This window comes from Ctenopharyngodon idella, chromosome 13 (genome assembly GCF_019924925.1).
Source record: "Ctenopharyngodon idella isolate HZGC_01 chromosome 13, HZGC01, whole genome shotgun sequence".
NCBI lineage: Eukaryota > Metazoa > Chordata > Actinopteri > Cypriniformes > Xenocyprididae > Ctenopharyngodon > Ctenopharyngodon idella.
The window spans coordinates 5,192,691-5,336,869 of NC_067232.1; the positions used below are offsets into that span (position 1 = coordinate 5,192,691).

At 36.2% G+C, this 144,179-nt stretch overlaps 3 protein-coding genes and 2 long non-coding RNA genes across 12 annotated transcripts; 2 read left to right on the forward strand and 3 right to left on the reverse strand.

Annotated features, from left to right (window-relative positions):
- Window positions 1-464: 464 nt before the first annotated feature.
- Window positions 465-8,195, reverse strand: khdrbs1a (KH domain containing, RNA binding, signal transduction associated 1a). 7 transcript variants are annotated; one of them, XR_007933319.1, is made up of 12 exons: window positions 7,932-8,195; window positions 6,225-6,346; window positions 6,030-6,146; window positions 5,805-5,951; window positions 5,392-5,525; window positions 5,026-5,263; window positions 4,585-4,658; window positions 4,318-4,376; window positions 4,001-4,167; window positions 1,756-1,809; window positions 976-1,023; window positions 465-632 (listed from the first exon to the last, which is right to left on the reverse strand). XR_007933319.1 is itself a non-coding variant. In XM_051917917.1 (9 exons), the coding sequence occupies exons 1-9, from the start codon at window positions 8,050-8,052 to the stop codon at window positions 4,067-4,069; spliced, it is 1,113 nt and encodes a 370-aa protein (XP_051773877.1). In that variant the 5' UTR covers window positions 8,053-8,195; the 3' UTR covers window positions 3,260-4,066. The 7 variants fall into 7 exon arrangements, 2 of the variants coding, with proteins under 2 accessions (XP_051773877.1, XP_051773876.1); XR_007933317.1 differs by having other exon boundaries at window positions 981-1,023; window positions 4,001-4,170; XR_007933316.1 differs by having other exon boundaries at window positions 4,001-4,170.
- A 2,780-nt stretch (window positions 8,196-10,975) lies between these two features.
- chp1 (calcineurin-like EF-hand protein 1) lies at window positions 10,976-25,581 on the reverse strand. The gene is made up of 7 exons (XM_051917937.1): window positions 25,252-25,581; window positions 22,190-22,262; window positions 19,382-19,462; window positions 18,480-18,607; window positions 16,376-16,437; window positions 14,294-14,416; window positions 10,976-14,101 (listed from the first exon to the last, which is right to left on the reverse strand). The coding sequence occupies exons 1-7, from the start codon at window positions 25,316-25,318 to the stop codon at window positions 14,048-14,050; spliced, it is 588 nt and encodes a 195-aa protein (XP_051773897.1). The 5' UTR covers window positions 25,319-25,581; the 3' UTR covers window positions 10,976-14,047.
- A 2,527-nt stretch (window positions 25,582-28,108) lies between these two features.
- LOC127525410 (uncharacterized) lies at window positions 28,109-30,615 on the forward strand. Its single transcript, XR_007933329.1, has 2 exons — window positions 28,109-28,975; window positions 30,229-30,615. It is a non-coding gene; the product is annotated as an uncharacterized LOC127525410 (long non-coding RNA).
- A 13,930-nt stretch (window positions 30,616-44,545) lies between these two features.
- On the reverse strand, window positions 44,546-110,526 carry runx3 (RUNX family transcription factor 3). 2 transcript variants are annotated; one of them, XM_051917914.1, is made up of 9 exons: window positions 110,484-110,526; window positions 103,759-104,721; window positions 103,412-103,525; window positions 76,595-76,839; window positions 75,408-75,564; window positions 73,903-74,007; window positions 58,995-59,150; window positions 53,201-53,272; window positions 44,546-48,116 (listed from the first exon to the last, which is right to left on the reverse strand). In XM_051917914.1, the coding sequence occupies exons 3-9, from the start codon at window positions 103,467-103,469 to the stop codon at window positions 47,593-47,595; spliced, it is 1,317 nt and encodes a 438-aa protein (XP_051773874.1). In that variant the 5' UTR covers window positions 103,470-103,525; window positions 103,759-104,721; window positions 110,484-110,526; the 3' UTR covers window positions 44,546-47,592. The 2 variants fall into 2 exon arrangements, with proteins under 2 accessions (XP_051773874.1, XP_051773875.1); XM_051917915.1 differs by lacking the exon at window positions 110,484-110,526 and adding an exon at window positions 96,244-96,280 and having other exon boundaries at window positions 103,759-103,781.
- Window positions 74,637-75,501, forward strand: LOC127525406 (uncharacterized). The gene is made up of 3 exons (XR_007933323.1): window positions 74,637-74,887; window positions 74,960-75,042; window positions 75,360-75,501. It is a non-coding gene; the product is annotated as an uncharacterized LOC127525406 (long non-coding RNA).
- Window positions 110,527-144,179: the final 33,653 nt, after the last annotated feature.

A 144,179-nucleotide genomic window follows, 5' to 3' on the forward strand; every position in this document is an offset into this window, starting at 1 on the left:
TGATGGATGTGCTTGTTTTGGGGCTTCAACATCACAGTTACTATTCGTTCCCACTATAAAGCTTGGAAGAGACAGGATATTTTTAATACAACTCTGTTTGACTCAAAGTCAGTCATATACACTTAGGATGGCTTGAAGGCAAGCAAATTATGAGAATTTTTGTTTGAACTAACCCTTTAAACAATACTGAATTCCTGTGGGTTTTTTTTTTTTTTTTTTTTAAATTTATCAGTCGATGGCACAGCTGCAACACCCTAGTAACAACCAATAATACCCTGGCAACTACACAGCAACATCTACCATTCTATCAAAATTTGATCGGTCAATTGCAGCAATAAATGGTCAAACACTTCTAAATGACTAGGAAAAAGTGATCGGTTCACCACAACACTGGGCAACCAATTTTCTAATGCTGGTACTAACTTGCCTTCAGAGTGAGAAAGTGTTTAATTATACAACTTCAATAAAACAGTACAAAATAATTTATTGGGATATTAAAAAAGTATAAAAGTAACAAGACAACTTAAAATACATTAAAAGTGACTCATGTTCACTAAACATTTCTCAGATCACAAGATTGTATAAAAAAGGTAGAGTAAATTTCCTCTTAGGTACAAAATGGCACCAAAAGCCTGCAACAAAGAAACAGAGAGCATACAAAGTGAGTCACACTGGAACATGACCTTTAAATGTCTTGTTTTCCTACTTAAAGACCAAGGATCTGTACTGACATGCATGCAAATTAGCCAAATAGCCATCAAAAAGTGTTCCCAAGATGGCAATCAGGTGAACTCTGGTGCTACACATACCATGACAACAGACATTCATAATATAATACATAAAAAAAAAAATTAAAAAAAATAAGAGACCCAACACTTTTGGCCCAATGAATGTCAACTTTTTCCATGACCGTTCCAGTCATGGGAAAGAATGAACAAACTTGTAACACAATAGGAAACTGGATGATAACATTACCCCACCCAATGTCATGTTAAGCTTCAGAGTCCCAGATCCACTTCAACACTATAGATAAGACAAATTTGGACTAGTAAGTTGTATACTATAGAAATGCCCATGTCTTTTAAGACTTTTCTTTCAAACTAAAAAGACTAAAATAGAAGGGCAGTATGTTTATTAGGATTCAGATCATTAACAAATCAAACCAACATAACTTCAGTACCAAGATCAAACGTGACAAGTCTAAAAGGAACTTGTTTGATCAATTTTTGATCAAGAAGAATCCATTTGATTGTGCCACTGAATGTAGTCATGTACAAGTTCAATCACAATTCAGTCCCACTTTATATTAGGTGTTTTTACTATGTACTTGGGGCAAAAAAAAAATTGTTAGGTATAATGTACTTAACATGTGTTCATGCTGTATTGCAAAACTTTTGCTGCACTTTTGCTGAGTCTCATTGACTTGGGTATACATCATTGCTTACATTGCACGAGTGCCCACAGTGGCTGGTGAGCAAAAAAAAAAAAAAAAGTTGATGTCAAGCCCCAAGTACAGGTATTTATTTTATTTTTATTTATATATATATATATATGGGTACACAATAAGTGCACTATCAAATGATTAATAGTACACAGTATAGTAGTTAAAGACCTAATATAAAGTGGATCTACCAGATTAACAAGTTGTTTTATATAATTTTCTTCATGCACAATTTAGAAAGAATATTTCTTGTATTTGCACATTTAAAAACCCATTGATTGCTGAAAATTCATTAATATTTATACACACTTCACCTGTAAGAGCTGCCTGGTAAGGCCAGTCTGGAGAGAACCACTCGCCATCAGCCACTGAGCAACACAAAACAAGAGTTAGTACACAAGACCTCACAAATCGACAGTTTCACAAAGACAGGTGCAGCTCTACAAAAATATCGAATGCTTGTAAAATTTAAGGACATTTTGTCTATTTTGTACAGCTACAAGAACACTTTTTAAGAAGTGTAATTTTGACTAAAAACTAGAATCTATTTGTTTTTAAAACAAGAGTTGAATATAAAATAACATACTAAGCTTGTTTTTAGAAAGTTGAATGTTTTATGATGTGTTAGCCAGGTTTAGGAATATTGACTTTTGAATTTGCAAACAACGGAATTTGAATTTGCAATGATTGTGTACAAAATGAATGAATGAACAGTTGTGCTAAGAGAGAAGTTTAGGGTTGATATTACCTTTTTGAAGCTTGCATTACACTTTACGCCATCTTTTCCAATTTTGTTGTTTAAGCCGGCGAAAATCAGGTAAGACTGAACATTTGAATCATCTTCACGGTCAAAACTTTCACCCTGGGCTACAAAAGCCTTTGTGTTGAGTGATCTGGTTGAACAAGACATCTCATGCCGTTTCTTTTGCTTTTTTTTTTTTTGGTTTTGCACGCAAAACTACCATATGAGCACCAAACATCTAAATTGATTTGTGCATGTATACTTTACCTTTTAAAAAGGGGAATCTATCTGTGCTTTTAGAGGTGACTCTGCAGGTCTTACCTCAAGATCCTTTTCAATAGAAGACAAACATGTTGAGTCTCTGTGACATCAGAGGGATTTAGTGACTCTGATGCGAGGTTGCAACAGGGTTATCGCTTTTAAAACAGGTATAAACACATTAAAACTCCAGGATTTTCTTATTGTGTATAAATCATTGTTAATGTTGAATAGATTGACTATTATCCGTTAAAGAGGTCATACCAATCCACTTGTTTTTGTACCAAAAACAGGCAGACACTTCATTGTAGTTTGTCACAGTTGCCTTACCAAATAGGTGCTGTAGCTCGAGTTAATGCAATTTTGCTTGAAAATTGAGTTCTGAATTTTATAGCTTTTTTTTTTTTTCTCCTTTCTTCTCCATAGTACAACGAACATCAAAAGCATAATTGATTTAGAAGATATGACCCCTTTAAAATTATTCATAAATACAAAAAGAATTCAGATTAGCTTGTTGGGGGACCAAGGTAACAGATTTTGAAATATTTGTCTTTAAATGTTATTCTGAGGTCAATTGTTCCTGTACAAGACATAATGTGCAGCCTTTCCACGATCTACTTGATACAAATATCTCCATGCTAATTGCAGACTATTTAAATCAACGGTTTATACACAATAGATTTTGAACAGCAAAACAAGTTATCTAAATATTGTGATGTTATAAAAAGCATGCAGAATTTTGACAGTTTTACAGTTTGCAACAGTTGACAGTTTTATATGGGATGACTATTACCACTTTAATAAGTCAAAAACAAACGTTTTGAAGGCTGTAAAAGAAAACTATGCTTTATTGACAAACTGATAGGGACACATTTTGGACATATTTAGTTCCCTAGTTAGGAAATGCACACAAGGTTTCTAATATTTTGGAAAAAGCAAAACTAAAAACACCAAAGAACAAGTCTAATATTTGGGTATTGTACGTACAAAGGTTTGAGAGGGTAGTTCTTTTACCTGTCTAGAAGTAAACTCGAACCTTTGCGATTTGTTTTGCACAAAACGAATCAGCAGATGCGAATTTTTGGATGTTTTCACGAGACATTCAAACAATAATAGCCTCAAACCAAATTGAATTTGTTCTTTGAAAAATAAGTAACATGTTGATTTGTACAGGAACTAATGTTTTTGAGCATCCCTCAATTTATTTTTTTTGTTATGCCTTACAAAAGCGCGTTTGGAATAAATCTAAGTGATATTAACAGGCATTTTTTTCCTTTTTTTATCAAGTCATTTTACACATGAACATCAGCTAATTATCTAGCATTCAGATATCAATTTTTCAGAGAACACTTAACCATTAAAAAGAAATAAAAGAAATAAAAAAATAAAAAAAAACAAGAAAACAATTTGTAAAACAAATGCAAAGAGAATATAAGCACAGCATATAATCGCAAATCTAAAATGTGTCATGAACTTATGAATGGTCATCGTCCTACGCAGATTCATATTAAAAAGGAGTGTTGTTAACCAAAACAGGATACAAAAACAACTAGAATTACTTTAGGTTGTTACAAGAGGTTACGAGGGGAGATGGTTGCCCAAACAACTGCAGAGATGGAAAGGTCTTAATATCTCCCATATGGGTGCTCCCGAAACGACTTGCCCTGACGGGCAGTAGGAGCCTTCCCGCCAGCGCTGCCCCAAGCACCGCCATCCCAGTCATCTTCTGCTGAAAACACAAGGCACTTCTGTAACATGGATAATTCATTCAAGGATAACTTACTGTGTCATACATAATGTTTCCTGACATTAGGCACTTGGGAGTCTATTGTAGATTAAGCATGCTAAAGGTCTAACATTAGAGAACATGTCTTACTGTAAGATTCGTAAGTCTCCTGTGCCTCTCCGTGACCGTAATCATAATACTCTGTGTCTCTGTGGAAGGACAAAAGCAGAGTTTTAAACAAAAGCAGTTTTTACCGAGTTTTAATCTTAGACCACAGCAGGACTTGGAAGATATGGATTTACATCATTTGATGAAGTTGAACTGATTTATTTTATCTTTGAACTGAATGAATATTTTTGGAAATGAAACAGGAAGACCGCTCTGCCAATCTATAGAAAAAGATGGAAAGATACTCACGGCTGTGGAGCAGGTTGACTGTAATAGCTCTCATATCCTTCATAGGAAGTCTCTGCATATGGTTCTTCATAAGCCTGAGAAAACAGAGGAGACAATGGAGATGCATCACAAGATTAACATTTATAAAGTCTTGCACAGCCTTTTAAGTAACAATACTGGCTCAATTCAACAAAACTAGGGGTGTAACTATAGTGTTATATCGCAATATAAAAATGTGACGATCTGAATTTTTTTTTGTTTTCAGGATTCTATGAACAAAAAGAACAACATTTATTTAAAATAGAAATATTGGAACATTACACTTGTCTTATTTAAATGCATCCTTGCTGAATGAAAGTATTAATTTCAACTACATCATACTGACCCCAAACTTTTCAAATGGCGGCAAATATAAAACTGTTGAAACAGGAGCAATTGCTGGTGTTGTGGATATTGACTTACATATTCACCGTAAGCTTCTGGTTTGGCCGAGTGCTGTTGGTGGGAGAGCGCCGATGCTGGTGTCATCCTCTGAGACTGGGCTGGTGGTCTTGACCGAGAGGCGGCACCCCCTCTGTTTGGTGTGGAGGGTGGAGGTCCACCTCGTCCCACGGGAGCTCCCCTTGCCGCAGCTCCACGTCCTGGACCTCCTCTTGGAGCTCCTCCACGTGGTGCTCCACGAGGGGGCATACCGCGACCCCTACGAGAAAATGTATATTACATATATACTCCAAACACTTAAGATTGTTCAGATCACTAAAGACAAAGTGATTCTATATCCGAAATATAGCTTCTGTTTTGCTACATGCATTTGTTAGTAGTTCTCACCTAGGGGGTGGTGGGCCACCACGGCCTCTGCCAGGAGGGCCGAGGCCTCTGCCGTGGCCAGACATATCCTGAGAGCCGTTCAAAAACCCTGGATCCATGAAAGCATCGGGATGCATTTCATCAAGACCATCCACCTGACACATGAGAGAAAGGATAAATCAGACTGATCAACTAACAATTAAAAGGTTTTACATCCCAAATGAAGACCATAAAATACACAAAAAAATAAAATAATAATCCTTATGGCAGATGAGAAAACAAAAATGGCCAATGCCCAATATTAAGACTATCATTGTTGTTAGTAATGATTAAATAATTAAAATACACAATAACTTTGATAATGAGCATTTATTTGTTATATTATTTAAATTAGCTAAAGATTAAAGCATCAGTTTGTTTGTGCTCACACTTACAGGCATTAGGAACTTTTTGACTTCATCCATGGCATGTGCCATACGCAGGTAACAGTCTGGAATGGGAGCAAAAACTTCAATGTGGACATGCAACTCCATTGCCAAGTGTGCATACTTTGGATCTCCACCCTTCCTCAGCTCCTCTTCCTGAAGGTTTCACAATTTAATATTTAGTCACCGGGTCACTTAACAGTAAACTCAACAGTGCAATAACTGGTTCATTACCTTGTTCTTATCTCTCATGGATCCTTTGCCCAGTACAGAGATTTTCGCTCCAGTGTCTTCCTGCAAACGTTTGATCGTGCTGCCCTGCGGCCCTAGAATCTTGCCCACGAAATTAAACTGATGGGAGAAATGAGAAGTTAATTCAACAAGTCCTTGCATTGTACAGACAAACTCAGACAGTGCACGATGACTTACTCGAGGGTACTGTTTCACTGGAATGAGCACTCGCTCTTTCACCCTCACGTTCTTAGCGGTGAACAGATCCAGGTATGTCTCAGACTCTTTTTTGGGTTCACCTTTCTGCACCCTCTCAATCTCTGTAAGAGAAAACAAAATCAGCTCACAGCAAAAAGAAGAAATCATTTATTTTTGCTTTGCCACATCTATTCTGGAAGTTGCAAACATTCCAACAAGTAACAGAAAACTCTTTGCCAAATGCAACTAGAAACGAGTTGAGAAATGTACTTTGTTATATGCACTTTGACTTAAGTGCAATTGCTAATGTGATACGATAACCTCTGCCTCAGAATTTAGGACTAGAGCATGGTTTTTCAAAAGTACTAAAGAACTTGAATCGTTAACACCTTAACCGTCACCATCCTGCTAGCAGGATGCTTGGCATCAACTGCCAAGTTCTGCTCCAACCCTAATTAATGAAGCACAACTGAACAAGCTAACATAATCAAGGTCTTCAGGATTAGAGGCGGGTGGGTTTTGGAGCTGAACTCTACATGAAAGTGGATTTTGAAGGCCAGAGTTGAGAAACCCTGGTTTATTCCATCAAAAATCACTGAATGTAAACAGTGTTGCCTTTTGGTCCTGACAAAAACTGGTACCACATCACAATGGTTAGGGACACTGGATAAATTCATTAAATTCAATAAAGACTATTGATTTCGATTTGTATGCCTAATTCTAGCTATAATCTTTCCTAAGATTGCATTCACTAGTGCAAGTGCATAAATTCTTTGACTCTGTCAATTACATGGGAGCAAAGCAACCGCAAATGACAACGATCCAATCGATTCCCCATGAACAAAATTCCCGCCCTATATTTTGTTTTTTGTTCGAGAGGCGTTTCATTCATACACGTAAGAGAGACGAAAAAACGATTGCAATTGTTATCAGTACAGATTAATTTATGTATAATCCATTTCTCTTTGTCTGCAATCTTGGGGTTCCTTACAGAGGAATTATGGGATTGTCCGTCTCCACACAAAAAAAGCACGTGATGATGCTGCCTTAGAATTTGGGAATTAGATGCATTGAAGGGAAAAAAAAAAAACCTTTTCAACTTTAACGGTGTTGTCTACAGTTGGACAATGCGCCCAAGTATTTTCAACTGAAGCTGCATGCACATTTTAAATATTTCTTTCATTTATCCTTTGAATAACCAGTACCCCTTGAGGTCGAATCAGGAATTGATTTTCAACGTGGTTCAAATTTGACCTAATTCTCAATGTGGAACAGGAGGATTAAACAAATCACACTGGTTGCGGAATAAAACGCATCAAGTTACGTATAAAATCCTTAACTGAATGTTTATCTTATCCGTAACAAGTCAATTATGATGTTTGAGCCAAATCTCGCAGGATATGAGCGTGCAGGTCTGAACATACATAATTATTCCCCACACTTCCAACATTAAACAACGCAACGTAACGCAAAACATCATAAAACAGCACTGCATACTACTGATGGCAATGAAAAACACGGCACGGCCTATCGGACCAAAACTACCGCTTCTGGCCTACAAACACGCATCTCACCGACGCACGTGAAATTATCTCTAGCAAGTATAGACTAACCTCCCTTCAAAAACACAGCTCATTATTTAATAATTAGAGAATGCAGTCAGGAGTTCTGCATGAATTGTTTAATAATGAATAAAGACGCACTGACCTGCGCTTAGGAGTTTCATGGCGTGCGTGAACGAGGAGTCCAGGCTGTCTTTTTCCGCCAATAACTCCGGCAGATATTTACTGTCCCCGGTGCTGTTCTTCCTCTTGTTGTTTGCATCCATCTTGCTCACGGCTTACGAGACTTTCGCTGAGAAATTAAGCGATTAGTGCTGTTGTGAAAACGCGTGCTAATGCTGAAGCTTTTCTACCCCTCTTAACAAAGGAAACAGCAGCTTAATGGCGCTGATGGAAGTGACGTCAGGGGGCGAAATCGGCTTCCGTTTAAGAATTGGATGAGCCGGGGGGAGGGGCACCCACTGGTAACAAACGACTGTGATTGGACTGCCTCATCAGCGCTGAGAAAAGAAACGATTGACACGTGTCGAAATTAGTTTAGGCCTATCGTGAAGCCTAAACTTTTATTGGGGAAAAAAAAAAAAATCGCCTTCCTTTATAGTTAAAATAACTATAGTTTTAGCTATTCTTTTAGTTAAAACTTGATTATGTCGTATAAATCACCAAACAATCACTAACTGGCTGTGTGTTTCTGAGTTTAAACTATCAAGCACTTTTTAAAGGTTGTGTAAAAATGTTTAATTGGTCTACTGTATTATGAAAATCTTAGATACAATTAGAAAATTACATTTTAATTTGGTTAGCCTATGTGTTTTGTAAAGTCATATTTTTGATATACGACAGTTTTCACCTGTTTGCAATTTGCAGTGGTTACTATTTACAACTTTTCATAGTGTGATTTTTGGGGAATTAAAACCAGTTATGGTTCGCAAACATAATGATAGTATTTGGAATGGACAGAAATAAAAAACATACACATTCAAAAATAGTCCCCATGTTTAGCTTTTTTTATGGACTGAACAAAGAAAATTCAGAAATCTGTAACATAATCTGGATGTTATCCTTAACACACACACACAAAGGAAATCTAATGTAAAGACATGAAGAAAATAAATATATTTTAACATGACTTACAATTTAGATTAACCTATATAATTTGTTATTTAAGTAAACTGAGTCACAAGTACTAAATATTTTATAGTCAGTTTAATTCTATGAAGAAAATCCACAAAAGACTCTGCAAAAAGTTGTTTTATACTCTTTGTGATGTTTATAGATTGACATTATAAGGGCAAAGATGAGTAGATGAATGGAGGTTGATGTTGATGGGGCAGATTTTTTTAACATGTAAATGTGAAGACTGGAGACAAAAGAATATTGATCAGAGCATATTGTTGTGTTTCACACAGGGTAAGAGTGTGAATGTGAGCAGGGCAAAGACAAAGGAACATAAATGGGGCTGTTTGCAGCATGTCTGGCATAGGACAATGGATGAATGGGTGATTGGGAATGGGAGTAGAGCACAAGGAGTCTGCTTTGTCTCCAGAACATAGTCTTAGGAAATGTTTCAGTTTCAGAGAGAGTAGAGTCAAGAGTTTTACATCATCATCCTCATATCAGACTTGTGAATTTAAGCTCATTTAAGCATACAGTATTTACACAGTTTATTAAAATGAAAATATTTGACCCGTTTGACCCGCAAATATCATAAATATTATTACTAATTCTATTAATACTATATGAACCCGCAACAATAAAAAGACAAAAACTTACAAAAATATATAATATATTCTGACCACTCAACTAGAAAAATGTCCCAGTTTGACACACGAGCCGAATCACTGATTCGAAACAAAAGCTCCGAAGCAGTGTTTTAAAATCGGCCTTCACTAGATATTGTTGAAAAGTCGTTATTTTGTTTTTTTGGTGCACAAAAAGTATCCTTGTCGCTTTATAATATTAAAGTAGAACCACTGCACTTACATGAACGGTTTTAAATATGTTTTAGTACCTTTCTGGGCAACTGAAAGTGTAAATTAACTTGCTGTCTATGGAGGCCTCACTGAGTCGTCGGATATTATCAAAAATATCTTAATTTGTGTTCCGAAGATGAACAAAGGTCTTACAGGTGTAGAACAACATGGGGGTGAGTAATAAATGACATTATTTTCATTTTTGGGTGAACTAATCCTTTAATCTTAACCCTGCAAAGCACATTATATTTGATATGTGATTTTTTTGTTGTACACAACATGCCTTCTTCTGTCCTCTGATCAAAGGGATTTTGTCTTATAATTATGTTTTTATTGCTAATGATGCCAGCTTTTTATTATAATGTTGAATAGCTATAATTACCCATTTTATACATATAAAAATAAATACATTTATAGAAGTATCACTATCATATTGATCTAGACAGTTCTTAGAACTGGATAAAAATGAAAGAAAAAAAAAATGAAAAAAGTGGTGTCATCCATTACGCAAGGATATGAAGGAAATTGCACAAACAGGAGTTAAAGTTCATCCCATCTGTAAAATCACTTCTCAATAAGGATAGTTCACAGCTCAAATAAACAGTGCTTAAACACACAAGCCTGTCATCCTCTGGCCAGGTTTACCTCCATTATAATAAGTGTTACTGTAACTGCAATGTTTGCATGAAGAAAAAACCGAAGGATGGGTTTTTTCGCAATCTGAAGCAAAGTCCCTTTCATGTAAGTCATTTCACTCTGCGGCCATCTTTAAAACTCCTCTTGGGCAGCTATTTCAGTTTGCAAGCACAGCTCCTATCTCTTTGAATGGGGAAACATTAGATTCTCCAAAGCTGTTCACCAAGATTACATTTCCTATTTTAAATCACCAATGAAATCGGACAACTGTCTCAATTTTGTTTCTAAGCGCTCAAATCATGACAAAAAAAAAAAAAGTGCATTTTTCAGGCTGGACCAGCCAATGCACACGTGCAATCAGAACACCGAGAACCCAGAGCTTCTAACGGCAGCTGCAGTGATACGATAACTTTGCCAACTGGCGATTGGCTCTTTTATTTAGAAGGCGGGAAGTACATGTTGCACTTTCTCCTATTCATAGTAACATGAGTGCACTGTCTTTGTATGTCTCAAGTCTTTGCTCTGAAGTGCTACAGACCAAACCACAATAGAACCACAAAGAGAATTACATCACAAAACACCAGGGAATCATGGCACTTTTATTTAGAGTCCACATCTTAAATGTACATCATAATTATTACACCACATTGAAAGAGTTCATTTAATTTTTGTTCTCTGGAAAGGCTCTGGAAAACCTTTCAAAGTACAACTCAAACTTATTTAAGAAATCTTTACATAAAGCAAGAATCTGCAAGAAGCACTACAGAACTTCAAGTACCTGTGAGTGATACATGGATTTAATCGTAGCATTGATAATCAAATAATCAGTGTTTGATTTTGTTCATATATTAAGCAAAGTCAACAAGCATTAAAATGCACCAGACTTTTATCACCACCCTGATGAACTTAAGCGTTCAGTCATCAGTTTACATCATTGGGAGTTAACAGTACGATGATGTAGTAGGGGAGCAACACTTTGGCTCCAAGTACCCTTCTTATAAATAATGATACATGACAATTCTGAGAACATGCGTCACATTGGACAAATCACACACACACACACACACACACACACACACACACAACACTAAACCACTGTTTAGCTTCATGAAACTGACTGGACCAAATGATTTTTTGGAGAAAATGAGTGGAGTCTGACTGTGCAAAACTTGATGCTAAGGCATTGTGGGCGGTTGGTGTTATTATGGGGTTGCTAAAAAGTTCTAAATGTCTTTTTTCCATGTTGCTAAGGTGTTCTTAATGTTAACTAGTCTAAATTAAAAGAGCCCATGCACATCTCTATTATAGTATGGTCCCTCTATAATTCAAGTCCATTCTTCAAATGCAAATCTAGCAGGATTTTTTGGTTGTTTAATTACCCGGAAGGTGAAATATTGTAATTTGACATAAACATACTTTCCTAAACAAGTGTCAAAATTTTGCTTTCTAACACAAACTTTGGTGCACATCACTTCCCATACTGTTTAGTTATCAGTCTGTTTTAGACTTTAGTTAGGGTAATGCCATATTTAAGGCATAGAATTACAGTGCGTTCAATGGATTGTACTGTATTTAACATCATAACATACCGATTATTCAGCTGTCAAAATGTCTTACCAAAAAAAAACCACATTTCAAACTCAATACAACAGTTTTAAATGTTGTGAGTTGTTAATATGACATGATCCAGAATCTTTATTCAGTACATATCATTGTAAAGGCTAAGGCTGCATCCCAAATCGCATTCTTCCCTACTATATAGTAGGTGAAAAACATTATGTAACAAAAGTAGTGTCTCAGAATTCACAGAACTCATAAGAGTAGGCAAAAAGCACCCGAATGACCTACTACTTATGGTGAGATTCTGAAGATGGACACTTTACTATCCCATGAGGCCACAGGAGAGGATTTATGAATGGCAGTGAAGCGACGCAACTGACACTGGTAGGTCACATGATAATGACAGCATGGAGGATGTAGTACATATACATTACTTTCATCCTACACACACTCATACTATATAGAACATACTTGTTTTTTTAGCTGTCACAAAGTAATTACTTATTCAAAATAAGTACCTACTCAAGAGAGTATGCGATTTCAGACGCTGCCATAGTCTATCCCTCACAGCCTCGTTTTCATCAGTGTTAAATTCAATATAGTGTCTACCCTGACCACCGTAACCACTATAGACATTGAGGACAAGTCCCCCTGATAATTAGAAATGGCCAAATTACCCCCCTCCCCCCCAGCTGCTCTGCTGTACTCCATTACACACCACTCTATTTGTTGTTGGGATGACAAAAAGTTGTAGAAATTATGTTCTTAGTCTGATCTACCTCAGCGGTCTAACGGTGCTCATCACTGTCTAAATGTTTGAGATGGCCAATCAAATCAAAGGCGGGCCTTACTCTTCACAGAAGACAAGTGTCAAATCAATTAATGAGAGTGCATGCTAAGATGTAAGTAGCTAAACACTTAATATTTGACAACTTTTTTTTACGACAGAAATGTTAAACGACCCACAGTAATATCCAGTGATGCAAATTTTATCAAGTTTTGCCGTTTTTGAACTGTATCATGTACATTATATTAATGTATAACTGAATGTGACGAGAACAGAAACGTATCATGATTTCAACATATTAGACATACGAATAAGATTGCATGTGTGCATATTTTAAAAGAAAATAAATTTTGCAAATAGTTACAATTGATTAGTTCATACCTACAATTAGACCTAGAACTTCTACATTCTCATTGCTTTTTCTTTATTCCCTTAAATCTCTTTTAATTATTTAATTCATTTAAATTAAAAGACTCCCACCCCACCCCACCCCCAATGTACAAGACATGGTTACAGCCTTGTTTAGGGTTAGAATTTTGGAAAATGTTGTCATGTCAAATTTTGGTGGCTTAAACAAAAAGAAAAAAAGATCTCGGTTTCTTTTGGTATGAACTTCGCTTTAAAAAGAAATGGGAGCACAGAATCACTCACTGTTATAATGACCTGATTTTCTCAACTGTTCATTAGGTGTATAAAGACAAAAACCCCACTGAAAATTTACTGGAAAAATCCATTTTCTGAGGTCAAGGAGTCTGTTTTCTCAGATAATGATCTAGACTTGAGATCATTATCCATCACAAGTAAGAAAATATTATCCACATCTACCCTTACTTGAAAAAAATAAACTGATGTATGTCTGACTGCAAGGAAATACCAGGGAGTTAAATGTTTTTAAATGGCCGTGAACCAAAGTTTCTCACGTAAAATCTCAAACTCATTTCTTTATTACAGAAGCATCAGATTTGGCCTTTAAGATGGTGATGAAAAGCACCATCAGTCTTAATATCAATGATAGTTTCCCCATCTAGGAAGTTTTAAACAGTTGCTCCCACAGCTAGAATAAATATTTTAATATACGAGAAAAAAGCCGCAGTGACTTTTGAGAACAGTGAAGGCACCAGGACATGCTGTCCATCTAGTGCAACAGCAACTCAAGAGTGACAGATGATTGGAACAGAAGTAACCAGGACAACGCAATCATGTTTATCAAGCACGAATCGGCCCACAGAAATAAGAATTGGGGGCGTGTCTTATCTATATTGACACGTATTGTCTCCACTCAAGAGTTCAGAACGCGTTTGGTCTTCAGTGAAGGAAGCGTATGCTCATCTTTTGTTCGACGTCCACTTTTTCCAACACCTGAGGAACAAAAAGAGGCATTTTAAAAGGAATAGTTCACCCCAAAACAAATTTTGGCATCATTTAATCATGTCATTCTGATCCTTATTATATTCTTTCTTCCATGAAACACTAAAGGAAAACTCTAGGGTGAACTATCCCTTTAAGGTGGAGCTCAAATACTTTGAAAGCTTTCCATTTTCCAGGAATTACCTTGGTGAACTCATTGAATGAGATACACATGTCTCCGTTAGTGTCAGCCTCCTGGATGGTTCTATCTGCAATGCTTCCAAGCTGCTCATCAGAAATATTCACCCCCACCATCATTCTCAGCACCTGAAAGAAAAAAACAAGTTTGAGTCTTATTTGGTTTTTACATTGTTTTCCAGTGTCCTCTAGGGGCTGAAAGCAGACTGCAATTCTCTATGCATTCACTTCACTTCACTTCACTTTTTTTTTTTTTAAATGGCTTATTTCATGAGTAATAAAATTTGATGTGATCATCTGAGGTTCAAAAGGCCATCTACTGAAACTAAGCTGGGAAAAAAAAAAAAACAAAAAAAAAAAAAAACTGAAACCCTAGTATTTCTAATGTCAGAAACCTGAATTTCCACGCCTATTCACTGTTGGCCCCACTGGTTATTTTAATGTAATACAAGTAGGAAGGACACTATTATTCATATTAAATCAGTCGCTAAGACTTCCAGCCTTAAAAACAATGGTTTGAGCATTTTTTTTTTAACAATAACTGATCATTTTTATCTTTATCTTAACCGTTTGTGCATTACAGTTCAGTGTTGTTTATTTTAACACATTGTAAAGAAGCTTTATGCAGGTTTTTTTTTTTGAAGGATAGAACGGCTATATAACATTGACAGCTAGCGGCTGAAATAAGTACTGCCGTCCAAATTAATTTTAATATGCCTCTGGTCATAGAGCTTTTTAAATGGATGCCGAGGCTTTTTAGGTAGGGTAGAATCTCTGACCCAGTTCAATTGCTGGCTTCCATGGTTGCCAGCTGGCTGTTGTTGTTTTTTTTTTCCATCAACCATAACGCACATTCAAAAATAGAACATGGCTGTGATATGTCTTCCAGATAAACAAGTATGTGAACTGAAGCATGTTTCCTAAATATCTGCAAACACATTATGGTACTTGTATGCTTTAGTACGGTCAAAAAAAAAAAAAAAAAAAAAAAAAAAACACTTTTAAAAACTATATTGAGAAAGACAAACCAGTTTTAGCAGAGCAAAGTGCTGTTGGTTATTGTAACTGTCTGAGAGTAAAAAAAATTATGATACACTATGCAACCAAAAAAATCTGAATTTAAAATATAGTGACGGTTTAAAAATAAAGTGATTTAAATAAATAACTGAACAAATAAATAAATAAATAAATAAATAAATAATTCCCTGAAACAGAAAGCAATAGACCATCTAAGACCACCCTAAGATATAGGATGCATGCGTTTTGTAGCTAAATTAACATTATAGTGTTCATAGATTACACAGTTTTACGCGTTTTGTATTTTGGAACAAGTCACAAACCACACCTTTGATAAATATACATTTTATATATATATATATATATATATATATATATATATATATATATATATATATATTTTTTTTTTTTTTTTTTTTTTTTTTTCCCCCAGATTTTCATGGCAAAATTCAGGTTAAAATATAACAGTAGATAAAATAATGGTCACACTTTAGTTTAGGGTCCAGGTCTCACTATTAACTAACTTAACTAACTATTAACTACAACTTTTGCCTCAGTGAACTTCTAATTACTGCTTATTAATAGTTAAGGTAGTTGTTAAGTTTAGGTATCGGGTAGGATTAAGGGATATAGAACATGGTCATGAAGAATAAGGCATTAATATGTGCTTTATAATTACTAATAAATAGTCAATATCCTATTAATATGCATGCTAATAAGCAACTAGTTGATAGTGAGAATTGGACCCTAAACTGAAGTGTTACCAAAATAACATATATAGTTTTTTTTTCTTAAAGATCTATTTTTCATCTTTAACAGTAGAAGTAAAAACAATATTTCCCTGAAGTCCCCTGAATTTTGAAATGACCTTTTGAAATCTAGCGGGAATGACTAAGAGTTTTCCCTGTCTAACAGAGCGTCTTCCATGAATATGAATAGCTGGTTTCACATGGCAAGGGCAGCTGAGTCAGAGCTTCATTGTTCAGACAGTACAGAACGTTCTTTTGTTTCCCATGTCAGAGCCGAGTGCAGAGGCTTTCAGTTGTACGTCATTAAGCATGATTCTCTTACCTGTAGCAGCTCGTCTCTGGAAATCTTGTCGTCTCTGTCGAGGTCGTATAACCGGAAAGCGACTGAAGAAATAAGAGAAAATCAAAATATTATGAAAAGCCTTAAATCGCAACACTATGGTTTACATGAACACACTGCAAGCTTGGCTGGTGGAAGAGAATGGCCTTCCTGAGCAGAGATAAAGAGTAGCTGTGAACTCAAGCAGGTTTTAGAGGATCATTAAAACAACAATAATTTAGTTTAAGACCAGGAACAGTTCAAGCCCTTCATTTTCTTTTGGGAAATGACATTTTGCCTGCTTATAAATGCTTTGAAGATACTGAAGAAATTATTGTTCTGATCTGAATTTGTATTTTCTAAAACTAATTTTAATGCGTCTTTTATTTGAGGTTTATATAAAGTTTCCAAAAGGGCATTAAATGAGTTTTACAATCATTCCTTGTTGTGACTTTTTAAACCTTACAGCAAAAATAGCGTTTAAAATGGTAAGTTCGATTTATTTTTGTGAATCAGTTAAAACTGTCCATTTGAATAATTATGATTCTGCCATCTGATTCAGTTATTTGTGTACAGTATATCACTCAAAACATTTAAAAATGCTCATGGAGGCACTGCGAACATTTCTAATATGTTAAAAATGTTTTAGAAAAAATATAAGTACACTATCATTCAAAAGTTTGGAACCTGTAAGATTTCGGTCTCATCAAGACTGCATTTATTTGAGCAAAAATATTGTAAAAATGGTAAATATTGTGAAATATTATGACAATTTAAAACAAATGTTTTCTATTTAAAATATATTTTAAAATGTAATTTATTTCTGTGACCAAAGCTGAATTTTCAGCATCATTACTCCAGTCTTCAATGTCACATGATCCTTCAGAAATCATTCTAATACGCAGATTTGCAGCTCAAGAAACATTTCTGATTATTTTCAATGTTTCTGATTATTATCAAACAGTTGTGCTACTTAACACCCTGATCGTCAGACTAAGTGTAGACTGAAAGATAGATTATGGGATCATAAAAATGCAGTTCATACATGAAACAAAGACTACCCTATGGCAGTACATTATGCATCTGTACATGATTGCAATCCATCTACTTTAAAAAAAATTTGGTTTGGAAACAATCCCTGCATCCGAATATGCCTACTTCTATACTATATAGCAGAAAAACAGTATGTGAGCAGAGTAGTATGTCCAAATTCAAAGTACTCATAAAACAGTACCTGGATGACCTACTACTTCCTGCGAGATTCTGAAGTGTGCATTTGATGAGGCCATGAGGCACCCCTCCCATGAGGCCACAGGAGAGGATTTGTGAATGATAGTGAAGCGACGCAACTGACACCGTAGGTCACATGACAAAGACAACATGGTGGATGTAGTACGTCCGAATTTCGTTCATACTATATAGAACATACTTTTTTTTTTACTGTCGCGAAGTAAGTTTCAAACCAAATGTAGTACCTACTATATAGTTTGCGATTTTGGGTACAGCAAGTGAGTGGATCTATTAGAAAGGGCGATAGATTACTTAAGACTTTTACAAAGTAAAAGTTTGTTTATTGACTGTTTTGTTTGGTTTTACTCTGTTTTATTTCTGTTTTATTTTATTTTATGTTTCCTTACTCTGTTCAGCACTTTGGATAGCTCTGCTATGTTTAAATGTGCTTTATAAATAAAATTTACTTACTTACTAGGGAAGCCTTTTGGATTTTTCAGTTGAATGAAGAATTAGATTTAACTTTAACTCATTATACTTTGTACTGGTTAACAATATGTTAGGTCCCCCTGCAATGGTTCTTTTGGTTTTTCCCAACTCTACAGAGTAACTACTTACATCTACACCTGCAACTCATTTTGTAGCCTACACACTCGGCTGAAGGCCGAAATGGATCAGTCCCAGTGTTTTAAGTATTTTTGTGAATAAAGGCTTTTTAACTTTTTTTTTGGATCAGAAGACATGCCTTGGACTCTTTTCTAAACTATATTTGAAATCCAACCAAAGAGCACCTTCTGGGATTACTTTACAAGGTCCTTCCAGCAAGTAGCAAGATGTTTTCTTTGATCAATATGAGAGATGTTTGGGTTGAACTTACAGAGGAGTTTGTTGGTCCTGCTGTTGAGAGGCTCTCCAGATGACAGGTCTTTGTTTTTCTCGTTGTCCTCCACAGGACGGAAGTGAGCCAGAGTCCTCATGAAGCCTCTAAAGTTCACCTGGTCCTCACTGAGATACATGAGAGAGAGAGATACACACACAAATTTTAAACTTATATTTTATTCCACATTGGTTGGAACGTTGCTTCAGACAAGTTTAGACTCGTGTTTTACAATGTTTTTACAGACATGCCCGCAGGAAAGTTTCTTTATAATTCAAGGAATTTGAGTCCACAGTAAGAATCAAACACTCAAAACCAAATAAACCATGAAGAAACCAATAACCCATGTGACATCCCACCCACATGCCATGTGTTTTGAAAAAGCAATGGTATGGTTTGAAGAGTACTAAACATGTTGTATTATACAGTAACATAATTTCAGCCAAAAACTCACTTACACTTATAAATGAAAATTCAAAAAGCTTTGTCTATCCCTGATGGAAACTGATATGGAAACTATATCCTCTGAGAAATCCAGATGAATGTGATGAAACTGGTCAAGAAATTCCCCTCAAAGCCAAACGAAAGAGGAAAAAAAATGTATCTATGTAAATGTTGGTTTCCTCAAAAATAAGTAGCACAACTGTTTTTAACATTGACAATAATAAAAAAAAAAAAATGATTTCACTTTTTTTTTTTTTTTTTTTTAAGTGAAATATGGACACCATTTTATTACTTTAATATTACCCACTTATCTTTCTTTTCCCATTTACTTACATTTTTGTTTTTTTTCTTTAAGTTATATACCTTGCTGTTATTTGTACAAAAAAAATACAGTATGCTATACTAGTGCATTTACAGATCTAGCTAATATTTCAAATGTCTTCTGAGATGTTCCTCACCCCTCTGGGAAGAAGGCATTAATTATCCGATCACCAAGAGGATTTATGGCCAACTCGGGAATCCTCTGGAAGTCTTCTCGGCTGAGATGGAGAAAGAGAGAGAGAGAGAATGATGTGTTATTGTGTGTCAGAGGTGTAAAGAGTACCTGAAAACCATACTTAAGTAAAGGTACAGATAGCTTACAGCGAAAATGACTCCATTACAACTTACAAATCACCAATTTCACACGACTTTTACTGATCATAAAGTCTTAGAATTTATGATTTTAACAGTACTTTTTAACAGCGCATTTTCTCTGCACCCGGCCTTATTGTTATCAGACTGAGGAGCCAAATTTCAACCGAGCATGTGGATTTTTTTCCTGGTGAAAGTAAATCTGCTGAAACATTTGATATGGCTTAAGTGTTTTCAGGCTTGTTACTTTGAGTCAGTAAGTATTATTCAGCATGCACATGTCTCTGTGCTCTTGGGTTGACATTGGAGCATTTAATGTGTAATAAAGCTGAGCTTCACAGGACAGACAGCCCAACCCTAATTCTGTGAAAACAGGACTTGTTAAAAGGATACGTTGAGGTCTACCCTTTTGTTCATCTAGTAAAGGCTGAAATAAGTAATAATAATGCGATTACTGTGCAGACAGCGTAATTAGAACCGTAATCCCATTACAATAATGAAAAAAAAGTTTAGTAACAGATTATTTCTGGGAGTAACCTTCTCAGGCATAAACACCGGTGACCTCCACACTCACAGGACACACACCACACCACCCTGATTTCAGAGGCTATTTATTGTTCAAACACGAGTCCATGTCTCTAATCTCAGTCTGACGGATGTTTGGAGTGACAACAAATACAGAAGGTCATCAACACGGTTGCGTGCTGCATTTGGGATTTTTTATACTAACTATATTGCTGAGGATGTTTGTTGAACTAACCATCATCTCAGCAGGTTTTAAACCACAGAGGATGTTGCCATTTAAAACAAACAATCATAACAAGAACACAACTTGTGACTTCAGCATATTTGGTCAACAGAATGAGTTCCGTTTCATAAGACACCACAAAAATCATTCAAATGCTTCACAAAAGGTTAAGTTTTCAAAGGAAAAGTTGATTTTGGCTTATTATACAACACCGTTCAAAAGATTGGGACCAGTTCGATTGTATTAATGTTTCTGAAAGAAGTCTCTTATGATCACCAAAGCTGCATTTATTTGATCAAAAATACAGTAAATATTGTAAAATATTTTTAATATAGTAATATTGTGAAATATTATTACAATTTAGAATAACTGTTTTATATTTGGAATATATTTTAAAATGTAATTTATTCCTGTGATGGCAAAGCTGAATTTTCAGCATCATTACTACAGCATCCAGTCTTCAGTGTCACATGATTCTTAAGAAATCATTCTAATATGCCGATTTGCTTCTCAAGAAACATTTATTATTATCAATGTTGAAAACAGTTGTGCTGCTTAAAATTAAGTAGAAATCAGAATACAATTTTACGATTTTTTTGATGGACAGAAAGTTCAAAAGAACATATAAATGCCTTTACTGTCACTTCTAAATAATCTATCCTTAGAATCCATACCGAATAAAAATATATATTTCTTTCAAAAAAAAAAAAAAATTCTTACTGACCCCAAACATTTGAACCGTAATGTACTTTGGTTTTTATTTTGTCATTTTATTCAATCTCACTATGATTGTACATATTATACTTTAATCCTCTGGTGGCAGACAAATTAATATATGATATTTTAGTTCAATAATGCTTTTTTAAAATGTAATATTGTGTATTTTTTGGGGATTTTATGGTACTAAATTATATTTATGTAATAGTTAACCAAAAACTAAATAAAAAAAGTTATAGTTAAGTTTATTATGAAAAGTGCATACAAATACTATTTTAAAATATTATAAAAATATATACATATTTTCCAAAACATGTTTTACTCTAAAACTGTGAGAGAATAAATAAATCTAAACAAGATGTGTTCCAAATTTGAGGTTGATATCTTAAAAAAATCAGCTTTCAGTAAGATTTTGTTTGGGCACAGTACCGAACATTTCCACTAGATGAAATTTGCTTCCCATTCGTTTCCAATGCGAACATTTTTGACCGCAAACAGTATAAGTATGACTTTTTTTCCCCGGACAATTTAACCTTTTCGAATCATGTCCATGATTTTGTGTGTTCACATAGTGCACAAGTTTTGTACTATGTCCTTACCATACTTAGTTTTGTACTAATCTTTACCAAGTTTTGTACCATTGCGATGAAGTAAAACTTTCTAAAAAAACAAAACGTAATTTTTTTTCCTGTTACTGCTATATTTATCAGTACACAACCGTCACCACTGTGCACAGCTTGCTTTCTATATTGTCTCATCTTCCTTATAACAACCTTTCATTGATAATAATCATTGTGTGTACAGAAGTCAATCCAGTTCTAAGGACACACATAAGACATGCAAACGACTATGGCAATGTCACGCAAGGAAATGTGTGCTTCATTACTGTCCTTGAGCTCCCTCTTTTACAAGAAATATTTACAATCAAAGTTGTATTTTTAGCAGTGTAATAAGAAAAAGTCTTTCCTCATAGTCAAAACTCAAACATTGAGCTAGTCATTCCTTAACATATTAACTTACAGAGCCGGAGGCTGGTGTGAATGTTAAATTAAAAGCGAGTGTGCAGACATAATAGAGCTGCTTGTGTAATACCTGCTTCCTCATAGGTCAAAGGTGTTGCAACATCACACAGTTAAAGTTCATTATTACTTAACCAAGTAACTTGTACCTGAGTGCTCCATTCTCTCCTTTATCAAGACTGTGAAAGCGGCTGTAGAGGCGAGTGATCTGACTGTGGGAGACTGTAACACACACAAATGAAGTCTGGTTAAGGACAGTGAACATTCAAGTCACAGATGTGATCATCAGATTGACAGTACTGGTTTAAGGCTTATCTGAATGACCTAACATACTACATGTTTCTCAAACTACACAAGAGATAATGAGGGTCTTATATCACAGGGAAGTTATCAACAGCTTGATCAATCTAGAGAGAATTTACAAGCTTAAATATTGAAACAAAATCTAATCTTGAAACTATTCATTTGGGTTTATGTAGGTTTTATGAAGGTAAATTTAAGACTTTTTAAGACCAAGTAAAGAAAATGTACGAAATATATTGAAGGGAACACAGTATGTTCTCTAAATGTAAATGTCTAGGGAGGAACAATCAGTTGTATTAGCAACACTTCAGAGTTTGAAAATACAACTTCCAACAGATATCCATTACTTTTTAATTCATTTTACAAAAAGAGTAGCTTGAATATGTCCGTTCTCAACATAACTTTTACTGTATTTTCTGATCACACTGCAAAAAAGCAGTCTTGTTTTCCAGTGCAATTGTCTAAAGAAGTTTCTTAAATCAAGATGCATTTACTGGAGATACAAATGACAAAATATTGTTTTCTGTTAAATTGATCAAAATGAGCTCAGAAAAATCAACTTTAAATGGAAGTTTTCAGAACTTATTGACATTTGTTCTTGTTTTACACATTTTGTTTACATTTTCAGACTTCATTTTATATTTCATCTCATTGTAGACAGTGCTACGTCAGAACGGCGGCTCATTATTTGGCCGGCTCCTGCGTCAGCATCACACGCGTGCGTCGTGCTGGTCACGTGAACAGCGTTAGCCAATACTGAACCGGCGTTCTTACATAGAACCTGGAAGCGTTGCGCTGTGTCTACAATGTAAACAGCGTAGGAGAATGACAGGGAAGAGAAGAAATTGTTGAATAAAGTTATTTTTGAAAAAAAAGTATTCTCGTCGCTTCATAACATTAAGTTTGAACCACTGTAGTCACATGGACTATTTTAACGATGTCTTTTCTACCTTTCTGGGCCTTGAAATGTTAAAAATGTCATGTTATGATGTTGCTGTCTATAGGGAGGTCACTCAGAAAGCTCTCAGATTTCATCAAAAATATCTTAATATGTGTTCTGAAGACGAACGATTGTCTTAATGGTTTGGAACGACATGAGGGTGAGTAATTAATGACAAAATTTTCATTTTTGGGTGAACTAACCCTTTAAATAAATACAAAAAAGGGACCATAATTCACAAATCAAAATGGCTTTGATTCCAGCTCTACACACTGTTCATTATCTCAACCAACTTCATGAGGTTTGTGTGATGTTTTATGTATACTGGACACTGTTCAACCAAATAAAGCAGCTTTAGAATGTTCCTGGAAATCGCTACACAAATAAATCACTGTTTACCATTAACAAAGTAAAGCCAATATCTAACCACATCAGTGGAACAACTTCCACAACAATTCAACATGGCTTGGAGTAAATTAAGTGAATAAATACAAAACAATCCCACAGGATACAGCTGCACAAGCTCGGCCAAGAGTTATCTCTCAACCACATAAAGAGAACCAGTGTTAAATCCTGGATTCTTCCCTGTAGGCTTTGACACCAGAGAAAGAGAGCGGAAAAACATACAATTACAAGAAGGAGAGCACTTCGTGTGGCTTTATGGGAATGTAGTAAAATCTGGGTTTACAAACACATAAAATAAGTCATGAAAATACATATACACAAATCAGGGCATTAGAAATTGTGAAATATTAACAACGGTTCAAAACATCAAAACAAAAGCCTGCAGACCCTTTGAGTTTGGTTTATGTGGTCTGCAAAATAAAGACTAACATATAACCCATATAGCTCCACTAACATATAAACCGTATCCCCAGCCTATTTCTAGATTTTGTGGGGGTGGACGTCTGTCCCTGTGGTTCATCCGTACCAAAAGCCCAAGCACTGAGACGGCAGAGATCAGAAAATGCTGCTTTTCTTGGCCCTCACACCAACGATCATATAACATTTTCTAAACCTCTAATTACAGCTGCACAGGTGTAAACAGTGTTATTAAAATATAATTTTTTTGCATCAGTGAAATGCAGATTACCAAACCCTGATCCAGACATAACTTCATCCAGATGTCTGAAAACTAGGGTTGGCTGAGTGATCTATTAAAAGCAAATCTGATGCGTCTATTTTCGCCATTACTCAAAAAAAGTCCCTTTATGGTAGTTTTAATATATTAAAATGTTTTAGCAAAACATATATTCTCGGTCTTTGCTATATATTGCTATATTGGAGTTTACAAAAAATGAAAATGCTTAAACATATTTCTTCCTTGTATTTATTTAAAAAAAAAAAAAAAAAGCATGTAAAACAAACCATGATTATTCTGACCCTAGTTTTACAGCAATATTATATATATATATATATATATATATATATATATATATATATATATATATATATATATAATGTGTGTGTGTGTACTACAGACAGTATTTGACACAAACACACTAGCTGCTTCTGAAAATGAGAGATATTCATTTGTTGCCCCTCAATACACACACACCCCCCACTCATATCATGACACACACACACACACACACACACATCAGATCATCTGAAGTGCAGGGTTCACCCAGTCAGTTTAGATGAGTGGCTCTCAAACTTGCTCATGTAACCTCTACTAATAGGCTGAGTAGTTGAATTAGGTTTGTTATACCGGTAGTTGAAGCATAACATGTGGTGAGCTTCTTTTAACCAAAAATAAATATTTTGTAAGAAAAAAAAAAAAAATGATATTATTAGGTCCTCCTGTAGACATTCAAGTTTGTTTTAAAATGCATTTAGCACACCACAGGACATGAAATACTTCCCAAAAAGTATGTCATGTGTCATGTGTATGTGTCATCATCATCAGAACTCTCTCGAGCCATGTAAACCAAACACACTATTAATCCACACAAAACTAATACTCACATCCAGTTTCTTTCTTGATTTCTTCAATGTCCTCTTCTCTGAGTAAAGATGAAGCTCTGGAGCCCATGACTGCTGTTTCTAACTGAAGATCAGCTCGAGCTAACACGTGAAATACACTCCTTATCACTAAACACAGAGCTTTATAAGGCTGTCGGATAAACAGTCAGCCTTCGCAACTGTCTATCCGGCGTAACACTCGCTTACTTCCTAATTACAACGGGATCAGACGCGATCCAAATCAAATGTAGTTGAATAAAGGAAGAGTTTGAGAGGCTAAGCTAAAGGCAGGTCGGAGTGGATCTCCGTGACGTCCGCAAATGCCGATTCGGTGTTTGTGTGGACTGTGGCCACGCCTGTAGAATAACGCGTTATGATTGGTCTGTGCGGTTGTCTGTCAAGTGGGCGGGATTTAAAGGGCCAGGCGTGTGCAAAAGAGTTCCTAGAAATAGAATAAAGCGGGTAGTGTGACAATGAAATGGGGATGCCATATCAGAAAATACAACATGAGAAGTATTATAAAGAGATATATGAAAGGAACCCATTCAAAAGCAAAACCATATAATTATAAAGACAAAAACTTTCTAAACCGATTGTTTGTTTCTTTATAATTGATATCAGATGAAAAGTCAGGCCACATTTTGTTAAAAAATTAGATATAAATCAGAAGCAACTTTTTAAATTGTTGTTATTATTATTCGTTTACATTTATTCATTCATTCAGCACTTTCCAACTACACATGTAGAAAAGTTCTGAAGAATGAGCTTTAAGATAAAATGCCAAATTTTGTTGTTATATATATATATATATATATATATATATATATATATATAAATCAATCTTAAAAAATGTTTAAACACCTAGGGTACAAAAATACTTGAAGGATATTTATTTCACCTTCCCAGTTTGAGCAATACTTTACCATGGATAATTCCCAGTCAATGTGTTCTACCAGCACTAATGTGGTGCTGTTTTCCCAACAAAAAATGATGTCACTTCCTCGAGGATGATGTCAGTAACTGACCTTTAGTAGAGGGTAACAGGATGGAAAGTGTCAGTCGAGAGCACTGGAACAAACAGACCACGGAAATGAACAATAGACTAAACACCAACAGATGTTTTGTGTGGAATATTTCAAAAGGAAAAGCAAAGAAACACCTGGATTTAATGTTAGAAGTTAGTGCAGCATCCAACATCCACTCAAGCCAAAGTAAAATGATTCACCCTCATAAATGCTTTATTGTGACACTAAAAGAATTGTTTGGAACACATGCAAATAAATTTGGCTTAGAAATAAGAAATGAATTGCAATGCTTTGTTTGTTTGTTTGTTTACTTATGTAGATAAAATGCATGCAAATAAATTTAGCTTTTAAATAAGAAATTAATTGCAATGCTTTGTTTGTTTGTTTACTTATGTGGATAAATATTGCCTCTTATTTGGAATGTAGATCCTTTTCAGTGAAGATTGGTAACTATTTCTCTGCGTCAGCACCTATTACCTGTGGGGTCCCACAAGGGTCCATTTTGGGTCCTGTTTTCATTGTATATGCTCCCTTTGGGAATGATTTTTAAGAAGTATGGTATTTCTTACCATCTGTATGCTGTTGACACTCAAGTCTACTTGCCGTTGAGACCTAGTAAGGATTCCAATGCTATACTCCGTGTTCGGAGGAAGTAAAGCTGTAGATGGCTGAAAATATGGCAGAAATAAATATCTTTGATTGCACAGCTTGTAGCCAGACCTCGTTTACCATCTGGCTACAAGCTGTGCAATCAAAGATACTTATTTCTGCCATATTTTCAGCCATCTACAGCTTTACTTCCTCCAAACACGGAGTATAGCATTGGAACTTAGGCCCATGGAACGGGATACCTGCAGGATCAAGTAAAGAACTTGGGAGTCATTTTTGACTTATCTCTCATATTTATCGACAGATAAAGAGGGTGGTTCATAATTGCTTCTTTTATTTAAGGGCAATAGCCAAATTTAAACCAATTCGGTCAGCTAATGACCTGGAAAAAGTAGTCCATGCCTATATTTTTCCCGTCTAGATTATTGTAGTGCTCTTTATGTTGGGACCTGCCATATGTTGCTAGTACAAAATGCTGCTGCAAGGTTAATGAATGCTGGGAAAACGGATCATGTTACTCCATTGTTATCTTTTTTAGGATGGCTACCAGTACAATTTAGGATACAGTTTAAGATTTTGCTTCTGTGTCATGGAGACCAATTGAGGAATCTTTAGTTTATCCCTATGAACTGAAACATCTTGGGGTTCCACTAAGGCAGTGTAAATCTCGGTTTGGTCCTATTGTCTCCTCTCTATATGGAGGGAAGTTGAAAAGCAAACACAACAAGTTACAATCTGGCATAGGCATTTGCCTATTTTCAATAATAATAATCTTTTGTCAGGCAATGCCCCATGTCACTGTCCGCATTGGACTCACAACAAAGTAAACACTTTGGGAGATATCTATGATGATATTGGTCTAAAATCATTTCAGAACATTAAATTCCAATATAATTTACAAGGTACCTCTTTTTTTACGTATTTATGTATAAGATCAGCCCTTCTGGCATATGGGGTGCCTTGGGACTCTTATTTACCTATTCACCTGTTGCGCCAACTAATCCTTCCTTCTGAGAAATCTCCCTCTTCTGTTTCTGTTATTTGTCTGTTTCTTCTTGAGCATTCATACAAACCCTCATCTATTACAACTGTTTGGGTCAAGGATCTTAAAAGGAACACTCCACTTGTGCAATGATATTACGCAAGGGATGGTTGCAAGGCACACTCCCTGTGCAAGCAGGGGGTCACAGGCGCTGCGTAATATCATTGCGCCTGCTGCAGCCATGGTACGACAGCAAAGTTCCTTGATTATTACACCGGAATGAGAGTATAGTTCCTAGCCATATCGGCCTAGAAAATCACAACTTTTCATTTTCCGTCGGTCTTAGTACATGATGTAACTACAGAAGAGTCAAGTTTTAAATAGGAAAAATATTGAAACTCTTTGGTCATTTTTTAACGAGATGCTAACGGTCTAATCCGATTCAATGAACTATGCTAAGCTATGCAAAAAGTGGTACCGCCAGACCCGGAGATCTGCTGAATGGATTCGAAAACGGTAAAACTCAACTGTTTAACTCTAGGGGAGTTGGAAAATGAGCCTATTTTCAAAAAAAGCGAAGTGTTCCTTTAATAAGGATGTGCATGTTTTATTATCGGATAAGGTAAGGTTCTCTTTATGTGGTTGAGTTTTAACTCTTGGCTGAACTTGTGCAGCTGTATCCTGTGAGATTATTCTGTATTTATTCAGCTGTCTTCAAAGAACCCCAATCATCAAATGATACACTGGAAATTACTACATAGGGTTTACTTGACTCCTATGTAATGTTTCTATATAAATCTATCCTCCTCTCCTAAGTGTAATCTCTGTTTTTAAGGATCTCTAGACATGTACTTGCACTTCTTTTGGGATTGTCCCTCTCTCTCACCTTTTTGGACCCAGCTCTCACAGGATCATATCTGTTAGGCACTGATATATGTTTGACTCCACGCCACTTTTTTTTAAATGATTTTTGGGACCTTGCATTATCCACTCAACAAAGGTGTTAAAAAAAAATGTTAGTCAACTGTTGGAATCCTCCTCACACAATGGACAGACGAACGTGGACAGTGTCTTTGTTTCATGGATCCAATGTTAAGACTGTGAATTTATGGTATGCTGCTTTTGATATTGTCACAACTTTTTAAACATCTTTGTAAACCTGTATTTTTATTTTATTTTATTATTATTTATTTATTTATTTTATTTTATTTTATTTATTTTGTCTACATTCTGTGTTTGTATTTTATTTCTATATTCTTGAAGTCTACCAGGGGTGGGATGGTTTGGAGTGGGGAATAGTTAGAAGAAACTTTTTCGATGATCTTACCAAATATTGATTTGATAGGTAATAGAAGTTAATTGATGAATAAAATCTATTTATGACAGTATTTTTGAAAGCATCTTCACTTTTCAGCATTTTTACACAAACTCTTGCTCAACTCTTGTTTTTAAGGAACGTTTAAAAGCTTATTTGTACTCTCTGGCATTTTAGTACATTACTCTATGGATGTTTTTATGTCTTGTCTTATTGTTCTATTGCTTTCTATTGCACAGCACTTTGGAACAAGGTATAGCCTAAATAAAGAAACGAAACAATCTCAAAGCTATATTATAACTGTCTAATAAACGAAAAAACAGAATAAATAAACCAGAATTATTAAGATGAAATAAATTAGATATAAATCAGAAACCACTATTATTGTAATTATTATTATTAGCTATATAATTCGAGGACACAGGTGAAATAACCGAACATTTAGCACGTGAAAGTTATTATTAGGCCCATTAGGCTACTAAATATTTGAGAATAAATGGGTTTAGAATAATAAATGCTTTCATTCAGCTGGGCAAATATTGATGCTGGTTACTTTGTGGCCGGGGGGAATTCTCGTCGTTGTCAGGTGTAATGAATAGCCATGGAGGTCACGTGTACTTACATTACACAGCGCTGGTCAGGATGGACCAATGACAACCATGTGTGATTACTGAAATATTATTGGATAATAAAGTCATGTATAGACATATTTAAACGATTATAATTTTTTAGAATACAAATCTCCTGGAGAAATAATATTGTGCGTTTACGTGACATTGCTGCCATCTACTGCATGAAGAGAGAAGTGTTATAACATTCATTTCTGTGTCCAGCAATAAATATATGGCAAATCTCTCTCTCTCTCTCTCTATAGGCCTAGGTAGCCGTATAGGTAGCCGTTCATATCACAATCCTAATATGTAACAGATTTGAGCACCAATTTTTAGTTCCTGGACTGGTGGTGTCATGTAATACTTTATGGCTTTATGTCTCAGTTGTTCATTTTATTTAAATGTATTTAACTCTGCATTTGTATGCTTCTATTCTAGAGGCTGTAAGAAGAAATCCTGTATGTGCACAGACAACTGAGCTGAAGGTCGAAAAAGTTATTAAACGGTGGTTTCATCTAGATGGTGACCTCATGTGATCTCATGAGAATACATATGTGTTTTCATGGAAAGTGTGGTTCTACCATGTACATATACTTACGTTTTCATACATAATAATACGCAATACACCTTGTAACTAAAACGTTAATTATTGACAGCACTGAAACAAATTATTTACATAATGAACAACTTTACAGACCTACAAATGCGTACAAATTTCTATTCATGAATATTAAAATCATGGCAATAATGTTTTGAATCTATTGTGTTTAACTGTCAATTAAATGTTTTAAGTCACGTTTATTAAATGCTGATTCATCTACTTAATATGAAATGATAACGTTTCTTGTGACTTCTGCTGTGAACTAATTTCAGGGGATTACATAAACAAAACTACACTTCAAAACCTTAACATTGATGTTTCTGTAATCGTTTAACCATTATTTATCATTTAATATTTATTTTGTTTGCCATGGGAGACAAAATGCTTTTTCTCAGTATAGAGAAAATGCTATGACTGACAATAGTACCATAAAATACAAAAAAACGCTGGACAGTGAGGGTGGCAGAAAAAGAACACCTCTGCAAGATGTTAATGTAAAGCATATTAAGTATTGTAAAGAGAGGGAATCTGTTTTAAATTGTTTGTTGCGACTTATATATGTTGTTATAACTTATGTTGTTGCCTTTTATAACCAGCTTTTGTTTGTTTTTGTATTTCATTATTTATGCACGACATATTTATGCTTTTCTTAAATTGCATTATTGCTTTATTGATTGTAACAATTTATTGCTCAGTTGTCCTTTTGTTATTCTTGTATTACAAATTTGTTGCCTTTCTTTTGCCTTACTATAGTGTTATCTTTTCCTCATTGAGATTTTCTTCCCCTTCTGCATCAATAAACACTATACTTTGCATTTGCGAAGTTTCATTCTTTTATTATACCTTGCACAATATATAAATATTATATAAGGGTAATTTCTGGTTCAGTATTGGGGACTCTGGCATAATACTGGCCCAGTTATGGCTGTTTTCTGGAGCTTCTGGATAAGTTGTGGGGTAAAGGTGGTGGCATGGCTCTTGTCTGGCTGACATCTGGGGGTTACGGCGCAGTTGTGGGCCAGTTATGGCTGATTTCTGGGGACATTTTGAAGTTTTGGGTGAGTTTTGGTCTGCTTCTGGCATTGATCTGGCTGACTTCCGGCAAACATCACTTGGGCCAACCTTGGGCCGTAATTCCATGTGGTATGTGGGCCAAAATCTCTGCTAAAGCTCAGCCAGATCCGGCCCAAATTTGCTATCTGGGTAACCACTTACGTGACTGCACAATATATCTTATAACACTCTGAAAATGTTCAGTCAGTGTGAACTATATCTTTAACAAAGGTTAATAATGTAAAAAAAATATAGGTTGTTGCTCATAGTTAACTTCATGTTAACTAATGCATTAGCCTAACTAAATGACTAAAGTGTTATCGGAAATACAAATAACACAGGGAAGGTTTCAAACTTAAGTTTACAGTTTAGATGATTCCAAGTAAATAACTCGCAACACCTTTATTGGGACAGGTGGCTTTCCATTCCTGAAAATAAACAGATTTTAGGGCACGTAGGGCACCTCAGGCTTAATAAAAGAGCGAATGTCTGCTCCTGCCAAGAAATATTCTGAGTTGAGTGTTTGCATGACTTGTAATACAAAGCTTACCGTATTCAACCCTCGGCTGGAGCCTGAATTTAACCGGCAGACACTCGCACGCAGCTACTCACGCGGGACAGGGAAACGCCCGCTGCCTGCACCGCTGCCAGGCTACGCGGTTGTTGTTTTTGGACGTCTTGAGGGCAAAAACGTTTCTCCAGCCCTGTAAATCCACAGATGCTCTAATGGGTTCCAGCAACTTTATCTGTGCGAGATCTTCCGTTCCAACCAAGAGCCCGTGGAGTGACGTGAAGCCTGCAGTGGGTTCAAGAAAGCGGATATCTTCTGTGTACGAGTGTATTATGGCACTTTTACAGAACAGGAGTTGTGTGTGAACACAGAGACATTTGCAAAATGATACTTTCTCCTCACAAACAGTCAGTCAGTATGGATGGAAACACTTTTAGAGTTCTGAAGAGCACTATTGAAGCACAGGTACAGCAATAAAGAGAAGAGAGAGGGAAAGATGGAGGCGCTGCTGTCATTTCCAGTTAAAGTCAAATGCTTCAATAGATGCACTGACATTGATTCAGTTCAGAATTTAAAGATGAATTATTGTACTCTGTTTCACGTCATTTCTAACCACACATTTGTGTTTTATTCAGTGAAATACAAGAGAAACATCATGTGTTTTTCATTTAATGTGGATAGCTAGCGGATGGAAACCAGTACGTTTCAGAAGGCCCAAAAAAACACCATAAAATATAATAAAAGTAGTCCATATAACTTTAGCGCTACATTCCAAAAAAAAAAAAAAAAAAACGTTGTTTACATAGTTCTCCCCTCTCACAGCTTTCAAATCTCATTTATGGTCACATATGTTCAATTATATTTCACATCAGTGATGTCAAATTAGGCACAATACAACTAAAGTCTCAAGTTTTAAATGAACACAAGCATGAATGACATTTGAGACTTTTATTGTGCTTTTTTTTTTTGCTCTTTTCTAGCCTGGCAGTACAAACTTCACTTTGCACTTTATGGAAAAGGACAGCAAAAGATGTTCATGTACATATACTGAAATATCACGACACACACACACACACACACACACACACACACACACACACACACACACACACACACACACACTGCAGTGGAAACTTTTCGTTTGAAAACCTTGTGTGTGTGAATCACATTTAATTCACTTTAAGTCACAGTCTGATGATTGTGTTGGGTTATATTCAGTAAAACTATAGTTACAAATGGCTGCAGAATGTAATAAATATGAGAAATAGTATTTTACAATGTTAGGTCTTTTTACATTTAACTTCAATCATTTAGCAGATGCTTTTATCTAAATCAACTTACAAATGAGCAACATCTCAAGCATAGGCTAATAATTAGAGCCAACAATATAGTTTCTTCAATGTTAATTATCTATTAAAATTTTCCCTTCGTGTCTCTCCATGTTACAATAAACAATAAAGATGCAATTGTTTTCATTGCAGTGGCTCATGCAGATACTCAAAATTGTGTAATTTTATTATTATTTTTTAAAGAAATCCAAGTGTTAATTAAATGATGGCAATTAAGAGTCCAAACAGTTTTCAGATATTGAATGTTCAGTATCAGAGCTTTCAAATCTTAAGCTAAATCTTTTTCAATAATGAATCAACAGTAAAAACTACTGTAACTCGTGGAATTGATATTTTTAAAAAAAAAAAAATCTGAAAGTGTTAGCGCTGGTCACTAGGGGGCGCCAATGTTACAGAGATCAGTTGCATTAATTCTTAAACTGTGTGTTTTGGCTAAAGACAGCTGATACATGCATACTCAAGTATTACAAAATATATATCAGAAATACCAGAATGTAACAGCAGCTAATGTAACTTGTTCAGTGGTGCCACACATTGCTAATCTTAAATCATTATTTATGACTGGGATGCCACTGCAGAAAAAGTGTGTGCTCAAGTGGACTAGCAGGTTCTCTGATGGAAACAGTTCTTTGAAGTGGTAAAGCTGTTTTCTAACCTTCTATCTGTTCATCTAGTTCACCTTTTATTCCTTTCCAAACACGTGCGTGCACACACACACACACACACACACACACACACACACAATCAATTTAATGAGAATTACAGAGCACTGATAAATAAGAACGCCCAATGTGATTGATACAATAAAAGAAATAAAAAAGGAAATACATTGCATTTGTTCATCTGGGGTCTCTGAGACACCAAACATATAACACTTTTTATTGAGCTTTATGATGGTTGAGGTGTGTTATCAAATTGAACTTCTCATTGAATTTGGAAAAAACATGTATAACCCTGATGCTTTAATGTGGTAAGGTAAGAATAATTTCTATTAATCTATTGATGCAAAAGTAATGCTAAAATTACAATGCAAAATATAATGTTTTCTCTTTTTTAGATTTAATGGTAAAATGTAACCTGGACCTTCTTTTTCTTTGAATTCACCCTTATCTTCATAGTTTAAGTGCACCAAATGCATATCCGAATTCAAGAAACATCAGCCATAAGTAAAGCACACTAGACCCTTGATCTTCCCTCAGCATCGCTCTGTCTGTGTTTCTCTGTGGGGTTTAAGGGCTTTAGTCTAATAGCTCCATTAGTGCAAGCCAGTGGCATTAAGTAGCATAACAGCGCTGACTGCTTTAACCATCAATAACACACACGCTTTACTCACAGCTTTCTTTCTTTCTTTCTTAGTGTAAGAAAAAGGTAGAAATGGAGGGTGAAAATGGCCCTACAAACTAAACAAATCACGTCAGTTTTTGGTGCAAAAAAAAAAACTTAAGTAAATTTAAAAGTGGACCCCAAAGACAAAATTATGGGCTTGTTAGATTTAACAGTCACTGGTACACATAAAATATCCATCTGCGGTGAACATACCATTTAACAACTTTGCGCCTGTGACTATTGTCCATTTTCTGCGTCTGGAGAAGCACAAGAGATTCACGCACATGTGATTTCAATAGAGTCTGGTGTTAGAATGTTGCTAACAATATGATACTCTGATAAGCATTAAAAATTTTACTATACTTTGAATGAATTAGAAGGATATTTATAATCCACATTTTTTCTTGTTTTGTTAGCCACTTTAGCCATATTGTGCCACCCACAATGCATTATGGGATCACCCTAACCATAAAGGATATATGTGATGCTGCCTTAAAGTCAGCATGAAACCAATTTTTTATGGAATATTGCAGTATTTATTATAAATGATTTATCTGTGCACATCTTTATTTATTTTAAATGTGTTCCTGTAATCTTTAATGAAAAGAACTTGCCCTCCCTCTTGCAGCAACATCTCTTCTCTGATGACGTGTTTAAAGGCGTGAGGGCGGGACAACCTGTCACTCACATGAGATCGACCAATAGCAAACCACAACCATCCAACCACACAATCAATTTCAGAAGGACAGAATCAAGTCTCACCCTACATTTTTTTCTTGTTTGAGAAGTGTTTCACTCAGGCATATGTCACGATAGGGAAGAAAAGACTATCGCGATTTCCGTTTCATGCTGCCACCTAAAGGCATATGGCAAATACTATGACTTAAAATCCAAAACTAAATAGTGAAAACAATTTTCCTGAAAACTATCTGTTTTATAATGCACATTACCAAAAACACATAAAACATATGTAAGCAGTACAGAGAGGTTTCAAAATTGTGGTGCTTTAATCGTGTTTTTATTCGTGACCGATGTCTGTTTTTAGAGTGTTTCATTCATGTCCAAAATTTCACTTAGTTTTCAGTGCTGCTCAAAAGCAGTTTGGCTAATGAGGCCTGATATGAAACAACAGACTACGCTATGGCCCATTACAGCGCGCACACGCACTCTGCAAATGAGACGGGATGCCAGGAAGGCTGAATCTAGTCTTCGGTTTTCCTGTAGGAGAGTCTCGGATGAAAGCAAAGTACTGTGGAGGATCTGCAGCAGGGACGATCAAAGAATAGACATAGACACACACACACGGTCAGTTTGGTGAGGTAATCTGGAGCATTAACACGTTTGAAACGTTCCCTGTGATCCACCTCCGCTCTGTCATCTCTGAGGAAAACCCCCTCATCAACATGACTCTTTCTTTCCAGGCCTAAAAAAGAGTGTGAGCTTTGTTTCTCCTCTCATTCCTTGTGTTTTATCTCAGTAATTATGTCTAAATGTGAATTCCTCTAGACGGATGGAGCTATTGAGAAGAGATGGCTCTGTTTCAGCCCCAGGGGAGCAGATGTGAAGGTGTTCGATTTCTGAGAATGTTTAACATATACGTGAAGTGAACACACACTAATGTTTGGTTGTTGCTGAATGAGAAGCCTAATCCTGTAGGACTCACATTCTTTAATATTGCAGTCTTTTTCAATATGATTAAATGGAGATCTGAGGGACAAATACCCAATTAACTTCACATGTATCTCCTCTAGAGCTTTAGAAGACATCTCAGCAATGCCAAGTATGCAATCAAAATTAGAGATTTCAATATGAACACATTTCTCATCAAAGAGAAAGTTCAACCTGGAAGTTATCACCGCCATCCTGGTTCCCTCGACAAAAACGCAACAGGATTTTTCCATCGGCTTTTGGATTATTGCAGAAAATCAGCTCTGTGATCAACAAATGTTTATGATTCTGATATGTTTGTTCATCATGATAATCCTCACAAATGAACACAACTTTTATGAAACTTAAAGCCAAATACAATTGCCAGAAGTATAAATGTAAGCTATAAACGAACTACATCATCATGGTCGCATGACTTCATCCGACAGCTTTTTCAGTCTTTATTTAAAAAATAATTTTCCCTGAAAGTTAGAATACTTTGCAAGAGCGTGATTATAAACACAATGGGGCTGTAAACGTGACTAGTGAGTAAATGAGTTTTCCTGATTGGCATAATGACATTTATCGACAACCTCCCATTTAGCCATTTGTTAATAACTGCCGTTTTCAAGACAAGTGAAATCTTTAAAGAATCACAAGGGGATAATTAAGGTATATAAGGGGGTAGGCTATACAACTGATGTATTATGTTGTAGAATAAAATGTGATATCTTGAGCTTGTGTTTACCACAGACCTTATTTCAGGCATTTAACAAAAAAAAAAAAAAAAAAAAATACAACATTAAAAAAACATGTTCAGGACGATGGAACCGGAAGTGCTAAAATGTTTACTCGTTTCCATGTTTTTGGCCTACAAAAATATGTCATCCAGGCAGCATCCATTTTTTTGGTATGGCGTTCTGCACGTTACAATCTCCCGCCAGTATGTGGCGATAAGAGACGGTCTTTATGAGTGAATCACTAAACAGTTTATTCAACCGAAACTTTTAAAACGCCTTATTCATTCAGGAAGGAAACACTGCGTGAGCTGCCATAGTTGCAACTCTTGCGTCATCAGAACAGGGGGTTCAACGCACCACCGTTTTGTCGGGGCGGAACGCCATAGACATTATAATGTGTTTATTATAATGTCTATGCTGAACGCAGCCCTGGTTGGTTGAATTCTACAGGATGTCCGGGAGACGTGTGTGTCGCGTTCTTTAATGGACTGCCCTGAACCCCCTCGTGCGCCTTCGTGATTAAAACTGTGACAATAAGGACTTACCAGGATCAACTAAACGCTGGATTTTCAAAAGTATGTGAAGTTCGCGGCTCCATTTTTGCAGTAAACTTGCATATGCACTACGTTCTTGAATTAATAATTTATTAGATGCACGCCACGCTCATCTGTTATAGACCTTATGCGCCAGAGAAACAAGCGCGCCGCCATCTTTATAATATTGTCTTTGAACTTCCGTTTTTGCGGTAGTTCTATATATTTCTATGGCATCACTGTTGAAGAATAATTAGCTGGTGAAGTGGATTTACTTGTTATAGAGTTAAAGTTATCGTGACCATAATGTAACCTATCGTGACCTGTAATGTTTAAAGCAGATGTCTTAACAAATGTCAGTAGACCCAGAAGATTTTAAAACGAGCAGTTCATTCATAAATACGTAAGATTGCTGTGGAAATACAAACCGGAAGTCAAAAGACAACGAGCGCAGCGCTGAAAAGGGGCGGGGCTACACAAGGTCTATAGAGTACCTCAGGGATGACGTGTTTTTGTAGGCAAAACCCGGAAGCGAGTTAGCATTTTAGGACTTCCGGTTCCATCACCCTTAAGTCAATGGGTTTTTGCTAAATCGCCTGAAATAAGGTCTGTGGTTAACAAAGCCTCTAAATATTTTCACGTTTTGATATATGACATATAACACACCAGTTATAACCCGCTTGTAAACCAGTTATAAACCTTTATTGTGTCTTAAAAACGCCGGTTGCTAACAAGTTGCTAAAAGGGACTACTTACTTTGGCAGGGACTTTAGACGTCATCATGACAAACAGGACATTTGGACAGCATTTCTCATGAAAAAGTATTCATACACAGCGCAGATCATAATCAGCGAGCATGTTTTTAAATAAAGTTGTTTTTTAAATAAAGTTTGAGGAAGCTTGGTGGTGGTGACGTTGATCCGTGACCATGGTGTGCTGTAGTCCGTTTATAGCCTACTGTTAGCTTTTTATATCTGACGACTTTATTTAGGCTTCAAAATGTAAATGTTGTGTTAACTTGTAAACATTATCTTGATAGACAAAACGTGTAAGAGTCATGACCCTTTGTTAAACACACCTTATTTTTTGCGATTTTCCAAAAGCCTATGGGAAAAATGCATAGGCTTTCCATCGAGGGAACCCGTGCCCCGCTAACTTCCGGGTTGGCCTACAAAAACACGTCATCTCTGAGGTACTCTATAGGCATAACGGACTTATTTACAGACGAAACACCTGGCGATAGTGTGTAAATAAAATGCAAGGTAGGCCTATAGGCTATTAACTTAATAACTCTTGTTAATTTTTTAACTATTGTATAAAAGCAATAGGCCTATCAGACTCACGATCAGTGTCAATTATGATTACCTATGGCCCAATCACTCTTGCTCGTACAATATTGCTTAATAATTAACTTTAAATTCAAATAGACGCTATTTCAGTGTATTTTTTTGGTGAGTGTCAAAATAAATAGCCTATGCTCTGGAATGGAGTCCCAGAAAAGAAGAGTGGCGATTGGACCCCCAGCGGACCAGTTTGTCTTGATCATCACCAGACTCAGACTGTATGTCATTGCTGACTTATTTTACTGTTATAATTACCATAATTGCTCTCCCCCTCTCTCTCACAAACACACTCACACACTGCTGTTGCTCACTGTAACTCTACACCATTTCAAAGACAGCCTGAGGAACATGACTAAAGATGCTGCTTTATTAGATACAGATTAAAGTTAAATCACAATGGACCCGGTTTACTTTCTAAATACACATTAACTTAATGTGCATGAAAATAATTTTCTATACAATATCTATCTATCTATCTATCTATCTATCTATCTATCTATCTATCTGTGTTTAATCTTGCTGCCTTTAGAAGGAAACCAATGAAAATGTCATAACAAGCAGAGATCATTTCCCAGATCTTCACGAGGAGTGCTGTTCCCGTGGACTGTGTCTATAGGGAGACGGAGAGGGGGAATGAGGCGGTGTGAGAGGGTTTAACCCCCCCCATCCCTGTTTCTCCCAAAATCAGCTAATAAGCCAAGATCCCTTATAAGATACTGTCTCAAGCCCTTCGTGCACCTCCTCCTGATTTCCCGGGTTCTGCAGGAAACAATATCTATTCTTGTTGGAGTTTGATTGCATGTCATTTTTATGTGAGAAAACCAGCCTGTTGCAACAGTTCTCATGATGCATTATGGGAACTGGGCCTCTTTTTTACTTTTAGCCTGGAAGGTGGACATTAATGTTTGTATGATTGTCACACAAGCAGATGAATTAATGATTTTCAGTCAGATACTGTACATTTAAGGATTCATTTTCCAGGTGGGTTCCCCGAGGAACATTGTATCACTCAGATGTTGCTCTTTGAAACGTAATGGAGATTTTAGTTACATTTCATTTAAATATTAGCATTGTCCGAGATGCCTCATAATCAAATAATAACATGAAATGTGTATTCATTAATCAAATTAATCACAAATAATTGCAACAATTGCAAGTAATTTACAGACTTATAAAAATAGACAAAAATATGTCAATAGTTGATGTACAGTAATAATTTAGAGCTGTAAAATGAATGTGGTTTGCAGCTCAGATGGTTTAGTTTTTTGAAAGTATTTGAGGTTATTGAGGTTTTGTGAGTTTTGATGAAAGACGTTGGTATCTGGTCATATCTGAGCACAGTTTGAGACATTAATGATATGTGAGATTACTTTTTTCTAAGGAGAAAAATCTGACAAGCAGCAAAAGAGTAAAGCAACACTTTCTATTGATCTCCATGTCATCTCACCGCTGTCTAGAAGTAACAGTTGAGCTATTAAAGACATGTCATTTGTGAATTTTCTCTCATATGTGTTGCTGTGCTGTGCTGCTGTTGTACAAGTGTATTTGAATTGATCATTGTCATCATTATTCTCTATCTTCTTAAAAAAAGTCATTTTGGTTTCTCTTTCCCCTTGTGAGTGGGAATGTGAAAACAATCATTAGTTTTTGGTCCCTGTGGTCTCGGTTTCACGGTCTCTGTGTGGGAATCGCGATTTTGGACACAGTTTCTCTTTCCCATCCCAGTCTGTTTTTCTCCGGTCCAGTTAAAAAATAGTCCCGCGCTCACGGGCTCCCGAAGTAAACCGGTTCCAGCCCGCTTGTTCCCTCTTCTCACGGAGGCTGGGAAAAGAGAGGTCAGAACAGTTCTAATGGGTTTCGTATGCATGCAGGTACCAAAGGGCTCCCCCATGACCCAGGAAGTGGTTTTCATGAGAAACCAAAGCTGCTTTTGACAGTGCCCTATTTTTCCAAAATATATCAGCTCTTGTATGTCTTTGTCCCACTTTTCCACTTTTTCTTTTATGTGTTTTAAACCATGTGAAGCCGCCTTCTCAAAGCAACAGTTAATAAAGATGCTGTTTTTCAGAATATATATATATATATATATACACATACTGCCATTCAAAAAAGATTTTTTTGTTGGAAAGATTTTTTTGTTTTTGAAAGTCTCTTATACTCACCAAGGCTGCATTTATTTTATATAAAAAAATCAGTAATATTATCACAATTTAAAACAACTTCTTTCTTTTTGAATGTATTTTAAAGTGTAATTTATTCTTGTGATCAAAGCTGAATTTTCAGCATCATTAAGTCAGTGTCACATGATCCTTCAAAAATGATTCTAATATGCTGATTTGCTGCTCAAGAAACATTTCTGATTATTGTCAATGTTGAAAACAGTTTGTTTTGTGGAAACAGTGATATTTTTTCAGGATTCTTTCATGAAAGTTTAAATGAACAGTACTTATTTGAAACAGAAATCTTTTGTAACATTATAAATGTCTTTACTATCACTTTTGATCAGTTTATTGCATCCTTGCTGAATAAACGAGAAAAAACAAACAAAAAACACTTAATGACCCCAAACAAAGCTGACACAGTTTAAACTAAAGCAATAATTTCTTAAGCTTTGATTAAAAAAAATCATGATGAAACCATGTTGTGTTTCCATCTTATACTTAAGATATTTTTTCAAGAGGCTTATCCTGTGACCTTCTCTGGTGTGTAAGCTTTGACCGCTGACCGTGGCTTGCAAAAGATAAGAGATTTTCCGATAACCATGTGTGTTTATAAAGTTTGTTTAAGAAAGAGAGAAACTTTCTTGCACTATATTTTTTCTCAGTTTTTCCTTTGAGCTTTAGTTAAAGCTTGACGTTTGTCTCCTCTCTATGGGAGAGTGACTTGGATTCAATAGGAAAATAGAAGTTGTTATTTAATTGTGGTTTTTATTTGAAATCAAATTATAAGACCCCAAAAACATGAATGAATGAAAACACCAACAACTCACTGATTTTACATTCATGATGGACAAGACCTGACAGAAGACAATGGCAAAAATGAGGGCTTTATACATACAAAATTTTTGACAAACAAGAAGCACCTGCAGGTGATAGATACATAGATAGATAGATAGATAGATAGATAAACAAACAAACTGAAAGATAGATTGATAAACAAAAACCTGAAGGATAGATAGATAGATAGATAGATAGATAGATAGATAGATAGATAGATAAACTGAAGGATAGATAGATAGATAGATAGATAGATAGATAGATAGATAGATAGATAAACTGAAGGATAGATAGATAAACTGAAGGATAGATAGATAGATAGATAGATAGATAGATAGATAGATAGATAGATAGATAGATAGATAAACAAACTGAAAGATAGATTGATAAACAAAAACCTGAAGGATAGATAGATAGATAGATAGATAGATAGATAGATAGATAGATAGATAGATAGATAGATAAACTGAAGGATAGATAGATAGATAGATAGATAGATAGATAGATAGATAGATAGATAGATAGATAGATAGATAGATAGATAGATAAACTGAAGGATAGATAGATAGATAAACTGAAGGATAGATAAACTGAAGGATAGATAGATAGATAGATAGATAGATAGATAGATAGATAGATAGATAGATAGATAAACAAACTGAAAGATAGATTGATAAACAAAAACCTGAAGGATAGATAGATAGATAGATAGATAGATAGATAGATAGATAGATAGATAGATAGATAAACTGAAGGATAGATAGATAGATAGATAGATAGATAAACTGAAGGATAGATAGATAGATAGATAGATAGATAGATAGATAGATAGATAGATAGATAGATAGATAGATAGACTAGAAAACTCAAGTTTGTACAATATCAAACTTATGCATGTTCCCCAAGATCCTAAAAATATGACAGTAGTGTCCTTATATTGAAATACAGCACACACCCATCAACCCCATCATATTCACTGAACATGACTCATTAGGTGAATTCACTGTCTATATTTACTTTCTGCTGAGAGTGATGCAAGTGTCCACATACAATTAAGTCTTTTCAAATAATTACCTGGTCTAGTGTGACAGTAATGCCTGCTGACTGCATGACAGGTTTGGAAGAGCGGCCGTGTTTATATTAGCATTACATTTGAACACAGTCTGAGCAGCAGAACTCTGTGTTTGTGTCGAGGGGTTTGAGACAAAAGCGTTACAGTTAAATATGATAAACAGAGGTGACTGAACTATCACAAACCATGGGAATCTTCACACATCTTTCACGTTCTGTGAAGAGAGCAGCTGCTGTTTGTCGAGTGGAAGGTGTGAAAACTCGACTATGATTATGTGATGTGTGAAGTTTTTAGTGTGAGCTTCCTCTAAAGTGACAGCAAGCACAACCGCACATAAATATTCTCAGATTCAATTAGAAAACGATGGTCTGTCAAGACAAACTTTGAATGTTGGCTTGAAAATTTAAAAAATAAAAGGTTTGGTGAAATGTGATTATGTGAAAGATGTGAAGATTGACAGTTAAATATGAGTATTTCCTCAGCTATGTTTATAATACATTTAGTGGTTTAGCAGATTTAGCAGGTTTCATACATTATGTATGATTTATAAAAGGCCACTTACACTGGTCAGAAGTTTGTGGTCATTTTTTTTTTTTTTTTTTAAGGAAATTTGTTTGCTTTTATTCAGCAAGGATGCATTAACTTGATCAAAAGTGACAGTTAAGACATGTTACAAAAGATTTTTATTTCAAATAAATGCCATCACATGAATAAATGACATTTTAAAATATATTCAAATAGAAAACAGGTATTTTAAATTGTAATAATATTTCACAATATTACTGTTTTTACTGTATTTTTGATTAAATAAATGCATCCTTGTTGAACTTAAGAGACCTCTTTCAAAATCACATTAAAAAACACTTTCCAACCCTAAACATTTAAATGGTAGTGTATATGACTTAATTATTCTTATTTCATTTATTGAGTATCATTAATATTTTGTGTAGAATAAAAGTGTTCTAGGCTATGTGAGATCATTTTGAAGTTTCACTTCTTTAAGTGTAAAGCTGTTTTTAAGTGACTAAAATATGTTAAACCTTTAAACTTAAAGTGGTACTTTACTGCTGCTAAAATGGGCTTTCAATAAAACTTTGGTGCCTATACTGTAGAAAGGGAAAAATGTATTTTTTTAAATCAGTGCCTGACTAGAGAACAGAAAAAAAATGCGGTTGCAAAAAAACTTCAACACCCATAATGCACTAGGCCACTCCCACCAGTCTGCTTTGGACACGCTTACCAGAGTCAAATACCGCCTTGCTTTAGTAGGAAATACTTCTTAGCAAACTTTTAGTCATAATGGCGTCGACTTGTATTGTTTCCGGGTGCAAGAGTTCAAAGAGTAAATGTTTTCACAAAAGCCCTGGAGCTGTCAAAAGTGCACCCGATGATGCGTTTTGCGTCACCCTGCTGACTTTTGCTAACAAATAAATGTGAATTTCTCGGTCCAGGTAACACGGAAAACGAGTGGGCCTAATCATTGTTCATTTACATATACAACAGACATTGTAACAATACAAAGCGGGTTGAAAATAGGCAAAGTTACACTTTAAGTAATCTCAATAAAATGACACTCTCAAAAAATGTGGAAATATTGAGGAAATTTAATTTATATAACTTTTCTTACTGCATTGTAAAATCAATGGCTGAATTACAAAAACATTAATGACAAGTAAATGAAATCACAAGCAAATCCTGATCTTTTTTTTAATTAAAAAGCATAAAAAACTACATCATTAGCACACAATGAAGGAACAAAAGAGCATATTTCAGAACCAAAATTGCAAACATACAATGAGTGAAAAAGACAATTTGTTCTTACAGGAGTGTGTTGTGCTTTTTAGCTCTTTCGGCATGATTATAATCTGTGCACTTTACAAACATCACAGACTCATGGCCCTCAGTGATATTCACTTCACTGGCAACATTTGGGATGTGTTCCAAAACATATTGAGCTTCGCTGCTGCCCACATAGACATCTGACATCTGGAATGCTTTACACAGGCATTAATAAGCCACTTACTTTTTGTTACAGCCTCCGTGCTATGTAGGAAGCTCACTAGGTTTTGGAACAGAGCCTTGGCGTCAACAGACTGTTCAATGCAACACAAAATAAAAATCATTATTGATAGTGGAAATAAATAGATACGTCTTTGGTCTTATTTTGGGCCAGCAAATATTAATTTAGCCTGATTTGGATTCTTGTTCCATCTCAATCATAATCAACAATCACAACAAACACATAAGATGAGACGACAGGATTTGATATCCACAAACATTAATAGATCCAGACTGAGGCACTGAGAGAATCATTAAACGATACTTCAGAATTGCAGAAGCAAATGTTTCCCATAGCACAGGATTCTATTACCCAGAAGTCCTCGCAGGAGAGAATCGACTCCTGCATGTAACTAGACCAGCTCACATTTTGAATCCATCTTTCCTGTAGCCTGCAGCTTTAGGCAATAATCAAGGGGAGGCACAATGGAAAGGAAAATAACCGCCGCCATAAAGGCATCAAAGCGGCCATGAATCAAGCTGAACACGGGCACTTCTGCTTGGATAACAAGGCCTGAAGGATGACCAATGATTGCGAAAGGAGATATGGATCTCTTCATCTATCTTTCTACATGTTTCCTTTGCTCTTTTGGGGCTCTTTGCCCTCAGGTAAACGCAGCAGGTGTGAGCATGGGAAAAACCTCTGGGTTATGGGCTGAAATATTCACTTACACCTGTTACGTGAATGTGTGTGTGTGTCATGGCCACTTTACCTTCCTTGTATGAGCATGTGCATGGTTTTGTTATTCAAATAATCGAGACTGATCTCCTTTCAAACGTGCCCAATTATTGTCTCCGATTTCCGTCATTCCAAGAACAAGGTAGGAAAAATAGACATATAATGTAGGTGCTTAGAGCAACATATTTTTCACACTTTAGAGACGTAGTTGACAACAGGTGATTGTTGGACTCTTTGGCTTGTGAGGGTTGAGGTCTTTCAGGCAGTATGACTAAATATCATGTGGAACTCAATCTGGTAAGAATGTCTCCATTATGTGGTTTACAAGGACATATAACCTCTTAAATAAATGTTTTAGTGCATTAAAGCTGCATTGGAAAAACATAGACATTACATTAAAATTTGTTTTGTATAATTTAGAAAGAATATATTACAGTAGCACAACTTCCAATTTTATATTAAAACAAAGATTAAAAAAGAAATCGAAAAAGAATAATAATAATAATAAAAAAAAAATACGAAATGTTTGTGACACGGAACAGACCTGAAATAGGAACGCATCCACTTTGGCTCAAATAAATTAAAAAATGAAAAAAACAAAACAAACAAAAACAAAACAAAACACAAACAATAAAACTGAGCGCAAACTGATCAGAATCGTTTTAAGAAACTGCTAAGTCGTAAGAAGCGATCAACACTGAGAAAAACAATTATTACTCTAAAAACTATTCCAACTATTCCACAAGTTCGACAAATGAATTGTTTGTGATTTTGATGCAAAGCAAGAAACCAAAAAAAAAAAAAAAAAAAAAATCAAACACCTGCTGTCTTTGGAATATAGACACTGTTTCACGTTTCTACAAACCGAGAACCCACAGCTAAAGGGTGAATCTCACAAAAACACGTCCAGATCACATTTTACCCCAAAATCAAAACAAAAAAAAAATTATTGTTTGCTTTAAAAAAAAAGTTTTTGTAAATTTAAATGATTTGTAAATGAAATTATACACCTTTTATTTTTGCATTACAATAAGAATCTGGGGGTCAAATGTGCTTCATTTTGATAAAAATAATGTTTAAATGCAAAAAAATATGAACGGGATAATTTTCTGCAAAATATGATTTCTCATTTCTCAATAAATATGACCTGGATATGTTCCTGACAGGCTTTGTGATTCACCCTTTGTGATTTTTTTTCAATGAAAAACCCATTGGCATAACATCTCACAAAACTAACATTGACCCACATTTGTATTATATCATCACATCTCACCATTTCAAGACTATTTCAGCATTTTTGGAAAGTACCTGAAAGTCGAGGGCGACATTTTTGGTATATTTACACAGTTAAAAGTCCCACAGTCCTGCAGCTCCATGAAGTTCTTTTATACTGTCTGCATGACAAACTGCAGCGTTTTGTAGTTGCAAAGCACTCTGGGAATTACAGCTTTCAGGCAGATTTATTTGTAAGGCTGGATAAATTGTCTGTTTTCAGTTACAGGCCCATCACAATATGTCCATGAAGCACCTGCTTTTCTTTTCTTTGGTTTGTTCACCTTTTCAGTAACAAAAAAGTCGCTGATATATTACTATGGGAACCTTTCCTTATTTTTTAATGATAATTTTTTACTCTTTCTATATACACATCAATTTCCTGTGAGACTTGTGTCCTTCAGTTTTGATCAATGGAGGTCCGTTTCTGTGCCATATAGAGCGTCCAGAGCAAAAGGTCAACAGTCAGGCAACTAATTTCTGGTCATTTGATCACTTTGGTTGTCTTAGAAGCGATTGACGTCATAGAAGGACAAAGAAACATAAAACGATCAAACATGCATGACTTTCACCTTTTCTCTTAATTTTGACCTCTTCTGTCAGTCTTTCCGCACACTATTTTTCAGTAAGGCCTCCAGACGGACTCGTCTATGCGTGTCGACGCACTCATCGCTGTGGGCGAGTTGCTATGGCTACCGTCGGCATCCACCCCGTCGCTCTGGTTACCGAGGCTGGCGTTGAGCAGGCTGTTGTTTCCGCCAGCGGTGCCACCGGCTCCACCCGCCGCGGTACAGGACGTCAGCATGCGGGTGGGCGACCTGTCGCCTCCCGATCCGGTGCCGCCGGTCGGAACCATGGAGAACTGGTAGGAGCCGGATCCGGTGCCGTAGTACAGGTGGTACGGCGAGGAGTTGGTCTGGAAGTGGGAGTTCTGGTTCTGGTTGCCAGGATAGGGAGGCGGCAGGTAGGTGTGGTAGCGGCTGGAGGTGGGCATACCGGCCACGCTGAGACCACCGATTCCAGTGCTGGACGGGTTAGCAGAGTAGGTGAAAGGACCCGGATAATGCATGTGTGAATCAGAGAAACGAGGAGCCGTTAATGGAGACAGAGACGGGAAAGATGTCCTCTGCTGGAACAGCTCTGTACCTGAAGATAAAGAAAGTGGCACTTTAACATCTAAACAACTTCAATATTATATTGATTAAAATTCTAAATCATTAAAAAATACAAAATGTTTGTGACCCAGAAATGAACCAAAATAGGAATGCATCCACTTTGGCTCAAATAAAAAATAGTCAAACCATAAAACCAAAAATCTTTTTTTTTCACATTCCAGTAATGAGAAAAATACTTTTTTTTGCATTACAATAATAAGAATTTGAACAACATCTAAACAACAAAAAGAGAAAAAACAGAATGCAAGTAATGTACACTTCACAATTTTTGGCCAAAGAATTTCCATGCTTTCCATGATTACTAAATAATAATTTGCCTAATTTCAATAATTTTTAAAAATTCAGACCAAGATAAATATTAAATACAGTTAAAAAATAAAATGTTTATTTAAAAAATAAATTGTTTTTAAAATTGAATAATTAATAAAAATTAAATAAATAAAATTATTAAAAAATCTTAAAATTTTTATTACTTTACCATTTAAGTGATTACATTATACTACATTAATATTTAATATACATTACATTAAAATGATCTGTCAAATTCATCAGATGAACAATTGCCACAGAACCCTATTGACACACTGATCTAGCACCACCTAGTGTCATTTTTGAACTCCACATGATCACCTGATGAATTGTAAAAGTAAAAACAAATCAAGCAAGTGTAACGTTACGAGGCTGGGGAGGAAGATGAAGACGTGTGTGCTCTGACAACTGGGGTTTTTTTCATTTAGTGTTCATGTCTTGTGTGTCGTGACTGTGAGAACAGGTGTAATGGAAACATCTGTGCACCTGCACACAAACACAAACTGCTGCCTGTTTCTGCCAGTTTGTTGTTTTCTGGCTTTATTTTTCTGTTTATTGCATCGAGCAAGGGCTGCTGGGATACTGGAGCAGGCTTTGGCATGCAGGCGCCTGAGGGAGGAGAATGCCGTCTGTGCGTGCCACTGACTTGTTTAAAAGTCTCTCCCCCGTTTGTCTGGGGCACTGGGTCCATTTACAAACAGAAACAGAGAAAGAGAGAGAAAAGCATACAGTTCCATTTCAATTTCCTCAACTTTAGTTTTTTTTCTTTGCTTCAGAGAACATGTTTTCCCTCTCTCTTTCTCTCTGAGGGGTGTTGACTTTCTCTTTTACTCTTTTGGGGGGCCAGAATCTGATTCGAACCAAGGAGAATTCAAGATTTCAGCTGCTGTTGATTCAACTGAAATGGCCACAAATTCCAGCCAGACGCTCTCTCTCTCTCTCTCTCTCTCTCTCTCTCTCTTTCTCTCTCTCACACACACACACACACACACACACACACACCATACACGATTAATTACTAAAAGCGGAAATCTGACAAATGAGTTGAGAAACAGCTGCAAACCAGATATAACACCTAACTGTAGACATTGTTTACCCTCATTACCCTCACAGACGCACATACATTCAGACTCAGTGTCTCCCTCTAGTGCCTCACAGGTTATTAACAACATGAACGTTTCCTGAATGTTGCTCTAGAACAGGGTCTTCAAACTTTTGAACATATTGTTATTATAAAAACTGAGAGTTTAATTTTATACCTGGCCAATGATAACTTGCATATAGTGCCATATCAATGTTTTGATATACTTTAAGATGTTTACACCACAAAAATCATAAAAAAAATACATTATTGACCCCCTTTCGAAGACCACTGCTCTAGAGAATTACTAGTTTGCGGTGTTTCCATGTATAACCACCTCACACATGTTCTACATTAGTATCAGTGGAAAAACTCTTTAAAAACAGTGTAAAAGAGCAAAGAGAGGGAAAGTATGTGGTATAACCCATTATTCTATGTAATTTTCTCCTTTAATAATATTATTATAGATGGGGAAAATAATTTTATGGAGAAATGAAACAATTATGGGGAAAATAACATAGAGAAAAATATTACTATTAACCAATATTATTAATAAATTAATATTAATATAAACGTTCAGGGAAAATAACACATTTTCTGCAGAAACAATATTAATATTTAATATTAATATAATATAAAATTAATGGTTTGATGTTTCTGACATCAACAGTTAACAGGATTTTTTAGCAGAAGCAATATAGAATAAAAACTACAAAAATAAACTCATATTTGTTGATGACTAATCTCAATAGTAGAGGGGAAATGTTATTCTCTGGGGAGTCCCTTAAAGTCTATGGCAGTTGTGACCCTGGCACTTAGAACTTCTTTGAAGTTCAGCAGTAATTTTTACAAATGAAATTAAATGAACAAACTGTCACAGTTTCCTAAAAATGACCCCTATCGTCCCATTGTGTTCTCGCCCGTCACAGTGAGCAGTTCAGTTCGCCGTGTTCCACTAGCCCACAGTCAAGCGTGTAACCCGGCTCACTACAGAGGTTTGCCTCATTTGACTGCAGTAGAAACTGATTTTGTTTGTTAACAGAAGAGCAAGCAGTAGCTATTCAGCAGGAATTGTGCATGTTTGTGTGTGGGATCAGGGTTCTGGTGAGGATGCAAATCTCGGCCCTCACCTGTAAAATGGTGATGCAAAAACAGATGGATTACACCTGGACCAGGCAAATCATGCGGCCAGGAGAGAGAAAGACATGGAGACATAAAGACTGAAATATATACTTGATACTCAATATAATCTAATCAAATCATGAATATTTGCGTCAGAATGTTGGATATCAAAAATACCACATATCCAACAATCATACAATGATGTGGATTCTAGACTTGCTTACTTGTCCATGGTTTGAGTTTCTACTATGTGGTTTTATGCTCAACTGGTGACACAAACCCACAGGAACCAACCAAACAATCGCTACAACTTGTCAACTATGCCATATAGAGTGGCCCCAAACTATTACTTTTAACCAATAGGTTTTGCACACTATGGACATGTTCCTAGCATTTGACAACTATTAGATCTTCATTTTGAACAGTATATCTATTGTTTTTTTTTTTTAAACCCACTAGCATTCTTTGTGGTATATTTTATTTATGAAATATCTTGCTTGAAAAGCAATACACACACACACTTAAGTGCCCAGATGCTTTTTGGGGCCACTGTAAATGCAAGTAGAGTATCTTTCAATCTAATACATTTATAGCCTAGTTTTCCAATTGATAAACTGATGGTTTTACAAGTAGGTAGAAAAATGAAGCAGGGCCAAAATGGCTAAATGTTTGCACTGGATGTTGATAAATGATAACTGAAGGTAATGACATATCGCTCCGACAGGCAGAGAACCTGAGACGCAGGCAAACATGCAGATCTTGTGTGTTTATGTTAGAGCTGTAGTCCATAAGACAACACGGCACGTCGCATGCAAACTAGCTCATCTCCGACATGTGCCGCGCTGCGATCTCATACATCAGGATGGGTCAGGTTACCATTCACAAACATCTGATACTGTACTGGAGATTTACAAATCAGGTCATTGATTCAAGAGACATGAGACACATTTGTGAATAGATCAGGAATTATTATTTTTTTTCCTCCAGTGAGGAATTTTGACCTTATTGACTCTAAAATCCATTTGTTGAAATGACTGCATCATCATTGATCCAAAAATCACAATTATTAAGCAGCTTTTGCTGTTCTAGGACATTGAAAGGAATCAATATTCAGTTCTTTCGGAAGCAATTATTATGAAATATAAGAACTGTTGGATCTCATTATTCCTGTAGGCGTTTCTGATCGTTGCAGTTCAGACCGGTGAGTCAACATTACACTCACGCAAGTCTGCAGAAGAGAACACATGGTATCTGAGCCAACAGGACAGAGAAAGCACAAATGAGATCTATCTAATATCTCAATTGTTTCTTATGGACAGCAATGAGATGGTAAGCAAAAGGAAACTCTACTCCTCAGATGTTTCCGTTAAGAAAAGTTTCAAATGAGATCCTTAAAAACGTCTCATGCTGAGCTCAGATAAGCCTGTGATCAAAATCAGTGATCTCAATATGAACTCAAACATTTCTCATCAAGTTCTTCCAAAACCAAATGATCTGAGCTATTCTTGTTCTTTTTACTGTATGTCAACAATCAACTAATTTTTACTTATTAAAGATTTGGAAGAGAAGAGAAACATCTGAGACAAAATTGATACTTAAATGAAACATATTTAAAAACCTCAATAAATCTTCTCAGCGATGAAAGAGCAAACTGTGAGAATAATAAACGTAATATATTTCCTCACATCACAGAGCATGAATTATTATGAAACTACCATCTGGTGTTTTGAAAAATGCCACCTGACACACTGCGAGTCTATTAGGAATAATAAATCAATCAAAGTGCAATTAAAGAAAGCTATAACTTAAATGTCACACCGGCTGGTGTGACAGAGGAAAACTTGTGTGTGTGTTTGTGTGTGGTGGAGGTAAAAATGACTCAGCTGGTTTGGATGTTTGGGGTTTGCGGGAACAGGAAGGGCAGGAATTCTGTGTCGCCGCGGGGAAAGAAAACCATGCCAGCACCAGGTATGTGGCCGTGTGTCCATGGCAGCAAGAGTTTGTGTGAATGTTTTCGAGTGAGAGTGTTTATGTGTGTGTGTGTGTGTGTGTGTGCCAAAGCAGGTGGGTGTGTGTATTTCACACACAGAGAATATTTATTTGATGTTTCTGGGCCCATGCGTGTGTGTGCGCGTGTGAAAGCGAAAGTAGATAATTTTTTACATTCTGTTTGTTTCAGCCCCTCCACAAAAACGCTGCATTCTGATTGGAACATTAATATTATGATTCACCCATTATGACTGCAACACACCCACACACATCTGCATATCAAAAGTTATCTGAGGATAACACTGTGTGTGTGTATGTGTGTGTGGTTTGATGATCTATATGTCACAGTTCTCTCATTCTCTCATTCAACTACCAACAACATAAATGAACAATTATGACAAATAAAATCATATTCCTGAAACAAATTTGTAGCTAAGGCATAGATCACCACAAAAAGGAAATAAAGAAAGTCAAAAGGGTTTGGAATGACATCTTTGGATGAACTACTCCTTTAAGACATAATGTGTTCCGGTGTGTGTTGTAAAGTCTCTTACCTGACCAGCGTAAGTCATCTTCCACTTTGCACGTCTTCAGTGCAGGAGGATCAATCTGATCTGGCCATAATCCTGCACAAAAAATATATATATACATATTTAATCACTTGTCAACTGGTAATCTATGAGATGCATACAAAGCAATTATATATATTAATTTTTTGTTAATTTATCAAACCAAAATATTCATTAATACAAAATAAATTATACATAATAAAGTGATGTGATATAGCTAAAAAAACCTCAATATTTTACATCCCTTTGACATTATTTACTGTATCTCTTAATTTGCTCTTAATTTGTATTTGCTCTTAAAAATAGCTGTAAATAAGCACAAAAAATAAATAAATAAAATGTAATTCATATGCAGTGATAACACATATTGACAAACAAAACTGTATAAAACCAACATATATATTAATGCAATAAATAATAAAGCGCTGTGCAACACAGTAAAAAGACAATTTTATCCTTTTGACAATATTTAAGATATCTCTATATTGATATTTATGTATTTGCTCTTAAAATTATATGCAATGCATAATAATTTAATAAACAGCAATTTTTACCTACACATATTTTTCATTGAACATTTTATTACATGTAAACATTTTTGAATTTTAGAATAATTACACAAATTAATTGTTGAATCAGTTTTGAATCAGTTTACTGAACGAAACAGTATTGATTAAACTGATTTATGTAAGTCATCTGAACTTACCAACACCATTTTTGCTAATGAAGTTTAAACCAGAGATGCTGTTGCTCAATTTTAATTTTATTTTGGCAGCAAATTCATCATGAATAAACAGTGAATATTATAACCGCCCAGCCCTATCTGTGTCTTTATAGGATTGCAACAGAGTGAATTTGTCCACACATGCTCAGTATGAGAGAGCTGCTAGTGTTTTCATCAAAGGTGCCGAGAAAAACAAACATGCAATCTTATGCTGGTGTCACATTACACACACACGCACACACACACACACACACACACACACACACACACACACACACACACACACACACACACACACACACACACACACACAGAGACACACACAGGTTTGTTTTGCTATCCTAGTGAGGATGTTCCATATGTGTAATGGTTTTTATACTGTACAAACTGTACATTCTATCCCCCTACACCACCCCTACCCCTAAACCTACCCATCACAGAAAACATTCTGCATTTTTAGGTTTTTAATAAAACATTGTTTAGTATGTTTTTAAAGCTATTTTAAATATGAGGACTCATGAAATGTCCTCATATTTCATGTTTACGTCGTAATACCAGTGTAATACCCATGTCATTATACAAATTTGTGTCTTCATAAATCACAAAAACACGCACACACACACGCACACACATACACACACACACACACACAGCGCCCCATCTCTAAAATTGCATGTGTATGAGTAGATAACTGAAATCTTTCTGTTTTGCTGACAAGCCAAGAAAAGTATCAGTGTATCATGAGGAATGATATTTTGGGTGTCTGTTAAAGGTGTGTGTGATTATCACATATCTTATCTTTAGCATGTGACGCCTTTATGTGTGTGTGTATGATCTGAGCGTTTAAATCACTCCATCAGCATTAACATGCAGCTGTCTTGCACACACACACAACAGTCGCTGAACGAGTCTAAAATAAGATACTTTGGGAATTATAGAGTATGTTTGTGTGTGTGTGTCAGCGCACTGAACTGCCAATTTGACATGCAAATGAATTCTGTTTGCTCATAGTCCGAGAAGAGATAGTTGTTACAAGCTAATCGTTGCAACACACACACATACACGTATGAGATATGAGACGCATGCAACTACATTTTTACATTTTCTGGGAAAAATATGAGTGGTGCTTTTCCATGCAAAACTTGTCAGCATGATGCTAGTTGGTGGTTTCTAGGGTGTTCTGGAGTGTTACCCAAGTCATATTCCAGTCTGTCCCGGGCCCCTCCTTCAATACAAGTCTACTGGATTTGCCCATTTTATTTTTAAAATCATGAAATCAAATCAGATCCAAAAATACTAGCACATGTGTCCTCAACAATCTTTATGGGACAAGTTACACACCACAATTTAATACTTAGGGTAAGAAGTTTGAATAAATCCCTATAACCGTAAGTATGTGCAATAGTAATAATGATGCTTGCCTTAGCAAACACCACTAATGGCACACTGTTCCCAGTCTCTCTCTCTCTCTGGTTTTCTCTGCACAATGATAAATTCTTCAGTATAAATGCTCTTATTCAGGCCACAGCTGGTGCTTCTGCTGAAAATAAACATCTCACTCAAATATTTTGATTGGCCGTTATACAACGTCAATAACAGACAGATCTCTACTGCTATAAAAGCAGCATGTCAGACACTGTCTGTGGGCAGTACAATATGTGCATAACTGAGAGCTTTGTACATCTTTGAGAGGACTAATGTTGAGGAGTAACTAACTAAAACAGCAATGCAACTACCTTAAATACATTTATCAGTAGTATGACAGTAACTCATCTGTTTTTGGCTATATGTTGTCAACAAACAGCAGTGCAGATTGACTGAACTCCTGAATCAGTTTGTTTTAGTGAATCAGTTCAGTTAGGCTGTTCATGTAAATTATTAATTAATTGATCAAATAAACAATTTATTGGTTCATTTAAATACCCTGTTGTGAAGCATTTACATAGATGGTGTTTTTTTTCTGAAATACAATGAATTTAGGAGTAGAGAGAGAGAGAGAGTAAGAGAGAGAGAGAGAGAGAGAGAGAGAGAGAGAGAGAAGCTGTATAACGCTGAGTGGAAATGCAGGCTTTCCCCAGAACCAGCAAAAACAAACACAGCCACCATGAAGTCTGGTTTTATGTCAGATCTTTTGCCACACCTCCTTAAAACACTCAAATGCTCTCTGAAGTCCACACACATGTAGTCTGAGACTCAAATGGTGCTTATAGTGCTTGCCAAAAGACCATTAAGATTTGTTTTGACATTATTTTGTGACAATTAAGCACATTTCCTGTTCTTATTATCATAATGTCATATTTATGAAATCATACAGTATATATAATGAAAATGATAATTTGTACAAAATTATTATTTAATAAATATATAAAAAACATAATTAATAGAAAATATTTTTATATGAATAAAAATATATATAATTATTTAAACCTAGGTAAATAATTATTTAAAAAAAAAAAAAAGAAAAAGTAAATGCCCACATGAAATTTATGGTGAAAATAAAAACTGTCACAATGCAAAAGACTTCATTGTCTTTATATAAAATAATTAATCTTTTTCACAGACATATTTGATGTATGTGAGTCAGTTACACAGCATGTGGGATGTGCATGAGCGCATGAGTAAACACCACACAGCTCTGCCCGCATCTCTGTGCGCTTATACTTTTATTCTTTTCAATGAACTCCCTCTCCATTTTCGTTTGTTTATTCCTTGTTCGTTTTATTTTTGTCTGAAGCATGTTGCTGCATGTTAACTAATGCCAACTTTAATTCGCCTCCCTGCTCCTCTGGCATGACAATAGGTTTGTGTACGTGTGAGTTTGTGGGACGGCGCTGTGTGCTTTGACAAATCTGTTTAAGTATGAACCATGTCTGTGTTTGTGCTGTGAATTTTGTAACTTAATATCTGTTTACAGTCATCACCAATCTGCTAACCTCAAGACTCCAGGATGATGCAACCGACACCAGACACACACACACACACACAGTTTGCATCACTCAGGTGGCATGAGAGACCATCTAATTACCGTGTGATGAAGGTAATAAATCTGATTAAACATGTCTATCTTACACATGTCTGTCTACAAACCTTATACCACACAGAGCTGTCTGACAGAATGTGTGTGTGTGTATGTGTTAAGATTTAGGTATAAAGATAAAGTTGGGAAGATGCAAGAGAGAGAGAGAGAGAGAGAGAGAGAGAGAGAGAGAGAGAGAGACAGAGAGACAGTGCCCTAAGGTGAGAGATAACTATGTTAATATCAGACATAACAGTGAGGTTTTGATGTATCACACACAGGCCTACAGCAGCGACAGACACGCAGTCTCCCGACAGCTAAAGCTCTGTTAATATGTTATGTCTGCTTCAAATGTGTGTGTGTCGGCAGTCTTGGCCTCTGACAGCTCCATGAAGGCATAATTCCTCTCCTAATCCACCTGCAGATATGGATACTAGACGTACTTAACCTGCTCAAGCACACTCCTGACATAGTAAGTGTAAATCTCCCATTCTTCTTGCGCTGAGCTCTGGGTGATTCACGGCTTTGGTTTTGAAGGAATGTTTGTGTAAGCGTCCACCCTTCAGAATTCAGGTCAATCTGATGGAGGAATTTACCAAAAACCCCAAACAAAAACACCACTGAAACATTCAGGGTCTCTAATTCACCAGCTTATGATGGATAAACTACTCATAAATAATGAAGGTTACGAAAGTAACCACATTTTTATGGGTTCCGGTTGACCATTACATCATGTCCTAACCAAACATAAGTTATTGTTTTTAAACTACCTTGAAAAACAACAAAATTAGAGTGTTAGATAAAATCAGATACATTTTATATATATATATATATATATATATATATATAAACTTATATATCTGATGTTACATAATTTATATATAATTTATGTATAAATATTTAAATATGTTTAACTAATCATTTTATACTAATATAAAACATATTTCATATCTATTATAATATACATTTTTGTCTTAGTATAATTATTACATATTTTAACATTAATTCTCATTATGTTCATATATATTACTGTATATATTACTTTCATAGATATATTATTTGGCTTAAAGTGCGAATGGTCAAAAGAATAGAAGAAAGATGAAAGAACTGCAGGCCGTGATATGACCCTCGGGAGCATTTGGTCTTTCTCGCTTTTTGATTGATCGTAGAGAGATGTGAGTCACGACTGCTTAGATAATCGTAAACACACGCCAACTCTGTTTGAGTTTTTACAAAATATAAGCTATTCTGCCTACACTACAGATGCAGTGAGCAAACAAAAACAAATAAAAAAGGCGAAATTGTTTAACGAAATGACAAAATCAAAGCCAATCAAAACATATCTGATGTTTGAAGATTTCACTGTGTATCCAGCTTACAAACACTATCCAACTTACAAATAGAGTAGTAAGGAATAAATTCATAAGTTTACGACCCTAATGTTTGAAAGAACTAAATAAAATGCTCGTAAACGCTTGATCTTTCTTACCTAATGACTGTGCTGAGCAGAGATGAGCGACTATGAGAATTTGATTAAAACATGAGTCACGACTGCTCAGATGACCGTAAAAACACACCAGTTGGAGTTCTTTAGAAATGTGAGTGATTCAGTCTACACTGCAGAAACAGTGAGCAAACAAGAATGAATAAAAGAAGCACATTTCAGCAACACACACACATTTCCGTGTATGAGAACGGGTGGGTGAGTGAAGGGTGGGGTGTGAAATCTGCCTGGGTGTGTATGTCTATTTGAGCGAAAAGGACAGAAAATAGAAAGATAGACTGTAAGCAAAGTGCATACGTGCCTTGGAGAGTGAAAGAGTTTTGCTGTTTTGCTAGCAGACATCATGCTCAAAGGCCTTTACATGCGTCTGAGAACGTATCCTCGCCCACTATCACACACGCTGACGTGGGAGCCGAGATTGAGAGGGGTTGCTAGATTCCAGACGTCGAGGTGCGAGTTGTTGTGACGAGCTAACGTCTGACTCAAACAAACACATACACGGGATCTGTAGGGCATCCAGGGACAAAACACACACCTGGTATCTGTGTGGTGCCGGAGGGGCTGTAATGGGATTGGTGGGGGCGGGCGGTCCCGTTGCCAGGGTTCATCCTCAGACTGGCCCTCTGGAAACGCTCGATGTCACTCAGGCGATCGGAGAACTGCTTATGTTCGTCCGGCTTCACACGGTGACCTGCAGAGAGATGGAGAGAAATACAGTGGGTTATTAGAATGAGAATGAACCTGAACATAATTTTGGTAAATACAATTTATAGTAAACACACTTATTTGAAGTAAATCAAGGCAGAAATGTGAAAGTAGTTCAATGTAATGACTAATTCAGTTATGGTTATGCATTACTGTAAACATTCCCTCTCTGGTATCATGCATATACTACATGAAAGTTACTATGTCTGTAAGAAATTTTGTCACACTAGTCTCATACATAATTAATATAATTTCCATAATATTAATTTACAGAACACGCCCTTTCTCTTTATAAAAAGGACAGATTTTCATATAGCAATTAAACATACACAGGCAGCTGCCTTCTAACTAACTTATGGAACCTGATTTGGAACACTTTACATACACTCTAAAAAATGTTGGGTTAAAAACAACCCAAGTTGGGTTGAAAATAGACAAACTCAGCAATTGGGTTGTTTTAACCCAGCAAATGGGTTGTTTAAACACAGTGGTTGGGTTAAATGTTTGCCCAACCTGCTAGGAAGGGTTGGGTATTGTTCACATTTTAACTGGCACTGGTACCAGTATCAAGGTACCCAATGGTACCTTTTTTCGGTACTTTACTCTCTGTGTAATAACAAAAACATTTCAGTGAAAAAAAAAAAAAAAGTCCAAACCTCTCAATTTCAGCATTTTTAAAAAAAAAATTATTTAGAAATTTTATACACTAGACAAAATAAACTGTCATGTGGGCGCTGTAGTGTGCATGAGAACACATTACAGCAGAGAATTCAAATGTCATGAAAGACCGTTTCTCGCGCTGTTCTTCACTTCTGCTGTTCAGCGTTGCTTTCGGACACATGTGCCATGAGTGTATGTTTCCTCAGCACAGTAGCACAAAAGTGTTGTTTCATTTTCACGATGCTGTCAGTTCTGGAGTTTGACTAACAACACATGGAAAATATAACTGTGACAATATTTAGTAGGCTATGTAACAACATGCGGAGCGCGCATGAGAGCGGTTTCTGTGCGGAATTAAGTTTAACAACACTTGCAACGCGGATGATATATCATAACGGACTGGAGTAATCGCATTTCAAGTTTCAAGAGTTGTCTCAGTCTGCATCTAGTTTTGTGAAATGTAACCACACTTCAGAATGCTTAGCCATTGGCCTGTGTGTTCTGTTTGAACAAGTTGCAGAGATGACGTCGCATGGTCTCTCTCTCTCTTTCTCTAACATATCTCTCGCGCCCAGATGCGTTCTCAGGTACTGAAATTTGTCACCGATTGATTTAATGTGAAAATTACTGTATTGCTTGCTTGCTATGTTGGAAATTAACATTTATTAATAAGTCTAATGAATAATAATTAAACAATAAACATTTATTAAATGTCTTATTAATATATGTTCACCTTTTGATTATTATTGTTGCCTCTAGTAAATATGTGTCTGATTTTTAATTTTGGGTTCATTTTAAGCCAGCCATATAATAATTTTTAAACAATAGATGGGTTAAATGAAACACAAACATTTAACCCAACCACTGGGTTTGTCCATTTTCAACCCAACATGGGTTGTTTTTTTAACCCAGCATTTTTTAGAGTGCAGGCAGTAACTCACACAGGAACAAGCACACTCACAAATTATTCAAATAAAATTTGACATTAGCATTTCGCAAAGCTAACAACATCATGTTCTAATAAGCATAAAAATACACAAATATTGGGCAAAACGGTCTGGAAAGGAGCTTATGGCTTTCAGACAGAGCTGTGTACTCACTCGTGACTCACGTAATGCTTGATGATCCACAGAGGAAATCACCAAGAAAACCTCGCTATGAGTGTGTGTGTGTGTGTTTATCACTGACAATAAGTTGCCATCCCACTTCAATAGCCATTACACACACACACACACACACACATGCACACACACCATCATCATCATCATCATATGTGTAGTCTGGTCAGCTCTAATGGATGAGTTTAATGTGACTATCAGTGGCGTGTGTGAGGAACATGTGAACATTTTGTGGTTTTTAATGTGGAGTAATGGCCGTATTTGAATGTTTTATTCAGATATAGAGGGATAACAGACGCTGTGATATGGATTTTGGGTGTTCTTGCCCTCTCTTTCACCCAAGGGCAATGCATCACTCCACGTTTTTTTACCCCTGGGGTAATATTTCTGTTAGTTTATCGCTCCCTCCATTTGTCTCCCTCTCTCATTCGATCTAAATGGTAAATACAGTAGTATTTTTTTGTATTTTTTGGTTTGTTTATAAAGTGTGAGATAAACAAACACTCCCAGAGGAAAGACAAAATTATTTCTCAGCTGTTTCTCCTAGTCTACAACGAGATTAAATAGAAAACAGCTAGGTACTTTTGTTCTCCTACTTTTCAGATGTTTCTCTTGATAAAATGAAGAAATCTCACAAATGTCTCAGATAAGATCTTAAATATGTCTCCAAAATCTGCAATCAACGTCAATCAAATTTATCATGAAATGATATGAGCTGCTATCCACATTCATTTTCTAGCTCTACTCTTATGACTCATTTGTGTCTATTTTTATTTCTCTCAATACATTTCAGAAGAAAAATCTGACACAAAGTTAATACTTAAATGCAAAACAACTGAGATCTCCTTTACGGCTCCAGATGTATGAAAGAGCTAGTCAAATGTAATGCATAGTCATAAATATTTCACTTTCATCCTCAGGCACTAACTTTTACTAAGCATTTGTGTTAAATCTGTACTCTTAAGTCACTTTAGTGTGATATACTGTATATCTTCTTAATGCAGTTGTAAAGTCATACAGTTAAACCCTTTCTGCTCAGGCACTAGCATGGGTAGTGTGTCTCCTGGATGGCTGTGGGGTCAAGCCCTACATCTGCCCTGCCCACATTCACCCTGTCTGAATTATTATGGATGAATGAATATTTCATAGGTAAGGGGGCACTTAGACAGGAATGCTGACTTTTTGTGAGAATGATATCATAACCACAGAGCACACACAGACACACTAATTAGAGTGGATCCCTCTCATACACACACATACACGCACATGTCATGGGGAATGGTCTGGGATGAACACAACTGCAACAGTCACTGTATGACGGAGATATACATGTACACCATACACTCTAATAAATAATAAAAATGTTAAAATCAAATTCTCACCTTGCATTTTTGTGTTTTACCATGGGTTATTGTACTGTATGTCTTATTTTTCATGTAGCATAGATTAATTTGTACTAACTGTAATTTGTCAAGGCACAAAAGTAGAAGCTTTATCAGATTGTCAGATTATATTATATATCAGGTTATATATAAATTATTTAAACTATATTTACAATGTATATTTTTTATAAATAAAAATTCTTGCTTATATATTTCTCGATTATCAATGATATAATGACTCAATTTGATTTTGTTTGACAGTCATTTGAAATGTTTTTGTATGAATCAGTTGAGTAAATGATTCAATGAATCACTCGGGCTGCGCTCCAGTTCGTTTTTTATGCCCTTCCCTCGCTAACTTCCCTCAGTCTCGTTGACTCGGATGTACGTCATTGCCTACGTTGCATGAGTGCCCACTACTGGCAGAACCTTTGCAATGGGCTGAATTGGATCGTCCTAAGCCCTTGATCACTTGGAATCTGCTATGGAGTTGACTTATTATTTAATTTTTTCCCTTACAAAATTGTTTAATGCAGCATTCTATATGTATATATGTGTGTTTTAAATATTGGAAAAAAATTATTAAAAATTAAAACATTTATATATCATAGAGTTGTTTGTGGTGCGGTAAATTAAACATGATATGTGGTGACATCATAATTGTGTTGCATTGTGGTATATGGAGCTGCCTGAAGTGTACATATGTAGTAGACTCAAAATCGGTCAAAATCAAGGGAGCGAGGGTCTGTCCATATAAACTTCCCTCATCCACTTCATGAAGTGGAACGCACTTCAAAACGGCGGCAGGGATTCCCCCAGGGGGAAGTGCTTAGGGAAGTTTGCGAGTGCTTGACTAAAATTGGAGTGGAACGCAGCCCTAATTTGTTTCTGAATGAATCAATGTTTTTGAACAAATCATTTGAATGAATGATTCAATGGCTCACTCATTAATCAGGATGGACAGTAACTTGTCGCCACCTACTGCCGTAATAATGAAACCTGCAGAAAGTGTCACTCTACTCTAGTGATGGGAAGATCAGATAATTTTAGAGTCTCTCCGATCTTGTTCAGCGAAATGGAAAAAAAATTATCTGATCTTATTTAAGGTATTAAGTTTTAAGGTATTTAGTTTATTTTAATGGATTTAAAATGTTATATTTTCATTAGCCATATTCCCCATACAAGTTCACATACAATCTTTGATCACTAAATTAGGAAATCATATAATGTATCCAGAGATGAGCATAAATAATAAGAAACAAAAATTATTTCACCTCTTGAGTCTTTAATTCATTTGTCACGTGACAGATGCAATAAACTACATGTTCATGAATGACCCCTCACTAATTTACACCATTAATGTGCAAACTGACATGCAAACTAACAGTTCCTGCCCAGTAACAGTCCTGCGATATAAGCAGAATAGCTATCGTCATTGTTCATTTGAGTCTGTACTTTCTGCACATGGAGTATGTGTACACAGAGGCCCTCTCTACACACTTTTAGCTTTCATACTCGCACTGATCAACTGACTGATACGCCCAGCTTCCTTCCCTCTCTCTCTCTCTCTCTTCATTCTCTCTCTTTAACGATGAAAAGAAAGAAACATATGTTCCCTTTTGGACAGACAGAACACAGGCTCTTTTAGCTCTGGTGGAGTGTGTATGCATTTGGGCAGGGCTGAAACTCGACATTCGCTGTGGAGGGGCCAGACATGTTACGGCGGGCACACTGTTAATATTTGTACGGGTGTCTATAAATGGGGCCGATAGGCACTTGATAACATTGTGAAATTGATCTGCACAGACTGAGGGTAAAGCGTGCTTTAGCTCAACTGACTGATGGTTTTAGCTGTAAATTAATTTAGAGCTGTAAAAAAATAAGCAGGCCCAGATGGATTTTGCTGAATTTTCTGAGATTTCTTTGGGGTTTTTTGAGGGACAATCAGCAAAAATATTTTAAAATGTGTTAAAACAGAGATTCTTATTGATAGATAAAAACATCAAAAATGTAATTAACCAAAAGAAGTGACAAATTTGCAGACCTTTCTAAATGAGGGACGTTTACAAACAATTATTTTCATCAATTATTTTTCATGTGCTATGTTTCATTAAAATTCATTTTTAAATGCATTTGTGCAGAAATCATAGGCATACTTTTGACTTTTGGCATAAAATTACCCACCACAGTTAATTTTTTTTTTTTAATGTGCCATTTACAGACAATACACCAATATACAAAGACATGGAAAAATTAACTTTGGTAATTCAATGATTAGTAAAAACACTTATTGTATATCAACTCGGTATCTTGTAAACGCAACTTGGCAGACTAATAAAAAATTTGGATCTCCCAAAATGCAAACAAGCACTTCCTATTTTTATATGCTTCAGATGGTGTGTGTACAGACTTTGGGCGGCCTGTTTGAAGAAGAGAGTAGTCTGAATCTGTTAGGGTTACCATCAACTCCACCATCAATGCATTGTAAAGCAGTTCTATATCACTTGAAATGTCTTGATATGTTAAATGAATGTAGAGCTCCACCTGTTTTATTCTCCACCGCTGTAGTTGACAGTTGGTGGAAGTGAGTTTGTGCGTACGTCAGGTGTGGAAACCGAGGCCTCAAATGAAAGTGTGTTTCCGTAGTAACGAATGCTGGAGACGTTTCTACATCTGCTAAGATCACTGCACCTGTCTTCTTTTTCGAACCACTCACACATTCACTCTCTGTCCATCTGAAAGTTGTCATGATGTCAGAGCAGTGTGTGACCAATCCCATCAACCCATGACAGGAAGTGGGTTTGTGCCAGTGAAGTGTGTTGGGAGGAAAACTAAAATCCTGAACAGAGCCTCTATTCAACCTAAAACTGCACACAACACTCTTTTTCTGAGATTTGCTGATTTTTTTTGCCCTCCAAATATTAATATTAAGGATATCAAATGTACTCTGGGAGCAAGTCAGTACTTAAATAATTTTTACAGTACATTTTTTGGTACTAGGTTCTGTCTTACTGATACAACTACTTTCAAATATATGCATGAAAATAAAGAAGAAATGATTAATAACAACGTTTTGAATTGAATCAGCATTTACCTAAATGAGAAATACTTGAAAGCTACATTCAAATGTTTTAATTAAATTAGTTAATATTTTTATTACTATTCAACCATATTAAAATTAACATTAAGAAATTAAATTAAAACATATTCATGTGTAGTAGTTAAGCCATAAGCCATCATTATTGTGGCCTTGAGCATGTCCCTGTAATAAGTTGTACAGCATTTTTCTCAAACAGTTCTCATCATGTGGAAATGGTAGAAACAATTTGAATGGTCCCGAGGGAATAAAGAGTCTCTTTTATTATTGTCTCTTATCCTTGATTCTTTCTCTAGGGCAAGTTGGAGCAGGTGAGATAAAGACCCTTCAATAGTGCCCATATCCATCAGACAATACACGAGCCAGAGGCAGTCACCCACCGCTTTGTGTTTTCTATGTCTGTGTTTGTTACGCCCTCTTTGCTTTTCCTGTTCAGGTCGTATGCAGAAAAAGCATTAAAAACAAAAAGGGTGTAACAGCACACATGTGTTTGTGGGTTTTTTGTTACTTTACTGAAAAATTACATGTGTTTTTGTATGTGTGCTACAAACACTCCCAGACAAAAATATTATACATTTTAAAATATTTAAAATATATTTTATAATATTTTAATAATAATATTTAGTTGATTATATATATATATATATATATATATATATATATAATGTATATAGTATACATATATATTTCTTTAGATCTTTAGAAAACATTGTTCAAAAATAATTTGTAAATTATGAATGACTGTGAATTATGAAAGACAAAGTAGAAGCTTTTCACTTGTTTCACAATTGTTGGTCACACATAATTCACTACTAATTCTCACACTGATTTCATCATTTTGATGACTTTCCACTTTTTCTAAAATGTGTAAAATCGTCCTAATAAAGAACGAGTAGCTGCGTCCAAACCTTTGACTGGCAGTGTGTGTGTCAGTGCTATTGTATTTATATGTGCATGCACCTGCATATGAGTGGTTTGGTGTTTGGTTAGTTTTGGTTGACCTAGTTGTAACTCAAACCAAGAAACCCTTCTGACCCAGATGATTCGACATGCGTTTGACTTTTGCAAGCACACAGTGTCTTCAAGCAAACATGCATCTAACAGAGGTGTTCTGCTCTCTGCTGGCTGAACGCAGCTGGAATGTTCTGAAATATAATGCCTGGATTTTATAGGACAAAAGAATGAGCACACTTTGTGTTAAGAGCGTGATTTAGGAGCGCATTCCCATGCCAAACTAATGAAATTCAAACGCAACTGAGTTTCAGTGTGAGGAATTTTATCCGGCTCTTTAAACGTGCTGCTCTCAGAGGAGACTGACTGTCTGAAGACTTTATTTGAGATTATTCTGGAAGACGGAGTGGAAATTAGAGGGGAGATGACAAAGAAAGGTGTTCCGATGAGAAATGCTAGAGGTGTTAAAGGGCAGGAAGAGACCCTTGATTTCAAAATGCAAGCGCCTACGCATGTGTGTGCCTGTGACAGGATTTGACGCAACTGCAGCTTGCAGGAGTGTGAGAAAAGATACAGAGATATATCTGTCGTGCAGAATAGGTTTCAGTCTTACAGTTCACACAAGCAATTGTTTGCTTAGCAATGTGGTATGTCCTAAATGAGGACATACCACAGACTATATATAATATAGACATTCTAGAATTATCTAACCCTAACCTTAAAAGAAAACCTTATATAATTTATAAAAAAAATTAAAAAAAAATGGTCAGATCAAGCTCACATTTGAAGACAAAGTATTTTTGTCCACAAACTATAGCTAAGCATATGCACACACTGATTAAAAAAACAAATATAGTGCTTGCCTTTAAAGGGGTCATATCATACTTTTTTATTATTTATTCCCTACTTAAGTTTTTCTTGTGCCAAATACTGTCATCATTTAGTTTAGTCTTGACCATTATACACCTTCTCTTGAGCCTTAGAATCAAATGGCCATTTATTGCTGCTGTGCCTTTAAGACTTATATGTAAATGTTTTCTGCACATGTAAAATAAGAAACAACTTTTGCTACTTTTGTATTTTTTTCCATACTATGGAAGTCAATGGGGACCATTACACATATTCTTTAAAATATCTTATTTTGTGTTCAGCAGAAGAAAGAAATTCATACAGGTTTGGAACAATTTGAGGGTGAGTAAATGATGACAGAATTTTAATTTTTGGGTGAACTATCCCTTTAAGACTCGTTTCTAATAATGGGATTCTTCAGAATGAATTTGACATACTTCCCCACTAATCTTATCTTCAGATCTTCTCATATTTATAAATAATAGGATTTATTCTACTTCCTCTTTATTATCTTACCATCACTGACTGGGCCAAGTTTCTGAACTTCAAACACGCATCATTAATGTGTGGCCGTCATAGTCAAATGTATCTGTCTGACGTCAGAAAGTTGAGGAAGTGCGTAACGAGACATGTTAGCAGAAAGTTTTGAGCTTGAAATGTTATAGTTTTCATGGCACAATGAAGTCTTTTATCTCAAAAGATCAAGGATAAATTGATTCCTCATGATATGACCCATTTAAAATGTTGAAAAACTGTGCTCTGACAGAGAGAAATTCTCCTTTTCCCAACAAGCTCAGTGTGTGTGTGTGTGTTACTGGAAGTCTGGGCACATCTTGCTTCTTCAATTAGGCTATTTGCAGAATTTTCCTCACTGTTAAAAATGGCAGAAAAATAAACAGATGATTCACTATAATGTTCCCGTAACACTCCTCCCTCTCCTTTCTGTCTCTCTCTCCTACCCAATGTCTCTCAGACGTTTATCATGGACTGTGAGGTGCTTTATTATGCTACTTTATTAAATTAGTCTTTAAAGCTGCTAATGGTGTCTGCTGGGTCAAAGAATAAACAAGGAAGTTCACAAACACAGGTTGAGCCTGGAAGAAGTTGGATGGAGATACTCAGTGTGTATTTGTGACTTGTGCAGGGGTGTAGATACCCAATGCCTCTTTTGTCAGCCTTTGTCAAGTTAATCCCTCAAAGAAAAGAAAATATGACTGGGAGGTGAAGATAATGAGGACAGAATCATCCTTTATATCCTCAAAGACACTTTTTTGTCAAACACTGAGCTGTAGCTCTAGGATCTGCAAGGATTCATTGCATGCATGTTAAAGCAACCATGCTGCACTGCATGCTTGACCATTTGTTTTCACTGTAATGAAACGTCTGTTCATTTTTCAAACACATTCCATTCATTTGCCATCCGATATTGGCTCCATTTATATTTAGCGTCAGTGGTGACGAAAGCTGTTAGTCGCCGTTAGCGATGTCCACCAGTGTTGCTTTGAAGAAACATTCTTATGATGCACAGATAGCAGAACGACTGTTAATAGCATTAGTGTGATGATACCACCATTAAAAATGGTAGAACACATGCACAAATGCGAGATTTTTATCCTCCCATAGGAAAGAAAAATCTCTAATGAGATCTCAACCTCTCAAATGAAGAAAAAGACAGCAGATATGATCCCTTTAAAGCATGCAATCGGACTTTCCCAGAGCCCAGTAGGAGTTTTATCTATACTTTTATCTTTGTTTTTGAATTATTATCATCTACAATATTCATATATACAGGTGTGGCAGGCATTATTTAATGGATGACACACCTGGCAGGTGTTTTACGCACACTCATACATAGTAATGTATGCATGTACACTCCTTTATTTACAGAAACAGAATGATATCTGTGGAAAAATAACACAGCAAATGATATTGTGAACAGATTTACATGCCCTCTATGAACTGTGTGCCAAAATGCAAATACAGTCGAACCTGAAACCCCTGACTATAATCTCTTCTCTTCTCTTCTCTTCTCTTCTCTTCTCTTCTCTTCTATTCTATTCTGACTAAAATGTCCAAATATTTCTGGAGTCACTTTATCTATACTAAGTATGGGGAGCGTTCATCATTTCAAGATGCCTGTGCTTCTGTATGTTGTGTGTGTGTGGGGGGTCCCGTCTATCAGGTTTATCAACTCTGCAGGCAAACATTAATGATGTATTATTCTATTGGCAGCACTATCAAAGTACACACACACACAGCCTCAGTCAGCCCGCGCCTGGGGGAGGAGAGGGTGTGGTTTTTCTCATGAAAGATGCCATCAACACAACATATCTGACAAAAGCTAACTAAACACACACACAAACTCCAACGCACATTCACACACAAATAGCAAATGAACAACACAATGAATTCAAAGACTACAATCTACAAGCACATTAGTTTTCAGCATTATGGGATGGTCACTTAGTGTTCCAATCACTTCCATACACTTGCAGACATGGGCGAATATTTTAGCTGGGTTTCAAAAAACGTTTTTAATGGGTGATCTAAACATCACAGATTATTATTATTTATCATTTATTAAAAAAAGTTTCTTATATCCTGTGTCTCATATTCATTGCGGAGTCCTATGTAATTTTGCATACTCCAAGACTAATGTAACCGCACCATAACCACTCACTCATTTACTCACACAATTTCCCACTGCATTGTGCCTGAAGCACCTGTTCATTAGTGATAGTTGAGTGAGCGTAGGCTACAGGTCAGGTAAGCTATGGCAATGTGACCCGCTCTACAGGAAACAGCTCTAAAGAATCATTACAGGCCAAATGTCAGTCAACATAATAAATATGACATGCATGAGGAAATCGAGCATTACAGGCGTAGCAAAAAGGTAAACAATGCCACGGATTGAAGTAAAAGAGATTTTTCCATATACTTTGCATTTCTACATGTCACTGCATTTTATAAATATCAAACCAAGTGATGCTAGAGCTTTTCATAGACCTAACTGGGTATAATTTTACCAAAACATGTCCAGGTGTGTGTCCAGGTCACATTTCAAACATTCAAAAGAAAGAAAAAAATCTATTTGAAATTGAATTATTTATTTTATTTTAATGACTATAAAGCACATTTTCTCTCAAAATAAGTTCTCATTACTGTAATACAGTAAAATATTGTAATACAATTGTACAAATGTGTGTGTGTGTATATATATATATATATATATATTAATTTAACATTTTTATTAAAATACTTTTGTTATATTTATTGCGATAAAAATGTATATATATATATATATATATATGTATATATTCCTATGACTACAGTATTTTTTGCATTCAATTGTGAGAATTGGCAGGGGGATGTGCTTAATTGTCAAAAAATAATGTTGAAATGCAAACATACAAATAAAAAAATAAATGAAATATTCGTCCTAACATTAGGCTTTCTCTTTAAGCAAAATATAATTTCTTCTTTCTTTATTTGTTTGTTTTTTGGTTTGGAAATATGAGCCGCGCATGTTCTTGACAGCCTTCATGAGATTTATGAGACCCAACATCACTTTTTTCCCCACACACACAAACATATATATATATATATATATCAGTGGTGTGCAGTGGTGTTCTGAATGAGGAGGCACATTTTTTATTTATTTATGAATCAAATGTAAATTCATGTGCATTACTCTTAACGTTGACACATCTTCCTTGTTAAATGAACATTACTTTACATTACATCAAAAAAGAAAAAAAGAAACCAAATACAATTCTATTTTGTAATTTTACATTAACAATGTTTTGTAATAAATGTTGTTTAAATCAAAACCAAGTCTATCTCATCAAGTTAGTGTTTTAAGCATTTCTACATTCACTCCAAAATAATAACTAAAGGCAATAATAATTTAAACAATATATTTTATTTGTGTATTGATGTTTTTCTTTTTAATTGTCAACTTAGGCTATTTTGGATCATCAGTCATGCTCTGTAAACACCGTCTGTCACAGACACGAATTGTATTTTTAATTTCACCAAGCTGATTGCACTAAAAACCCCTGCAGACATTGTGTTTTCAGTCCATTTCAAGTTTGATTTTGACGTGACATAAAGCGGTGATATCTAACTGGGTGATCTGATTACTTACTTTTCAATTAGTCTTCCCATTGACGCCATCATTTGTTCATTCAAACTGACATGCGGAACGTGCACGTCAACAAGAGGCGGGATTTATCGCACAAACCAATCACATCCAATCATAACCAATCACATCCAATCATAGCGCGATGGAGACATTGCCTCCTCTCACGTGACTTTCCCCCATTCATTCTCAATTACCCCCCACAAAACCCACCGCACGCCGGGGGTCTGATGGTTTTCTATGGTTTTCTATGAGAGCAAAGGGAGGCATGACTCCTGCTGTAACTTTCCCTGCGGGTGTCGCTGTTGGGCAGTGTTCCTTAAGAAATACGAGTGACTTGCGGTCTTTTTAATGTCATAATTTGTAATATTTATGTTGTTTTATATGTAATATGGATTATTTTCTCATCCTATTTTTTTGGAGGAGGCACTGCCTCCCTTGCCTCCTCGGAGGAAACACCCCTGATATATATATATTCACATTTTTTAAAATATTTTTTATTTATATATTTTTGTTAAATGTATTAAGATAAAAATTATATATATATATGTATGTATATATATATATATATATATATATATATAGAAATGTTTGTTTTTTTATTTGGAAATATGAGTTGGGCATGTTCTTGACAGCCTTCATAAGATTCATGAGACCCAACATCACTTTTTTTACCACACAAAACCATTTTTTCAGGTACTTTGAAACAACTCGTGTTTTTTTAGTGCATGTATGAAGTCAGTTCTGAAGTACTTTTAGTGCATGTATGAAGTCAGTTCTTCTCAAGTTCAGTAACCACAGGTGTAGTTCATCACATTAACTATGGACAAGTTCCACTAGCATTTGCCCACGACAAAGTTTCACAATACTTTTTATCTTCATTTTGAATACTTTGATTTATAATTTCAAACCAAATAAAATTGTGCTTTTGCTTGAAACCTGCACTTGTGCTATCGTTCTTTAAATGTCACTTGATTTAATATCTACTGCAATTAAATAAATTGGTAACACTTTTTTTAGGGTCTTTTAACTAGTTAGCTTAACTTATTAGCATGCATATTACTAGAATATTGGCTGTTTATTAGTAATTATTAAGCACATATTAATGCCTTATTCTACATGACCTACACATTCTTCATTCATAATCCTACCCAATACCTAAACTTAACAACTAACTTACTAACTATTATTAAGCAGTAAATTAGGAGTTTATTGAAGGAAAAGTCGTAGTTAATATTGAATACATGTTCCCTATACTAAAGTGTTACCAATAAATTCATTAAAGTGTCCGAATTATTTTTGGGAGCTAGTGTACAAACAAAAATATGACAAAATCGCTGTAAAAAAAAAAACACAACATCAACAGCTCTGTAAACAGCAGCACTGCCTTTCCTTTATCTCTCGCTCTCTCTGGTTGTGGTCGTGGCTGCATTAGTGTTATGGATCCGTACCCCTAGCAGGCGTTCAGTGCTGTGTTAATTCAGCGGCTCTAATGTGGTCAGGCACTGCTGACCCCGTTGGTCAGAGAGAGTGGCCACTTTCATTGAACCCTCTGTGTTTGCGGCTCAGAGATGCACCCTCACTCTCTGTGCCCGAAAGGCTTAATAACACACCACAACTGACATCTGAGGTTGGCAACCATCTAGACCACGAAGGACTGTTCGCTGTTTAATAATAACACATGCTGCTGTGCAGGTATGTATAAACCCAAACACGAGAATACAGGGAGACATCGAAACCAACACTTACTCACAGAAATACACTGTACGGTAAGTTTTTGGAACACACACACAGTGGCTCTATTCCCTGGTATCATCTGCGGATGACTCATAGGTCTTTTAAAGCTGTCGGTGTTCTGCAAATAGTTAAAATACTCGTCGCCCCGTCTGAATACTCCACCTAACATAGTATAATATCAAAACTATTATGTGCCATCACCGATTTAGCTATACAATGCAACACAGTGTGCAATAATCAACCTACCAGCTATAATACAGAAAGAAAACTCCAGGCACCAACAGATTATCTAATCTGTTTTACTTGGCACATGTTCTAAAGACTGCTCAGCTTAGTTTTACTTCAGTAAATAACACGGTATAAAGCAGACACAAAGAAGAGACTATCTCATCTTATATCACCTCCTCAAATACTTTCCTTCGCTATGAAACAGTGCTTCCTTCACCGCAAAAGAAATGCAGTTTTAACAGAGTTGTGATTTGCAATCTAGCATGAAATTATATGCAGACAATACATCAATAAATCAGACAACACATCTTTCTTTGCATGCTGCACTGGATGCATGCACAAAGAAACACACAGCATGAACTGTGTAGTCCAAATCAGTTAAAATAACTCATTTAATATATCTAAATTCTATAAAATACTTAACAAAACACACCATTTGAGTTCAAGCAGCAAATTGTGTTACAAAGAAGTAGTTACCAAACCAAGATAATGTTGTCAATGTTAGCGTTTCTGGAAACGGTTGGTCACCTCAGTTAACACTCTTTTTGATAGTCATTTAGGGGAATTGTACTCACGTCTTGGCTCTCGAGGTCCGTCCACGGTGACTTTAATAGCACGGTGGTATGTGGCGACCTGGGGTGGGCCAGTGAACACTGTGATGGTCAATGTGAAGCTCTTTCCTGAAGACACAGAGATTCAATGTCATGATCACTTGTCGGTTTGAAAAGGTATTGCGTTATCTAAAAGTCTGAGACCACAGAAATAAATTCATTTAATCCTATAAATCAACATACAAATTCTCAAATCAATATTGCTAACATGATCAAGTTTTGTTCATGTGGCTTGAATGCTGTTGTCATTAAAGCAAACAGAGGACAACCCAAATTCAAATTTAAATTTTGCAGTTCAGCTTTTCTCTGAGAATATTATGCAGATAATTACATTTGTAATGAAAAATTAGAAAACTTTCTCAAGTGGTTTCAGATTTTTCGACCCCACTGTAGGTATGTTGAGTCAGATTGAGTGTAGCAACGAGAAACAGGAAAAGTATTTGTGGTTTACAACAATAACAAATATTGTGCAGTCAGAATTTTAGCAATGTGCAGATGATAAAATAATCTTTAAATTATATGTGCATACTTTAAATCTGAAAAGGACTATCATGTATTAGTTCTTTCGGTTGTGAAAAATAACTACGTTATTAAGTTGCCATGTTCCGGAAAAGCCCTCGGGTAAAGATAGAAACTCCCTCAGGATGCATGAAATAAAGATTCATGCACAATCCCAGTGAGGTGGGTCACATACAGCTGGGAGAAATGAATGAGTTTCCTCTGAAAAGAGACAGCACTACTGCTTTGATGCGCTTTCAAATGCGTTTATGATGTGGATTAGTCAGACAATGTGTTCCAGATTGTTCCCGGGACTCCACTGTGTCTGTGTGCATGTGTGTGTGCGTGCGTGTGTGATCTCTAAATGCAATGAAGCTGCGCTTTGAGGGGGAGAAAGCCGTGGCTTGTATGAGGGCTGTGAGGGTGGGGTAATTGACTGCAGAAATGAAAGGTACTTTTAATTCGCACACTGCAGCGCTTTCCACTCATCCGTCTGCAACTATTTAAAGTGTAACATTTACAGGAAAAATGTGAGTGCGAGGAGCGGGGCCAAGAGGAAAAAGACGAGAAGGAAAAGCTTCTGAAAGAATGTGAGCTATGTAAGAGGTAGGGTGTTTTTAGGTGTGTAAACAAGATGGTTTGTAAAGCTCAAATCGTTTAAGAAAAATTCTGCTGTGGGGAAATTATTTCTCTGAGACAAGTAACTGAAGGCTGCTGTTTTAGTCTTTTTATATTTTTGCTCCACTATTTGTTTACGAAATCTTCATTAAAAGTTTAAAGTCTTGACATTTCAGGAGTTAAAGTTGTGTCCTGTCTTTGTCTGAATGAAGACATATGAACTGCTATGCTTTAAATTAATTTCTTTCTGTCTTCTTTTTTTTTTTTCACCATGTTGTTGAATTTCAACCACATGCATGCATCAGACCACAGACAGACAGAGAGATACACAAACAGATTGGTAGATGTGGCACCTCTGCCGCTCCTGCCCACGAAGCGCAGGTCGTTGAATCGTGCCACCTGGTTCTTCATGACGGCAGACGCGTTTCTCAGCTCCGCGGAATAATTTTCATCATTTCCCGCCATCACTGTGACCAGAGTACCGTCAGGAACATCACCCAGAGCCACCACCTGATAAACACACAAATCAGCCCAACAGACTTAATCAGCAACACACACAAACCCCAAACCAAACAAATCAGGGTTGCAACCCTCAAAATAATTATTACAATATAATCTTGCGCATAGACTGAAATGAATATATGATTGTAATGTATTGGCGGTTAATGTTAATAGTATTCTATTTATATGCATAGACTATAAAATATTTAGATTTATGAGTAGAGAACATCGTTTCTTTCACATATAATGTATAAGGAGCAATTTTATTTAAATTATTTTGACATCATTTCACAATTGTATTTGTATATATGGTAAATATAAAAATTAAATGCAATTTAGATATGAATAACAATTGCATATAGCCGAATAGTGGCCTAATATATTATTTTTGCAAATTATACATTTTAACCGAAATGTCGTTGTTGCGATAATTATAAAAAATATTGCTATATTTCCAGTTAAATAATAATAATAATAACAATAAAAGTCCCATGCAAAGTCTCGGAGTGGAGAAAATCGTGCCGATTGTCTCTGGCGTGATTAATATTTTGTTCATATTCGGTTCATATTATCGGATAAGCAGAATTATGTCACCATGCTATCAGAAAATAAATCAAATCTGTAAGCAGTGTTTGAGTTATTCAGTGAAGTACTTTTTAAAGGATTCTTGTCTGTAATTTCCAAGGCACGAACTTGGCTCGCGCAGCAGAATTGTATTTTGGCGCCCCTATAGTTAACCAAACGTCAACTATCTTACAGATTTTTAAAAACACATTTTGTTACAGGCTAATGATAAATAAATAAGTAAAAATTGTTTTTATTTTTTATTTTTTTTAAAATAGTACTTAATTTGTTTATGTTCCATCCGGTACTGATACTAACGGAAAACGCTCGCGCAGCCTGATGTTGCTATGGTTATCTCCTCAGGAGAGCGCGAGCTCTGCTCACAAGCAGCTATTTGGCGCGTTCTGACTGACTTGTAATCTAACTGACAAAGCAATGGAATAAGTTATATTATAGAAAATAATGTTTTATTTACCTTAAAAGCCACAGGCAGAGTTTTGTTGCACCTCCAGTGTGACGGCAGGACAGAGCAGAGAAAGTTTGGGCTGTCTGTGCGCACCAGCTCTCCGGCGTGATCGGCCAGCACGTCCACCACGGAGCGGGCCTCCACTGGCCGCCCGGACCGCAGTGGACCCGGTGCGCTCATGCTCGGGCTCTCGGTCACTTTAGGGCACGGGAACGAGGCGGAGGGCGGCGTGAACCGTCTGCTCGTGCTCGGGTCTACGGGAATATGCATCACAACAGATTACAAATGAGACCCCGTGAAGAGCTCAGGCACCCAAGTGAAGTAAGTACAGAAAGTCCGTGGTAGTGGACACGGAAAACTCCTCCGTGACCGTTTACTTTGCGTTTCAGTGCCGCACAAAAGATGTAGAAGCGTTGAAGTGCGCTTGAGTTTCCCACTGACTTCAGCAAAAACCAAAAAACCGCAAGCACACACACATAGGCTACGCGCGCACACACACTCTCGTGCTGCACGATAGAAGAAATATGGGGGAAAAACAGAACTGTTTTAAGTATGCCTCTCAAAGCATATGAAACTATTATTTTTAAATGCACTTATTAAATAGCATTTATTCCAGAGTGTGTACAGCAGGTCTGTGCTGCTCCTGGATGTCAGTTTTACTTTCAGAGCGACACTTTCCGTCCTATCAGTCCAGAGTCTCCGAAAATAAAGTCCACACAAATTAATCCCACAGTTTCAGAAGAGTTTCTGCAATAAAGTCCTCTTTAGTTGTCAAATGTTCTGCTTCCAAATGAATGTTCAAGCGTAAAAAAGTGAGTAAAAACTAGAAAGTGGTAACTGGTAGTCAGACGTGCATGTACGCAAACGCGGCGCTCTGCGCTATGCAGACAAGAGTTATTTACTCATCTCATTATAGCCTGGAGTGCGCTGAGCGCTCCACCAATCAGTGATCAGGGCTGGGTCTAACCGACCAATCAGCGAACAGGGCTGGGTTTGATGCACCCATCAAACGCGCCGAAGCAAAACTGAAAGCTCCTCCATTATCAGCAATATACTTAATGAACAATCAATAAATATTTGAATCCTCTCTTCACATGTTATGGCACGTAATGGATGAAGGTTTAGAGTCTGCCAGGTGTGAACTTTAAAAACCACAGCCAAAAATTAAAATATTTTCTGTTGAAGTTATTTATGTCCGTGTGCCAGTTTATCTTTATATTATTTTTGTAAAAAAAAAAACTTGGATAATGTATTGAGCAATCCAAGAATAATGGTTAATTAACATTCATTTGTGCTTCAAACATCTTTCAAACAAAATCAGCAGCAATAACAATAATTAAACACATTCGGTGGCAACGTTCAAATTGTGATAACATTTAAACAGCTATTTTTGAAAAGGAAAATTTGATAATGTAGAAAAATGTCTTTTTAATGTATCTTGTGCTGTATTCAATTAATTAATGAACTAATGGGCTTGCTGAATCATAATAGAACAGCAATAATTAAGATAATGTAGCCTAGGCTATTTTATAAGTCTCATACATGGTATTTAATTAGAATCTAACGAGTTCTTGTGTGGTTGACACACCCTGAGCTCACGCTGTCACCACTAGTAGGCGCATTTGTCGTTTAAAAACCTTCAGTGTCTCCTCAAAAAGTGATATAAAGCAACATTAAACTGACACTGAGTGGGAGGGAAAAAAGGCAGAAAGAGAAAACAGAAAAGAGAAAAAACAAAGCGATTCTCACAGTTACTGCTGATCATCTGATATAATTAATCCATTTCTATAAAGTATAGTAGTTTTTTTCCGTTTCTTTCAAAGTGTTATTCATGATGATACAAAAAATGTAACTAACGCTAAAAACGCGACAAATTTGTTCACTGGCTGATTAACAGGTATTGAACGCATTGTTTTAGGTTAGAAAAAACCCCCAGATCTTCTCACTCCACAAATGACCCGACAGCTATTACAATATCTTGCATGGTGCATATTTAAATACTGAGGTAAATGAAGCATTTAAATTCAATCATAAAAGATTATTTTTTAATTTGGTCGTCAATGCTTCGCAAAACAAATTTAATTAATATTATTATTAGCCTATTATTATTATTAATAAATGGTTCCTATATAAAAATGTAATTTTATTACAATTTAAATGATTTATTGACTACACTCAAAGCCAACAGAAATGTCTTTACAGTAGTCATTTACAATTTTAAAAGTAGATAAATTCGTAATGGTCATTCATTTCATTTTATTCTGCTTTTATTCGTTATTTTATTTGCTCATTCTGCGACGGACAGCGAGAGTTTGTTTCAGCGAGCTATTTATGTGCAGTGGGCTTGAGGTTTAACTCGTTCCGGCAGGATTCGTGCCAGAATTTTGCGGGCTTACATGCTAGAGATTAAAGATGAACTCAGTTTGAAACCATCGTTTTATTACACGAGAGACCATCCACTCACAAACAAACATCCAGTTCCACAAAATAAATAAATAAAAAAATAAAAACAGAAACAAACAAACAAAAAAAATAAATAAATAAATAAATAAATAAAGTGGAATTTAATAATTAGAATTAAATGTAATAAAAAAAACAACAGCCGTGTAGATATAATAATAATAGTTTATTATTATTATTTAAAAGAATCTTACTGTTATTTTTTCTGTTATCTCTGTTAAGCCACTGGTGTTTATCTTTATCTCGATGTAAGGAAATAATGTGAATATAGAACAGAAGAGTCAAAGTCTCACCCACAATAGTGGTCTAAGACAGCAAAAATGTGCACATTACTCTACATCTCAAGATCATCAACATCTCATCGAAGGACGTGTTGCGAATGTATCTTCCTCTTTTCACGCCTTCACATTTCCAGCTCCTTGCATTGCGTCGCACTGAGTAATATTGTCGAAATACATGCACATGCTGACGTGTTGCACACAGTAAACACTTTAAATAAAGCAGAATATTTTTATTACAGATATGTAATGACAGATTCACACTTTACATCAAAATATTCTTGTTATGTATAGTACTAGAAAATATAATAATTTCTAATAAATAATAAGCATGCATTTCAAATATGAAGTGAATTGTTGCATTATTCTGTGGCGCGCTTGTTCTTTTTATTGATATATATATATATATATATATATATATATATATATATATATATATAGCCTAGTAGACTAACACATGCTATAGTATAGGAATATATATGTTTTATATGTGTAAACATCTGCTAAATAATTACATGTAAAAATAAAGTTTTTTTTTTTTTTTTTTTTTTTTTTTGGAGCGCAATCCGTCAGGATTCGTCTCGCGCCGCGTAAATTATCCTTTGGCGCCACTGGCACAGTTTTCTAAACGTCAGTCATCTTTAAAAAAAAAACTATTGAAACCTACTTATATAAAAAAGAATAGGCTATGTACTTTCACAAGAACACTGTAACATAAATTGTTATTCTGAACACGAAAGTGCCAAGAAACCTCCCCAAACACAAGCTGACCAGGGCTCGTTGTGGGTGCATATATCGGTGATCAGCATCTGTTCATTATTAATATGTGACCGCACGCGCGCAGACTGACTCTGCGCGCCTGTCATATTCAGACTCCGCGCGCAGTTTCTACGGTTACAGTCGCGCAGCAACGTGCCCTCCCTAATGACGCGCGTCTCTCTGATATGTGATCTGAGTGAGGCGCAGCTTACAGCCCGCGTCAAATACACATCGAGTAATCAAGCGCTGAGAAATGATGTGAGTTGATACAAAGAGGCACGAGCCCTCAAAAACAGCCTGAAGTTCAAACAATGAAAAATTTTCCAGACACGGACTCAGAGAGCACCCACATGCCATCATTCTTTACAAGGGTGCAATGGGGTTAAATGCCTCCAGGAGTAAAATATCCTTTTGATTTGATTTTCTCCCAAAACACTAAACAGCAACAAAATACACCACAGCTCTTTCCTAAACCTGTTTGTCACTATGCATTGCACAAGCATCCTGATTCATGAAGTCACTGCATGTAATGTCAACATAACTTGCCATTAGTAGTAGACTACTAAAACATGTTGCAGCTAATGCGAATATCATTAAAATATTGAGATAAGCAAAGCAAACATTTTATCGGAACATTGCAACAAAAGGGAATCCTCTACCCGTTTACAAAAAAAAAAGCCTAAAAGTTGAGTTTTAAAATGTTTCCTCCCTTTCAGACTTGCAAAAAAGCAAACTATTATCAAATAAACTATTCATTTTAAAAAGTAAATGGTATGAAAGATTCAATTATCTGGGGCCGTATTCACAAAACATTTTATCTTACCACTAAGAGTTCTCCTAAATAGAAGTTCTTAGCTAAGAGTTTTCTCTTAAAACCTATTCACAAAGCTGTTGAGACAAACTTTTACTAAGGAATAGTCTGAAGTCTTAAGCTAAGAGCAAGGGCGGGGTTGACCTCGTTGCTATGGAGTATGCACATATGATTGGCTGATGGGGGAGGAGTCAGCAATTTAATCATAGAAATATTGTAGAATGAGGTGTCATGCTTCCATATTAAAATAAAGGTTTTAAAATACAAATGTTGCCATATTCAAATAAAGGTTTTAAAATGTAGGCTAAGTGTCACTAATTAAACTAGTATATACAGTTAATTGTCTGCCTCTTAGATGTCTGCATTTCAAGAGAATGCAGAATTCAAGCGACAAATTATGTTTTATAAACAAAGTTTGGGAGGAACACATTCAAACCATCTTTCTAATCAGCACGAGAAGAGGAATAAATACACAGACGAGAGCTGACTCGCTTATAGTTACTTTGACAGTTTTCTGCATCCCTCCGCACCCCGTCCCTCCACTCTCGGCTGGGGATATGGGGAGAACTTTGGGTTTGGGCTAAATTCCAAGCTCGGAGCCCTCGATCCCCTTGGACAGTACACCAAATATGCTTATTATATATTTTATTACTCTATTCAATCATTTGTAAGTTTGACTGCCACAGGTAATCGGACAATATTTATTTATTTGTTAAAGATTTAGTTTTGGCGCCTCATCGTACATTCAAATCTATAAATCAAAATGTATTGCATTTATGAAGAAAAAGTTCAGCACCTAAGGCTCTATCGCTATTGCCTCAGTGGTGTACAGTGTCTTTGGGTGGATTAGGATTGTTTGTGATTTGGTCTTAGTGACTTAGGAGTCCTCTTGACTACTCCTAACGTTTCACAGATTTAGGAGCTAGTTTTAGCGGTAAAATGCTTTGTGAAATACTCTTAGAGCAAAAATTTAGGACTCCTAAAATTAGGACTGACACGCCCATTCATTTTAAGAGTTTCTCCTAAATCGGCGATTTGGGAGCTACTTTTAGCCTTAAGATGTTTTGTGAATATGGCCCCTGATGATTAAAGTAAAACCACATATCTTTCTTTCAGATAAGTATGATGTAAGGAAGAAGGAAATTATTCTAAACAGTGCATTTTCTAAAATATTTTAAATTAATTATTCTTCAAAAGGCTATTTTTTTTTTAAGTTGAGCCAAATGTTCTATGTGGGAGAAAACCAAAACTACTGTGGCAAAAAGCGCCACCAAAAAGTATTTGGTTGGCACAGGTTTGACACAGTATGCCTGAACAGCAACGAACTGCTTTAAATAATTAGGAGGGAATAGATTTATTGCAAAGGATGTGCAAAGTGGGCTTACACTGTCTGCTCCAATCACAATGGAGATTCATTTGTAATATACGCTTATACACTGCAGCTCCAAGACACACCCTACTAAAAGAAAAACAATACTCGTATAAAATACTTGAGGGGTTATGAATTGCCAAAAGTGGTTAAATAAACAGAACATTGGTTAACCATTGCTGAAGTGGTTATTTTGAAGTATTTACTTAAATGTTATTCCAAAAATATCATGTATTTGTTGCAAATCACTTTTGCCCATATCTACTCAATATACAGCCAAACTAGAGGCCTTTTGCTCCCCTCCGCCATCATCAAAACTTACATTGAAATATACTCAACAAATTATTTTGACACAAATTATGTTGCTGCTCAGTCATTCTGTGTATCAATGGTCATATACTCTGAGAGCACAAAAAAAAATTCCTTAGATGTAGGCTTTTCACCCCATTGAACCCTGTGAAAAAGATGTTCACATGCCAACCTATATTCACTCTTTATCCAATAGCAAGTCAAAAATTTGTCAAAAAACTTCATATGTCTCAAAAGTTAATGATGAAAGCATGTACACACACAAATGAACCCACTTAGATTTCTTGCAAAAGCAGCACGACAGTCTGAAGAATACTGAATCTGAAAAAACCACAGATATTTGCCCAAATGCTCTGGTAAAGCATTACTTTATTAGTCATCACCCCCCGAACACACACACCGGCCTCTGTACCCGCAGATAAAAATCAAATCGGGGCATAAAATGCTGACATAAGTCTGTGGATTTGCTATCTTCCCCCCTCTGTGGGCGGCAGCACATTTCTGTACATTTACAAATTACAGAGGGAGCAAGTCTGGAAGCCGCAGAGAGCATTCCTTCCGTACAGTGTCTCCTTGTGTTTCAACTGCGGGTTTGTCTGCCTGAGAAAGCAGCACGGATGACCTGCAGTCAACTCTAAATCTCCCGTTTACATGCTTGAATTTCAGCCCCACCTCATATCAGGTGTCCCTAATGACATCATCACAGTGTCCTATGCATCTTTGCAAAGTCTTTGTGATGTCATCTTTTCATTTTCATTGCATGCAGCTAATATTTTGTAAATGAATGTAAATTCAAATTAGGAAAAAACATCAATGCGCGCTCATATTAATAGAATATATAAACACTCTCGGCGCTGTTGACTGTAATGAAGCTTAGTTTACCGTCTTTTGTCAAATACAGTGAAGCTTGTGGTGAATGATTCACTCTAAACTATAATTTGTTTTATATTTTAAGTAAAGCATGTCAGATCAAAGCATATTTGGCTGATGGATGAATCTGAATTGTTATTGCACAGAAATATTACAGATGACGGCATTCACAAGGTATATGGATCTTTTCAGCGAAAGTAAAACAAACAGTTATTTTGTATTCTGTCCAGAAGTGCTCACTCTGTCACAGACCACAGAATTAAAGCCATATTTCCTCACAGAAACTGTCTAGGATGAATAAACTTTAAAAGTCTCCAAAAAACTCATTACTCAATGAAATATCTGATGGGTTCAGATGACACCAACCTTCTCACTTTCTCATTCATTATTAAAGCGATAAGGTTCGAATACTAATTTGTGCATTTTTGCGCAGCTGAATGCACCAGAAGTATCTATTTTACAAGAAATGTTTATGAACTAAGAATGCTCAGATGCTGTAGAGATGTGACATAACACTGAAAAAGCATAATGGAATGTGTCATCAAAACAAGTCTGTTTTTCATGGAGCATGCAGGAAGTGTTTTACAAAGAGAGATCCGAGTTAATGTTTGCGGTAGAAAAGTACAAAGATTTATTACGCTGTTAGGAATATTGAGACTCCACAGCAAGAACTGTCTGAGTAAAATGCCTCCCTTGAGAAATAAATCAAATGCTTTTTTATGGATATGTGTGCAATTCCAATGTCATTTCCTCTTTCAGTTGGATTTTGGCTAACTTCATGGCGATATAGTCGCCCTCCTGGCCCATAAAGGAGGAGGAGACGGCCTGTGCATCAGCTGAAGCGAGGCTTCTGAAACATCACTGGCTGGAGACACAGGAAACATCAGTACAAAGTAAGTTCTGATTTGCAAACATCGCATTTGCTAGTGTATGCACACGATCTCCCTGGCTCTTTCTGCTTGTTTAAATGTGCATAACAAGTCCTCATAAACATCAATTCAGTTTTGGGTTTAGTAGTATTATGATTCATCAGGCTGAAATTCTTTGCACATGATCTGTAAAGACACAAACACCTGCAATCACAACTGCACTCACACACCCACACACACACACACATTCATGAGATGACTTTGTCTCTCACTATCTGTTTGATGCTGTGATACTGAATCTAAAATCCTCACAATTGTGTGTTTCCGCAAAGTGTTAGGCAGTTAAAATCTATAAAAGACAGAAAAATCTAAAAGAAAACCCCAGCAAATCCGCAGATTGTGCATAAGTGCAGCACAGTGCTTTATCTCATTTCAAATGTGCAGAGTAAGTTTACATACTATACGGGTCTCAAAGGCACAGCAGGAAAATAATACATTTAATTCTAAGAGCCAGAGAGAGCTAAATGTGCATATAAAACTAAATTATGCTTTTTTTTTGTGCAAAAAATTACCAACATTATTGGAGGTAAGGGGTTAAAAATCCTTTTTAAAATACACCACACCAGTCTTAAGGTTCTTAACCGACTACAACACATTTCACTGTAGTGAAGAACAGCAGGCTGATTTTTTCCAGCAAAATATGCCTCATTTAAAACATTTGTGTTTCTCAAGCCAGAAAGTCACTTTCTCAGACTCTTCAAGTCTGCTCTTTTAAAATGTTCTTTCATATGTGGTCAGACAATGTACAGCGTTTCATTAAAATCATACCGTTGACCAAGCACTTTTTGCCTCTGTGACTGTGGTTGACCAGTGGCATTCATTTATGAGTTCACAACACATGAGAATCACCATGACTCTGTCGTACGTTTATGATGTCATTCACACAGAGTTATCGCCATTATCATTACACACACAACCCTATGTATGGCAATTTGTGTGCGTGTGTGTGTGTTTGTTGAGGGTTTCTTCAAAGACCGCTTCTTAACCAGTAATAGGTGATTCTTAAATAAGAAGCATTTAGAATCCTGAAAAATGAAGCTTTGCCTTAGACTCAAAAATTGAGCTATAAGGTATTAGGCACTATTACAAGTTTTTATATATTATAAGATATAAGATATATAAGGTGATGTATCCTTTAAAGGTGAAGTGTATAATAAATAAAAACCAAATAAAAACACTAAATAATGATAGTTTTCAAACCGGTTTCTTGAGCACCATCTGCAGTTGGTCAGCAAATAGATTGTCCCACCCCCAAACACACATCATTGGTTCATTCAGTGTAACTGTGTTTGGCTGTTTGTGATGCTTGAACACACAGAACAGTTTTGAACGTAGTGCCACAATGATTGCAAATGGCTATTTATTGTGAAGTTTTTATAGTTTCTCCACATTAAGCATACATATTAAATATTTAAAAGATTACACACACCACCTTTAAAACTAAAAATATTATTTTCTTTAAAATCATCTTTGGGGATGAAAAAAAAATGGAAAAATCTTCCACATTTCTATATAATTCACCCTCTCATGGACATAATTCAATTGGCAAACAGTTCTATTATGCAGCTCTATTTTTACAGCAGAACCGCACTAATCCACCACCACCGCTAGGAAGTCTGACCCTCCAGGAAAACTTCAAAGCCCGTGGAAAAGACCCCTGAGTACTGCATAGAGATGCATTTTCAGACTTGTTGGAACCATTTTGATGGAGTAAGTGAGAGATGAGTTTCAGTGGGCACATGGTGGTCCCACCCTGACAATAGATGGATGCACGGATGTCTTAATGTGGGAGAGAGAAAGAAAGAGATCCAGGAGTGACCTTGCGGTGGGGCCTAAATTCACACTCCACCCCACTGGCTCCCAAAATAAGCCACGTCCCGCTTTCATAAATGCCCCTCGCCACAGCCGCCATAACTCAGGGCTTTCCCAAAACAAGAGCTCATGTGCCGGCAGCGTTAGGAAGTGTGTCTGCCTGCCAGCAACCGCTAGGGCCGTCCACCAGCGTCTGCTTACCACATTTTACCCAGAATACAATGCCCCTTTGTTTTTGCGTGCGGTGGGCCCTCTCTTAGCCGGAACACACAGACAGAGAGAGAGAGAGAGAGAAGGGGGAAAAAGAAAGAAAGAAAGAAATATAGATAGATAGACAGACAGACAGATAGATAGATAGATAGATAGATAGATAAATAGAGAGATAGATAGATAAAAGGATACATAGATAGATACATTAGATACATTAGATAGATGTAAAGGCAATTAAACTAGAGAGACAATTCAAAGAAAAAACAAATGCTGAATGAAAAAAAAAATGAAAGTGTGATAAAGTTGTAGAAAAGAAAGAGGAGAAATGGTGTGAGATATGGGAGGCCTTTCATGTGGTGTCATGCGGAATGCTGTCGTTCATTTATGCCTGCAACAAAAGCCACATGTTTATTTTTTTTTTTGTTCAGACGAAGCACTCCATCTCGTGAGCGTCTGAGATGGAGGAGGTATGCTGTATATGAAAGGAATGAGGGAATTTAAAAAGTAGGTCGACATGAAACAGGAATTCATCAAAACAGTACGCTTGTCAGAGCATGTGTACATGATGCATGATGCTGTGAACACGCATTATTATATTGATGCAGATTTTCTGACTGCAACGCACAAGGTGCAGATGCACAACGTAATACGTCAAGGTCATGGGTTTGATTCACAAGGAATGAATTCATTGCTAAAATGTAGATCTTCAAATGCAATGTAAGTCACTTTGGATAAAAACATCTGTTAAAGGCATAAAAATGTGATAATTTAAATGATTTTTGACATTTATATTATGCTGCAAACTTTGACAGTCTCTGAATTTCAAATCAGGTCTAGAACAAAATTTCTGTCTATACCCGTTTTGACCCACTCTGCCTCTAAAACAATTTTCCTTTATGGCTGATGTCAACAAGCCCTCTTCTGGTGTGTTTGTAAACACACTCTGTACTATTATTTGAGCTAATCAATCCGAGAGCATGTAAAGTCTTTACCATTGAGTTGATTACCAGTGAGTTTTAAAATGAGCTTGTTAACAGACTTGCTGCATGTTTAATCACTCATAATGAGCTCGACAAGTTTGACTTCCTATCAGTAGCTGGGAAATGAGAGATAAAAGTGTTTTCACACTGCTGAGCTCATGCTTGCTGGCAAACATGTTTTTCCTAAGAAATAAATGTAAAATCAATGAAGCTTTAAAACATTACATGTGCTGATCCTCTCAAATACCAACTCATATGTGATATAATAAATAAAAAATTACTGGCCTGTGACTTCATCAGGAAATTTAACATAATAAATAAGGTAAAGTAAAAATGAACCAATTTAGTAACAGTAAATCAATTTAGTAACCATATACTAAAGAAAACATCTGTTGTGAACTCTAAGTTGAGACAAATATGGAATATTCCAAACAGTATGAAAAACATCTGAATAACTGCCATAAGGAAATAATTAACAGAAGTGTATTTATTAAATTAAATTATATTTATAATAATAATTATATAATAATATAATTATTACTATAAAAAGTATATATAATAATAACAATACATATTTTATATGATACTATATTATATATTATAACTATGAATTCATTTATAAAAATAAAATCATAATATTAACATAATTTAAATGTGTGTGTATATATATATATATATGTATATATATATATATATATATATGTATATATATATATATATATATATATATATATATATACGCTATTTAAAAAAACAATATTGCAAAATAAAATAATTCAACATTTTAAAAGACGTTACAAAGTATTTCTTGCTGGTGAATTTTCTCAGTTCACGTGGAGAAAATGCAGTTAAAACCTGCATTAGGAGGACTGTTCCTGTAAAATGTTGACTCTAAATTCACTTCCTAAATTTGTTTTTTGCACTTTCAAAGAGACAACAGTTAAATGAAGCATGGAATGTCCAACAGGAAGTGACAGTGTGAAAATGTATCATGTAGTTTTCTAGATGGAATGAAATCGCAAAGTCATCACTGTGACATAACGAGTCAGCAGCATGATGTCTGTCATCTGTCTTCAAGAATGAAAGAATGTGTGAGAGATTTTGCAACTTGTACATTATGTAAGTGTGTCTGCATGGGAATGCCGTGAGAGCGATTCAGACAGCCTGACCAAAGTCCAGACACGGAAGGGCAAATGAATGAGAAGAGAGAACGCATGCATGTGTGTGTGAGAGAGAGAGAAAGGGGGAATCCCTGTCTGTCTGTCTGGGGCTTTTCCTCAAAAAAGGAACTGCAGCAGCTCCATAAACACACAAACACACTTGTTGTGTTACCTCAGGTCAAGCACGTGCACAATTGAAGAATAAATTATGCCAGGCATTGGCAAATTAAAACTAAAACTAGTTCACTTGTGAAACTAAAATTACTAACTCATTAGATGAATGAAAAGGCCACCTTCTCCAGCTCCCTATAGTTTATAAACTGTTCAAAGATACTAGATTACTGTAGTTTAAGGCCTGCCCATCTAAAATGCACACTGTGTGCACAGTAGCTTCATAAAATTGGATGTTTGTGCATGTGTCTATTTAGCTTGCGACTTCAAAGTCAACATGAATTCAAAACGGGGCCTATTTATTTCAATAATGTATGTTACTGGTCTTACTGTGGATGATTTATCTATGCATGTTATTCCAAATCAAAAAGATTGTAATTTATCTTTTTATACATGTAAAAATTTGCTAAATAAAGTCCAACCCTACATTTTTCTTGTTTAATATCCACTCTTACCGTAAGAAAAAGAGCAGCATGTGCATTCTGCCTAACATCTCCTTTTGTGAAAAAAATAGCAAATTTTATTTTATTTTGGCTATTCAGATGTGACTATTCCTTCTTTTTTTTTTTTTTTAAAAAGAAACTTCTATATCTAAGCTTTCACAAACACCAACCTGAAAATGTCCCATCACCCAACACAAGTCAATAAACCACTTGTAAACAACTTCAGCTTTTTCTGGGAAGGGCGCCTTGGATTTAGCAAGCAAAAAAACAAAAAGGCAACAGAGAGAATCAAGAACTCATAACCTCAGGGCGACCATCATCTTATATCCTATCATTATCCTCATATTTTCAATGCCATAATTAACTTGTTTTATTGCACTCTGGCAAATAAGGGAGAGAGGAAGGGAGAGGTTTTGAAGACGATTAAGGATTTTTGTCTGTGTGCAAGAGTTCTCATGGTAGAAGAGTCTCCGTCGCGTATCAGTCTTGCACGCTCTCAGACGGATAATTGAGACACTGATGACGCATCGGTCTGAGGTTTTAACGACAAATAAAACAATTGTGTGCAGATGCTTCAGGGAACGTTTTTAACGAGGCAATTCAATCATTTGCGAATTCTAATTTTCCATGTATTTCATTTATTCTTGACCAAACTTAAGTTTCTTAAACCCTCAGAGACTCTGGCATGCTGGGAGATTTAAATTGTAAACATTACTTGTAGCAATATTATATTTCATAAAGTTATTTACTGTTTTATGACATAATAACCTATAATTAGTGAAAGTAGACATGTCTGTATTGCTTTTAAGAAGCTTTGCAATTTTCTGACAGTGGATGTCTGAGGGTTAAAGTCCTAATGTAGAAATGTTCAAGTTACACTGTGAAAACACAGTGTGAACCGGAGCTAAAAATGCGGCACTAATGTTCTTAGTGGTTTTGCATCTTGGTGGGGCCATAGCAATAACAGTTATAGGGTGTGTTTGGGAGGATCTGTGTGTGTTTGCTTGAAACGCAAATGTTTGTTAGCTTCTCTGCACTTTCATTCAGGTGTTGGGTGAGGTCTGAAAGTAATACTAATGGAAAACAAGCTTATCAGCATTTAAGAGCAGGTGTCGAGCAGTGTGGTGAAAATGCATGATTAGTTTACAAAAGCAAAAACAAAAAAAAACAAAAAAACAAAAGCAAGAGCTAGGACTGACTAAAACACATCAGTAAGCTACATATTCAACTATAGAACAAGTTCAAAATGACTTTTCAATGACACATTGAAAAAGTGGAAAACACAAAAAATCAGATTGACCAGATTTTCCTCGGTCCATTTGATAAAATTCCTGTGGTCTGTGGCTCTGCACAACTAAGCTTCAATTTTTATATTGCATGTTCTTATTATAGTCAAAATTACTATAATAGTCCAATCTGTAAACACATTAAAGCAGGACTGTATTGGTATTCCTCAAATATTCTTGTTCTAAACCTCTAACACTAAATAATAAACCAGACTGCATTTTGTGGTCGTTTTTTGCATATCTGTTTTAAAAGTTTGAAAATCTCACAATCTTACGATTGGTCTTCGTTCTTACTTCTTTAATTGTGATATTATCACGTCTTTCTTGCATATACTGTATTTAAATGATTTGTTCACTTCTGAATAAAAATTTCCTGATAATTTACTCATCCCCATGTCATCCAAGGTGTTTATGTCTTTCTTTCTTCAGTTGAAAATAAATTAAGGTTTTTAAAGAAAACATTCCAGGATTTTTTCCCCATATTGTGGACTTCACCAGGGTACAACTGGTGGAAGGTTCAAATTGCAGTTTCATTGTAGCTTCAAAGTGCTCTACATGATCCCAGACGAGGAATAAGGGTCTTATCTAGCAAAATGATTGGTCATTTTCTAAAAAAATTAAAAAAAATTAATATACTTTTTAACCACAAATGCTCGTCTTGTACTGCTCTGCGATCCGCCACGCATGACATAATCACGATAGAAAGGTCGCGCGTAACGTAGGCGGAAGGACCAATCCAGTGTTTACAAAGCAAACGTGCAAAGACTAAGCCATACGCCCTTTACAAAAAAAAAAAGGTAAAACAACGATGTCGGGCAATTTTGAAGTTGGAGGACAAAGTGAGATGGAGTTCTTCGCCCAACTGCATTACTTCCGCCTACTTTTCGTCCTCTTCAATACAAGTTATATCTCGAAAAACATGCATGAGTATCAAAGGTATGTTGAAAGATATAGCCTAGTACAACTTACCAGAATGTATCATGTCTCATGTAATCACTTTATTTGTGCTTCAACTGCGGAAAGACGTCAATAAAACAGCTTGTGAACAATATGTCACATCATGTCAAATTTACTTAAGGAATGTTTTCTAATGTTCACAATTCCTTAAACATCTATATATATAAAAAAAACACTAGAGAGGAGCTTATTTACTGTTAATTATGTTTGCGTAAATTTGCCATGAAGACAACAAGTGCTTATGAAAACTACCTTATGTGATACTAAGTTTTATACATTTCAGTTTTTATTTGAGTGTAATTATTATATCTGAAAATAAACAGCAGCTGAATATAAAATTCTGTTGTTAATTGTAACCTCTAATGTTGTAGTGTACCAAATGAGAGGGTTCCCTGTATAGTTTGCAACATTATTTGGGAGAGATTTTTTTTCCTTAAGAAAAACCAAACTATCAGCATCGGCCCATATCATTCTGAATAATTGGCTATCGGTATCGGCAGAGAAATTTAGTATCGGTGCACCTCTAATTTTAATTCTGAAGTGAACTAATCCTTTAAAGCCAAAATGTGGCATCCTGTCTTCTATTAAACAGATAATCTTCCCCAAACTCACACTATTGGTTACCAGTCAAATGTTTGGACACACTTTTCTGAATTTATGTTTTTCATGATTCTAAAAACCTTTTGATCTAAATGCTTCTGCTTACATGCATGAAATTTGATTTGTAGAGAAATATAAATATATTTTCTACTTATGAATGAACCCTAATATTACTTATATATTTTCAATGGATAAATAGTAAATGGACTGAATAGTGAAGAAAAAGCAGCCAACAAGCATCCAGCTGCAACTCCTTCAATACCATTTAAAATAATCCTATGGATGTACCTCTTGAATTTGGTTGACAGAACATCTAGCAAAGAAGTATAAATAATTCAAATATAAGAGTTTTCATTTATGTAACGTTTTGATCACTACATCATTCCCAAACTTAAATTTCTGTTATTTCATAGTTTAGAGGACGTTACTATTATTTTAAAATGTGGACAATAGTCACAATAAAGAATGAGGTCTGTCCAAACTTTTGACTGGAAGTGTAGATGCTCCATTATGGTTTATGAAAAAAAAGGCTGTCAGTTGTTGATGTTCTTACTGAAAGTAGGGTGTAAACCTTTCAGTTCCTCTCACTCCACAATGTTGTAACTTTAAAACAACATAAACATCAGCATTGTATGTCACACCACACAAACACTCCCAACACAGACCTTATCACTGGATATTTTTACCAGTAGATCTGCTAGAGGCTGATTTCTCATGCTGATGGCCAACTGCCATCCTTGGATGGAACACATCAGCACGTCAAATGCTATATATACTACATATAATACAAATGCACATCATATACTGTTCGAAAGTTTGGGGTCGGTATTAGAAATTAATACTTTTATTCAGCAAGGACACATTAAACTGATCAAAAGTGACAGTAAAGAGTTATCTGTACTACATTTCATTTATTTGTTTGGCCTACACTTCTCTCAAAAACTTAATGAGTGAATGAAAAAAAAAAATCACAAACATGCAATCAATCATAAAGAGCAACAATGAGCAGTACTGAAATAAAAATATAGAAATTTTTCATAAGCAAGAAACAAACTGTTCTGTGGGACTGCAGTCTGTCCTAATGGTCCATTACTCACTGGAATATGTGAGCTATAGAGATGTTAGATGCATTTATTTTAACATGCTCAAAGAATCAAACAGAAACTATTTTATGAGCATTTCCACTGAGCTTTCCAGTGCTGTGGATATTCTGGAAGTGTACATCCTGACTTCATGACGTTTGTTCCACTGCAGTGAGGGTCTCTCAAAAATAGCTTGTCTAGACATTATAAATGACATTGACATCCCTCTACCTCCTCATATCATGACAGATCGTTATGCAAGGACCACCGAACACCTCTTGTTCCTCAAACTCACTGTGTGTTGTGGTAATGTGTTTAGCATACACCCAGGATTCGGCTTCATTCACTGCTGTCACACACAATCACACACCCAAGCGCTGAAAACAGACTAACTCTGGGTGAACCCAGAACACTGCTGCCACTGAATGGAGCACACATACATGAAAAACACTTTTGATCCACACTCAGTGGCCTTTTCAAGGTCTAGTACTCTGGTTTACAAAAGAAACACACTGGCTCTGTTTCAAAACCTAGTGTAGGCAGCATTTTAAGCCCGAAACATACTAGTATGTGAACGTAAAATCTTAAAACTTCTAACTAACATTCTATCAGATTTTTTTGTTTGTTTAATCATTGCATTCCAAAATAATTGTGAGTGTAATTTATAAATCAACTTAAGTATGCAATCACAATGTTGCTGCAATTGCACTATAGTGAATTATCTTCTACAGTCACAGCGGAAGAATAATTGAACAGAATCATGCTAAGCAAAAAAGGGATAGTTCACCAAAAAATTCTGTTGTAAAAACTCGCCCTCATGCACATCCCAAATTTTATTTCTTCTTTTCATTATATGGACAAAAAAGTTTAAATGATCTTCTTTTATGTTCCTCAGAAGAAAGATAATCATACAGGTTTGGAATGACATAAGGGTGAGTAAATGATGGCAATTAAAATTTTTGGGTGAACTATCATGTTCAAGTATGCGTAGACAGACTACAAAGTTGAAAGGCTTTCAAAAGGCAATTATGCTGCTTTTTAAGATACTTTCTTTTGGACTACATTGCATGCATTCTTAGTGGAGGAGACAATCCAATAATGCATTGCCACATGCTCAGTGAAAAACTGTAAGACGATTATAAATATTCTTTATTCGTTCAATTAAAACTCTTCAATTTTATACAAAAATTTGACCTATATTTTATGTATGTATAATGTTTTTGAGATATTTGCAACTTGTTCACACCAAGCTCAATTGAAAGAGTAAAGTTTCTCCTACACTTTGCATGAGTAGCACCATATATATTATGTACGAATAGGATGCTGTCTTAACTCTTAAAGTTTCAAAACATGAGTTTTGAGTTCTTCAGTTCTTCAGGAGTTTCAAAATGATTTTTTTTTTCTTCATTTTTTTCCATTTTTTTTTTCTCAGTGTGAAGAACATTTCAATAATAACCTTTTTTCCACCATAAAGAACCTTTAGTGCAATGCAAAGGTTCCATGGATGTTAAAAGCGTGTATGTGGACATTAATGTAAAATTTAGAAACCCTTGTTATTAACGACACTGGTGACCGTTAAGTGAACTGCAGCCAGTAACTTATTCCTCATTCTCGGCTCACACACGTACAAGAGACTAAACGTGATTCAAGGCCCCGATATGCTCACGGCGAAGTTCTTTTTCATTCTTCACTTATAAGTAAAAAGAATTTAAAAATACTTTTGCAGTGATACAGTGTTAACGAAAATCCTGACACCATCCACGCTGCTGAGAGTGATGTTTAATAACAAAATAATGTCTCAATAACAAAATAAACACAACAAAAATGACAGTGAGAAAGCAGGAGTTAAGAAAGCATCTGATCATAGCGGATGTTTGCACAAGCTCTGCAATTCACTGGCATCATGTTGACATATTAGGTAGGCTAATTAAAATTACACTGTTATGATTGTTTGATGATGAAGTATGTTTGAGACTATAGAGTATATAGATCTGGCTATGCGAGACTATAGTTTAAATGAATCCCTTTTCTTTGCATGACACATTGACATTACAGTACAGAATGGCTCTTTCGGCATTACCCTGAACATTGTATAAGCATTCATTGGAGCGCTTGCAAACGTCACATCAATTTGATTTTCCCAGCAAAAAAGTCCAGAGTCCTTCACATAAAAATCAGTCTGCAGGCTTACATAGCCAACGTCATCTGCAAACATGTTGCCGCATATTTAAAGTCACTAGATAAAAACGTCTGCTAAAATAATAAATGCAAATGTACATAAAATGTAAATAAAAGCTAGAATAACAGCCCCATAAGACCCTCTCAGAAAATAGAATGAAACTGTAAAAACTCTAGTTGCAAACTAAATAATGATCCTTCAGAAAATATAGAGCGTCTACAGGAGAAAATCTCTCCCTCATCACTGCCATTATGCCCTGACACAAGCTCTGATCGCTAGCTTCAGGACCAGTGACAAGAAATCTCTCCAAAACACTCTCCCTCACTCGGGACATTTCCCTAATCAACTCCAGTCCCACATGCTTTATAAATAGGAATTGTTCTGAGCTAAATTAGACACAGAAGCCAGACCCTCCGCTGAGACCCTCATGCAGTTTTCATTACGCTCTTCCCTGTCCAATATCCAGACCCTCAATATCTGGTTACAGATTTCAGTTCTTGCCATGGATGCTGATATTTTCAGGGGCCGAGGGTAATGGGCAGGAGTCGAAAGCCTTTGAATGTGCTCCAGCGCAGTGAAGTATCAATTTATAGGAGCACGAACCATGTGTTTATGAAATTAATAAACTCTGTGCAGTCATCTGAAGTTTTGTATGTCCTACATGCTGCATTGGTAAATCTGCAGGCTAAGCACTCAGCATAATGTGATAAATGTTTTCTGTAGCTTCAAATGATGGAGTTTGGCTTTGCTTTGGAGTTCTGCTTTTAGTGTTATGTAAGGTCATGTCAGTAGAATTCAACCAGAAGACTCGGGGAGGATTTCAATGTTCACTCCACTATGTGCACCTATGTATGTGCATGCATGCAGATGTATGCTTGTGTACACATGCTTGCACACTGTACAGAATAAGGTGTTTGCATGGCTTATGAAATTCAATTATTAAAAGGATAGTTAACCCACCCAGAAATGGAAATTCTGTAGTCATTTACTCACCCTCATGTTGTTCCAAACCTGTATGCATTTCTGTCTTCTGTGGAACACAAAAGAAGATATTTTGAAGAACTTTGGGGTTCAATGCTTTTTGACACTAACATTACTTTTATGGACAATTTTTTTCAAAATAACTTATTTTATGTTCCACAGTAGAAAGCCGTGCAGGTTTGGGACAACATGAGGGTAAATAAATGATGACAATTTTTATTTTTCGGTGAGTTATAACTAGAAGTAAATGCTTTCGACTGAATTTAAAATGTTAAATTGCCATACTTGTCATCAATAAATCAATTAACTGTTTAGATTAAGTAACTCCAAAAGAACAATCATGAGACAAAAAAAAAAAGTGAAACAGCAACTGTGTAAATAAATGGCAAAAAGTCAAACATATGCATCTAGGGCTGCCCCCTAATAGGTGACTAATTGTTAGTTGACTAGAAGAGGCTTAGTCGACCAAAATTTTATTAGTCGGTTAGACGCAGTTAAAAAAAAACAAAACAAAAAAAACCTTTTGGCGAAGTCACGCAGTCCGTAAGGGACAGATTTTTAATGGTGGGTCCTTGTTGTTATTACAGTATGTCGGTCAGGAAATCCAAACGTTCGCCTATCATCCATCGTCCTCAAATATGCCTTATTTGAAACATGTAAGTAGTAGCAACTTTATATTAACTTTACAATAAATAATTAAAATGTCTACTTGCTTTTTCCCCCCAACACATTCATAATCATTACTTTTGCTCGTGCCTTGCAGCAAGCTTTATGCGCGTGCTTGAGCACGGGATAGGCTGCATTACGCATATATATATATATATATATATATATATAAAACACTCATTATGGTTTAGTATTCTTCTCAGTATATATTTAAGTAATTGTCACGTACTGCTCTGACACACAGGTTGAAGATCCAAATGCAGCTTTATTAGGGCAACCCAGAATCATAACCCATTAAACACACGGGCAAACAGTCTAAACATAAAACAAGGTCCAAGAGACAGGCAAATACAGGTAACCAGAGGGCAAGCACTCAGAAATACAGTGTGACACTTCACACTTCAAGACTTTGCAATGAATGACAGAAAACACAGGGCTTATATAGGCAGAGCTAACAAGAATAATGAGATACAGGTGTATGTAATCAGGCATAATGAGTCCCGGCAATGGGTTATGGGAAATGTAGTCCATGGTTGTTGATTTGAACAATAAGAATAATCTATATAAGAGTACACAGAAAAAACTGCATTGAGATGCATTGGTGTTCCTGAATATGACAAGCTGCTAATTACATAAATGACGTAAATGATCATGTAAATGAACATTATTTACTTTATCAATGAATAATTTTTACATTGCATGTTTGAGATTGTGCATTGTATTATTTAATGTGAGCAGACCCGTACTTTTGTGAATGTGGTTGTGTGTTCATGTATGTGTCCATATATCTAAGTATGTAGGCTTGTATAAATACGTTTAGATATATTTTTATATTTAGTGTGTGTGTTTTAGACTGCTGTTTCAGTGCAACAGGTGTGACCTCATTGTGGTTGCTGGTGAGCAGCAGAAGCAAACAGAGTCTGCATCAGATTAACACGCAACACACACATACACACACACAAACCCTCTCGACTTGTTCCATCAATTTTCTTTCTCACACACTTTCTCTTGCATGTAAACTGTTTTATGAGATCCTTTCTGTATCGTACATCAATGTACATGTGTACTGCGAAAAATCTTTTTCTTAAATATTTTTGTCTTGTGCTTTCCAGTGAAATTCATTCATTAAATTCATTAAAACAAGAAAATGTTACTTAATAATTGAATGTATTTAAATTAAGTTTATTATTGTTTCCCTACAGGCAGATATTCTTGTTTTATTCCTAAACCTCAGCAAATTTTGTAAGATTTATGCATAAATCAAGAACAAACTTTCCAATTTGGTAAGAAAAATAAGCTTTATTATCTGAATAATTGTCTTTATATCTCATACAGTTTTGTTTCTCAAGCAAATATATCGTGTTTTAAGCATGGTTAAATATATGTACTGGATAACAGTTTTTTTTTTTTTTTTTTTTTTTTTTTTTTGTTGCATACGTCTCATGAATGTCTTCTTCCAATGAAGATGAGGTGCTGAAGATGATTTTTTTTATGTACATGATATCTGAATAAGGATATCTGAAAAACTAAGATTGGATAGGCCCGGTTTCACAGACAGGGCTTAGACTAAGCCAGGATTAGGCCTTAGTTCAATTAGGGCATTTAAGTAGCTTTTATAAATGCGCCTTAGAAAAAACATTACTAGTGTGCATCTTGAGACAAAACAATGGCACTGACATATTTTCAGTTAAAACAGCTTAAACATGTATTTTAGTCTGGGACTAGGCTTAAGCCTTGTCTGTGAAACCGAGGGTTAATGGTTTAGGCTTTAAACCTTTGGTTTCCTTTTTTATGGCCGAACAAATTGAAAAAGGATATTGCATGTTCACAAATGATTTCCAATGGTGATTATAGCCATGTTTTCATATCTGAAAAATTCTGACTCTAAAACCAGAAAAAAAGAAAAAAAGAAAAAAAACAGAATTCAGAGCTCTTTTAGTCAAGAAAGAAAGGAAGAAAGATCTATAACTGTTGAAAGTCTTCGTGAAATCAAAACTGAGCCTATTTAGGCCCTGTTTCCACCTGGTATTAAGATGCGTTATGGTCGATCGGATCACAAGTGGACGATGTTAAATACAGGTGTAAACGGGGTGTAAAACGTTTTGAGCTTGTCCACTTTCAACCACCTCCAGAGGTAGCCGAAAACGCATTTGAATGGATTGCTTTCATAGTGTAGGCGCTCATGTGGTCGAATGTGTTCAAACAGCCACTAAAGATGCCTACTCTCCGCCTACTGACTTAATACATAAACATTATGGAAAGCACGTTAGCCAGATGGGATTTAAACTTTGTCAGCTGAATACCAAAGTTTGGTTTGAAGACGAAAAGCGTACCAAGCACAATGTTCTCTCACCATTCCTGATTTCTAACATACGTTCGGCCGGTCATGCAGCTGTCAGAGAAGAAATGAAAGCTGCTGCTCTCTGTATGTTTTTCTGTCCTCATGGTCACGTTCAAATGAAAATTGCGCAAGCTTATTTTGTACATTAGATCGAAAGATCTGAAAAAACCCATATATTTACCCACCCATAGACCCTCCACTTGAAGAAATCAGGACAGAAGTGGTTAAATGTGGACAAAAGAGACGGATTAAAATACCAGGTGTAAACGGGTGTCTCCCTCATCCACTTGTGATCTGATCGACCAAAAGGCATCTAAATACCAGGTGGAAACAGGGCCTTACTTTCTTAATACCCAATATTATTGTTATCGACTCATCAATGCACATTATTGCTAATAAAAAAAGTTGTGTACCAAATGACACACTACTATGCACTTGTACACTATGTACTTATGCACTATGTACTCAACTGTGTAGTGTATAAATTTTATAAGTTTATTTTGTTATTCAACATTGGAGTCTGATAGCCTCCCAAGTGCCCAACATTCTTTTTTAAATTTTCAGTGTGAACACACTCCTCATACAATTTCTACTACAAAACGGCATGGATTAATGCATAAATACGCGAATTAAAAAAAACACCTGTTCAATCAATTGACGCCATTCTGATATGCACCTCTGACTTTTATGAATCAATTCTGCAAATACACTCAAGCCCCACCCTACATTTTTTAATTGAAAATAAGTTAGATTACAGAAATAAATCTGGGTTGCGAATGATATTTCATGTTGACTTTAAACAGAAACCAACGGGTTAAAAATATCCTGCAAACAGTTTGGAGCTGGTACCGCTCTCATCCCAGACTCTTATTTTGGCAACACTGTTACTAAAGCAAACACACTTTTTAACACTTCTGTTTTCCATCTCTGTGTTTCTTTTCTTCCTTATTTTCGGCTGTGTGCACTTATTTAAATTAAAGTAAAACCCTCAGCTCATCCTGCAGGGATATAACTACCACAGACATTGGGATACATCTACCCCAAATGTTCTAATTAGTGATCAATCAAGATAGTTCAATGACTGATGGTACTGAACATGTAGAATTGAGAGTGAACACTGGAAGGAGAATAGAACAGCATGCTGGGAGTTTATAGGAACATAGCAAACATAACCCCCTGCTAGCGTTTAGCTACTGTTTACTACATAGAGCAGATGACATCATTGTTCACTCTGTCCAATTCTGAGCTACTTTATTTAACACACACAGATCCATCCCAGACTCTACGGTAATGTTAACCAGCTCAGAATTCTGCTGATGCATGTAAACACAGACTTAACCGTACATGTGAGGATCAATTACTTAAACTTCTACACTTTTATGTCAGCAGATGAGTGGGATGTTGATGGATCTTTGTCATCTACAGTATGTGAAATGGACTGCAAAGAAGAAGAAAAAAACAACATAGGCAGGCGGTATTAATTTTGTCTCTGCAGGGCTGGGTGTCATCACTCTTAAATTTACACAACTTGTTTTCTAAAAAACTTGTTTTGACTCTTAATTCTGATTCTTCAAGCAGTTGCATTAATGCGTCAAGTTGCTACTACAGTACATTGCTTGGCACCAGTAAACAGCCTACTCTAATGAATAGTACTTGCTAGAAGAATTATTATGATTAATATATAGCATTCCCAGAGAATGCATGAACTTCATGCGTCGCTAACTCAGTTAGCTGAATTTGATTGATGACGATTTGGCATGATCTTGGATTGTTCGGTTCTTCTACGCTCATCCTGGACTTGCTGTCATAGAAACAGGTCCATATGCTTAAACCTGCTCGGGAGCAGGCTTATTTCATGTAAACAGGATTAGATTGCATCTGACACTTTCTAACAAGACTACCCTAATGTGAACCAGGGACAATAATAATGATTTAAAAATAAATTAGCAAATAATATTATAATGTTTTATAGGCTATCATAATATAGACACCGCTAGTTTTACTCGTTGAGAGATTTATTTGTGAGGGAATAATTACCTAATAATTTTATTGGAGTCTTACATACATGTAGGCTACAGTTAGTCTATCTATGCCGTGTGTGCATTATGGGAGTGGCTTTATGCAGCGCAGGAGATGCAGATAACTTCATCTTGACCATTAAGAAACTTTAATTAATGCTGTCACGTAACAAATCTGCTTCAAATGTAAAATTAAATGAATTGCTGCTAATTATCCTGTTGAAATAAAAATGTAAAGCATGGAGGAAATCGTGAATATAGCCTAAATAATTGGGAATCATGTTTAAAAAAAAACAGTGCACATTTCATTTATCTATTACAACTTTTATGTTGTTTTGGTTGCTTGGCTTCTTTCTTATAAAGGTCCAGAAATTTGTCAAGTTTTCGTCAGGTGTCTTTTTTAATTATATGATGTCACTACATTGCTGTCTTGACGCCAGCCAATCGCTGCATTGCTGATTGCGGTTTCGAATATTGATACATCTGCCCTTTTCGAGGAACACAAGAATGCGCAGTAATCTCAGACAATTTAATCCAGATATTTTAATCCAATCAGCAAAATTGTTTGAAGAACCAAATTAGCCAGAGTTCAGTTATCACGATTAGAAGATCTGGAATCTGTCAAATCATCTCAGATGTATTAAGCGAGGTATGAAGAACGGACCCCAGATGTATACCTTGAATGCAATGCAAGTTGCTATCAGTAAAAGCATCTGCCAAATGCATAAATGTACATTTTATTAAACTGCACGTTTTATTAAACATTAGTATCTTATATCATGCGATTGCAGGCATTTTATAAAAGCAATAATCCACTCAAAACAGTGAAAAAAAAAGAAAAAATAGACGAGGAGTGGCTCTTTTTGTATATAAAATAATATATATTCATGAAGTTTGTGTAATCAAACAAAATGATTAACAAATTAGTCAACATGAAGTGCAGTTGGCAACCAATCTTACTTCCTTAATATTACATATTTCTAAGTAAAAATTTGAAAAATGTAGGAGGGGACTTGAATTTATCCATTGGGAACTGACTGGATTGTAAAAACTGGGATTTAAAAAACCTGTTCATGAGAATGACAGGTGGTTGGAGGGATTTGTGATGTCAGCTGACTAAGAAAATCGTTATGAAGACAGACATTTTTAATTTGGAGTAATGTGCAGTGATGCATCATGCACAATTAGACCAGGTACGTCCATTAAGAAAGTAAACAGGATCGGATGTGACTTAATGTAAACTTTAAACTTCACCATCTCACCCTAAATGAGCATTGCATGAGGATAATGATTTGCCATTGTTTTAAAACAAAACCTCAATCCAAGGACAGGAAGCACCTCATCACATGTTGACGTTACCATAGTGACAAATGGCCTCTTCTGAGGAGCTCAGGAGATGCAGATGCCAGTAAATCACTAATGTTGACTTGGGCTCGTACCCACACATATACACAGCGACCACAGAAAGGCCGAGAGTGCCCTGGCTCCAGAAGTTGACTGGTTTGTGAGTTCCAGTAAAGGTTGGTCTAGCTGGTTCCTCCCTTGCGCCCTGCACTGAGAGCGCGTTTATAGTGCTAATGCTTGCGGTGAGCAGGCCATTATGATCCAAACCCATCAGAACTGCTCCAAACAGACTGCGGCATTATAAAACAAACATCTTAAGGAGGATAAATGCGCAGGTAACTTACACTCCAAGTTTGTAGATGCAGTTTACATCTGAAGACAGACTTGTGCATTGAATACCCTGTTCTAGGTTTCATTCGTACCTTGTCGTGGTATCTCAGAAGGCCATTCAGGCGCGACATCAAACATTCATATGATGCTTTATTACATCAACAGAGACATTTAAATCAGTTTGTTACAAAACAAAACAAGCTGGTAAACTGGTCTATACTAATACTGTAAACTGTCAGGTTGCACTTTAAAAAGTGTAACGATAGATAGGTTGTAGTCCATATACAACACATCAAACCCAAATACATGCAAGCATGCACTGTCACACATTCACAACTGCTAAATTGCCACAGACACACATGCAAACTACAGCAGACACACCAGACAGATCTCTTATGAACGTTACAACTACCAAAACTAGCTTTCTGGACACCACACTGGCGGAGAAGGAGGGAAGGGAATGCTACGACGGGTGACTTACCTCGCAGTAAACTGGGCGAGTAGCTGGAGAATGTGTCGAAGATGCTGTTTGAAGCCATGTGTCCCGCTCAGGAGGGAAAAGAACTGGCCTCTCCACCGCCTTACTGACTTCAGCCTGAGAGAATGACAGTCGGAGAAAGAGAAATAGAGAAACTACATAGACTGCCTGCAACCAAGAATTTGGGGTTTGAGAGTGCCACAGGAATCTTTCGCCACAAGCCGACTAACAGAACAGCATATGTGCCGTGTGGTGAGAGCGAGCGATAGAGTGTGTGAGAGAGAGAGAAAGAGAGAGAGAGAAAGAGAAAAAGACCAAGAGAGGATAGCAACTCTGAGAGATGGACTCACCTTTGACAATGGACACTTTTGTCTGTCTTTCTCTCTAGACGTGGTTGTTGTAGTGTCTACGTGGTTTTAGTCAGATAGTTGAAAGTTCAGGTGTCTGACGCTCTTGCAATGATGATCTCCGTGGTAACGGCCTGTCAGTCGCATGTCTGAGGTATCCGAGGTCACAGCTCCCGCGGTAATGCTGCTGCACGGAAATCCCATGATCTGATTGGTGGAACTCAGGTCACATGGCTCCTTCTCTCTCACTTGCATGCAGTGAAGTTCTCTTTTCCTTCCCAGTGTGTTTCTCACCCATGATTGGCTGATAGGTGTTTTTTAAATGGTTTCTCGGAGGATGATGTGACCTTCTATAAGAGGGACCACAAAAATACACAAACTCTCCAGTGGAAGAAATTGCAGAAAATGCGGGACAAGAGAGAATTATTAGGAAAAAGTTTTGGTGGTTTTGGGCCTGTTAAACCACCCTTCCACCCTCACTCACCACTTGATAGTATCTCAATGTTAGTCTCATTAAAAACAGCCATGCCAGTCATTTTTCATTCCTCCTCCCACTCCCTTTTTACCCTAATTTGTACTAAATACTCTCTGCTTTCAGAGTTTAATATGGCTGTGGGTGGCCTACTTTTTATTTACGAAATATTTGCGGTGTTTAACACACCTATCATGTATGGCCTGATTTCAGTGGCCCTATTAAAAGCAAACATGTGTATCTGTTTATCTATGCCAGATAGATATAGATATGTGTGCGTGTGAAATTTGTCCCTAGAACAAACCTCACGTGCAACGACAGACAGACAGACAGAGAGATAGATATATAGATAGATAGACAGATAGATAGATAATAAAATAACACCACAAAAAACCAACCTTTCACAGCAACGTTCAACGTGTTCCCGCGCACACTCTGCCTGCCCCACATCTGATCGCTTTCTTTCTTACTATCATCTCTTCTCTCTGTGGAAACTGAAACATTTATTCTCAGTCAATTATTATATCAATATTATATAGAGAGAGCACAAAACGGACCTCCTACCTTTTTGGCGGCATCTGTTTTGAAGGTTTTTCCCATTCATTTTCTCCATAAGGGAAGCCATGAACTAAACCAACCTGCTCCAAGATTTCATCACATCACATTTGATTACAGTATATTTGAAGCACAAAAGTATGTGAAAATCAGAAAAAGTAGTTAAAAGACTGTCTCATACTTTTATGAGAAAATCAGCACTGCAAATGACGTAACTGAATCAAATTGTACAACAAAAAAAAAAGCCTTATAATCATTAATATTTCAGTAATTGATCAATGTCAGATCCCAGGGTATGTTCTACTCCTGTTTGCTACATATCATTATTATAGCATTCTTTCTAAAATAATCTTGTTTGTCTGTTTTTGACTAGTCCCGTTTGAGACCCTTTCTATGGGGAAGTGGATGCTCATATGTGTTAATGAAAGATAACATTTGTGTCAATCCCATAGATAGATCGATAGACCGATAGATTGATAGATCATTGTGTGTGTAGAAGGTTGTGTTGTGTGTGTGTGTGTGTGTGTGTGTGTGTGATTGAGCTGATGTTGTAACATGTCACTTTATAGCCACAGTGCCATGAAAATGAGCACTTGTGTGCTGGTCAGCTGGCAGCTGGCATGTGTGTGTGTGTGTGTGTGTGTGTGTGTGTGTGTGTGTGTGTGTGTGTGAGTGAGTGAGGCAAATAACACACTTCCAGGGAGTGTGGCCTATGGTGAAGCCACAGAATGACTTCAGGGCTTTTTATCAAACTTATCCCAGCCTCACACATACACACATGCAAATCAATCTCAAAGTTTCCCCTATGAGAATGACCTAGCTCGGTCAGTGTGTGTTTGTGTGTGCACCTGTGTGGGATCTGATAGTTGAACGTCATTTTCACATGAGTGAAACGGAGAGAACACTGTAGGGCAGTACTTGATTTTATTAAGTGGGAATTGATTGGATCCATGTGGGCATTTAGTACCAGAATAGTATGGAAGGGTTTTTTTTTGTTTGTTTTGTTTTGTTTGAGGAAGTGCAGGCTGTAGGTCAAAATTACCCTTGAGAGCATCTTGATGCATTCAATCTATCGTTATTTGCTACTGTTGCTGTAATGTTACACACTAACTAGTAAAGTTAGTTAATTTGCTTGTGGCAAAATTTTAGCAAGACTTCATTACCTAAAATGGTAGCCTAAAACAATGATAAAATAACTTTTCAACATTTTTGGTAAATTTGGAATAATGTGCACAGATGAAACATTTTTTTTAAGACATTAAATTTGGATGTCAAGTCCAAAATACATATTCTAATTTTTATGCACATTATAACTCTGTATAAATTTAGGAAGTACACCACAAGTGCATGTATTCCCGAAGAGTGTGTATCGGACGTTGAGGATGGGGCCATCCAGCTTCTTTCCACAGACACAAACACCATCTGCTCTGTGTTTTGGGAAAAGGGTTTCTTAGCAGCGTCGCTCACTAACCACAAGCAAAAATGGTCGAAGCAGTACGGCAGCGATCGGACAGAGATGTTTTTTTTCTTCCTCTCTCTCTTGTTTATCAAGCCCCTGTATTTAAGTTTAATATAACTGTAGTGTTTTGCTGAGAGACCTGCGGTGGGCCAAACGTTGCCAATGTCCCTCCACCCCACGGGTGGGGCAGAGCGGGGCGGTGGCTAGAGCATGCGGTCGTGAGCGCAGATGTGCAGGGGCTTATTTTGTGGTGTATAAATTGCAGGCTGCTCCATGTGCAACTCATAAAGGGGGAACACAGCAAAGGACAGAAGGAAAAATACAGTGATGAGGTGGCCATCTTCACTTCAAACGCATTTTCGGACCAAAAGCGAACGCCCAGAGTCTAAATCTGTCTATGCCGCTGAAGGGGGATCTAGGCTCTTGGATGGAAGGATGAGAAAGGAATATGAGAAACGAACTACAGTCAGCCATTTCGATTTCAATAATCCCGGAATAATAATCCTTGCATGGTTTTGTGATTCATCCTGTGACGTTTAATTTGTTAAAAATGAAAGACATGAGATTAAAATTGATCCTATTAAAGCAACATTGACTCAATCAATCATTTGAGTTTGGCGTGGGACTGTTTTTCCAATTAATGGAAACCTGTTTGTAAATAATAATTGATTGAGAAATTCTGGTGACACTAGTGGTGCAGAAATTATTTCACCTTTAAATTTCTTAATAAATGTTCCTGCTGGTCTTCTATTCATCTTAATCAGAATCCAAAATGAAATACTTGTAATTACATTATATTAAAATACTCATAATCAGACTACAGTTATCCACCCAGCACTGTATATATACTATATATATTTAATGTTAAAACATTTGATTTCACTATGCTGTAGTACTAGCATATGTGCATGATATTAACCTGCCTAGCAGGAAATGCAAGATCAACAATTAGTTGTATGCTGACATGATGACTTTTTTTAGGATGTGTTAACATCTATGAAGAGCTGTGAATGTGTAGTTAATTCATCAGCAGGGGAAAAAAGATGTTTGTCAGGCCATTTCAGCAGAAAATTATACCACAAAAAACCAACCTTTCACAGCAACGTTCAACGTGTTCCCGCGCACACTCTGCCTGCCCCACATCTAATTGCTTTCTCTCTTACTATCATCTCTTCTCTCTGTGGAAACGGAAACGTTTATTCTCAGTCAATTATTATATCAATATTATATATAGAGAAACCACAAAACAGACCTTTTACCTTTTTGGCAGTATCTGTTTTGAAGGTTTTCCCCATTCATTTTCTCCATAGGGAAGCCATGAACTAAACCAACCTGCTCCAAGATGAACCACAAACTCACATTTCATCACATTGCGTAATCAAATCACATTACATTTGATTACAGTATATTTGAAGCACAAAAGTATATGAAAATCAGAAAAAGTAGTTAAAAGACTACTTTAGGTCTTTTATGAGAAAATCAGCACTGCAAATGACATAACTGAATCAAATTGTTCAAAACAAAAAATATTGCCTTATAATCATTAATATTATCAGTAATTGATCAATGTCAGATCTCAGGGTAGGCCTGAAATATTTATACATAATCGCTAAAAATTTGTTTGTTCTACTCCTGTTTGCTACATATCATTATTATAGCATTCTTTCTAAAATAATCTTGTTTGTCTGTTTTTGACTAGTCCCGTTTGAGACCCTTTCTATGGGGAAGTGGATGCTCATATGTGTTAATGAAAGATAACATTTGTGTCAATCCCAGGCTTCTCACACTTCTAAAATAACATAAAGCTCAAATAAGTGTTGGATCCTTTTTTTTCCCCCCACAGGTACCATAACTGATGGTGGTTTCGCTTCAACTTTTTTCTTGCCACTGCTGATGTGAATTAAACTAGACAGATTTTTTGAAAATAATATAGGAATCTCAAATCATTTACTTTCAACATTCAGTCAGTGTAAGTCTCTGACTTTTTTTGTTTGCTGCAGGAAAACTGCAAGTTCAGTTAGTTAGAAAAGACAGCACATTAAGTCAGAACGGGCTGAACATTTTTTGTTGCAAAAAAAATGTTTGTACAATAAAAGCAATTATCAAGTTTAAGTCTAAAAAGAGAGAAAGTGAGAGATAAAAAAAACAACAACTTGGGCCTGTTTATCGCCTTGCCAGTCTGATAAGCTCCGCCCCTTTCCACAGAGCTGTACCCGCACCTCCCGCCTTCCGCTTTCTCACACTCTCTCTCAACCACAGAGCCTTTACTGGCAGAAAAACACACCAGCCGACCGAATTTTCTTCTGAAACTAAATATTAAAGAAAAAAGCAATTGGGCTAAATGTTATTCCAGTGGTGCATATTAATGAGTGTTCAATATAACGAATATCAAACATCATATATGCATATATACAAGATGTTGCAGGTTTCCTACATTAACGATGCCTCTAAATTTGATTGAAGTGTTACTTTCCAATCTTTTTCACACTACCTGTGTACAAATTTTTTGTAACTGAAATGCCCAATCTGCACCCTCACTCCGATATTTCACACAGTCTACTATCACCCACTACCCCTTCGTTAAGTTCCTTAAAGATCATGTTTGTTGGGTTTACGTGGCTTTAAAAAAAAAAAATTTTCTCATGAGAAAGTTTTGTTGTCAGTCCTCGCCACAGTTATAGTGTAAGTGCAAATACGAATATACTTTCATCGTGTCATGTCGCTGTTTTGAGGACTAAAATATTCCGGTTTCACAGACAGGGCTTAGACTAAGCAAAGATTAGGCCTTAGTTCAATTAGGGTATTTACGTCTAATTATAAACGTATAGAAAAAAACATTACTGGTGTGTATCTTGAGTAATAAAGATACAGGCCTAATAAAGTAATAAAGGCCTTCTGAAGCAAAGCAATGCTTTTGTGTAAGAAAAATATCTCCATATATCCATATTACTTTATACATTATAAAGTAAAATAACTTGCTTTCTCCAGACCGCCTTCCATATTCAAGTTATGAAATACTCTTCGCTTCAGAAGACCAGAAAAAGGATAGATCACCCAAAAATAACAATTCTGTCATCATCATTTACTCAATATTAACCTAATATCTTCTTTTGTGTTCTACAGATGAAAGTAAAATGATGTTCAAGTATACACAGACATGGATGGATGCACTTTCTTGAGCTTCAAACAGGTGGTTTCCCTGCACTGCCATTATAAAGCTTAGGAGCATCAGGGTGATTATTAATATAACTCTGATTGTATTCGTCTGAAAGAAGAAAGTCATATACACCTAGGATGGCTTGAGGATGAGTAAATCATGGGGTAAATTTCATTTTAAAGTGAACTCATCCTTTAATCGCTTTTGACCATGCACAAAGTGCAATATGCAATATACCAACAATCAAGTTCTTTACAACTTCCTAATTCAAAAACCTGAAATAGATGTGTACAATTAGCCATATACAGTCAAACGCTCATAAAGACATTGCTAGCTATTTTTTAAAATGCTGTACTGGTCATATACTTAGAGTTTTGTGACTTTTAGTCCATGTTTGTTACCTTTTAGGTACTCCTAAAAGCTGAAAAAACACTAGCTTTTAGCAGACATTTAAAATGGACAGTCATTCTTATGCAGGAAAACAAACCAAAAATATTCTAACATGACTCATTTTGGACTATACGAACATAATTTGTCTAATCAAATGCTCTTCAGAATGGAAATGTTCCTTCATATCGCCAGCTTTTAACATGGTACAAGGCTGCAATATAAAAACCACTCTCTATTTAAAAAATGTCCCACCCCATCATTCTGTTTCAATAGGTAGCCTAATACGTCATCACAGGAAAGAAAACTGTGCCTATCAAATAATTTAGTATAGATATTTTTTACCTTGAAAATAAACCTTTTTTTTTTGCAGTGTAAGCAGTGTAAATCTGGATTATTTTTTGTCAATAATGAGCTTCCTAAGCTAATGATGCTGCTTTGCCTTTATCATTTTTGTGATGTCCTGGGGCATCACTATAATGACCTCCTCCACATTAGCTGCTGACGGGGTGAAACAACGTTAATGTGGGGTTACAGAGTTCCACTGGCAGACTCCACTGCGTGGGAGCCCTGAAAGCCACGGTCTCCACCTCAAGATTCACCATCTCACATTCCTCAAACCAGACCAGACCAGATCACACCAGATCTGGGCCAGAGCATGGTCGACCAAAACCCAACCACCAACCTCTGTTCCTTACCATTCAGAGCACTTCAAGCATGCAGATGTGTGTCATATACAGCCGTGCCAGTCTATCCCTCGTTCGCATTTCTTGTTTTCTCTCTCCCACAGCCTGAGAAGAGCATGATATTTTCTCAGTTTCGTTTGTGAATGGCTTTGATGAAACAAGCTGGCAAGCTTCACATGCCAGACCTGTTTGGGGTTTCTACAGTAACTGTGCAGATGACTTACCAATTTTGTATGCCTCAAATGCATCTACTTCCCTCTCTTTGCTTGCATCTGTGTGTACAGTTGACCATGCATTTGTATTTTCGTTCATGTGTTTATGCACGGTTTTGTGTGCGATGTGCGTGTTTTCATGCAGTTGCGTGCTACATCGCAGACACACAGCTCTGAATGCCTGTGTATATGCATGGCTGTGTGTGTCTACGTTTGGGTTAGTGTTTGTGTCTGTATGTGTGTGTATATTAGACCTGTTGATTTCCTGTGGTGCAGACAGAGGTTTGAATGTGCCAGACAAAAAGAAGAGCTCAGAGCTTGGGACAGGATGTAGAGATGTTGTTCTCACTGAATGTAGACACATTTACATACAGTATACTGTGTGCGTGCATATAATACAGCCAATATACAGCAGCCCCAAAACGTATTTGCACACTTATAAATGTTTGAATGTCAGTTGCAACAAATATAAAACATCACATTAAGTAGTGGGTATTTTAAAGAAAGATAGCATGCTTTTTAGGCAACAATTTCACTAAAAAATTAAGTGTGCAAATAGTTATTGGAGTCACAGTACATGCATTTTTAGTTATGCAATGAATGGATTGTTACCTTTGAAAGTTAATGTTGCATGCCTGTGATCTCTCTCAGTTAGATGGATGTGATCTTTCTGCAGTCCTGATAAAATCATACCATCACATGGAGAAATGAGATAATTAATGCTAACCAACTGCACAGTTCAGCAGCACAGTGGGTGTTTAGATGTACACATGTGATATAAATAGAAAAAAGCAGTCTGACAATAACAGTTATGATTTAAAATGAACATTAAATAATAATAAATAAGCCTATGTCAATCATTTTGTAAATGTTTAAGGAAAAGAGTTGCAACAAAATAATGTAAGCAATAGGTAGTGGAATCTGAAACCAGTGAAAATGTTGCTTTGCATTTCTCTAGTAGTTTAATAGACTTTTTATCAATTTGAATAAAAAAATACATGACAATTACATTTCAATTGAATTCATTTCTGTTTATTTGCAAATGCTTCATCCATCCATGCATTTTTCGTTCCTTACACCCCCACAAATGCACACTTTCAAGTTCTGTGGAACTTCAGTTTTTTGGGTGATTATCAGAATGCCATGAGTCACCACAGCCAGAGTGCATTCTGGGTAGGGATGTGACCACAGGTTGAGAAATGAGTGTTCCACGGTAAAGTGGCTGAGTGTGTGAAGCGTGAGTATTTGTGTTCCACGTTAGAACGGCTCTATTTGTGTGTATGTGAGTGTGAGTGTGTGTGTGTGTTCCATGGTTAGTTGTGCGGTTGGTATGACCTGCTTTCAGTTGGGCCCATCACTCATTTGGTTCAGAGAAATCCGGTGAATCAGAGAGCGCATTTCATGTGAGAGAAAAAGAGATTTATTTTAATCCGTTGTCTCCAGTTTGTCCTCGTTTGCCATCCAGAACTTACCGTTATCTGAGCATGTGTGTGTATGCCTGTTCCGAAACGTGTATGATTACATGTGTATGTATGTATGTTTTCTTATGTGTCTGTGAAAATATTATTTTGTGATCATCAGCTGATGTGTTTCTCTGTGCTAAAGTGTGGTGTTTGCAAACGTTCTATTTTGAAGATATTATCATTATATCACACTATTGATAATTGTCTTCTCTTTCTCTATTTTTCTCTTCTCTCTGTTTGTCTTGTCAAGACCGCATAGCCATTTCCCACGCTTTCCTTTGTTATTCTGCACATTGATGTGAACATGCAGTGCGAAATAGTCACACACACAACTGCATATCATAATAGAGCACATAAAACACACTCTAAATAAAACACTGGCTGTTGTGGGCCTGTTACCATTATTAGGAAATCACCTGATTATGATTATTTGATCTATTGTAAGAGATGACCATCATGCACTTCTGTCCAAATCTGTCCAAATAAAGGAACTTTAAGCAAATACAGAAATCTTTTTAGCGCAATGGTGAGCTTTGAGTATTCTATGTTTTCAAATAGAATTTTTGAAATTCCCTCCGAGTGTAATGAAATGAAGCATGGCTATTAAAATATAATTATTTTTTATTATCATTATTATTGGACTTGTATAATATATATATATATATATATATATATATATAATGTAATGTACAATGTACTTCTACATATTATTATTATTATTATTACTGGTGATGTTTAGACAATATTACACAATTATATCATTAATCAAAAATTATTGTTTAATTTGTTCAATTAATTTCCAGCTAAACTATCATAATTGCTGCATCCGTACTCTTTTGTTTTTTGTTTTGTTTTAGAACATCAGTAAAATAATCATGCAGAAAGATCTCAAACAAATGTTTGATCCAAAGAGCAGATAGTCAGTGTTCTTTCTGTGTCTCACGGTGGCAGGTGTTTGCAGGGTTTGTGGTTGTAGTCAAAGCTCTACTGCACACAAATGAAGGAATTGACTGTGAGGACACATGCAGAACACACCATGCTGAATTCTGCATCATTTGTGTCACACACGAAGCTTTCGTGACAATAGTCGAGGTCTGGTTTCCGCCACTGCGATATGTGCCTGAGCGTGGGTGTGTGGAAACATCTCTCTCTCTCTCTCTCTTCTCTCTCTCTCTCTCTCTCTCTCTCTCTCTCTCTCTCTCTCTCTCTCTCTCTCTCTCTCTTTCTCTATGTCTGTCTGCCCTTACTCAGTAATTTAACTTTCCATATACAATTTAAAAGTCAGATTGCTTGTGTTATCCTCTCATTGCTTGTTTCCCAGTGTTATGATAAGACTGTCCAGTGGTTATTCTATATTAATCATGAGATACTTTAGTGTAAATTTAGAGGTGTGCAACTAAGATCCAAAAAATAACTTTTCACCATATAAACCTGATTTTTCACCAACTGAGAAAATTGATCAGCCATAAATACTTCTTACCGAATATCCATATTCTCCATATTGTTGCCTAAATAATAGATACATCAACACAGCCAAATGCGGTCAGTGAGAACAGCCCTCTATTAGTCAGTGAGTGTGAAAAAACAACAACCTAGTGAGTGAGAAAAACGTTACTTGGCACAAGGTGAATTTTCTCATTTGGTATGTGGGGGTTCATAAGGAAGCATTGTTTCGTTTGATCATCATGTGGCATGTCGTCTTCATAGTGTAGTAGTGGAGAGATTTATAGGGTTGCAGAATAGAGAGGTTTGTTTATCAGTATGAGAGGTTTGCAGTAGGAGGTTAAAAGGGCCAAATGCTCCTGTGGGCTCTGTGATTGGGGCCACAGCAGAGGTTTGTGGGCAAAGACTCTGCATTATAAAGCTCAGGAAATCAGACCAAATTCAAATGCATGAACACACACAACTGCAAAAAGAGAAGCACTAAGAGAATGATACAGCTGACTGCTTTTTAATCCGGATTCACAGTTCATTGCTCAAGTTTGTAGTCTGGCATTTTAGTCATTTAACAGACACTTTTGCTAAATGCACCACTGGTCAAGACTAAAGTGGGAGGTAGAAAGCATCTTTAAATCATAAAAAATGCAACTCAAATAATTTAGATGACAGAAGGAAGCAAAATCTGAAAGCGTTTCATACCAATACCTAGATTATGATAGTTGGTGAAAGTTACTTTTACAAACAACTAAATTAATTATGTTAAATTGCTTGTATTTCAATAAAATTAGACTCGTTTTGTTTCCAGAATGGTACTGCAAGTGGCTTGCAAGTGTCAAAATGTTGTTGTTTTTTTTTAATATTGAGAAATTCATCACTTGACATAGTAGTTGGCATTCAATGACTATACTTTATGGATTAGAATGATTATTGCATTCAAAAACAGCTAGATGGGATGCAAGATGGTGAATATATGCAAGGCATAATGCAAAGGACAAAGAAGACCTTCTACATGTTACTCACAACTTACTGCACATCAACCAGCTGAAGCCACATCGGGCCTCATTTATGAAATGAGCATACGACAGAAAAAGGGTGCGTACGTCCGTTTCCATGCAAAACTTGGTATTTATCAGTATGGACGTGAGCGGTGGCTACGATTAAATCTCACGTCAGGTCTCAGCTCGTGTCTCAGCACATCGTCACATCACGCACCTGCAGCGCTTCTGTGAACCGAGAAAAACTGAATAAAATTAAGTAGGCTATATAAAAGGAATAAAATAAATAGAACTACACGACATATATTTCATTTAAATAATTAACAGATTAACAAAAGAAAAAGAAAAACTCTGTGATGCTCGTTTTTGTGATTCTAACGCATTGTATATCTGTATTTTATTAAATCTAAGTGATCGCGCAGGCGCATCGCAGACACACACAACATCAGTTCTAGCGTTTCTAACTTGACATTTCAGCCATTCATCATCAAACTAAAATGCAGTCAACCAAACATAAAATTTGCACTGCTCAAATTAAATGGTCCGTTGTAAATCAGCGTGCCCAGCGTCCACCCACACACGTTTTTGTGCATGTGAAAGATGCTGCTTTACGTGGATACTGGAACACGAGTGAAGTATAAAGCCTTGTTTACACAATGAATAATAATTTAGCAACCAAAATGTTGCATGCAAATGTAGAAACATATTTGGATTCTTGCCAAATGAGAGAGGTGAGCCTATAAGTTTCGCTTTAGCCTAAAAATGCATTTTGGCTTGACTTATGTTGTTTATAATGAATGCCACCATGACTAATTTATATTTTATTTTATAGTTTAATATATCATTTTTATAGCTTCTTTTTCATTCTTGTTCTGTTCTGAATACCGTTAAACTTAAAGGATTTGTTGTGGAGGGAATAGGCCTATGAATGTTTCGTTTTATTTACCAGTATTAAATATACATATAAATTAATGTAATTGTTTGCAATTACGAGGTTAACAGGTGTTTTTGGTGTAAAATGAATTTCTCTTTCATGAGATTACTTCCTCTTCTTGGCTGGGTTACATTTCTCCATGTCGTAAACTCTAGGGGTAAGGCTTCCAGACCGTGAATTTTTAGGGGCGTGATATTTAAATAACGATTGTTTTCAGCCTCCACATTTATCAATGTACGATCATTCGTACGATAGGATTGCCAGCATACGAATATTTGATAAATCACACGTGAAACCTGTCGTAAGACAACTTCTGCGCTCAGATCTGCGCTTGTCTCTACGTTAGATTGATAAATGAGACTCATCGTGATTGGCTATGTGATCTAGATGTTACCTGATACAGGTCCATGTCATCCTTTCAGAGATGCCATTTTGTGGAATATCCAGGTCAATTATTTATTTATTTATTTATTTTTTGCAGAGGAGTAATATTTGCATTCATAGGATACAGGAAGCCACATGATCTGTGAAAACAGGCAGCCTGGAGATAAATTAAATAAACGAAATGAAAAATATAACCAGTGCCTAACATTGAATCATAACACTAAGACATCAGCTTTTGTGAGGGATCATAAATCTTGATATTTCTGTCAATTCTAAACTTGTTCATAACATTTCAATTAACTGTCATGTTAATATGCATTAAATCTGCATGATGTAAAATTAAATTAACTTCATGTAATCATGTAATTCTCGATATGCACGAAAAAAATAGCTTAATTTTCATGCTATTTCGACTAAAAATTGTTTTTGCTTGTTTTTTTCTTTTATATTTTCTTATTTTATGCATTTCTAAGCGCACAATATAGATACTAGTGCATTAAATTCATTTTTACCTTGATCAGAGTCTTACTCAAGTCTTACTTTATGTCAGTGACAGAATCAACTTGCAAAACAGTGCATGACACTTGAGAACTTCATTGTAGACTACAAATTTATCATTGGACACTATAGTGACTCTGAACATGTGGTCAAATTCATTGGCAGCACACTCAAGGGACAGGACGTCTGCATGATGTTTGACAGATGCCGTTATAGTTTCTAAACAGTTTGCGGCTTAAGAGAGAAATGACGAGTGGAGAAAACAACTTTTGTTATATTGAGATCATAAAAAAATTCCTGTAGCTTAAACAGTAATGCATGGCACAAGCAACTCATGAGGGAATGCATGAACTGATAAAATGGATACCTTCAATGCAATGCAAGTCATTTTTAATAATTGAATCTGCTAATGGCCACAATGACATCTAAACAAACCACTGGTTCCACTCTGATTCACACAAGAAGATCTTTTCAAATCATTTTATGAACATTTTAACATTGTTATTTGATATCCTGTTGCCTAGGTTCGTCAACCTTGCTCCAAACTGTCCTGCAGAGATTAGCTACAACCTTAATCAAACACACATGAACCAGCTAATCAAGGACTTCATTGCTTGAAAAATCACAGGCCAGGAGCTAAAAAAGGTTGGAAATAAACTTTGCAAGACAGTGGCAGACATATTCACAAGTCCCTGCGGTCAAGTCCAAGTCCAAGTTTTTCAGCTAGTTGTTTTTGTAATTAACAGTGTATTTAAATATCAAAACAGATTACTTTTACTTTAAAATTGCCCAATAAAGCACACAAAATATTACTTTAATAATTTCTATTACTTTCTAACTTTATACAAAATTATACCATTTAGAACCACCGCAAGGAAAAAAGTGCTGTGTATTTTGAGCTATATGAGTTGCCGTAGTTTGCTGTAGATCTCAAGCAATGCTGGAAAATGTAGTCTTCCAGTGAGCGCCGGCGGTAAATAAACCTATATATAGACAAGCATTACAGTAAACAACACAACAAACAACAATTCCATCTGTGTGTCTCGTTTGTGATAAGGCGATATAATAACGCAGTGCGTTATTATAAACAAACCAATCTGTGGAAAAAAGTCGGACGGACAGGGTCATAAAATGCGTATGGAAGTATTCGTCCAATCCAAATACAATTTAACACGGCAAATCTGGATATTAAATGCATTATCAAATACTTGGGCAAAAAAATTAAAAGGACATGTACCTCTTGGAAATGATGGTCACTGCAGCTGTGCAACACGGCAGTTTCCCTTCGGATTAATTGATTGCTTTTAAAATGAAATGACAAAGTCTATTGCAAGGTAAGGCTTGGCTATAATATTATTACTTGTTGCTAATTTAACAGAAGTTTTCTAATGGGTGATGAATTCACGTGCCTTCAAGATGCATCACACGCTCACTGGCTTGGTGTGTTTAGAACTGATTTGTGATATTCGCTGCTGCAGCACATATTTGGGAATAAATGAATAGTAAAATGTGGTGTTTCGTGCCATCATGTGGGGTAGTAAATAGAGAACATAATCGGGAATGCCATGCCAAAAGACTTGTATTTTTACAAGTCTCTGTCTTCGAGTCCAAGTCAAGTCTCGAGTCAAGTCTCGGATTAGTAGTTCACGAGTCCAAGTCAAGTCGCAAGTCATTTATTTTTGCGACTTAAGTGCGACTCGAGTCCAAGTCGCAGACTCGAGTTTCCATCTCTGGACAGTGGTGCTGCATCCCAATTCGCATACTATCCACCCTAAATAGTATTCAAATTTAGAATTAGTGTGTCCCAAATCATATGTCGAAATTAGAATTCCAAAGATACCTGGTGGTCTACTTTTTTCTGGGTAGAATCCGAAGTGCAGATCCGTGCACACTCCAATGGCTAATATTGCCCACAACCCATTGTGCGTTGGACAAGGATTCGATGAGAACTACAAACAGGAATAAAAAGTGTTTAAAAAACTACAAACAGGGCGGATGTGCAAGTATGACAATTAAGTAGAGAAATTTAGATAAATGGGTTTGAGTGATTAATAATCAGTATCTATCCTGACGAAAAGATATTTATTAAATTTTATCCACATTATATTTCATCTGCAACAGCATTATGAACTTTTTTAAAGATACAGTTGGTCGTTCATTTTTAAATGCATCATTATGCAAATTGCAAACACATGTGGAGAGTTCTCCGCATGAAAGACCTACAACTGCCAGATAAACATGCTACTACATTTCTCCCCGAAACGGTAGAAAATTAAATTGAATGTGGAGGATTTTACCTGCGACAAGCTATTTGGGATGTTATCTAAACCAGCATCAAACCAGCCTCAATCAGTTTTTCAGTTTTCTGTGCACAGTCAAAACTTCCACTGATAAACAACTCATTGATGTATTGCAAAAAGGAATCAACTAATCATGGAAAATGATCTCAGCACTATTTGATGCTAATGTGATAAATGCATTTGTAGGTTTAGTGGACAGACGTTATGACAAGTCCAATGACTCATGGAAACTTCAAACCTAAATTCAGTAGTGCTCAAACCAATTCACTAACATTTATTCTGGAGAAACAGTCAAAAGAGGCAGTGAGTCATGACTTAAATCTGGCTTTGGAATATGATCAAATAAAATAAAAATATTCCACAAAAATATGATAACCCACACACATATACACAGATCATAATACTAGGGATGCCAAATGTATGTGTACTTGTACCAAGTCAAAGCTACAATAATCAATTAAGGGTGCTTTCACACTTGGTTCGATTGCCTGATCCAAACCCAAGTTCTCCCCCCTCCCTTTGCCCCCGCTGGATTGTGTTCAGATTATATTATTTGGGTCCGAACCCAAATGTCCGAACCGTGTGTTTGCGCAATCAAAGCAAACCATTGGTTTAACCATGAATTTTGTTTCCAAAATTTCCGTACGTAACGGCACTTATTGCGTCTATCTGCCGCAAATGTACTGCAAATGCTCTAAAGAACGCTGAAGGCGAGCAGAAATGAAACAGCTCTCTGCCTGCAGTAAGCCAGTTACGCTTGTCAGGAAAGTGAGTGAAATACTCACAAACACACATTATTATCAAATCATACGTCATTAATTGTGGTTTTCTTCTTTGATTTTAGTATGATTGCATTCATATCAGCAGCGAACCGTACAGGAGTTCACATGAACCGTACCCCAGACCATCCTCTTTAACCCTTTATCACGTACGATCACACCGGCGTGATCAGTCTTGGCTGATCCCTTGAGCGTACAATGACACCGGTGTGATTAGAACAGCTTGTCATATATCACAACTATTCAGTTTTCAACCACATAAGGTTTATTTTTCAGGTTTCAGACTTTTAAATACACATTATGTACTAGCAAATAAAATACATTTATAAATGTACAACAAATACATTTATAGTTTGTTAAATACATACTTATGTATATGGAAGCAGCAATAACAATCCGTTCAATTATAAATTGATGAGGTGTTTTATTCATTTCAGATACACATTATATAGGTTACTATAACGTTTCCTCTATTCTTCTCCCACTGCACCAGCAACTTACTTTCATGTATTTCGGGAGAAGTGGATGAATTTATGTGCTGTAAATCCGACAGATCTGATTCTCTGAACTGTGGCGCAAACTAACATGGCGCCGCCCATTGCACATTATAGATCAGGTAACATGATCATTATAAAGGTTTTTAAACGACAAAATATATTCACTTACACATATTTGAGAATCGGAATATCAGGTAGTTGATGACATAGCCAACAAGTGTGTGAATATTTTGAATAAAAAAGGAAAACGTAATAGAAGCGATATATCTGCCAAACAGCACTATTGTGGCTGCGTTGTGTCACGTGACAAGCGTGACGCGTCGCCATGGAAACAATAAAGGGAAACGTTCTAAAATAATGGTCGCCTAAAAAAAAAACTCACCCTAGGGGCTCAGCTAGAATATTTTAAACTTACGTGTAAAAGGGTTAAGCAGACTCGGGTACAGTTCGCGGGTGCGCACCCAAGTTTGGAAGCGTTCACATCATCCAAATGAACCAAACTCTGACGTCAATCGAACCCGGGTGCGCACCAAAAGTGCTAGTGTGAAAACCCCCTAAGTTTGCATCCGAGATCTGAATCTGAATATGCACAATCAAGCCAGACGCAGTAAAAATATTGGTGCGGTCCTATAACAAAATGGTGTGCATGTGTGAATGCCTCACTCAAAAGAAAAACTCTACTTTCTTTGATGATTAAATCAGCAGGACAGATTAACCTTCATGCATACAGTGGTCAAACAATAAAATGTAATCCTCTACCATAAATTGCATACATTTTATTTTGTTTATGAAAGTTCTGATGATTTTGTGCTCTCATGAGCCAATAATTTGCTATGCACAACAAATTACGATTGACACAAACCATGTTTAGAAATCAGAAAAATCAGTGGACAGTAAACACCCACTGAGACACCTGATGACTGATGCCCGTGTGATCTGGATGAAATCGAGAGGGTCTTTATCTGATCTCAGTCACGCTTCCTGTTTTTAAATGTGCAGACAGATTTCACAGATGATTCTGCAAAAATAAGAAGCAAAACAATACACATTTTATAAGATGTTCAGACAGCGTGTGGCCTGTGACTGCCGCAGCAGAAGTGAGAAACAGTTTACCGTTGCAATAGTGCTGCTTCCGGTCTGAATGGGGGAAACTAAAAGCGTCTGGCTGCCTGACAGTCACGCAAAGGCCCGGCTAATCATCACAGCACCGTTGGGCCCTCAGACGCAGAAACAGGAAGTGAGCAGGCGACAGAGGAAGTTGTTGGTTTTTTGATGGCCATTGCCGTGGTTTTTAGACTTCTCTCACAAGGGGGAGGGGGGGACAGTCAGATGTTCAGCGTGGGAAAGGACGAGACGGTCCTATTGATCCTTGGAGAAATGTGTTTTTACATGTCAACAGAGAACAAGCAGAATTCATCATAGCATTTCCTGCCCTCTCCAGCATAATGTATATGATTCATTGAGTCATTCTGAAAACTTTATGCACATGATTTTATATTCATAGATAGACTTAATTGACTTGTCAGGCCCTCTCGAAAATTTTAAAAGCTCTTTTTAATTTTTTTTTTCTCCTGTACATTTTTACAACTTTTTAAAAAAATGTTTTTTTCTTGTAGATATGTTGTTTTTTTTGTTTTTTTTTAAGAAACAGTAATTCACCCAAAAGATACTTCTGTCATTATTTACTCACCCTCATATTGTACCATGTTTTTCTTTTGTAAAACAGCTGAATTTGAAATGACAGGATTTTGATTTTGACAGGTGAAGAGCAGGATTTTCATAATCACTGATCTGGAAATAGTGTTTTTCAGGCCGTTATGGAAGTTAATACAGTTAATATTAATAATAAAAGAAGTTATTACAATCTTAAAACTCATGGAGATTTCTATAGTAAATATACATTATTCTAGTTATGCTCTGCTGTAAAACATTTAATTGCCTAGCTATTGCTCTTGTGTGGAGCTTTTGTAGAGTAAAGGCCTGTTCACGCCAAGGACGGTAACTATGATAAAATGATAAAGATATAGTTCTAAAAATCATTCTGAATATAAAAGAATAGCAGAGTACACAGCACAACTATAACGGTAATGGCACAAAGAAACAATATTGTTGGAATCACTTTCAGAAAGATTTTTTACAACTGATGAACATTGCCAGCCAATCAGAATCCATTCCGCTTTAAAGAGGTTGAGCATTAAACTGGCAGACAACCAACCTGCAGCACGCACTTAGAATAAACAGAGCATTATTGTCCACTGGTGTGGATGCTAATATAATTATCATTATGGTTATCTTTATAGTTATCCTTCTTGGTATGAACAGGCCTTAAAACTTTCTTGCTAGCCATTGGTTGAACTGGTTCACAAATTGCTCTTAACTTTTCGAATAACTTTGAATCATAAAAATTGGAAATTCAAGAAGCTCAAACAGTAGAGCATGGTGCTACAAACGCCAAGGGTTCGATCCCCAGGGAATGCATGAACTGATTAAATGTGTATCTTGAATGCAATGTAAGACATTTGCATAAAAATGTCTGCCAAATAAATGTAAATGAAATCCTTATCTAGTGAACACACAACTGGAATAATCACGGAGGTCAAAAAGTGTGGGAACCCTGGAGTAAATAATAACAGAATTTTAATTTATTCATCTAAATCAAACAGATCCTAAATTTAAAGAGCAAAGCTTAAAATGTTAATTTTTATATGATCATGCAAAAGCGATACAGAATCACACTACGTGATGCTATATTTATTATTACTACTGTAGGTGAATGTCATCTGAAGAAACCAGAACTCCCACCACAGACCTGTCACCTTCCTGCCCTGTGACACCACACCTCACATCGACAGGACAGGTTATGCAGAGCTAAACATTGGAGTATTAGTTATGACTCATCTATATGAAAAATGGAATGAACCATAATTGCAAAACTAAACGTAAAGGGTTAGTTCACCCAAAAATGAAAATTCTGTCATTAATTACTCACCCTCATGTGGTTCCAAACCCGTAAGACCTTAATTTATCTTCGGAACACAAATTAAGACATTTTGATGAACTCCGAGAGCTCCTCAAAAATAACGACTTTATTCAACAATCTCTTCTCTTCCCTATCAGTGTCCTTACGCAGTGCAGAGCTTCCGTGTACTACGTCAGAGCGCCGACTCTGTATTGGCCGGCTCCTGCATCAGCATCACATGCATATGTCGTGCTGCTCACATGTACAGCTTTGGCCAATAATGAGCCGGTGTTCAGACGTAAACATGGATCCTGCACTATGCTTACTGCATCAACTGCGTAATAAGAACAACAGGGAAGAGAACAGATTGTTGAATAAAGTCGTTATTTTTGTTTTATTTTTGCGCACAAAAAGTATTCTCGTCACTTCATAAAATTAAGGTTGAACCACTGTAGTCACGTTGACTATTTTAACGATGTCTTTATCTTTCTGGACCTTGACAGTGGTGGTTAAATTGCTGTCTATTGAGGAGTCAGAGAGCTCTCGGATTTAATCAGAATGTCTTAAATTGTGTTCTGAAGATGAACAAAGGTCTTACAGGTTTGAAACAACATGAGGGTGAGAAATTAATGACAGAATTTTCATTTTTAGGTGAACTAACCCTTTAAAGTAAAATTAAAGCAAAACAGTTTCTTACAGTGTATTTGTATGACGGCCAACTTTACTATGGAGTAAATAAATTCAGTCTGAGTTTCTGTTGTGGCCAAACACTGAACCGCTGACTTGTGCTGGAAAATCCTGAGAATTTCCATCTTTACTTCCTTGTACTATTCTCAAGGAACTGATAATGCTGAGATTGTATGGTGTTTTCCTTTTCAGGTGCTTTTAGAGCACCTTTATAGATCTATTTGATGAGTCTTCTGAAGACATTCAACAGTTATACTACTGTATAAAAGTATTACTGGAAATTCATTTAAAAAATCTTTCTGACCCCAAACTTTTGAACAGTAGGGGAGACCGGGGGCAATTGTAACAAATTTTGGTCATGTTGTCATTACTCAAAAACCTTTTAAAATATTTAGATGCAATTTTTATGTCAGTAACTTGTATCTGTGTTCTACTTGTCCTTACTAAGCTTGACACTATTTTGATGGTGTCAGGGACAATTGTAACAGTGTTACAATTGCCCCCGACTGTACCACCCAATGACAAGCTACCCTGCTAGCTAGAAACAACAAAGCTAATGTTTGACAAAGATATCAAATGTTAGACAACAGAATGGTCATCAAAACAAGACTTAAATTCATTGACATTAATGGTTAAGACAGTATGAGGAAAATACTGTAGATGAAAAAAATTACTTTTATACCTCAAAAATGAGTCTTTGTAGAAAAACTTTACCAAGTATGATTTAGAAGATTGTCCTTTGGCATGCAGAGAGGGATCTCCACAGAGCACATGCAAAATGAGTTTCATGGTTCTGTCTCATTTCTTATTGGTGTAATTTGAGATGTTACAATTGCCCCTGGTCTCCCCCACTGTTTGTGTGAGAAACAGACCAGATTGTAAGTCATTATTTGCTGAAAATCTTGCCCTCTGCTGCTGTATAGCGCATCAAGATGCATTGTGCCCAGTTTGAAGTCATTCATGTTAAACTTAGCCCAACGGTTTTCAATGCAGCTTGAACTGAATAACATTTGAGCGCTACAGTCAAGGTGAAGAAAGAGAAGAGTTTTAACACCAGAGCTGAGGTCATGTCTAGGTGTTTTCAGACAGACAGAATTGAGAAATAGGTACTGTAATTTCACATGTGGCAAGATGGTATAAATTATATCACCCACAATAACCCAATCCCAGCATTATGAATCTACAGTTGTTTGCCACATGTTCCAGCAGAGTACTGTGGTGACCCTTCGACAGATTCAAGACCATGTAGTGGCTGCATTCAGGTTGTTAAAAACCACTCTCCTCTCTGCGATTTCATTCGCCATATGAGGAAGAAAGAGAGGCCCTTTACTTCATCTTTGTGATGAGGTTTCAGTGTGTTTACAGAGAGGTGGAAAGGCTGCTGTTACTGAGGGTAGCTGCCACAAACCAAGGTGAGGCAGGTTCTTGAACACTCAGAGATAAGAGTAACAGGGATTGCATTTGCTAACCATAAAAGACTTACGATACGACATAAAAACAACCACTGAACACGATGAGAAGTAAGTGTAGAGCTGGTTTGGGCCGCATCCCTTCCCTCGTTAACCAACGAGAAACAGCAATGAGCATCCTATTCCTTAACTTTGTGGTGGACATTAGATTCAGAAGAAATGCCCGCAGATTGCCCAAGAGTGGTTCATGGATTGTCTGATCGCACATGGCAAGGCCTGATCTGATAGGCTTACTTTCAGGAGTCAACATCCACAGGATTTTAACCGGACCTTCGGGAAACAGGAAACATAGGCTGTGTCCAAACCAACCCAACCTCAAGAAGCTGCAATACAAAATCACCAAAAGAAGAAATCATATGAGGTGGGTTATACACAAATGAACAATTTAAACCTAAACCTAACCATAAAGTCGAACCCCTTAGCCAAACTATAAACCTAACCATCACTGTAATACAGTGGTTCTCAATAAGGGGGTCTGACTCTACATCACTTTAAGTGATTTAAAATTAGACAAAAAAAAAAAAAATCTTTTCACCTTCTCAAAACCTAAATGAAAATAAAAAACTAGTGTTGGAATGTACTAAAGACATGCAGTGCAAAAGTTATTTTTGTGGCTGACCTTATTGCATTATTGCATTGTATGCATTTGTAGGAGTTTCGCTTTCAGACACAAAATTTATGGGAGGAGAGTATTTAAATGAATCATGCAACACAATGTACTAATGTTTATGCAGAGAACAGAGAGCACATGGTAGAAGGGAGGAAATATTTTCCACTCGTATTAATTTCTTTGGAATGCCAGAGGAAGACGTTATCCGTATATTACATGTAAGAAGTTGCGCCTGTGTCGACCCGCATCAGCTCTGCTTATTTGTGACCCAACGCTAATTTGTACTGCTCTTGGTAGATTGCGTTGGTCATTATGTAAATGATTTGACTCCGTCTCTGTTCTTTAATTTGCGCGTCAGCAGTAGATCACTCCCACTGGCGCATTTGTGGAACTCTAATATATTTTATTGAGTAGAAATATTTTATAAAATCCATATCAAGTAAGTCATGAACAACTGGAGAAGTCATGCAGCCTTCAAATATTGTTGTGGACAATGGGGGACTTTGAGTCAAAATGGTGGAGAACCACTGCTGTAATAGGAAAAAAGAGTTTACGAAAAAAGTTGTATGATTTTTCCATCTTGTACAAATTATTATGTTGTTAATATGAGTGTGTTTGTCCAAACCTGAAAAATGCTTGCTTTACAGGCAGCATACATTGGTAGGAAGTCATGAAGACACATCTGAATTCATTGTTTGCATAACATCCTGTCTACAAAGATGTCTTCATCTGGTTGTTTTTAACTGTATCTCACGGCTCTGTGTCTGCAGCTTGCCTGTTATTGGAAGAAAAAAAGGCATCTAATGAAACTGAAAGAAAAACATTTTTGGCATTTTATTTGGGTGGGACTTGCACTCACCTCTGTGAACAAGAAGAGTCGGCAATATTTTTAGTCTGGTTTTCTAGAATTTTAAAATTTACAGATTATATATATATATATTTTTTTTTTTTTTTTTTGGCATAAACTAGTATACAGATGACCTCAAAGCTAACAGACCAGTGTTGTTATTGTTAATTAAAACTATTAAAATGGTTGTCGGTAATTGAAAATTCTGTAAAAATCAAGTGTGGAACCCTGGAGTAACAGATTTTTTGTGTGATTTATTCTTCTAAATCAAACAGACAATAAATTTAAAGAGTAAAGTTTAAAATGTTAAATTTTGTAGGATAATGTAATATTAATGAACTTAAACTTATTTCAATATTTTGCATTTCCATTTAAGGTTATGTTGAAATATTAAAATTACTAAAACTGAAATAAAAATAAATCTGAATAGAAAAACTAATCAAATAAATATAAACTAATCAAAATATTAATAGTAATATATAAAAGGTAAAATAACAAACATGAACTAAAAGCCACAAAAGCCACTAAAAGGTCTTCTATTATAGAGTGTAATTCTAAATACATAGAAATATATCAAATAACTAACATCAGAATTAACGTCACGCTAACACAGAGGTTTCGGTATGAGAGGCTACATATAAATATGAACCACCATCGAGGTTTTAATGGCTTTGACCTGCTGATAGTGAGCTCAAGCTGAGGTTTCCAGAGTCTGGGCTCAGTTTCCCGAGTTAGGAGAAACTAATGACAATTGATCTTTATCAAATTTTAAAACAGAGGGAGAGAGAGGGTTATCCTGCCCACGGCCTGACCACTGCGGCCTGGCTGGAGGTAGTCTGCATCGGGCAGAGTTTCATAGACTCAATGTATATTAAACCTGAGATGGAATTTCATACACAGATGATGCCTGTCTTCTGTCCTTCCAGCGAAACCAAAAGAAGTATCTCTACTTTCACGTTATGTCTCTTTCCCTTTGTTATCTCTCTCACTCGCTCTTTCTCTCTCACACCATCCGTCTGTCCTTTTCCTTCCATCTCACTTCTTCTGTCATGTCTCCGGTTTGGTAGTAAAAATATCCTGCTCTGAAATCAGCAAGCGATCACTGTATGGTTTATGTTTCAAGACATACATTATATGCATTAAATATTGCTGTATAGTACATTATTTGCACTTGAAGCTGTGACCTGTTTGTTAAATAAAACTAAAACTAAATCTAATGCATTGGAACAAGCAAATATTTAAATATATTTACATTTTAGTCAATACTGCAAAGCATCTATAAAATAGTGCCATCTAACTACAAATCAAGTATTTAACTCAATATTTATGTGTACTCTGCGTTTATCACATGATTAGCTTAGAGACATGCTAATGTGAAACTATTTAAGTTGGTGGTCATCTTTTCTTCCCTATTGTGATGGAAATAAAAAAAAATAAAACATGTAGGGAGGGACTCTAGACACATGATGCTCATGGATAAATTATTTATAATGAACACTGCAATATTCCATAAATGAATAAGAATGGTCCATTTTGATTTCATGGTGATTGTAAGGTGGTTTGCTAGTCTCCCAACTTGGCCAGGCTGGTTAGGCTGGTATGTTTTGCTGGTTTTAAGGCCTGCTGGTCAGAAAAATTTTAGGTTTTTTTTTTCAGCCATTGATGGAATTTTTCATCTTTTATGACTCAATGCTTCCCTGCCATTGACAAAATTTCCTGGCAATCTATATTTTCACTGTTATATGGTAGGGGGCGTTATTACGCATCTTCTGAAAGAGTACAGAATCTCTGGCAGTGTTGCCAGTGTCGTCTGCGGGCTTCCCGCGGAATTAGGCTTCTTTAACACTGTTGCCACGGGTTGTTTTTCATGTCCGCAGGTTGAAGCGAACCCAAATAATATGATACTTAGCCCCTGGAATGCAATTTTTGCTGGGACACCCCCCGAAACATGATTGGACTAGTTTTGAGTAGCAATTGGGAGGGTTTTGTTGTGAAAACCTGGCAACCCTGATCTCTGGATCAAAACACAGGTGAAGAAGCAGCAGAAACAAGTGATAGAAGCATTGCTTATGCACATGTAAAATAACGTGATCATCAAACATTAAACAACATATAAATCAAAACATGCCTAATGTTAATGTTCAACCCACGAAGATGTAATCACTGTGAAGCTTTGGGGGTGTTGATGGACTCCATCTATGTTTTTATCATCGTTCTGAATCCAATCCAGATGTAGTCTTTGACAAAAACACAACTTTTTGTTCAAAATGTTGCTTTTTTTAACGAAACACTCAGAAAAACAAGAATGCAAATGTTTGTTTAAAAGCAGATTCTCTGTTTTTCATTTGATATATTGTATGTTCAGATATTCATACAACAAAATATTCTGGGAGCCATGAAATTTTTATGAAAATGATCAAAAATGCAGCCACTGGCTGGCATCTTTTTTTAAAAAAAGCTGACGGTGAAAGAGTTGAAATTTAACTATAAAAAACACAATGAGAGACATTACACATTTTAACACATCTGCATCCTGAAGGCAAGCTTTTAAGCCTTGTCTTATAGTCAACAGTCCTCTGGTGGCTTTAAAGTGAAAATATCACCCTGAGATGTTTAAACACCATTTTCTATAGATCTCCGGCTGGCGTGCTGCATGTGGCGAGGAGCAGTATGTGATAATGGCAGTGTGGTGTGCAGCCTGCAGTTTCCCTCTCCACCACGCTGCTGAGGCCACACCTGCCACAACTGGCGCAGGCTGAGCCAGCATGGCTGACCAAGCATGCCACCAGGGTCTGGCTGCGCACGGGCGGATCCGGCGGTGTGATGCCTGAGAGCCCTACAGATATGATTTGAGGCCTGATGTGAAAGAACAGAAACCACTGCCTACATCCCAGTGAGAGCCATGGCAAACTCACAGATCAGAGGAAGAGAAGGGGAGAGATAAAATGGGTGGGCCAGAGAAGAACAGAATGAATGAATGAATCATGAAGGCATGTAAATAATGACTGATCTTCCACTTGTGGGTGCACTATTATGACATAATAATAACATTGAAACAAACATTTATTTATTCAAATGCACTGAAAAAAAAATGGTGTAGGATTTCCTTTTAAACAGTTTTCACTCAGAAATTGCTAGTAAATTTCACAAATAATTACAGAGTAACAGCTTGTAACACATTGGATTAACATTAACATGACATTTTTTTTTTAAAGCATACTCCAATAAACTTTGAGGAATCATTTTTTACAGTCGGTGTATACTTATTACGTCAAATTCCAACATGCACTTATCAGTAACGGCCCCAATACTTTTGACATTCTACAGACCACACAGATTGATTTCCATTTTCATGCATCATAGCGTTCCCATCAGCAGCAGTCGAATGACACACTGAGCGGGCCTCTCTAAAGGTCAGCCTGCTCTCATGTGACCTGTGGTTTAGCAGCACTCTGCTGGAAAAACCCAGAGAGAGCAGCATGCTCACAAAAGGGGTCGGGGGACCTTCTGAAGCGTGCTGCACTCTAAAAGCAGATCTAGATATGAATCAGAGTGTAGCAGCATGACATATAAAAAGAATGACAGGTAAAGGAAACTCATCTGAGATACGTGCCTACAGGAATGTCCCACATCAGCAGGATTCTTTATTTACTCCTGACTTGCTTGTGATTTGAGCATGTAGTAGCTACATTTTATTGTTATTCTCTCAAAAATACAAACATGTACATACATGTTGCTCACATATTATGGTAGCCTAGTTCATGCTGAATACAGTGTAATGACACTTTTGCCATTAATATGTTTATAAGCAACTGAAAAAAGAACAAATGTCAGGGAATGTCAAAACTTCTCCAGGGCACCAAAAATACTCACAGGGACTCCACAGGGTTAATATACCAAGGTCTTTTCTATACCAAGCTCTAAAATTTGCAGTCTAACAACAGAGATTTACACCACCAGTCAAAACGCTGGACACACCTACACATTTTAGAATAACAGCAACTACATTCATTCAATTTTCTGTCTTGTAAAGCAATTTCTACATAAGCAAAATGTATGTTTGTCTACAAAACTGATTAAGCTTTTGGTCCCACTTTATATTAAGCGGCCTTAACTACTTTGTACTTACGTCAAAAAATAAGTACAATGTACTTATTGTGTTCATATTGTATTGCAAAACACTTTTGCTGCTATTAAGGTGGGATATGGGTAAGGTTAGGGACAGGTTTGGTGGTATGGGTAGGTTTAAGGGTGGGTTAAGGTGTAAGGGATGGGTCAACAGTGTAATTATAGATGTAATTACAGAAATTAATTACAGATGTAATTACATGCAGGTATTTTTTTTAAAATATAAGTACAAATGTAAAACCATGTACATACACAATAAGTGCATTGTATCAAATGATTCATTTAAATGTAAGTACATAGTAGTTAAGGCCACCTAATATAAAGTGGGACCAAGCTTTTAAATCAAAATGTTTTAAGATTAAAAGAAACAAATTCAGTCAAGTGTGTTCAGACTTTTGTCTGGTGTATATTTTTTTAACATGAAACAAATAAAATAAAACATGAAACAAATAAAATATTCAGACACCACAAGTTTTCTGAATAAACAACAGTTACATGTAGTTTGCCAATTTATTCCACTGACTCAATTTGAGTAACAATCATTACTTCTGATTGCAGTGACATTATTTCTAACTGCAAATAATCATTACTTTTGACTGCAGTGACCATTACTTTCCAGCAAACATTTGGACGTTTAATGACCGTTGAAAAGACATCCCTCCGACACATCCTGTCATGGTTGAAAAATAGTTCCCAAAAGAAATTTGAACGGACGTTAATTAATTATTATACATTGAACTACACGTAGCTAAAAGTCAAAGCAACAATTATACATGCAACCTCAGAGAATTGTAGACATGTACAAACATATCTGATTGCATTTTTAGGAAATGTTCTGTGTTACATATTTTTACCGATTTATGCCGTCCTACTGCAACTATTTTTCGCCAGGGACACAACGTTGCCGTCGGACCAATGTTTGCTGGGTTCTAACTGCATTGATTACTACATCTGACTGCTTCAATCATTACTTCTAACTGCAGTGATTATTACATCTGACCGCAACGATCATTACTTTTGACTGCAGTTACAGTTACTTCTGAATGCAGTGATTATTACATCTGACTGCAACGATACTTCTGACTGCAGTGGTGTTACTTCTGACCGCAACGATCATTACTTTTGACTGCAGTTACAGTTACTTCTGAATGCAGTGATTATTACATCTGACTGCAACGATACTTCTGACTGCAGTGGTGTTACTTCTGACCGCAACGATCATTACTTTTGACTGCATTTACAGTTACTTCTGAATGCAGTGATTATTACATCTGACTGCAACAGTCATTACTTCTGACTGCAGTGAGTGTTAATTCTAACTGCAGTGATTATTACATCTGATTGCAACGATCGTTACTTCTGACTGTAGTGACCGTTATGTCTGACAGCAGTGACATTACCTCTGGCTGCAATGATTATTACATCTGGCTGCAATAATTATTACATCTAACTGCAACGATCATTTCTCTGATTTCAGTGACCGTTATGTCTGACTGAAGTGATTATTACTTGTGACTGCAACAATTATTTCTTCTGACTGCAGTGATTACTTCTGACTGCAATGATTTTTTTTATAGTCATCATTATTCTTGATTGCAGTGATTTTTACTGCTGACAACAGTGATCATCACTTGTGATTGTAGCGATCATTACATCTGAGTGCAGTGATCATTACTCCAGGCAGCACTAATCCCTCAGCGACCAAGATTTAAAGGCCTGGTTAAAAGACACAAAACCAGTCCGAGCTTTTAGACCTGGCCAAAGGAAAACCACCACTTCTGAGCAATGAATATTTCACCCTCCCGATCGCTCAGAGTGACCACAGGCTGCGTTAAGAGTTATTGGCCAGAGGCAAAGAGGGCACTTAACAAATGATAATGCCCATTTCTATCAGGTAGAAAAGACACGGCCATCAGCTGAGAGCCACCATGGTCAAACCCAAACCACTGAATCCAGCGCTGACCACACATTCCATAGACTCAACAAGAATACACACACACCATACGCACACACCATAAGAAAAGCATCTAAGCATGATGTATATAGATAGGGGTGTGTATATTTGTGCTGATGCACTCACTCTGAATAACTACGTTATTCATCTTGCCCGTCCATTTATCACATACAAATGTTACCACATTATTAACATTACCGATTGCCCTCTTTCCAGGAAACACACAGTAGACATAAATCACACATAACAATACCTGCCAATCCCATTTGTGACTTAGCAGGACCACCATTATGACCACTTCCTCCATCATCATTATGAAAATGACCATTTACTGCCCACAAATGTACCGCACCAATGAAATCCTGAGATAAAAAAAAGTGCACATTTACACATTCATTTTACATGAATGTTGTACATGTACTCCATTAAATCTGTAAAAGAAGCACAAGAAGCCATTTCCTCATAATTTGCTAGCTTTAGATGTTCTGAACCATCAACTAAACTCGTTCTCCTGTCTTTAGCAGTTCATCATGAGCTCTAGATCATTTTGCAGCTCTTTTTTCTCACATCTAAAGATTTCATTGTCCCGTCTGAGGAACCCATTTTGAGGAAGACATTTTGGAGTTCCACAGCCGCCTGTAGACATATTCAGATATTGATCAACTGGGTAAGAGATCTGATTCTTAGAGAGGTCGGCACAGTAATCTGGTTTACAGCTCTGTAGTTTGGAGACAGGGCTAGCAATGATAGCCCTGCCTGATTAAATTTGCAACTCAAGAGGGATTTTTTAACGTGAGGTAATTGCTGACAGGCAGTGGGTCAGACAGCCCTCGGCCCAATCAAGTGGTATCAGATGTCACAGTAACATTTCATGGCCCAAGAGAGGAAAAGAGAGCGAGAGAGTTATACAAATAACTGCCTTATCTAACTCTCTCTCACACATACATGCTCACATAATGTATCATCTGTGCTGTGCACATTTAAATTCTTCAACTATGAGTGTCAGAGTTCATAGGTCAGATGTCACCATCAACTATACCACAGCAACCAGGGGGTCAAAGTTTGGCTAATTAGATTCGCCATTTAAATTGCTGTTTTTCAATTACAGTAAGTTTTATTAATAAGCGTGTTTATTGTAAAATCTTGTCCTAGTTTAGTTTACTGCAGCTACAATTCAGCTCATAAAACAATAAAGTGATTTCAAAACTAAACATAATTTGCATTTACAAATAGCAATACAAAAATTCATTTGCATTTCTCAGCTGAATTTTTTTGCATGACTTAAAGGGTTAGTTCACCCAAAAATGAAATTTCTGTCATTAAGTACTCACCCTCATGTCGTCCCAAACCTGTAAGACCTTCGTTTGGAACACAAATTGAGATATTTTTGATGAAATCCGAGGGTATCTGATCCACACATAGGCAGCAACGACATTGCAACTTTCGAGGCCCAGAAAGGTACTAAAGACATCGTTAAAACCGTCGACGTGACTATAGTGGTTCAACCTTAATATTATGGAAAATTCCGTCAATGGTGGTGAAAGAGTTAATAAATGCTATATATATATATATATATATATATATATAATTATCCATACTAATAATCACAAAGCATTACTGTAAATTAATTTCTATTTAATTATTCAAATAAATAATAATCATTATTTAATTTGGACAAATTATGCTTATTTTTTCCTGATATGTACAATACAGACTATTTGTCTAAATTAAATTTAAAACAATTAACAGAGCCAAGCCAAAAAGACTTTAAATTTACCTCACAGCTGCAATCTTGGACTAAACAATCAAAGAGTGAAAACAGCTGAGGATGATCATACAGCATTGTCGGTCAGAGCTGTAGCGCTCAGGACATGGGTTCAAATCCCATCACTCTCACTATACCATCACTGTCCTGTCATTTAAAGACAAAAGCTATTAAGTACAATAAAAGAAAAACATTTCTGTTTGCAGACAAATGTTGGCCTTTGTATGTGTGTGTCTGAGAGATCAAGCGCCTGTTGGGGCCCATTTCTAACCGGTGCTAAATGTCTTCAAGAGTGTGTGAGCACATTAGTGTTAAAGGTCGTGTGTTTGCTATGCTAACCTGTGACCTCTGGTCTATTACAGCAGCGCTCAGAGAGACAGAGACGGACGCAAGGTGTGTGACATCTCTAATGGACATGTGCTCTGAAAGGGACCGTCCCAAGACAAGTGAATTATTAAACAAGGCAAAACTGTGATCACACACACCCCTCATTAATGTACACTCTATCATAATGGAGACTGCCCACTGACTTGCATTCATTTTCCATCCCTAAACATTTCTGCATGTTTATATTATCCTCAAGACATTATTTCATACGTTTCTCGCTTAAAGTCTGCTTCTCTCATTTTCTCTTTCACTCTTGATTCTATCTCTATTTATTCTCTAGTTTTCCCCTAAGAAGCCAGACAGTTCCTTATTCTGAGTCATTTTTAAACATGTTAATATTATCAGTCACACTTCGTTATCAGACATATTTGAGAGTCTGAAACCACAGGCAACATTTAGCAATGATTCGTTAATTTCTCACACTTCTGCTTCCTGGACGTAAGCCGCAAAACAGACATACAGCCCATATTGTCTAGAACAGCCCACTGTGAGACCCAGAACTAGTTTGTGTGATGAAGATGATGATGATGATGTGTTTATAGTGGATAGTGAGCCGAAAGCAGGGAAATGATTGTCAGATCTGAGAGTGTTATGAACTTGCTTACTCTCACAAATCCTCTATCAATCCTGGGTCATATTACTTTATCTCACAAAAATGCTCACACGCATTTACCCAGCAATCCTCAGAGGAAAACATTATAGCTCAGAAAATGCCATTTCAGATCTCAGACTTAATGAGTTTTCAATTCTATCAGCGAAGCATCAACTTTGTTTTAGATGTTTATCCTAAACATCCTCCTAATAAAAATAGACAAATGGAAAAAAACAGTTGAAAATGAATGTGGATAGTATAGGATATATTTCCACCACACACACACATATATACATATATATATATATATATATATATATATATATATATATATATATATATATATATATATATATATAGTCAAACCAAAAATTATTCAGACATTTTTTATATTTTTGATATATTTTTACTAGTGGATGCAGGACACTATAATTCATGTATGTAAGTGAGGATAGCAAAATAAAGTAAACTGTGACATATTATACCCAAAAATTCTTCATACAGTGGACTACCAGTAAAATTGATAAAAATTTGGAACCAAAAATTATTTAGACACTTTGAACTGACCATGTTTTGCTTAAGTGTTATCTGACATAATTAAGATTAATTTTTTTTGACACAGTTTATCTCTGAGATCTTGTCATATTTTATTACCATTTTTTTTAAACTATAGTTAATAAACTGAATTAATGAATGACATGTTCAAGGTGTCTGAATAAATTTTGGTTTGACTGTACATATATATATAATTTGAGACATTCTTGAGATCTCTTCTGGAAAAAAAAAAAAAAAAAAAAAGGCTTTCTTCTTTTAGATATATCATATGCATTTGTGAAGGCAGGTTTTGTCAGAGTCTGGGATCATTTTGGCGGCAAAATATAGCCAAGTAAGCCCACACTCATAAACATCAACTTTCAGAAGATCTATGCATCAGTGCAAACTTTAGTCTGCACATTCATGTGCATGCACGAATTTCTGTGCGTCACAATTTGCATGCTCCAATGTTAATAAAGCAATAAAACACTATATAAAAAACAAATACTTACATACACATTTACCTATCTGCTGGTAGGTGTTGATTTAAAGATTGATGAAAGTTAAACAGGACAAAGAACTCAAACAGTGAGAGAGAAAGACGTGCAACTGTCACAGGAGAGGGTGATATGGAGACACGGGGTTCCACCTGCTGGCAGACACAAATCAGACTGATGATTGAATCAGATTTGACAGCATGTAAACCATCAGAAGTAACTGACTCCATTCATCTGAGTTTACTTACATGCATGTACAGTGAGTTATTTGAGTCCATGCATGTACAGTGAGTTAATTAATTAGTCAGTATCGTGCATCTGATAAATGGTTGTGTGCAGAACATATCTTGGTCAGTGATGTTAAGCTCATTCTTTGGCCCTGAACTATTAATAATATGAAATTAAATAATGAAATTATTTATGAAATAAAAATATTAACATTAAAATGCATTTAATACACACAATCACTGCTATGAGGAAAACGTTAGGTGTGTCCCTATTTGCGTACAGTAATAATGCACTATTCTATGCCATTTTGTACAAACAGTCCAAATAGTGTGTTCACACTTTAAAATTCCAACTAGAAAAAGTGCATTTCAAATACCTGGATGATGCTTAATTAACCAAACAAACAAACAAACAAAAAAAGACCAGAAGTGTGGAATGTTGGACACTTCATGCTTCATTTCATGTAGTTGAGGGGGAGGGGCAACAGACTCTGATGCTGGATGACAAAATAACCTTCTAAAACTCATACACTAAACAGCAGGGTACATAGTGCATAGTATTAGTGCATAATGTATAGTAGTCGTTTGGCGAGCAACTTATTTTTATATAGTTCGTGGTTAAAAAAAGACAAAAAAAAAAAATCAATAAATAAATGAACAAGACAATAAAATAAAAAAAATAAGTTAATAACAATAAATAAATATAAAATAAATAATTACATACATGTCAAAGTAGTGAAACCTTAAAGAGTTATTTCACCCAAAAACGTTAATCGACTTTCGTTCATCTTCGGAACACAAATGAAGATATTTTTTATAAAATCTGAGAGCTTTCTATCCTTCATTAGACAGCTATGCAACTGACAATTTGACGTTTCAAAAAGTTCATAAATAATCGTGAAACTAATCCATATGAATTGAGTGGTTTAGTCCAAATTTTCTGAAGAGAACGATTGCTTTATACAATGAACAGATTTAATTTAAGCTTTAACATTGATCAGCACACATAAACAGAAGCTTAACCGAACCTGCTTGACATGCGAGAACAACCTCTTCCGGAAGCTCAAACGTGCTGCATAACACACGAGAACGAACCTCATTGGTTCTCGCATGTCAAACATGCTTGAGCTTCCGTTTACCACAACTGATGTGTGAGTTGATGAATGTTTATATGTGAATAAAAGCCTAAATTCAATCTGTTCTGATCTCTTTACGAACTTTTTGAAGCATCAAAGTGTCAGTTGCATAGTTGTCTATGGAGGGACAGAAAGCTCTCAGATTTCAGCAAAAAGATTGTGTTCCGAAGATGAACAAAAGTATTAGGGGTTTGGAATGGTATGAGTGTAAGTAATAAATGACAGAATTTTCATTTTTGGGTGGACTACCCCTTTAAGTTTTCTAAAAATAAATAGTGAAGGAGTGTTGTATTTGAACAAACTTTGTCCGCCAAATCAAAGTCACTGTAACCAACATGCAGGAAGTCATTTTGTTGCCATGTAAAACCATAGAACAAGAAATTACATCACACACCCTCGTACACCCTCATAAATGTGTGTCTTAAATGAGTTTTTTTTTTTTTTTTTATAAAACAAAGTTAGTTTAGGTTGTCAAATAATAAAACAAGATCAATTACATGATGTTTTATCATTTTTGACATGACTTTTAAAAAAATACATGTAAAAATTCATAATATATTAAAAAAAAAAAATGAAATATTTTTAAGATAAAGATTAAAATGTAAGCAAATATTCAAGGTGTAAGGAAAATAATTTTGTATTACTTACTTTATTGTTACACTACTTTACATTTTTAGAGTTATTACATGAAAAAAAGATTTTCAAAAAATGTATGAAACATGAATACAACAACTGGGTTTCTAAGAATTTGCCATATGCATTTTGTAAAAAAAATAAATAAAATTCTTCTCATTATCTTAGATGTCCTTGTCTTTAACCCACTTACAGGTCATACCAGCACATGTGATGTTGTTGCACTATATGACTGAGTGCTTTGTGTTTTTACATGTTTACAGAGACATTTGACATCACTAATAGCTGTGTGTGTGTCTATTAGACTATTTGAGATGTGTCACTAATGGCTCATGTGGAGTCCCTCCTCACCCAATGACCTATCACGTCCCTGAACGAACATCATCTGTCACTTTTCCCTCTCTATCTCTCCCCTTCTCTCTCTCTCCTCCTGCGGGAGTTGTGCTGCAGTTCTGTCAGTAACCTCTGGGGTCAGATTGAATATATACTCTCATAAACAACATCTATTATTCACCAGCTGACACTGATCCTCAGCCTCGTCTCCGGGAATGGCAGTCCGTCAAAGCATGAAATATATCCATCTATCCGTCCGCAGTCTTTCATTAGGCATATCAATAAAAATCTGCCTCTGTTCTATTTAACCGAGCGCACACATCCCATCTCAATGTTATTGAAATGATGCGTTTCTTCCTGCATATGACTGTCTGATGTCATTTGTATAATTCTTTAAATATGTTCAAGGATTTTCAATAAATAACATGCAGGAAAAAGTATACAAACGGATACATAAATGCTCTTTCTTCGTTTCTTCGTTACTTTTGGATGCTTGTGTCCTTTCCGGGCTTCTTAACTACTCTACACTGACCATAGTGAAAAAAAAAATATATATATATATATATGTAGGATTTACTTTGAAACTATTTTTGAAAATTAATCTTTTTATAGGGTGTGATTGGCCCCAAATCTGCACTGATGCTGGAACCTCAAAAGAAATCAGCAGATCTATTAGAATTTTCTACCTGTCCCACATTTGGTGCAAAAACTAAAATGTGTTATTTTTATGTGTATCTTTTGAACTAATCACATGAGTTTATGACTCCCTTTCTCCTTCCTCAGGGAAATGATGTCATGTATTCCCATTAAATACATTCTCTATGGCTTGTGTGTTTTCATATACTGAGAGAAATCCCCCCTAAACAACACCAATACATTATTTACTCACCCAACTCTCCTTTATTCACCAGAACCTTCATTAGACAAGGCTAATGTCACTACACAATGCTGGTCTTTCTGGCCCTGCTCTTTGTACAGGTCTTCATGTGTTTGGCCCATAATCCATTAGATCCCTCTGAGGGCTTATTACGCACAACTCTAATGCACATGCACATGGCTTACAGATGAGGAGGGCCTGTCTGTGCTTCTCCGGGGCTTTCCCGTCATTTTCTTTGGGGAAAAGATGAAATGAGGAAAGACAGAGTTTGTGTGAGAAAGAGGCCTGAATCAAGATAGGGAAAAATAAAGCTTCCAGTAAACAGTTTTATATATACAAGTTTTGGTTAAGTAAGACTTTTTTTGAAAGAAATTAATACTTTATTCAACAAGGATGCATTTAAATGATCAAAAGTAGCAGTAAAGATATTTATAATGTTAAATATTTCTGTTTCAAATAAATGCTGATCTTATGAACTTTCTATTCATCAAAGAACACTGAAAAAAAAAATGTATCAGTGTTTCCCCAAAATATTAAGCAGCACAACTGTTTTCAACATTGATAATAATCAGAAATGTTTCTTGAGTGGCAAATCATATTAGAAGACTGGAGTAATGATGCTGAAATTCAGCTTTGCCATTGGAATAAATTACATTTTAAAATATATTCAAATATATTAAAACAAAACACTTTATACTGTAATAATATTTCACAATATTACCGTTTTTAGTGTATTTTAGATCAAATAAATGCAGCCTTTTAAAAAAATCTTACCAAACCCTAACTTATACAGTAATTGATATATGTACTGTATTTTGTGTATATAATAATGTATTTTTAAATTATTTTAAGCCCATTTACCACCAAATTCTCTTACATCATTGCAGCAGTGCGTCTGGACATTTAAATTTGATTTCTTTTTGTAATTCCCATTACTCAATGGCGTTTTTGATAACTGTAATACTGTATTTTTAGGAATTACAAAATATTTTTTTAAAATAATGGGTTTTTTTTAAACAAACACCCATTTTCATGACATGTGATTGTGGCACCTGAAACAACCCTTTAAATTGCCAGTGCATAGCATCGGGACTGTGGGTATTTAGTACTGCCATCAAACCTAGACTAAGTCAAGACCAAGACCAGTGTGTGTTGAAACCAAGACAAGACCAGGGGCCATTTGCATAAACTTAGCCACTATGTTAAGACTCTGTCTTAAGACAAATCAAATCAAATCAAATCAGTAACAACAAAATTCATCTTTGCACAGCAGAGGTGGCACAGAAGTTGCATCTGAATTGGCACAATTAAACAATTAAAACTGCATAAATAATGTTGAGATACTAATAATGGTTAAAAAATAATGTTGGGGGGGGTTATTGCTTAATTATAGCATATCTTATAATATAAAATCAAGATCTCATACGTTTCTGACCCGGCACAACAGTAACAATAGAAATCAAATTGGAAGTTATTGATTGCATTTAAAGCAGGGTGTTTTACATCCAATCACATTAATGATGTTAACAAATAAATCAGACAATGCACAGTTGTGGTCTTGACCAATCTTGAAATAAAACCCCAAGTCCTCTTAGTCTGAGACCGAGACAAGACCGAGTACAAATGGTCTTGAGTACTACAACACCAGTATTTAGTGAATATATAACAATGTTATTGTGGCTGAAATACCTTCAGTGAATCTGCCCCTGTGAGGCCTCCATTACAAACTGCTCTCTCTTGGACAGCTTACACTAAAGCTGCTGAGACACACCCGGGGCTTTCTGGTCCTCACGCTTACTGTCGGCAGCACGAGATTCGGCAATCACTTCCACATGTGACAGCCATCAAAAGCCACGAGAGCAGCAGTTCTCCAATTGGATCTCATTAAGAGCGGAAGCCAAAGCTGGCGTGGGGGTACGAGCCTTACATAAGCGAGACCTGGAGGATGGAGCGAACATCACTCTTTGGTTAAAGGGTGGAGAGCAATTGCACACGTTTGAAAAACTGCTGTTTCTACTCTGCAAGTTATTGTGACACAAACCTGTACAAACATTCATTTACAAAGAGCAAAACCTTGACCTGCGAAGAATGGTGGCTAATGCAGAGCAGATGGGAGCTCTCTCTCTCTTACACTCACACACACCTTTCAGTCAGTTTCTATCTCTCTTTTATGTGATCCATCAACACCTGTTGCTATAAAGCAACAGCATTTTGTGGTTCGCGGGGTGAACTGCTGCGCGTAACTCAGTCCAGAACAGAGTAGCGGACTCATAAATCAATTCCTCTGCATGAAACACATCCTAAGAGAGGAATAATGGGTACAGTATGGATGGTGTTAAAGAAAAATAAATCACGCTGTTATAAAGTTATGAAATTCAGGTGATAAATGTATGCAATGGTGAGACAGTTGCTGTTTCCACCTGATATATTAACTACTGGCTGGTCTTACTCAGGCCTTACTAAGGCATTTACTTCTGGAGGTGTATTGTTTGTTGTATGTTGCATTCGCAACATGCAGAAATCAACAACTTAAATGAACAAGTTCTAGCCACTTTCTTTGCTGCAAATTGCCATAGCTAGAGTCCCCATACATACGCTGCGTCTGAAATCGCATACTGTTTTGAATAAGCACTACATTTGAATTTGAACTGACTTCATGACCGTTAAAAAAAAAGTACACTCTATATATTATGAATGTGGGTAGTATGAAGGAATTCCGAAATACTACATCCGCCATGTTGTTATTGTCAAGCGACCTAGGGCATTAGTTGCGTCGCTTCACTGCCATTCATAAATCCTCTCCCGTGGCCTCATGAGACAGTAAAGTGTCCATCGAATTTGCATTTCAGGATCTTGCTGGAAGTAGTAGGTCATCTGAGGACTTTTTGCCTACTGTTTTTCCATTACTATGTATTCGGACATACTACTCTTTTGGTGTACTGTTTTTCACATACTATATAGTAGGGAAGTATTCGATTTAAGACACAGCGATAGTTTCAATAGTCAGATGTTTGACTATCAGCATGAATTTTGGTCCAGTTTGCAGTCTCACCCTCTCAGAAAAAGTCCCAATGACCATCTTTAAAAAAAAAAAAAAAAAAAAAGCAACCAATAATAACCAGGATAATAACCAGGATTCGTCTAGGTGTGGGGTTTATCTGAAGTACTTAACACAACATTTATAGAAGCAGAAAATGTGTATAGATTTTGTAATCATAACTTTTGTATGTCCAAAACAAAGCTCTGAATATCTTTCAAAGATCTGATTCCACTAACCTGGAGAACAAAATCCAATCTAGTTCTTCTTTGGAAGTGCTCACTGTATAAACCCAGTAGCTTGTAAGCACGACTTTGTATCAAGGTGAACTAATGAACATCCAGCCAATCTGATTGGTTCTGATGAATTTCAGTCAGTGCTTGTGTGCGTCAATCAGCGCTTGGGCTGTGGGTGGTCTGAGGGTGTGCAATTTGTGTCTGAGACTAACAGAGACCCTAGATGTAAACACAATTACACCTAATAATTAAAGCAATTTTTTTGTAACTCCCATTATTCTCAAGGATGATTCTAATTACTGTAATACAGTTTTGTTATTAAATTACATGAAAAATAAAAATACTGTATTACATGTATTACATCCACTTTAGACATTCTACTAACTGTAAGTAACTTCGCAACTACATGTCAACTAACTCTCATTAGAGTATTAGTAGACTGTCTGCTTAATATTTGCTAACACTTTATTTTGACATTCTACTGACTATGAGCAACATATTCTAATAAGCCTAAACTAACAGACTATTAATACTCTACTGACTTGTAGTTGACATGTAGTTGCAATGTATACTATCTACTAACTATCTACTTATAGTTAGAAGGTCTAAAGTGGACCATCAAAACAAAATGTTACCTTAAAATGCTGTATTATTATTTATTATATATTTTTTTGTAATTCCCATTATTCTCAATGGTGATTCTGATTACTGTAATAAAGTATAATATATAAAAATGTAAATTCATGCAAAATGCAAGACAAGTATCTGGCCACCATGGCATCCCTTGGTAGAAATATGTCAAAATGTTTTCCTAGCTCTAGCTTGTGATGGTTGCAGGTTCAACACACTCTCATAAAAAAAACGTCACTCTGCTGTCTTATTCGGTTTGTTTCTTAGGATTTTACCAGAACTTTTCCCAGGACTTAACCTGAAGCTAAATTTTTGCAAGTGGACATGCTTTTTCACTGTTAGTCTCCAAAAATGACAAAAGCACCATAAGAGTCACCAATTCTACTTGGGCGCTATATTCAAAGTCTTCTGAAGCCGTACAATAGTCCACAATGTGTAAGTGTACGGCACATGGGACCACTGGATAGGAGGGTCACTAGCATTCATGATCTAGTCATTTAACATTTAACACTCTGTCATGACAAGTAAATGGGTGTGTTTGTAATATTTTGGCTTGGTGGACGGATGGGTTGCCAGAACCACAGGAATGGGACCACCCAGAACACTGGCAGGACATTGGCTGGAGATCAGGAGAACTGAGGGCAAGCTGTACCCGGGGCGGAGCTGTG

Coding starts and splice junctions, on each gene's coding strand:
- chp1 (XM_051917937.1), bottom strand. CDS start 25,318: ATGGGCTCCAGAGCTTCATCTTTACTCAGAGAAGAGGACATTGAAGAA. Junction 19,463..22,189: donor GGAGAGAATGGAGCACTCAG/GTACAAGTTACT, acceptor TCTCCATCTCAG/CCGAGAAGACTTCCAGAGGA. Junction 14,102..14,293: donor CATTCAATGAGTTCACCAAG/GTAATTCCTGGA, acceptor TTTGTTCCTCAG/GTGTTGGAAAAAGTGGACGT.
- khdrbs1a (XM_051917916.1), bottom strand. CDS start 8,052: ATGGATGCAAACAACAAGAGGAAGAACAGCACCGGGGACAGTAAATAT. Junction 6,347..7,931: donor CATGAAACTCCTAAGCGCAG/GTCAGTGCGTCT, acceptor TTTCTCTTACAG/AGATTGAGAGGGTGCAGAAA. Junction 5,264..5,391: donor GGTGGCCCACCACCCCCTAG/GTGAGAACTACT, acceptor ATTTTCTCGTAG/GGGTCGCGGTATGCCCCCTC.
- runx3 (XM_051917914.1), bottom strand. CDS start 103,469: ATGGCTTCAAACAGCATCTTCGACACATTCTCCAGCTACTCGCCCAGT. Junction 59,151..73,902: donor CGGACCTCGAGAGCCAAGAC/GTGAGTACAATT, acceptor ATCTCTCTGCAG/GTCACCGTGTGAAGCCGGAC. Junction 53,273..58,994: donor CGGCACCACACAGATACCAG/GTGTGTGTTTTG, acceptor TTTTTTGTGCAG/GATTATGGCCAGATCAGATT.